This window comes from Microcaecilia unicolor, chromosome 9 (genome assembly GCF_901765095.1).
Source record: "Microcaecilia unicolor chromosome 9, aMicUni1.1, whole genome shotgun sequence".
In the NCBI taxonomy this organism is placed as follows: Eukaryota; Metazoa; Chordata; class Amphibia; order Gymnophiona; family Siphonopidae; genus Microcaecilia; species Microcaecilia unicolor.
In genome coordinates, this window is record NC_044039.1 from 32,783,222 (window position 1) to 32,904,800 (window position 121,579).

General features: G+C 43.6%; 1 protein-coding gene across 3 annotated transcripts; it reads left to right on the forward strand.

Moving 5' to 3' along the window:
- Positions 1–19,792: 19,792 nt before the first annotated feature.
- LOC115477726 (cystine/glutamate transporter-like) lies at positions 19,793–120,449 on the forward strand. Of its 3 annotated transcripts, none has more exons than XM_030214781.1 (13): positions 19,793–19,869; positions 51,067–51,291; positions 53,919–54,045; positions 56,871–56,986; positions 71,252–71,377; positions 80,960–81,056; positions 81,160–81,204; positions 86,824–86,947; positions 98,393–98,496; positions 102,769–102,865; positions 112,055–112,204; positions 113,822–113,996; positions 120,103–120,449. In XM_030214781.1, exons 2-13 carry the CDS (start codon positions 51,093–51,095, stop codon positions 120,165–120,167), a joined length of 1,425 nt encoding a protein of 474 aa, XP_030070641.1. In that variant the 5' UTR covers positions 19,793–19,869; positions 51,067–51,092; the 3' UTR covers positions 120,168–120,449. The 3 variants fall into 3 exon arrangements, with proteins under 3 accessions (XP_030070641.1, XP_030070640.1, XP_030070642.1); XM_030214780.1 differs by lacking the exon at positions 19,793–19,869 and adding an exon at positions 32,013–32,050; XM_030214782.1 differs by lacking the exons at positions 19,793–19,869; positions 53,919–54,045; positions 56,871–56,986 and adding an exon at positions 32,013–32,050.
- Positions 120,450–121,579: the final 1,130 nt, after the last annotated feature.

The window sequence follows — 121,579 nt, forward strand, 5'->3', positions numbered from 1 at the left end:
AGGCTGATCTCAAGTGGACTTGTGAGGCCCCTATTGCACTGACAGTGTGAGCTGTGACAAACATGCCTGGGGAATAAGCAAAGAACATGCAGTCAATTAGTGTGTGTTTTTTGACAGAAGCCTCTAACCTATCTGGATCAAAAGAAGCAAAAAGTTGGGTGGATTGCCTAAGGGCTTTAGTCCTCTTCAAATAGAAGGATAAGGCAAAAGTATGTGCCTTTCATCAGCAGTGCATACTTTATTATGCATTTATCCTTGTGTAATTTTCTAAGCATCTAGTTGATTGAATAAACAGTGGTATAAACTCAAGTTCTTTATGGGCAGACTGGATATGCCATATGGTCTTTGCCTACATTTTGCCTTGTTAAAAAACCCCCATGTTGGTAATCCCTTCCAAAAGGTTGTATTGTATTATCATGTGAACAGATTTATTATCAACAATGTTGACTAAAAAATTGCATGACCACCTTATATAAATGACTTAATGGATATTCAAATGATTGATCAAAATAAACTGTCCTAAATTTCCTAACTTCTTTTAGTGCTGCCTTCTATTCGATATTCCATCATTTCATTGTTAGTTGTTTTGGTTACTGCCAAGTATCATTTCAAAGTAAAGTTCTTTATAAACTGTTTTTAGTTATCCAGAGTAAAAGTAGTATTTACTGTGAGATTTACTTCTCATACTATTGCTGTTTGGAGTACATATCTGAATATCATCATGTTCTTGAATATCTTATGGATTGACCTGGTCTCTCTATGGCAAATACTCTGCACTGGATCAATGTTTGTCATCCCATGTTGGCAATGCTGCAGAAGCAGCAGTCATAGACTTTGAGTTAGGTGGGATCGATCTTTGTTAAGGGTGATACCTTATGATTGAAATTAGAGCTCATGAAACAGAGTTCCAGAAATAGCCCTGACACCTGTCTCATGATGGGTTTTGTTTTGACCCACATGTTATGTGGGCCTTATCAGCCAATCCTTTTATTAACTCTTGATATTAAAATGTTGGGCTAAAGTATTGGCTAATAAACTGGTTAGTCATCTGCCCAAACTGCCGGAGGCAACATTAGGAAAGTGTTAAAGTTAACATAACGGGCAGGAGCAGTCCCTATCTGATCTCGCCAATCCTGCTTGGCCTCTCTAAATGTGGTAGTACTGCTTAGGGATCAGCCTTCCTTATAACACCACTAGCCAAGTCCTTATCCAATCAAGGCCTCAATCCATTCATCTATGCAGATGACGTCACTATATACATACCTTATAAACACGACCTGAGAAAATCACAAATGTAATCAAGCTCAGCCTAAACATCATGAACTCATGGGCAAATGCATTCCAACTAAAACTCAATACTGACAAAACACACTGTCTCATCCTCTCATCCCAATATAATACGTACAAACCCACAAAGATAAGCACACCAAACCACACCCTCCCTATCTCGGACAGCCTTAAAATCCTCGGCGTCACTTTCGACCGTAACCTCACACTGGAGAGCCAAGTTAACTCTATAAGAAAATGTTACACTCAATGTGGAAACTCAAACGCGTGAAACCATACTTCCCGAGGGAAACATTTTGCAGCTTGATACAATCAATGGTACTAAGCCATGCAGACTACTGCAATGGACTCTATGTGGGATGCAAAGAACAGGAGCAGGTGGGGGAAGAGAGGTTGGTGGTTGGGAGGCGAGGATAGTGGAGGGCAGACTTATACGGTCTGTGCCAGAGCCGGTGATGGGAGGCGGGACTGGTGGTTGGGAGGCGGGAAATACTGCTGAGCAGACTTGTATGGTCTGTGCCCTGAAAAAGGAAGGTACAAATCAAGGTAAGGTATACACATATGAGTTTATCTTGTTGGGCAGACTGGATGGACCATGCAGGTCTTCTGCCGTCATCTACTATGTTACTATGTTTAAGAAACTACAGACCGCCCAAAACACAGCAGCCGGACTTATATTTGGAAAAATGCAATTCGAAAGCGCCAAACCCCTCCGAGAAAAACTACATTGGCTACCAATTAAAGAACATATTGCTTTCAAAATCTGCACTCTGGTCCATAAAATTATCTACGACGAAACCCTGGGATATATGACCAACATAGACCTACCAGCAAGAAATGCAACCAGATCAACACGAACTTACCTAAATCTTCACTACCCAATCTGCAAAGGTCTCAAATACAAATCAACTTATGGATCCAATTTCTCCTACATAAGCACACAACTGTGCAGCACACTACCAAAAGCCGTGAAAACAACGTACGACCACCTGAGCTTCTGGAAATCACTAAAAACCTACCTGTTCAAAAAGGCATACCCCACCGACCCAACTTAAGTGCCTAAACTCCGCAACACAATGAAACCAAAGCTTGTAACAGACTCTATATAACTCTTTTAATTCCCCAATGTGTCTATAACACATGAATCTATCCGACCACATTAACTCCTTGTATCAGTTTCCATGCTGGAGATGGCGAACGCCTCTACAGTACAATGTAAGCCACATTGAGCCTGCAAATAGGTGGGAAAATGTGGGATGCAAATGTAACAAATAACAAATAAGGAGATTGCCTCTTTATATTGAATTCTGACCCTTAACAGTAGCACTGAGACACTGCCATTAGGGGTCATGGTGTCCATTTAGAGAGGTCCTGCAGGACAGATGGGAGCAGAGGGCAACCACTCTTGCTTGGCCCATAGTACCACCAATGATCTGCTCTGGGTAAGGCTTGGAGGTGATGGGGGGCTGGAGAGCATGGGTGGAGGGTTCAGACAACCTCATTTGGGCAATCATTTGGCTCAGGGAAGGTCGTTTCAAATTGTGCTTTTCGGGGAGTAGGGGTTCAGGGGGGTTGAGTGGAGGAGTGGCCTAGTGGTTAGGGTGGTGGACTTTGGTCCTGAGGAACTGAGTTCAATTCCCACTTCAGGCACAGGCAGCTCCTTGTGACTCTGGGCAAGTCACTTAACCCTCCATTGCCCCATGTAAGCCGCATTGAGCCTGCCATGAGTGGGAAAGCGCGGGGTACAAATGTAACAAAAAGAATGTAGTTTGTGGGGGTGGAAAACCTGAATCAGGCAAGTGTTGGGGGGGGGGGGGGGGTGGAGAATAGATGTGGACCAGTCTAGGAACAGTAGGAGGGAGTAATAATTGAAAATGAAGGTTGATGATACTAAGTTTACAGCATTAGCTGCAATTCAACTAGAAAATTAAAGAGAAACTAGGGGACTAGTAAGAGTCTGTCTCCAAATGATGGGAAATCTAGCTGATTAAGGCTGAATTGTAGTACTAACCCCACCTCCCCACTAAAGATACCCATGAGACTCCCTGTTCCTAATATTCCTCTACCTGGGGCTTTGTGGCACTTTCATAGGTGGGGAATATTGATATTCTTATATGAGTCGGTGAGGAGTATATAGTTGGAGAGTGGGTTATTATTATTATTTATTACATTTGTACCCCGCGCTTTCCCACATAATGCAGGCTCAATGCGGCTTACGTAGTAATTTGAAATACAAAGTCATATAATAGAAATTTCAAAACATTATAAGTTGAGCTTGATAGTGTATGATTAGGATAAGAGAGGGTAGATAGGATAGTATAATTTGGGAGAAAAGGGGTAAGAAGGGATAAAATAAAGGGGAGACGGAGAAGAGAAGGATGGGATGAGTAGAGGGGGAATGGGGAGGTGGGGTAAGTAAAACCAATGATGAGGTCAGTATCTAAGTCAGAAACAGAATTGGGAGTGGAGGTTGGCGAGATTAGGTTGGGACATTATGGGAATGTGGGTTAGGATGTATATGAGTGTGTGAATGGGTGGGTGAGTGAGTGAGGGGAGTCTGTAGGAAGATCTGCTTTGTAATTTATATTCTTCACTCCTTTTTCAGCACTTACTCATTAGTCCTGGCTGCATTCAGGTCCATATCAAAACTCCAGCGCTGCTCAGAACAGTGCTTGAAAGTAGTGCCTCAGCAGCACCCAAAACTAACTCCTGCATGATCGAAGCTAATAGTATGCAAATGATATGCACACTATTAGCTTCGATCATGAAAAAGTAAAGTGGGAGGACTGTGCTCGACAAAAAAAAAACCCAGTCCGGCCCCTACCACAGCTGCCAAGTCCTTCCAGCACACATTTCAACTGGAAGTTTAAAACGCTGCTACTTTCAAATCATTTTGAGCTATTGGCAAAAAGGCTACATGTAAAACCTTAAGCTTAGATGTAATTTTTTTAGAGTGCATTTTTCACATAGCCACAAAAATGAGCTGACCAGCACCAAAGGTCCGGGTGGGGGGGGGGGGGGGAAGAGAAGGAAGAGGGAGGACAGCTGACTGGCAGTGTTATGCAGGTAGAAAGTATGGTCCAAGGGCATGGATCACTGCAGCACAACCTTTTCCAGCCTTTAGGATTTCAGACAGTACGGGTGTGCCTGTGGAGTCGGTGGCCATTCGAGCATCAGGATGAATATATAGTGTCCCTTGTTTGCATTCAACTCTTGCAGTTAATGATCACTCTCGTTACTTGGAGCGGTAGGAGTCTTCCAACAAAAGTTGCCCTAAATAACCAGATGCCCACTGGAAGGAATCAGGGATGACCCCCACCCCAAAAGATGTGAATAAAAATAGTTCTTACCAGCCTCTACGATAGCTTCAGATGTTATAGTCAGTTCTGTTAGAGTAGCAAGCAGGTCCCTGAAGTAGTGCAGTGGACTGCAGAGAAGGGGACCCAGGCCCATATCTTACTCTACCTGTCACTTGTGGTGGAAAGTGTGAGCCCTCCAAACAACCAAAAACCTATTGTATCCACGTGGGGTAATGGTGAGATACGTACCTCAGAACTTTTATATGAAGTCCACAGCTGTGCTCCATTACTCTCCTGGAATGTCTATGTGGCCAGTCTACTAAGATTACTAGCTCCTCCATCCCAATGGCTTGAGTTTGTGCTTTTATGCACGTGAATGTTTGGGGGGGGGGGGGGGGTTCAAAAATGGACCAAAAAGATAAATGCACAGAGCTCAAAACCATTTAGCATGTGGCCATTTAAAAAAAAAAAAAAAAAAAAAGATTTTGTTTAGAAAATGTGTCTCTTTCTTATTCGGGTGTGGGATGTTGAGTGCAAAACATCCAAAGTCAGATGTCATATCGAAAATGTTCCTCAAATGTCACAAGTGCTGCTCAGTGTTTCTAAGCTCCATTTCCCCAAATTTTTCCCATATAGTATGCTACGTATGGCATATCGAATAAGGACACTCATGAAGACCTTCACTTCCCTGGGGCTTCCTGTTTGGCAAAGAAGCATTTGTAACAGAAGGAGAGGAGGAAAATGTAATTCTTTGAGGACAAGCAAAAGAGCAAGTCCTTAAAAGCATGGGTGACATCACTGATCCGGGCCTATGTAGGAAGCTGATCCCAGCTTGGTAACCACTAAAAGCTTTTGTTCTGCCTCATTGTGCTTCTGCACCATTTCCTGTCTGCTGATGTTATATATTACTTCTTCAGTCTTCCTTTTTCCACAAAGCCAATCAGTCTCATGTCAAGCATGTGTCAAGTTACGTTTTTCTTTAAAGTTTTGTGCAAATTTTCTGCTTTGTCCTGTTGCTGTCATGTGGTGCCAAAGTGCCTACATTGGATTTATAAGTTTCTTTATTTTTCACACTCAGCCCACAGTAGGGCTTAATGCAAGATCTCAGGCTTCTGGCTGGATTCTTTTTGAAACTGAGTTTGATTTCATGTCAGCTATTTTCTAGACAGTATGCTGTAAACGAGAGTACCTCTATCCTGGCCTGTCGAATTATGAAGTTCCATTCCTCCTCAGGTGTATTATGATTGTAAACAGAAGGTGATATATTAAATCAGAATAAACATAAACAGAACCAGATCCATCATGGATACACATAACTGGTACCTGTAATGCATGGGGGCCTGGCCATGATCGCTTCTGCTGAAAATTAAGTGCTCAGTTGTCAGAGAGGTCTTGATGGTCATGAAATCAGTGATAATGAATTTTTAGCATCAGTAAGTCCTGTCTATCAACACTAGCATTGGAAACTTTGGTCTCCATGTGTCTCAGAGCTGGGGATACATTGACATCAAGAGTGCATTGATCACCCTTGATATGAAGCATCAGTGCAGACTTTGAGGATCAGTCACTCTCAGAGTCCTACCCAAAGAAGAGAAAGAATTCATCCTTAACTTCAATGCTGAGGGCTTGTCATGACCATCAGGAGCAGACGGGGGGGGGGGGGGGTATATTAGCGTTGCAGCTCACTGGAGTACCTTGGAATTGGAAGGGGGTACAACAGCCTCCACATACCCAAGACCTGGTGTTTAATACTCAAGTGATTCAGGAGAATGGGCTGCGCCTATTGTACTCTCTATTGCTTTCATGGAAGCCCATGAAGATATTTGATGAGCAGATGGCGCACTTCTTTGCTTGACACAATGCTATGGCTCCATCGTCATTGATTCAAAGATGAAAAAAGATCCTGGAGACGCACACTGCTTGCAAGAGAAACACTGATAGTAAAAGTGCAAAAGGCCTCAAAGTTAATGTTGGCCACATTGTTATTGATCTTTAATGTGTTCAGGGGATGAAGCATCAGTGAGGCATCAGATCCTCAATGTACATAAGTACATAAGTACATAAGTAGTGCCATACTGGGAAAGACCAAAGGTCCATCTAGCCCAGCATCCTGTCACCGACAGTGGCCAATCCAGGTCAAGGGCACCTGGCACGCTCCCCAAACGTAAAAACATTCCAGACAAGTTGTACCTAAAAATGAGGAATTTTTCCAGTCCATTTAATAGCGGTCTATGGACTTGTCCTTTAGGAATCTATCTAACCCCTTTTTAAACTCCGTCAAGCTAACCGCCCGTACCACGTTCTCCGGCAATGAATTCCAGAGTCTAATTACACGTTGGGTGAAGAAAAATTTTCTCCGATTCGTTTTAAATTTACCACACTGTAGCTTCAACTCATGCCCTCTAGTCCTAGTATTTTTGGATAGCGTGAACAGTCGCTTCACATCCACCCGATCCATTCCACTCATTATTTTATACACTTCTATCATATCTCCCCTCAGCCGTCTCTTCTCCAAGCTGAAAAGCCCTAGCCTTCTCAGCCTCTCTTCATAGGAAAGTCGTCCCATCCCCACTATCATTTTCGTCGCCCTTCGCTGTACCTTTTCCAATTCTACTATATCTTTTTTGAGATACGGAGACCAGTACTGAACACAATACTCCAGGTGCGGTCGCACCATGGAGCGATACAACGGCATTATAACATCCGCACACCTGGACTCCATACCCTTCTTAATAACACCCAACATTCTATTCGCTTTCCTAGCCGCAGCAGCACACTGAGCAGAAGGTTTCAGCGTATCATCGACGACGACACCCAGATCCCTTTCTTGATCCGTAACTCCTAACGCGGAACCTTGTACTTATCCAGGACTGAACATTGGTATCAATAGTTTATGACAGGGAGAGACTCAGACTTCTCCAGGATCAGTTTCTTTCAGGGTCAGGTTCTGAGTATAGCTGTAGTTCGATCAAAAATTATCATCACAATTAATCACCCAATTAAAATTTTTTATTGCAGTTAATTGCTGCCCAGATCATGCTACTTTATATCCCCTCTAACTGCTGCAGCAGTATTAAGTCAATTAATTGGATAGTGGCAATATTCACCTTCCTACCTAGGGGGGTTAATTTTGCTGATCCACCCCAGGGCTGCTGAAAGACCAAGCTGAACCTGGGGAAAAAAAATCTTCAGGGCCCTCCCACTGCCCCCCCCCCCCACTTCTGCTCTCACCCCGGCCACTGCCACTTTTCTACCCTTCCTTCCTCCTCCCCAGCTTACCTACAGCTTCCTGCAGCCGGCAGCGATTTACAGTCCAAGGCTGTCTCTGTGGCCTTCCTTCTGCTGCGTCCCGCCCTCTCTACTGGAACTTCCTGTTTTGATGCTAAACCTTTTACCGTTTCCACGGGGTGGTAAGTTTTGTTCCTGTATCTGCGATGAATGTTGGTGCCCTCAGGGCCTGGTGCCAGACCCTCCTTGAAGGCTGGGCCTAGGGAATTTTGCCCCCCCCCCCATGCCCTCCCCTCTCAGCAGCCCTGATCCACCCCTATAGGCCCCTCTCCCTGGGTCTATCTTAATGATGCCCTGGTGGCTTAGGATAGGAGGAGCAGAAGTGATTTCTCACTTATGCCTGTGCGTGCTGTGGCTTCAAAATGGCAGTCATGACCTGTAGCATAGGACCCTAGTAGTAGTACTATGGGACTAACTCTACAGGTCATAGCTGCAATTTTGCACCTGGACCTGGCACAGGTAGGAGCAAGTGGGGATCACTCCTACTCCCTCCTATCCTAGACCTCCAGAACATTGTAAATTGTGTGTATGTGGGGGGGAGGGTTGGGCAGGGGTGGATGTGAAGGCCGTGGTAGTCAGTGTAAACGGCATTAATATTAATAACAAATGTTAACGATTAATCACAACACTAATTCTGAGTTCTACTAGGATTCTGATTATGAGCCTGAAGAAGAGGGTTCAATGAGCTTACCATCAGACCTATCTCCATCATATGAGAGGAGAGAATCCCCACCAGAGGAATTATTGTTCATTGATTTTTATATGGGCAAAAACACTGCATATCCTCCAATTCCTAGACAATCCAAAGAAACTGACAGTGTCCATTTGGGAAGCTAGTCCCGCTAATCCATAAGGATGTACAGATGAGAATATGGGAGACCTCTTTCTACCTCCTAGCAACAGGAACGTTGACTCGATGTATGGTTCAAAAGGCTCTGGATTCAAGAAGTTACTACTTCCTCATCATTCCAAGGAGGTCAAATCTGCTCTCAAAAGTTCCAACATCCACACTTCAGTGCTCCTGGGGTGAGAGGTTCAAATATTAGAGTCTTTTAGGAGAAAGGTGTTTCAGAATGTTATGCTCACTTCCCGCTTAGATTCTTACCAGCTCCTTCTGGTCATGTACTTGCTAAACATTGTGCACAGTGTTGGGGAGTTTCCAAACACTCTCCCTCAGGAAGAGGCTGAGCAACTCCATTCACTAGTGGGAAGAGGGAAGGAGTGTAGAAAATATTTGGTCCAAGTAACCTTATGATAATTTTGATATGACATCAAGAGCGTCTGCTATGGGTGTTAGCTCCCAGGGACATAAAGAAACAAGTTATAGGAGGTTCTTTTTATAAGAGGACTGATCAGCCCTATAATCATTTTTCTCATCATTCTGCTGTTTTGAGGTGCAGCTACCCAGAACTGCTTGCAGTACTTAAGTTGTGGCTTCATCATACATTTTCTCTAGAAGTCTTTCAGGTTGCCAAGTGCCTTCTGAAAATCCATATACAATATATTGACCATCTTGCTTTAAGTTTTTTATTTACACATCTTACTGGAATATTACTGCCCCATCCTTGACCATCTTTAAATCTAGATTGAAAGCCCATCTCTTTAATATTGCTTTTGACTTGTAACCACTCCCCCACATTAATTGTTTGCTTTATTTTTTGTCTACTAGATTGTAAGCTCTTTGAGCAGGGACTGTCTTTTTTCTATGTTTGTGCAGCGCTGCGTAAGCTTTGTAGCGCTATAGAAATGCTAAATAGTAGTAGTAGTAGGTTTCCACTTAACTGTCAAGCATACTAGGTGACAGTATAGTAGCAATTTCCTGCTGTAGCATCTTAAAAACTGAGAGAGAGAGCAGAGATCTAAAGCAGATTATGAAGAAGCCAGGGACATCAGTATTACTTGAAATCATCTCAAACTGATTCCAGACACTAACTTAGGAAAATGTGGTGGAAGAGGCACATTCTTCTCTTCAATTATATAAACTCCTCTGCAGTAAAACAGGCATATGGGAAACTTTTATATGAGAAATCTATACTCTTTAGAAAAATTAAAGGCTACTCTAATTTATTCTTGTAATAAAAAGTTCTACAGCCATCTACTGTGTCGGCATGCCTATATTTGTTCCATCAAAGCCGAAACCTGTTCAAATTGCCCAACAATTTAAGGGCCTTCATGCTCATTCTGTTTTCTGAAGCATGACACTTCATATCCTGTAAAAAGGAATTGTACCAAGGGTCCTTAAGTCTAGCACAAGGGGATACTATTCCAGAGCAGTAGACATCCATTAACATTGTCTTCAAACTCATGTAAACAACGGAGTCAAAATGCAGATAGTCTGGACATGATGAGTCAGAGAGAATGAGGAGCAGCTACTCGTGAATAAGCTGAAAGGGCTGTACTTAGGACCGAAAGTGGTGAACTGGATAGAAAACTGGTTGACCGACAGGTGGCAGAGGGTGGTGGTAAATGGAATCCGCTCGGAGGAAAGGATGGTGAGCAGTGGGGTTCCTCAGGGATCGGTGCTGGGGCCCATGTTGTTTAATACATTTGTGAGAGATATTGCTGAAGGGTTGGAAGGAAAGGTTTGCCTTTTTGCAGATGACACAAAGATAGCCAATAGAGTGGATACCCTGGAGGGAGTAGAAACAATGAGAAGGGATCTCCAAAAGTTAGAAGAATGGTCAAAGGTCTGGCAGTTAAAATTTAATTGTACAACCTTCTGGGGTAAATAGGTCCGTTCGGTTTCAACCTTCTATTTCTAAATATCATACAAAGAAACCATTCAGCATTAAAAGGTAAAACAAAAGTGCATAGTGTATAACATGAATATTTTTCTTTTTTTAATATGCTAATGGTGCTCAGTGGAGGGGATTATGTCCACAGGGCTCTCTTGCAGTATCAAACATATAAACGGCGAGTGACCGTACTCACTCGCAAATGCGCAGTAGAGACCTCTGCCCCACCCCCACGTCAATACGTGATGACGGGGGGCGGAACACAGAGGGTCTGTACTGCGCAGTGCTGAGGGAGGGACACCGCCGTCTAACGCTCCCCCCACCCGAGTCGCCGCCGCCACCCACCTTCTACCCGGTCAGGCCCTCGCTCCACTATTGAAACAGCGAGGGTCCGGGAACGCAGCACTGAGCTCTGCTGAGCTGCCGACATCGCCCTTCCTTCTTCTTCTCTGCCTCTGTCCCGCCCTTGACGACGTTACGTCACACGAGGGCGGGACAGGCAGAGAAGAAGAACGAAGGCCGACATCGGCAGCTCAGCAGAGCTCAGTGCTGCGTTCCCGGACCCTCGCTGTTTCAATAGCGGCGCGAGGGCCCGGCCGGGTGGAAGGTGGGTGGTGACGGCTCGGTGGGGGGGGGCGCGAACTCGGAGGGGGAGGGGCAGCGGCGAACTCGGCGGTGGGGGCGGGCCTTTCAACCCCCCCTTCCTATAATAGCCCGTTTTTACAGGCTCAAAGTCTAGTATATATATATTTTATTACGTTTGTACCCCACACTTTCCCACTCATAGCAGGCTCAATGTGGCTTACATATTATATACAGGTACTTATTTGTACCTAGGGCAGTGGAGGGTTAAGTGACTTGCCCAGAGTCACAAGGAGCTGCCTGTGCCTGCAGTGGGAATCAAACCCAATTCCCCAGGACCAAAGTCCACCACTCTAACCACTAGGCCACTCCTCTTACTGCTAACACCCCTTATAATATCATAGCACTCCAACCTCCCTATCCTATTCACGGTGTACTCTGAGCATCACGTTGTTCCAATGAAATAATAAATCAACCAAAGTTTCCAAATCCTGAACTCTTGGGCGGATGCATTTCAGCTAAAACTCAATGCAGAAAAAACACAATGCCTTATAGTCACCTCACAACACAACACAAATAAATTCACTACCATAACCACCCCAAACCTCTCCCTCCCCGTTTCAAACAATCTAAAAATTCTGGGAGTGACCATTGATCGAAACCTCACACTTGAAAATCACGTAAAGAATACAACTAAGAAAATGTTCCACTCCATGTGGAAACTCAAAAGAATAAAATCTTTCTTCCCAAGAGCCATTTTTTGAAACCTGGTACAATCACTGGTATTAAGTCACTTGGACTATTGCAATGCACTCTACGCTGGCTGTAAAGAACAGACAATCAAGAAACTTCAAACAGCACAGAATACCGCAGCCAGATTCATATTTGGAAAAACAAAATACGAATGTGCAAAACCCTTAAGAAAGAAACTACATTGGCTCCCACTTAAAGAGCGAATCACGTTCAAGATCTGCACGACGGTTCATAAAATCATTTACAGAGAAGCCCCCCCCCCCCCCCCCCCCGACTTACATGCTAGACCTCATGGACCTACCACAAAGAAATGCTAAAAGATCCTCCCGCACCTTTCTTAACCTACACTTCCCCAGCTGTAAAGGAGTAAAATACAAACTAACACACGCAACCAGCTTTTCCTACAAAAGTATGCAGTTGTGGAATTCATTCCCAAAGAAAACGATTAACAAATTGGCCAACTTCTGCAAATCCCTGAAAACCTACCTATTTAACAAGGCCTACCAGGAGAACCCATAACCATCTACGAAACAACACCTATCGACCTTTACTCAGAATGTAACTTTCTTTAACTGCTTGACCAAATCTTCTTGTTTTCCTTGACTTCTGTATAACACCAACTGTATTCTTTGCCCTGGTATGGTAATGCCATAACAGGTCTCTGTAAGCCACATTGAGCCTGCAAATAGTTACACCTAATCACACTGACCACCCTTCAACATCTTCAGTCCTTCTGTGACTGTTTTCTTGTGCTTGACTGCTTAAATATTTTTAATTTAAATGCTTTACTTTTTGTCTATTAGATTGTAAGCTCTTTGAGCAGGGACTGTCTTTCTTCTGTGTTTGTACAGTGCTGCGTACACTTTGTAGTGCTCTAGAAATGTTAAATAGTAGTAGTAGTAGTAGGATTCAAGTGCAATAAATAAATAAATAAATGATGAAAAAATAGTTCTACTTAGCTCATTCAGGAATGTTAGGGTTCACTGATGAATCAAACGTCCTGTGGGCATCCCCATCCATAGTGTGACTTAAAACGTAACCGTAGTTTGCACTACTCTAAATTCGGGACTAAAGTCCAGCATTCAAGATATTTGTTGTTGCAGGTTCATCATTATTTTATTATTTCATTGGAACAACGTGATGCTCAGAGTACACCGTGAATAGGATAGGGGAGGTTGGAGTGCTATGATGTTATAAGGGGTATTAGCAGTAATATACTGCAAGAGAGTCCTGTGGACATAATCCCCTCCACTGAGCACTATTAGCATATTAAAAAAAAGAAAAATATTCATGTTATACACTACGCACTTTTGTTTTACCTTTTAATGCTGAATGGTTTCTTTGTATGATATTTAGTTAAAATTTAATGCCAAGAAGTGCAGAGTGATGCATTTGGGGTATAGAACCCCAAAAGAGAGAGACCGAATAGGAGGGGAGAGACTAGTAAGCTCGACTCAGGAGAGAGACCTTGGGGTGTTGGTGTTGGAGGATATGAAGGTGAAGAAACAAGGTGACAGCCATGGCCAGAAGGATGCTAGGCTGCATAGAGAGGGGTATAACCAGCAGAAAAAAAGGAGTTCTTGATGCCCCTCTACAAGTCGTTGGTGAGGCCCCACTTGGAGTATTGTGTTCAGTTTTGGAGGCCGTATCTTGCTAAAGATGTAAAAAGACTGGAAGCAGTGCAAAGAAAAGCTACAAAAATGGTATGGGATTTGCATTGCAAACCGTACGATGAGAGACTTGCTGACCTGAACTTGTATATCTTGGAGGAAAGGAGAAACAGGGGTGACATGATACAGACGTTCAAATATTTGAAAGGTATTAATCCGGAAATGAACCTTTTCCTGAGACAGGAAGGTGGTAGAACTAGGGGACATGAATTGAGGTTGAAGGGGGGCAGACTCAGGAGTAATGTCAGGAAGTATTTTTTCATGGAGAGGGTGGTAGATATGCGGCATGCCCTCCCACGGGAGGTGGTGGAGATGAAAACGGTAATGGAATTCAAACATGCGTGGGATAAACACAAAGGAATCCTGTTTAGAAGAAACGGATCTACGGAATCTTAGCGGAGATTGGGTGGCGACGCTGCTATTTGGAGAGTAAAACCAGTGCAGGGCGGACTTCTATGGTCTGTGCACTGATCGTGACAATAGATATGGATGGGCTGGAGTGTAAATTTTAAGGGGCTTCGACGTTAACTTCAGAACTTTTAGTACAGGAACAGTGCTGTGCAGATTTTTATGGTCTGTGCCCTGAGAAAGGCAAGGACAAATCAAACTCGGGTACACATATAAAGTATTACATACCATGTAAAATGAGTTTATCTTGTTGGGCAGACTGGATGGACCATTCAGGTCCTTATCTGCCGTCATTTACTATGTTACTATCCTGCTTATTTTCGAACAAGAAGGCCGGCCATCTTCCGACACAAATCGGGAGATGGCCGGCCATCTCCTAAACCCGGCCAAATTGGTATAATTGAAAGCCGATTTTGGCCGGCTTCAACTGCTTTTCAGCGCGCAGCCAGCCAAACTTCAAGGGGGTGTGTTGGCAGGGTACCGAAGGCGGGACGGGGGCGTGGTTAAGGGATGGCTGGCTTCACCCAATAATGGAAAAAAGAAAGCCGGCCCTGACGAGCATTTGGCCGGCTTCACTTGGTCCCTTTTTATTTATAACCAAGCCTCAAAAAAGTGCCCCAACTGACCAGATGACCACCGGAGGGAATGGGGGATGATCTCCCCTTACTCCCCCAGTGGTCACTAACCCCCTCCCACCCAAAAAAAACATTACAAAACATTTTTTTGCCAGCCTCTATGCTAGCCTCAAATGTCATACCCAGCTCCATCACAGCAGTATGCAGGTCCCTGGAGCAGTTTTTAGTGGGTGCAGTGCACTTCAGGCAGGTGGACCCAGGCCCATCCCCCACCTACCTATTTGCACAGCTGTGTTGGAAATAGTCAATTAAAATGTATTAAAACAACAACAAAAAAGGGATTTCAATTAGGGAGAGGAATGACACCTATTAAACTAACCTTCCAACCAAAGAACCAGGAAGAAAGTTAACAACCTAAGTGGCCCTATCAGGCATTGCCGCGCGTTGCCCGATTACCACCAGGTTAGCATGGCAGCCCTTATCGCCATTTCAATGGGTGGCGGTAAGGGCTCCCCACCACTTGGCAACACAGTAAGAGTTATCTCACCGCATGGCCATTTTTGGGAGGCTTTTATCGGCTGCAGAAAAAATGGCCCCTGCCGCTACTACTACTACTACTTATCATTTCTATAGTGCTACAAGGCATACGCAGCGCTGTACACCATACACAAAAGACAGTCCCTGCTCAAAGAGCTTACAATCTAGATAAGATAGGCAGACAGACAGAACAATTAAGGGTAAGAGAATAAAGAGGTGAGGATAAAAAGGACAGGGCAAGTGAGCAGTGGTTAGGAGTCAAAAGCAGTGGTAAAAAGGTGGGCTTTAACTTTGGACTTGAAAACAGCCAAAGACGGGGCTAGACGTACAGGCTCAGTTAGTTTATTCCAGGCGTGAGGTGTAGCAAGATAAAAGGAACGGAGTCTGGAATTAGCAGTAGAGGAGAAGGGGACAGATAAGAGAGATTTATCAACAGAACGGAATACGTGAGGGGGGGGGCGTAGGGAGAGACAAGAGTGGAGAGGTACTGGGGAGCAGGGGCATAGCCAGACACCCAATTTTGGGTGTGCCTGAGCCCAAGATGGGTGGGCAGAAGAACCTCTCCTCGTCTCACACGTGATTTGGTCTCTCCTCTCGCCTGCATGTCATATGGTCTCTCAAACATCCCCCCTCTCCCATATACCTTTTAAATAGCAGATTTTCACCAGCAGCGAGCAGCAACTAATACACACTGCTCATGTTGGCCCCACACCCTTCCCTCTGATGCAACTTCCTGTTTCCGCCTAGGCAGAAATACATCAGAGGGAAGGCTGTGGGGCCAGTGCGAGCAGTATATATGTCATTGCTCACTGCAGGCGAAGAACTGCTCCTTACAAGGTATGCAGGAGGGACACTTGTTGGGAGTTTTCGGCTGGTGGGGCTTGGGGATCCCTGCCAGCCACATCATAGGCATGCTGCTACTGGGTGGGCCTGATCCCAAAGTGGGTGGGCATGGGACCACCCAAGCCCACCCTTAGCTACGCCACTGCTGGGGAGCAGCAGAGTGAATGCACTTATAGGTCATTAAGAGAAGTTTGTATTGAATGCGGAAACGGATAGGGAGTGTATAATTATGGTACAGCCAGAGACCCCCCCCCACTGGAATGGTGGAGGGCCCAGTCATAGAGCTCAGGCTGTTACAGACCTTGGCTGAGTCAGAAATCTGATGGCTGACATAACTGGGAGCTTACTGGAAAAGTATGGCCTAGTTTGTAGCCCAGATTGAGGCCTAAACAAGCTAAATTAGGAAAAGTCAATAGATATGGAAACAAAATAGAGGATTTCAACACAAAATGGAAACCCGTATCTGTTACAAAGTGGAATTTTCTCTAATGTAAGTTAGAAAAACAAGTTGAGCAATGAGTGAGTCATGCCAGGTGCAAAGAAAATAGGGAACTAGCTGTTCAAGAGAGGAGGGAGACTTTCCTGTGAGCAGCTGGTGTGAGAAAGGAAAGGCGTAGCAAGATAGAAGCTACTCATTAGCATGAGCCAATCAGTGACAACCATGACATTAGCATAGATCCAATCAGGTATATCTACTGTCATATTATCCATATCCTGAGGGCACCTATAAAAATCAGGGTATTTCCTGGTTTAAGTTAGAGAGACAAGGGTTGCCACTCTCTCTCCAAGGGAAACCAATGTGTCCAGCAGAATTGACAAATTACCTAATTGCTTTCCCTTGTAAAACCTCTAATTGGTGAAAGAAATTATAAAACATTAGCAAATAATTGACACCTGTTTGCAGCTTATTATATTCCTATAATTAATTGATTGTACCTGCCTGTTGTCAATCACTGATTTGACTTGTACCTTGGCGAATAAACTCCTCATTCCAAATGATGATTCGTGGGCTTCACTTAATGATCAAAGGCTGTAAGTATAAATGCATTGTATAACTTGTAATCTAACGTCTCCCTTAGAGGCAATAACTCCTTGATTACCCCGTTACTAGTGTTATTTAGAGATGGAGTCAGATTAAGGTCACTCAAGCCTTCTTGGGGGGGCTCGGGACCCCTAAATTCTCAACAGGAGCCAGTGAAGTGACTTAAGGAGAGGGCTAATGTGAGTATAGTGACTTTGGCCCGCTAGCGCAGGGCCCTTTTTCCTGCAGCTTGGTAAAAATACCCCTAACAGAGCAATACAAAGCTGCTTAAGTAAGACGCTAAAGGCTTCATTTACAAAGCTGCACTAGCGATTCCCAAGTGGAAAATGAGAGGAAGCCCATAGGAACTGAATGGGTTTCCTCTCATCTGCTGCACTGAGAATTGCTAGCTAAGGTCCCTGTTTACTAAGGTGCACTAGCATTTTTAGCGCACACTAAAAATTAGTACATGCTAACACTAGAGTGTTAGTGCATGCTACGCTTTAGTGCACGTGAAAACCTTTAGCATGCCTACATCACGGCTTAGCAAACAGGGCCCTAAGCAAAATAAAAATCACATCTTACGTTAGCAATCTATGAAAGTTCAACTTCAATTTTGTTAGAATAGAAACCTAACTATACCTCTGGTGTGATTTCTGGTATGGGCCCCTTCTTCTTCACCCGCATACCCCAAGTGATGTTTCTGGGGGCAGCAAAATAGCAGGTAGGAAGAGCACCATTCGCTGTTGTCTGGGGCTGATATTCTTAATAAATCAGGTTCATAGTCTTTATCTTATCTAGAGAAAGGGTATAGCTATGTCTTCCTAGAAAGAATTTGGTGTCTGAATGTTCTGATTCATGGGGTCAAATGAAAACATCAACAATAAGGAGACAATGGAAATATTACAAAATCAAATAATCAAAAAGATCTTCCCATCAATGTTGAAACACCAGACTTATAGAATTTCACATATATCCAATCGGTGATCACTGAAAAATTATAAAGGGAGAAAAAGGCCTCAGATCCCACCAAGAGCTTAAAAAACCCCCCAAAACTCTCAACTTTATTCAGGTAAGTTAACCTCATTAGCCCAAAAATCTCCCTTGTAATTATTTAATTGTGAATAAATCAGCGCCTTTGTATTAACACACTTCTTAATGCCTACAAAAGCTTTTAGTCTTTAAAACACTTGTCTCGTGAAATCTTTAAAGTACAAGTGATATGGTCTTGGTGAGTTCTGAGGCTTTTTCCTCCCTTTATAATTTTTGAGTGACCAGTGTTGTTCGGATGTAGATGAAACGGTTTATACGGGGTCCTTTTACCAAGCTGTGGTAAAAAGGGCCCTGCGGTAGTGGCGGGGGCTGTTTTTGCCGCACGCCAGGCCCATGTTTACTGCAGTGGGTAGAAAGCCCCTAAATAAGACATGGGCATGCGGTAAGATTATTCTTACCGCTTGGCCGTGCAGGGGGGGAGCACTTACCACCACCCATTGAGGTGACGGTAAGGGCTCCTACACTAACCCAGCGTTAACCGGGCAGTGTGCGGCACTGCCCAATCACCATTGGGTTCGTGCCATGCTAGAAATTACAGAATTATTTTATGTAGCACCAGAAATGGCAAGCTCTTTAGCTGGAAAAAAAGCCCCTAAGTTTGGTATTTCAACATTGATGGGAAGATCTTTATAATTATTTGATTTTATCACATAAAAATATAGCATACTGCCCAAGTTATTTCAATGTGTCCTGTGATCATGAAAGACTTATTTGACCCAATGTGCTGGATTGAACATGCTGAGAGGGAATGTTTTGAGTGTTCTCCTGAAACAGGAGCAGGCTGTGTGTTAATGATGGCGTCTACGGTTCTGTTTCACAGTTCTGCTGGGGACTCAGAGAAAAGGGGGGGGGGGGGTCCAAATCTTCCACAAACAAGCAAAAAACAGCAAAGTACACAAGAGTGGAAGAAAACCAAGTCCAAAAAAGACCAGTACTGAAAACACAGTAGTAAGAGCACCAAAGACAGTTTATTGAGACCCTACACGGTCCGTGTTTCGGCTACAAAGCCTTCCTCAGGGGTCTGTGGTCGTTCAGAAAGGCTGAGGAAAGCTTTGTATCCGAAACACGGACCGTGTAGGGGCCCAATAAACTGTCTTTGGTGCTCTTACTACTGTGTTTTCAGTACTGGTCTTTTATGGACTTGGTTTTCTTCCACTCTTGTGTACTTTGCTGTTTTTTGCTTGTTTGTGTTCGTTCACTCCCTCCTTGTGGATCGTGGACCGCACTCCGTAGCTTTATTGCACCTCATATTGAGGATTTCAGGAGCTTGATCTATACAAGTCAATTTGTTGACCCCCGAGGAAGGCTTTGTAGCCAAAACATGGACCGTGTAGGGGCCCAATAAACTGTCTTTGGTGCTCTTACTACTGTGTTTTCAGTACTGGTCTTTTATGGACTTGGTTTTCTTCCACTCTTGTGTACTTTGCTGTTTTTTGCTTGTTTGTGTTCGTTCACTCCCTCCTTGTGGATCGTGGACCGCACTCCGTAGCTTTATTGCACCTCATATTGAGGATTTCAGGAGCTTGATCTATACAAGTCAATTTGTTGACCCCCGAGGAAGGCTTTGTAGCCGAAACACGGACCGTGTAAGGTCCCAATAAACTGTCTTTGGTGCTCTTACTACTGTGTTTTCAGTACTGGTCTTTTTTGGACTTAGTTTTCTTCCACTCTTTTTCTCATTTCTGCTGGAACAGTTTTAAGCCTTTCAACTTAACCACCAGAATTTCTTTTTCTCTTTCAGCTGTGATGTGAAGAAAGACTTCGGAAATTAAGCTCCGAATTCTTTTTAAGAAGACAAGACTTGGTACCCTTTTCCAGGTAAGTTTAAGACAGTTATGCACACATATAGCTTTTGTTTGTCTAGATATTTCACTTTTGAGTTTGTGCCATTGTAAACACTGGTTTTGATTAATTTAATTCTGTTTCTTTTTGATGATTGGCACACTCCATATATTTATAAACGGGATGAGGATTACACCTGAAAATACCAGAGTAAACCTGATCTTATGTTGTACTGCATAAGAGTCCTGAACGTTCTACTGCAATTCTTAGACTGAATGATTGATTTAGAATGATCAGAGTGTCCTTTTGAGGGGTATATTATAAACCATATTTGCACATAGGGCTAAATTCACTGATGAAAATGGGTGCGCAGTTTATAGAATAGTGCTTAGCACCAGGATCCACACCCAGTTTTCGGCGTGAGCACTTTATACCAACTGGAACCTGGTATAAATCCTCACACCAAAATGAGGGGTCCTTTAACTAAGCCGCAGTAAAAAGTGGCCTGTGGTAGTGTAGGCGCATGTATTGGGTGCGCGCCGGGCCAGTTTCTACTTCATCTATAAAAAATGTTGTGTTTTTTTTTAATGGGACGGGGAAAGGGCCTTTGGTAAAAATGAAACCAGCACACGCCCAAAACCGGCCTGAGCCCTTAATGCCACCCATTGATCTAGTGGTAAAGGCTCACGTGCTACATGCATGGTGACCGGTCGGCGCACGCTAAGTGCTGATTACCGCATGTAAGAAGAAATAAATAAATAATTCATCCAGGCGTTATGGGCATGCCAAATCCGAAATTACTGCCAGGAGGGTGTACAGGAGGGTGCACTGACCTGGCAGTAGTCTCGTTTTGGCAGTGGCGTTCCTATGTCAGCTGCCACCCGAGGCGGATCGCCGCTGTGCACCCCCCCAGGTGCAGCGGTGTCCGTCCCCCCAGGGTGCAGCACAACACGCCCCCTCCCAGTGCAATGACACCCCCCTCCTTGGCGCATCAAGCTCCCCCCCCCAGGTGCATTCTTGTCTGCTGGAGGGATGCAGAGAGCAGCCGCGTGCCTGTCGGCTCCGCTGGCTCCCTGCTCCCTCTGCCCCGGAACAGGAAGTAACCTGTTCCGGGGCAGAGGGAGCAGGGAACCAGTGGAGCCGACAGGCATGCGGCTGCTCTCTGCACCCCTCCAGCAGCATGCACCCGGGGCGGACCACCCCGCCTTTGCTACACCACTGCATTTTGGCACACGCTGCATGCGTGTAGAGCCTACTGCGGCTTAGTAAAAGGGCCCCTTAGACACAGATCCCTTGGGTTCTGTAAAACTGCAAACATTTTAGTGAACATCCCTGCCCCCCCCCCCATGACCATGTCCCTTTTTTTTTTTTTTTTTATTTGTACCCCGCACTTTTTTCCCCACTCATGGCAGGTTGCACGCTAAAGAATGTACATGCAATTTTATAGAATACTATCTAGCAAGATGTGTGCATAAATTCAAATTGGTGCTAATTAGCACCCAATTATTGGCTCATTCAATTAAATTTTGTGCGCAAATTGGGGGTTGGCCCAAATTTGCGTGTGCAATTTTGAGCCTCCTTGATAGAATTTGGGAGATAATATGCTGATTTACTTGCATAAATGGGATCTAAAAAAAATTGATGGCACGTACTTTGCTGGTAGATGGGTACAGGGGTAGAATTTGCACAGACATGCATGTGTCTAGATTATAAATATGCTAATCTACATGTGTACTTGCACAGTTTTTGCATGGGCAGGTATAAATGTCCGTAACTGCAAGGTAAGAACAATTTTTGCTTCTTTTGCTACTATTTTATAGACACAAAGGGCCCCTTTTATTAAGCCACATAAGCGTCTGCACGCACCCAACATGCGTCAAAATGGAGTTACTGCGTGGCTGTTCTGGTAAGTTCATTTTTGGCACGCGCCCGATATGCGCGTCTGAAAAATATTTTTTATTTTTGGACGTGCATAACAGATGCACACCAAGTGGCATTTGATGAACGTAGGTCATTACCGCCCAAATTCTTTACCACTAGGTCAATGACTGGCGGTAAGGTCTCAGACCCAAATTGGGCGCATGGCAATTTTGATTTTGCTGTACGTCCATTTTCAGCAAAAAAGGCCTTTTTTTACAGGCGTGCTGAAAAATGGATTGGCACTTGCCCAAAACCCGCGCCTACACTACCGCAAGCCATTTTTCAGCACGCCTTTGTAAAAGGATCCCATAGGTGGTTATGATGGTTATTAGATGCTTTATTCCTGTTTTGAATGTCTGGAAACTGACATTTTAGATGTCTGTATTGCATGAACCAAATCTTGATTTTATATAGCCAGGATATGGTTGTCTAGAACTGCAGTATGTCCATATGAATAGGAAGCGTGGTCTAGGCATGTTTTGGGTGTGAATAGGGAGGGGCCAAAAGATGGACATCCAACTCCAGTTGCAAAAGGGGAAGAGACATTCGTATTTAGACCTGGTACTTGACCATGTCCAGGTTACAGACAGGTGCTCCAACTGAGCCGTTCTCCACTGGAGGGAGTAAGGAAAGTTTCAACAGATATGTTTCTGTCCTTGGGGGGACTCACAATAAAAAGAAAAAAAAAATTACAAGCACTACAGTGGAATTTGAACCTGCAACCTCTGGATCTTGGATCCGGTTCTCAGCTGGCTGCTCTAACCATTAGGTTATTCCTCTTCATGGATGTCTATGTGCCACTGCTACAGAGATGGGTTTGTAACTTTGTAAAAGTACTTGAGTAAAAAGTAAAAGTATTGGCTTCGAAAGTAGTGAAGTAAAAGTATAAAGTCTTATCCAAAAAAATACTTAAGTAAAAGTAATAAAGTAGAGCTCTTAAAACTACTTTTTTTTTTTTTACTACAAAGTAAAAAGTATTCTTAACAAGTTGGACCAAAGAATCTAGTATGTTTACAAACTAACTTATAAGGGTTATCTAAGGTCCTTCATAGAAAAGACCATCCTGAACATTGCAGTGGGCAGTAGAACATTTATACACCTACTGGAAAACAAGCGGAGTGCTCCTTTTCCAAAGCCGCAGTACATACAGTGAAGCCTGTAGGAACTGAATGGGCTTTGCTGCATTTGCGGCGTGGGAATCAGTACTGCTGCTATGTAAAAGGAGCCCTGAATTAGTACAGATCAGACCTACACAGACACTTGATGCTAACAGAATACCTGGTCTTTTTCACACATTAACAGAGGTAGCCCCTCATAAAGTACAGAATAAGTAACTACAAACTAAAAATAGAACTATGTAGACAAAAATTAAACTGAACCCCAAGAAGCCATACTCTGCATACAGTGCAAAACCAAACAGAAACGGTGCACATTGGCGGAACTGTGGGCTGCTCAAAATGGGCCCCCTCTCTCCTTCCTTTCTTCCCTCCCCATAGCATCCAACACTCCTGCCATTCCCTCTTTCCCAAGGTGTCCTGCAATTGCCGGCTCTCATAATGTTTCAGCCCCCCCTCTCTCTGCACCCACACTCCAGCCACCTTTTTTACAGCCCCCCCCCCCCCCCTTCTACACACACCACAGCTTGACTGGCTGGCCTTGAACCTCCCATTTGTTTTATAGCCCACGTTCACTGGCTGGACTTGATTGACTGGCTGGCTCTTGGCTCCCCTTTTTTAAAGTACCCCCACCCCTCACCAGCTGAGTATACGGGCCTTTTCGGGGCAGGAAGGAAGACCACTCCTTCCTACCAGCTACTGCTGCTCTCCTTGATACTGCCATGTATTCAAAATGGCCACCGCAACTTCAAGCAGCAGTCTCGGCCCGAGACTTTTAGTGGCGGCCTTGCGAGACTGCCATTTGAAGTCTTGGTAGCCATTTTGAATATGTAACGGTGGTAGCGGGTAGGAAGGGAGTGGGCTTCCTTCTTGCCCTGAAGAGGCCACTAGACCACCAGGGCTTGTAAAAGTAGGCTCTGGGAGGGCACACTGAGGCCTGCGGGTGGGGGTGGGGCGGGACAGACAGCCTTCCTTTTATGTTCCCTTCCTCTGCTTAAACCTGATTGGATACTGCGGTCTCCGTTCCTGCAGTATCCAATTGGGTTCAAGCAAAGGCAGGGAAAATACTTTAAAAAAAAGTTTCTTAACTTGTATTTCATTACTAAGTACAAAAGTACTGCTTATTTGTAACGAGTTACAAGTAAAAAGTATTGCAAGAAAATATAACTCATTATAAGTACAAGTACTGAAAATTGTACTTAAGTACTGTAACAAAGTACAAGTACTTCATTACTACCCATCTCTGCAGTTTTATATATGGACATTCCAATGCTGCCACAAAGACGTTTTGCCCTATTCATAATTTGGATGTTTCAGGGGTCCTTTTACTAAGGTGCGCTAAAAATGGCTTGCGGTAGTGTAGGTGCGGTTTTGGGGCGCACGCCAATCCGTTTTTCAGCGCGCCTGTAAAAAAGCCCTTTTTAAAATTTTTGCCAAAAATGGACATGCGGCAAAATCACAATTGCCGCGCGTCCATTTCGGGTCTGAGACCTTATCGCCAGCCATTGACCTAGCGGTAAAGTCTCAAGTGGTAACCAGGTGGTAATGACCTACACATGCTCAGTGTCACTTGGCGCACATTACAAAATAAAAAATGAAATAACCATAAGGATAACCCGGTAGCCATGCGGTAACTCCATTTTGGCATGCATTGGGTGCGCATAGACACGCGGCTTAGTAAAAGGGCCCCTCAATTTGTAAAATGGATGTTCATGCTGGACATAGCCAGTACTTGGGCGTCCATTTCTCATGAATTTTAAAGCAGGCTGTTTGTCAGCGAGTCCTGTTTTAAACTACATCATGGATGTCGATGTGTGACGTACAGACTTGGACGTCCGTATTCTGAATCGGCCATCTTTCCTTAAAATTCTTTATAGAATGGTGCCTAAGTAGGTGCTTATGTGCCCTCTTAAACCGCATGCTCTGTTATAAAATTATCCTCTTTATGATGTCATGCTTGGAAACAACGTTTTCCAGTACATTTAGAGGCCCTTTTACTAAGGCGTGTAGGTGCCTATGAGCGTCCAACGCACGTCAAATTAAAACTACTATCTGGCTACCATGTGCCCCGGGCAGTAATTCTATTTTTAACGCGTGTCCAAAACGCCCAGCAGAAAATATTTTCTATTTTCTACCGCGTGGCGCTAATGAGCGGTAATCGACAGTGTGCGCGCGCTAATGATTACCACCTGGTTAACGCATGAGACCTTACCGCTAAGTCAGTGGGTGGCGATAAGCTCTCAGGCACAAAATGCACACTCGTTTTAATTTTGCTGCACGTCCATTTTCGAACACAAAAAAAGGGCCTTTTTTGCAGATGCACTGAAAAATGGACCTGCGCGCGTCCAATACATGCACCTACACCAGTGCAGGCTATTTTCCAGCACACCTTAGTAAAAGGTCCCCTTACTGACTTGTAGATTTAGATGTGGCATATCAGCTGTTTGCTTATTTTTTGTTTTGCAATTTGGAGGGCAGATTCCTCTTGGGTATAAGTAAGCTATTTTCTGTCGCTGCATGTTGTAAGCTCTGTTCAGGTTTGCTACACTGTACAGATATATTTTCTTTTATTTCAACATTTTCCTACCTTCTTGCCACCTATATTTCATTACTATTATGTTGCGCAAGGTCTCACGAACAGGAACAGCAAAACAGGAAAAACCTCTACGATGAGTCCATACAGTACACAAGGAGTAGAAGCTGACCGCAGACTAAACCAACTTGGGAGATGAAAATGATGAAAACTCTTTATTAATTGCTCAAGGGACCTGACACGGCCTTTGTTTCGGCGCACCAAGGCGTCTGCTTTAGGGGTCACAAATAGTATTCACAGAACGTGCACGTTAAACAGAAATGCAACCAAACGTGAACTCTATAAAATTCAAAACCAGGTTTCTTCCGCATACTAGCTCAGTTTTTTCCTGCCGTCACGCTGAAGGTTTTTTCTCCACCGAGTTAGTATGCGAAAGAAACCTGGTTTGAATTTTATAGAGTTCACGTTTGGTTGCATTTCTGTTTAACGTGCACATTCTGTGAATACTATTTGTGACCCCTAAAGCAGACGCCTTGGTGCGTCGAAACACAGGCCGTGTCAGGTCCCTTGAGCAATTAATAAAGAGTTTTCATCATTATTATCTCCCAAGTTGGTTTAGTCTGTAGCCAGCCTCTACTCCTTGTGTACTGTGCTGAAGGTCTCACTACATTAGCATACATTCTTAAATTGTCCATGGCACTTTGATACTGTGGGGTCCTTTTACTAAGGTGTGCCGAAAAGTGGCCTGCACTGGTGTAGACATGTGTATTGGACGCGCGCAGGTTCATTTTTCAGTGCACCTGCAAAAAAGGTCTTTGGGGGGGGGGGGGGCAAGAATGGACATGTGGCAAAATGAAAATTGGCGCGTGTCCATTTTTGACCTGAGACCTTACCGCCACCCATTGACTTAGCGGTAAGGTCTCACGCATTAACCGGGCAGTAATCGTCAGCATGCGTACAATGTCGATTACTGACTGGTTAGCACTGCGCGCCAGAAATCTTCCGATGCGTGTAGTGGGCACGCATAAAAAAATGAAATTACCGCTTGGGCCGTGTGGTAGCCAGGTGGTAGTTCCAAATTGGCATGCGTTGGGTGTGCGTAGGCCCCTACGAGGCTTAGTAAAAGGGCCCCTGTGTAACCATTAGCCTGCTTTTCTGTAGAGACGTTCATTAGCTTATATTCAGTTCATTAGCATGTAGAAATCAATCTAATGTGCATTAACTTATAAATGAATGCATGTACAATCAGTTTATGCACATTTAAAACTTTCTAATGTTTTTATTAAACTGATTGTGCAAAACAAACAAACAAGAAAAATGCTTTGAACGCCATGGGCTATTTTCTATATATGGCGCTTAAAAGAAATCAGCGACGATAAAAATAACGTGAAATGCGTTATTCTATAAACCGTGCTTAAAGTTAGGTGCAGTTTATAGAATAGCGCTTACACCCGGGAATCGCGCCTAACTTTAGGTGCGGCCATTTGTACCAACTGAAACATGGTGCAAAGCCTCGCGCTTAAATTTTTTTCTATAACTATGCACACAAATTCTAGGAATGCCCCTGATCTGCCCATGGCCCTCCCATTTCTGTGCCCCTGTGTTAAATTTAGGCATGACACTGCTAATTAAATCCAATTAGTGCTAATAATTGCTTGTTAGGATGCCAGTTATCAGCACTAATTGGCTTGTTATTCAATTGAGCTGCATGCGCAAATTGGGTATGTGCTCAAATTTGCACGCACATCTCAAAGCACCATATATAGAATCCGGACGCAAATGTAGAATCTGGGGGACCATGTATAATAATAATATATATGAAAGATACAAATAAACACCTTCAAACAATTGAAACCCCGTGACTTCCATTCTTGTTTGCAATTGATTACTAGCTCTTATTTATGCATGACTTCCTAAATTATTATTTTTTTAAATGTAAATGAATATGCTAAATCTTTTCTAGATAGGGACTAAGAAATATCCTCATATTCAGATTTACTATGGCATGCAATGAAATCATTTGTGAAAATATTAACATAGTTATCCGACTATTCATCCCCAAAAGCCTCATTAATGTCATAAGAATATCCTATATAATAAAACACACATCCAACATTCTGAAGCTGAGAAAGTGAATCCTTCAAGCCTTGAAGCATTCCTGCAACGTTCCGGAACTATGTGTCGTCAATTGAGGAGATGGAGCCTTACAGAGTGCACGGATGCTTCAAGGCTTGAAAGCTTCACTTTCTCAGACACACACACACACACACTCACTCTCTGTCTCTCACATACACTCTCTCTCACACACTCTGTCTCACACACACACACACACACACACTCACTCTCTGTCTCTCACATACACTCTCTCTCACACACTCACACACACGCACACTCTGTCTCTCTCTCTCTCTCTCTTTCTCTCTCACATACACACTCCATCTCTCACCCACACACTCTCTCTCAAAAATGCACACTCCGAGGAAAGGGGGGCATGGAACACGCTGGGGAGGAGAGGGAGGGAGGCATGGAACTCGGAGGGAAGGGGGGGCCAAGAACTTGGAGGGGAGGAGAGAGAGGAAGGAGAGGAGAGAGAGGGAGGGAGGGAGGGAGGGGGGGCCTGCACCTTGGACGGAAGGGGGGCCTGGAACTCAGAGGAGAGGGAGGGAGGGAGGGAGGGAAGGAGGGGGGTCATGGAACTCAGAGCCCCCCCCCGCACACACACTCTCTGTCTCTTACATATACTCTCTCTCACACACGCTATCTCTCTCTCTCACACACACTCTCTCTCTCTCTCTCACACACTCACTCTCTCACATACTCACTCTCACTCTCACACACACATACACTCTGTCTCTCACACACACTCTCTCTCTCTCTCTCTGACACAAACACACACACACTCTGTCTCTCTCTCACTCATTCTCTCTCTCTCTCTCTCTCACTCACACACACACTCCATCTCTCACACACATTTTCTCTCTCACACACACTTGCTGTCTCACACACACACTCTCTCTCTCTCAAACATACACACTCCGATGAAAACCTTGCTAGTGCATGTTTCATTTGTGTCAGAAATGGGCCTGTTTTACTAGTAAGAACATAAGAATTGCCATACTGGGTTAGGACCAAAGGTCCATCAAGCACAGTATCCTGTTTATAAGAATGACCAATCTAGATCACAAGTACCTGCAGGATCTCAAAAAATAGATAGTTTTCTGGCAAGTCTACCTTAATAAGAGTTTATAGACTTTTCTTCTAGGAATTTGGCTATACCTTTTTTTAAACCCAGCCATGCTAACTACTTTTACCATATCAAGCAGCAATGAGAATGAAAACATATGTTTTAAATTTACTACTTGTAACTTTTACGGCATGTGCTTTTGAAAGAGTAAACAAGCACTCTGTGTTCTCCTATTCGACTCCACTCAGTTTTTTATAGACCGCTATCATATTTCCCCTCATCTGTCTCTTCTCAAGCTGAAGAGCACTGACCTCTTTAGCCTTCCTTCATGTGAAAGTGATTCCATCCTTTTTATCATTTTGCTCACTCTTCTCTGTATCTTTTCTAATTCTGCTATATCCTTTTTATGATGTGGTGACCCAAACTACACGAAATACTCAGGGGTCCTTTTACTAAGGTGCGCTGAAAAGTGGCCTGCGCTGGTGTAGACACATGTATTAGACGCTCGCAGATTCATTTTTCAGCATACATTTAAAAAAGGCCTTCTTGTTTTTGGCCAAAAATGGACATGTGGCAAATTGAAAATTGGCATGTGTCCATTTTGGGCCTGAGACCTTACCGCCAAGCATTGACTTAGTGGTAAGGTCTCACACATTAACGGGCCATAATCGTCAGTGCATATAACGCCATTACCGCCCTGTTTGCACCGCATGCCGGAAAAATTCTGGCACGCGTAAAAAATGAAATTACTGCCCGGGCCATGCAGTAGCCAGGCGGTAGTTCCACGTTGGGTGCATGTAGCCGCCTTTGTGGCTTAGTAAATGGGCCCCTCAAGGTGCAATCACAGCATGGAGCAATATAGAGTTATTATGATACTAGTAAAACAGGCCCGTTTCTGACACAAATGAAATGGGCGATAGAAAGGTTTTTCTCGAAGTGTGTATGTTTGAGAGAGTGTGTGTGAGAGTGACTGTGTGTGAGAGAGAGTGAATGTGCGAGTGTGTGTGTGTGACAGAGAGTGAGACAGAGAGTGAGTGGGTGCGAATGTATCTCCTCTGTCCCCTGCCCCCCTCCAGCCACCCAGCAATTCTCCTCTCTCCCCTGCTCCCCCTTCAGCCATCCAGCGATTCTCCTCTGTCTCCTGCCCTCCCTGTAGCCACCCAGCGAGTCTCCTCTCTCCCCTGCCCCCCCTCCAGCCACCCAGTGATTCTCCTCTCTCCCCTGCCCCCCTCCAGCCACCCAGCGATTCTCCTTTTTCCCTCGCCCCCCTACAGCGACCCAGCGATGCTCTTCTCTCCCCTGCCCCCCCTCCAGCCACCCAGCGATTCTCCTCTCTCCCCTGCCCCTCTCCAGCCACCCAGCGATTCTCCTATCTCCTCTGCCCCCCTCCAGCCACCCAGCGATTCTCCTGTCTCCCCTGCCCCTCCTCCAGCTCCCCTGTTTACCTCCGTCGAAGCGGCTGCGTCTTTGAAAGCCCTGCCCATCTGTAGCCTTCCCTTCAACTTCATTCCCTCTGAGTCCCGCCTGCTGACGTCATTTCCTCTTTTCGCGAGGGCAGGACTCTGAGGGAACGAACTCGAAGGGAAGGCTGTAGACGTTGAGGTTGTGCCTCGTGCTGCTATCCTGTGGTTGGTCAGTGCTGTTTGTGACGAACCCAGAAGTGCGTGACGTCAATTCAGGTGATGGATACAGCGTTAGAGGCAGCATGAACCCTTCAAACTTTCACTGCCACGGAGTCAGCTTTTTATTATATAGGATTCTTTGTGTTATTCTGTATTCATTTCCTAATAATTCCTAATATTCTCTTTGCATTTTTTGGCCACTGCTACACACTGAGCAAAGGATCTCAGTGTATTGTCCATGATGATGCTTAGATCTTTTTCCTAATGTGGAACCAAGTATCATGTAGCTATAATTAGGGCCTTTATCTATGTGCATCACTTCACTTTTGTCCACATTTAAATTCTGATCTGAGAATTTGCAGGCGGATCTTGCAAGTCTTCCAGTCTCACAAGGTCCTCCTGCAAATTCTCACAGTCTGCATATGATGTAACAACTTGGAATAAGTTTGTGTCACTTGCAAATTTGATTACTTCACTCATTGTTCCCATTTTCAGATCATTTATAAATATTTTAAAAAGTGCACGTTTCAGTACAGATTCCTGTGGTGCTTTACTGTTCACCATTCTGCATTGAGAAAATTGGCCATTTAACCTTTTCTGTATTATAAGTAGTTCCCAGTGCCCCACAGACATTCCGTCCTATCCCATGGCTTTTTTAATGTTTTAGTTTTGGTATATGTATTATTTTTATGAGTGTATGTTGTAACCTGCTTAGATACATTGGATAGGCAGGATATAAATTTGATAAATAAATAAAAATAACTTCCTTAAGAGTCACTCATGAGGGCCTTAATGCTTTCTGAATATCCAGATACACTGTCTTCCCTTTATCCATGTTTATTCACACCTTCAAAAAAATGTAGCAAATTGAGGCAAGACTTTCCTTGGCTAAATCCACGTTGACTCTGTCCCATTAAATTATGTTTGTCTATGTGTTCTGTAATTTTGTTCTTTATATTAGTTTCGACTATTCTACCTGGAGCTGACTTCTGCCTCATTAGTCTAGTTTCTCAGATCACCCCTGAAATGTTTTATAAAGATTGACATTATATTGGTCTCCCTCCAGTCTTCAGGATGTAACAGAATCTCCCTTGAATACTTTAGATGCACATCCTAACTGGAAAGCTTATGGTTCAAACTATGTAATCTACTAGCAAGCACTCTTAAAAAGTTTCAAGTGACCCCACCCTTCAAACCCTACCCCCCACCCAACCCAACCCAGGTACTCTGTCCTATCCTTTCCACCCTTCAAGCTTTCCCTTGCTCTTTCTCTCTCTCCTTCCCTCCTTCCAAAGTCTCTCTCTCTCTTTCATCACAGTATCTCTTCCTGTTCCTCCCCCCCCCTCGCTGTTTAACTCTACTGTTATAACAGCTCTTCATCCCCTGTGGCTGTAACTTGCTATATAAATTTTCTACCGCAGCATTAACAGATAGTCTCTAGAAGGCATAGTAGGACCTAGTTCAGTCTTAGAATAAAAATATAAAAGAGAAGCAAGCATTATTAACTAGTTTCCATGGTGTACAACACTTTCCCCCATAGTTTTAGGTAGAAATTTAACAGCCAATAGTATAAAAAAAGATACTAGCAAGGCTTAAAGCATCCTAAAAGAAAGATATTTTCTGTTCTTGTCTGCTGGAGAGGCACTGCTACTGACCTGATTAGGTGCTAATTAAGGTGTGAGGAAGTAGAAAATTTGCAAAGGTTACTAAGGGCAACCTGATTACTGGGCTAGCTTCAAAGGGTTTGTTTGAAACAATCTCCTTAGAATCCAAACTACATAGAGGAAAGGTCCCACTTAACTTTCTTTCTGAGAAGTTCTGAGAGAAGAGGACATTTCTGGGGGTAAGTGACATTATTTTATTCTATGTTTTGATAACTTAATGATTGGGTTTAAAAGAAGAAATGTAGGATATTGATAAACACAGTTAGAATTTTTTTTTTTAAAAAGAAGCAAACTTATTAGCTAGTCTCCATACCCTTTTCCCCATATTTTTAAACTTTAAATTTTCTGCCACAGCATTAACAGATAGTCTCTAGAAGGCACAGTAGGACCTAGTTCAGTCTTCATTCCCACCTACCCCTAGCTCAACTCTTCATTTATAGTCAATTATTCTAATTAGGACAACAAGAGGGGAGTTTTTATTAGAGTTTTAATTATTTAATTTGTATCTGAGAAGCAAACACTAAATACATTACACCAATCTTAAGGCTCTTTATATTCATCTGATATCCCTAGTACCTTAAGAAGTTTTAATTAAACAACTCTATAATACTAAGATGCAGACAGTGGTCCAACAGCAAGAGGGGTGTTATCCAGTCTTTTGCATTGAGTGTCACATTTATGATTATCTCCCAGTTATTGAGAGGTCATATATGTGTGCTCGATGTAAAGTTCTAGCTCTGAGAGAACTAGTTCGTTCTCTTGAGGCTAGAGTAGCAGACTTGGAGGAGCTGAGGGAGACAGAGAGGTACATAGAGGAGGCCTACAGAGACATTGTAGAGAAGTCCCACCTCTATTCTGGCAGCCCCTGTGCTGCCTTGGAGGAGGGAGGTCTAAAAGGAAAGTATCACCCTGGACCAACTGGAAGTAATCCTGTAGCCAGGACCAGCACACCAGGGAATGCAATATCCTCTTGCACCGAGGGTGTGTCTCCAGGAAGGAAGGGTTAGGACGGTTGTTGTAGTTGGTGATTCACTTATTAGGCATGTAGATAGCTGGGTGGCTGGTGGATGTGAGAATCGCCTGGCCACTTGCCTGCCTGGTACAAAGGTGGCAGACCTAACGCATCACCTAGATAGGATTTTAGATATTGCTGGGGAGGAGCCGGCTGTCTTGGTACATGTGGGTACCATGACATAGGAAAATGTGGGATAGAGGTTCTGGAAGCCAAATTTAAGCTCTTAGGTAGAAAGCTCAAATCCAGAACCTATAGGGTAGCATTTTCCGAAGTGCTACCCATTCCACATGCAGGGCCCAAGATACAGGCAGAGCTCCGGAGTCTCAATGCATGAATGGTGCAGGGAGGAGGGTTTTAGATTTGTAAGGAACTGGGCAATATTCTGGGGAAGGGGGAGCCTATTCCAGAATGATGGACTCCTCCTTAACCAGGGTAGGACCAGGCTGCTGGCATTGGCAATTAAAAAGGAGATAGAACAGCTTTTAAACTAGAACCTGGGGGAAGGCAGACAGTAGTTTAAAAACGCATGGTTCAGAACAAGGTGTCTTTCAAAGATATCATCAAAACAGGGAAGATAGGGTATCCTGATAGTGAGGTTGCAAAAGAGACCGTACTACTACTACTACTTGACATTTCTAAAGCGCTACTAGGGTTACGCAGCGCTGTACAATTTAACATAGAAGGACAGTCCCTGCTCAAAGGAGCTTACAATCTAAAGGACAAATGTACAGTCAGTCAAATAGGGGCAGTCTAGATTTCCTGAAAGGTATAAAGGTTAGGTGCTGAAAGCAACATTGAAGAGGTGGGCTTTGAGCAAGGATTTGAAGATGGGTAGGGAGGGGACTTGGCGTAAGGGCTCAGGAAGTTTATTCCAAGCATAGGGTGAGGCGAGGCAGAATGAGCGGAGCCTGGAGTTGGCGGTGGTGGAGAAGGGTACTGAGAGGAGGGATTTGTAGTAGATCAGGTGTCCTTAAATAAAGATAAAAATCAGACAAAAGATTGCAAATTAACACTGTCAACTAATGAGCAAGATGTAAATAGGAACAACAAACATAGTTTGAAATGTTGTGGAGCGCATGATCTGGTGCAGGAGGTAATAGTGCTGGGGCCACTTGATAATAGTGATCATAATATGATCAGATTTGATATTGGCTTTTGAGTAAGTACACACAGGAAATACAATACCTTAGCATTTAACTTTCAAAAAGGAGACAATGATAAAATGAGAAGAATGGTGAAAAAAAAACTTAGAGGAGCAGCTGCGAAGGTCAAAAATTTACATCAGGCATGGATACTGTTCAAAAATACTATCCTAGAATCCCAGGTCAGATATATTCCGTGTATTAAAAAAGGAAGAAGGAAGACCAAACGACAGCTGGCATGGTTAAAGAGGTGAAGGAAGCTATTAGAGCTAAAAGAAAATCCTTTAGAAAATGGAAGGAGGACCTGAATGAAAATAATAAGAAATGGCAAGTCAAATGCAAAGCGCTGATAAGGAAAGCAAAGAAAGACATTGAAAAAATAGATTGTGTTGGAGGCAAAAACACATAGTAAATTTTTTTAAAGGTATATTAAAAGCAAGAAGCTGGCAAAAGAATCGGTTGAACCACTAGATGACTGAGGGGTAAAAGGGGCAATCAGGGAAGACAAAGCCATAGCGGAGAGATTAAATAAATTCTTTGCTTTGGTCTTTACCAAAGAAGATTTAGGAGAGGTACCGGTGCCAGAAATGGTATTCAAAGCTGACGAGTCAGAGAAACTGAATGAAATCTCTATAAACCTGGAAGATGTAATGGCTCAATTTGACAAATTGAAAAGTAGCAAATCTCCCGGAATGAATGGTATTCATCCCTGAGTACTGATAGAATTGAAAAATGAACTTGCAGAACTATTGTTAGTAATATGTAATTTGTCTTTAAAGTCCAGCATGGTTCCGGAAGATTGGAGGTTGGCCGATGTAATGCCAATTTTTAAAAAAGGTTGCAGAGGTGATCTGGGAAATTATAGACTGGTGAATCTATCATCATTACTGAGCATATTCAAAAACATGTATTAAGACAAAGCCAACATGGATTTAGTGAAGGGAAATCTTGCCTCACCAATCTATTACATTTCTTTGAAGGGGTGAACAAACATGTGGATAAAGATGAGCCGGTCGATATTGTGTATCTGGATTTTCAAAAGGCGTTTGACAAAATACCTCATGAAAGACTCCAGAGGAAATTGGAAAGTCATGCGATAGGAGGTAGTGTCCTGTTGTGGATTAAAAACTGGTTTAAAAATAGAAAGCATACAGTAGGGTTAAATGGTCAGTATTTTCAATGGAGAAGGGTAGCTAGTGGGGTTCCCCAGGGGTCTGTGCTGGGACCACTGTTTTTTTTTAACATATTAACATATTTATAAATGATCTAGAGACAGGAGTAACTAGTGAGGTAATTAAATTTGCTGATGATACAAAGTTATTCAAAGTTGTTAAATTGCGAGAGGATTGTGAAAAGTTACAAGAGGACCTTACAAGACTGGGAGTCTAAATTGCAGATGATGTTTAATGTGAGGAAGTGGAAAGTGATGCACGTGGGAAAGAGGAACCCAAATTATAGTTATGTAATGCAATGCAAGGTTCCACATTAGGAGTCACTGACCGGGAAAGGGATCTGCTCAGTGTGTGGCGGTAGCTAAGAAAGCCAATAGAATGTTAGGTTTTATTAGGAAAGGAATGGAAAACAAAAATGAGGATGTTATAATGCCTTTGTATTGCTCCATGATGTGACCACACCTCGAATATTGTGTTCAATTCTGGTCACCACATCTCAAAAAAGATATAGTGGAATTAGAAAAGGTACAGAGAAGAGCAATGAAAATGATAAAGTGAATGGAACAACTTCCCTATGAGAAAAGGCTAAAGTAACTAGGGTTTGTCAGCTTGGAGAAAAGACGGCTGAGGGGAGATATGATAGAGTTCTATAAAATAATGAGTGGAGTGGAACGGGTAGACGAAAAATCGCTTGTTTACTCTTTCCAAAAATGCTAGGACTAGGGGGGCACTCAATGGAGCAACAGAGTAGTAAATTTAAAACTAAACAGATATTTCTTCACTCAACATGTAATTAAACTCTGGAATTCATTGCTAGAAATCTAGTAAAAGTGGTTAGCTTAGCGGGGTTTAAAACGGTTTGGATGGCTTCCTAAAGGAAAAGTCCATAGACCATTAGTAAAATGGACTTATGGAAAAATCCACTGCATATATCTAGAATAAGCAGCATAAAATGTATTGTACTGTTTTGGGATCTTGCCAGGTATTTGTGACCTGGATTGGCCTCTGTAGGAAACAGGATGCTGGGCTTTATGGACATTTGGTCTGTCCCAGTATGGCAATACTTATGTATTTATCTCTTCTCATGGTATCCACTGTATTTGCCATCTACATAAAGGCAAACCTTTTTCCCTCTAACCCTTCAGCAATGTCTGTCACAAATATATTAAACAGAATCGACCCCCTTACCGACCACTGAGGCACTCCACTACTTTCCTCTGAGAGGATTTCATTTACCACCACTGTCTGCTTCCTGTTGGTCAACCAGTTTCCAATCCAGTTCACCATTTTGGGTCCAAAGTTCAGCCCTCTCAGTTTATCCACAAGTCTTCTCTGAGGAACTGTATCAAAGGCTTTGCCGAAATCCAAATAGATGACATCTACTTTGTATCATTGATCCAGTTCTTTGGTCAGCCAGTTAATCAGTGAGATTTGTTTGGCAGGATTTTCTTTTGGCAAAGCCATGTTGCCTCGGATCCTGCAACCTGTTAGATTCTAGAAAGTTAAATATTCCATCAGGAGCGACTCCATTATTTGTCCTACCACTGACATAAGGCTTACTGGCCTGTAGTTTCCCACTTCTTCCCTGTCCCTGCTTTTGTGATAAGGGACCAGATCCAATCGCCTCCAAGCTTAGTGGTAATTAGATGGCAACACTGGTAATTGGGAAGGAATGCCAGCGCTGGGCAGACTTCTGCAGTCTGTGTCCTGATCATCACTGGCCAGATTCAGCTTCAGTAACTGGAGAACAAGGCCAGTGTCAGGCAGACTTCTACGGTCTGTGCCCTGAAAATGGCAAGAACAAATCAAGATCAAGTGTACATATGTAGTATCCCATCATACCTTATACTATAATTTGACCTTGTTGGGCAGACTGGATGGACCCTACAGGTTTTCATCTGCTATCTTCTGTGTTACTATATCTGACATATTTGCTCCTTGCTGATGGAATGTGCATGCACACCATGCCAAAATACAGAGACCCTATTTTTAGCCCCTAAAGTATAATACACACACCCCCTACCTCGTGGTCAATAGAAGGGTGATACTAGATCCTAATACGTTACATGTTAAAAAAAAAAAAGAATTCTCAGAAACATATTAGAGAAACAGCAGACGCAGAACCACCTGCTTTCCTCTTAAGAACGCCATTGAAATCATGCTCATGGTCCTGTTTTGTGGAAAAGGCTGCCAGCCTCTTTTCAGCTGTTAGGTTTTAAAACATTTACGTTATTAGATCTGCTTGCAGGAACAGTTTGCTCCGTGTCTAGATCTCACTGCCCAAGTATTGCTGCAGAACAACACGCACAGATTCTAAGACCTATATAAAACTTAGAACAGGTTACCTAGTCAACTTCCCTGGGGGGTCACTGTACTTGCTAGGGTAAGAAATATTATCTGCTGTTGGCCTCAAATGATCCAACTGGATTGTAAAATCCCAGGGGCAAAGACTTATTTATACATGTATGTATTTTGCTATGAAATGTTCTAGTTTAGGGCCCACTGATATCATCTTTACAAATAATGATTACGTGGACAGCAGGGTTCTATTGTAGAATAGTTAATAACTAAAAATAAGCATAGAACAACACCTGGAATTAAAATAATAAACATCCAGTTAAGAGCATTCTGTCAGGAAATGTCTTTTGTTATCTAAATTCCAGTGTGAAAATAACTATGACAATATTTAGTTGGTCTGTCACAGAACCAGCCCATTCTTTCATATTCTATACCAATGGTATTCACTTCCAGTCTTCCAGGCCTACACACCGGTTAGGTTTTCAAGCTTATCTGTAAAGTAAACAGAAGCAGGAGAGTGAAGTGATATACATGGAAAAAAAAACAGCAATACCCTATTTCCTTTGAAGGAAGAAAGGGTCTGCAAACAGTGATAGAACAATTAATAAAAGATAAGTTAATTAATTAATTAATTTATGTATTTATTTGTTACTTGTATCCCACATTTTCCCCACTCATGCAGGCGCAATGTGGCTTACAGAGAATTAAATAAGAGTACATAAGTACATAAGTAGTGCCATACTGGGAAAGACCAAAGGTCCATCTAGCCCAGCATCCTGTCACCGACAGTGGCCAATCCAGGTCAAGGGCACCTGGCACGCTCCCCAAACATTCCAGACAAGTACAAAGTTAAAAGCTTAGGCAAGCATAAAAGAAGCAAATAGGAGGGGAGAAACTAACAGCGTGAACTAGGCAGGGTAAGGGACAAGGGATGCATCAATCAACATGGTAAGTTGAGGGGTAAGTCTTAGCTTAAGACTTAAGCTATGCATATCCCCCTTTAACACTCCAGTTCTCCTGGTTCATAAACCGGATGAAACATATAGGTTAGGGCAGGTTTTAGAGCAGGTTCTGGAAAGGTTCCAGTTGCAACCTGAATCCACCCTTCTCCAGTAAGTAGGTGACCTATTGATTACGGGAAAAAAAGAAAAATACGGTGAAAGAAGTCACTGATAATTTGCTAAATTTTCCGGGAGAGCAAGGTCTGAGAGTGACCAAAACAAAATTACAGTATGTGGAGAAAGAGGTGAAATATCTGGGACATTTAATCAGTGAAGGACAGAGGTGAATAAATCCAGAAAAGAATACAAGGAATTGTAGAAACACAGCTCCCAAAAACAGAGAAAGAGTTAAGAAAATTCTTAGTTCTGAGAGGATCTTGTAGGCTGTGGATAATCCCACTGATAGATTAAGATGGGGAGGGGAGAAATACAGAACCATACTTGCTCAGAGAGCCCACAGGTGGCTAACTGATTCTAGGTTGTTAAAGTATGAAGCTGTATTAATGGAAAAGGATGATTTAGTCCTGACTACAGAGAATTGTGTTAATTCGGCTTCCGTCCTATCAAAAGGGTAGAGTGGGGATCAAGACATATCACATGACTGTTTGGAAATCATTGAATATCAGTCAAAAATCAGGCCAGATTTAAGGGATAGGCCTTTACACACAGGGAGACAATTATTTGTGGATATATCTTCCTGGATCTTGGAGGGAAAAAGACAGTGGATATGCAGTAATAGATGGAAATACTCAGAAAGTATTGGAAGCAGAAAGACTGCCCAATACATGTTTAGCTCAGATCTGTGAGCTGTATGCCTTGAGTCAGGCATTATTTATTCTGAAAAAAAAAAAGGATGGAACCATCTATACTGATTCACAATATGCCTTTGGGGTGGTACACACTTTTGGGAAAATATGGAAAGAAAGGGGATTAATCACAAGTAGAGGAAAAGAATTGGGACATGAGAAATTAGTAATACAGGTGCTCAAGAATCTGTTGCTGCCAAGGGAGATTGCAGTGGTGCGTGTCCCGGGGCATCAGAAATTATTTACCCTAGAAGCTAGGGGAAACAGGTTAGCCGATGAAGCGGCTAAGGAGGCTGCTCTCCAGGAACAGCCAACAAAAATATGTGTCCTAATCTCTACGATCCCAGAAGCAGAACAGTTACCCTGCTATTTGTCCTGTTTGTCTGTCTTAATTAGATTGTAAGCTCTGTCGAGCAGGGACTGTCTCTTCCAGGGGCGTATCTGAGGTTCAGCGGTAGGGGGGGCAGGGGACAGAGTGAGGGGGCACATTATAGCCCCCCCGGCCGCCGCCGCTGACCCCCCCCCCCCCCGCTGTTGCCATCACCTACCCCCGCCGAGGTCCGCTTCCTCCTGCCTGCCGTTGCCTTTTACTTCAGCTGGCGGGGGACCCAACCCCCGCCAGCCCAGCCGAGGTCTTGTTTAAGTTTTCTTCCTCGTGCTGTGTTGTTAAAAGCTGCGTCCCTTCCCTTCCAGTTTCAAACGGAGTCTGACATTGCAGCACGTTGTACGTGCATGACGTCAATGTGCTGCGACATCAGACTCTGTGCAAAACTGGAATGAAAGGGATGCAGCTTTTAACAGCGGGGGAGGGTTGACGGCGGCGGTAGGGGGGTCCAGGGCGAAACCTGCGGGGGCCCAGGCCCCTGTGGCCCCACGCAGATACGCCCCTGGTCTCTTTACGTTAAAATGTACAGTGCTGTGTACGTCTAGTAGTGCTATAGAAATGATAAGTAGTAGTAGTAGTAATGATTGTGCATATGAGAGACTTGTATGCAAATCAATCTTATGTATACTCATTAGAGGTATCCTAAAATCTTGGCCTCTCTATGGTCCTTGAGGACTATGAATGAACACCGCTGCTCTATAGTAAAAAGCTAAATAAATAAATATCAAAGCTATATAGCAAATGAGAGAGATTTACATGCACTGCCTCCGCTGCATGCAAATCTCTTTCTTGAATATTCATTGTGGAAATCCTGAAAACATGATTGGCTTGGGTGCCTCCAGGACCAGAACAAAGGTCTTTAGCCCCACCCTCATATCTGGCTGACCTACTAACTCCCTATGTTCTCTCTTGGGAGCTTTGTTCCGCTAACTCTTCCCACTTGGCCCTTCCACCACACTTTTACCTACGGTTTACATATAACCAGATACTCTTCTTTTTACTTTTTCGTCTGCACTTATGGAACTCTCTTCCCCTTGAACTTTGAACTGAACTTTCATTTCAGAAATTAAAAAACTAGTCAAAACTTGTTTGTTCAAACTTGCAAATGAATGAACCCTTAATTCCCTTTACTTAGCCCTTCCAGATTATATTTTTCACTTACCCTTCCCCATTTTCCTGTGTCTGTCTACTTTCCTCCTTCTTTTTGTTCTAAACATTTACTAAGCCATGCGGCAATGCCGGCAGCCCATTAAATTGAATGGACTGTGTTGGCATTAGCAGACAGCAGCTGGTAGCATGGCTTAGTAAACAGGGGGGGGGGGGGTTAAATGTAATTTCTTTCCCTTTGATTTTATTTATTTAGATTTTGCTCACACCTTTTTCAGTAGTAGCTCAAGATGAGATACATTCAGGTATTCTGGATATTTCTCTGTCCCAGGAGGGCTCACAATCTAAGTTTGTACCTAAGGCAATGGAGGGTTAAGTGACTTGCCCAAGATCACAAGGAGCAGCAGTGGGATTTGAACCGGCCACCTCTGGATTGCAAGACCAGTGCTCTAACCACTAGGCCACTCTTCAGCATCTTTGCTTGAGTAGAGGTGTATCAATTGATTGCATTAAATATAAATTGGTGAGAGCGATATTACTTGGGTCAAGCAGAGGGGTGGAAAAGCCTAGTTTTGCTGTCAATCAAAAGAGGGTAAAAGACTACACCAAAAGGTCAATATAAAAAGAAGCACACGTTGACCTCCAGAAAAAGGACAATGAAGAGTTCTTTATTGAGAAGATGCGACACGTAGTGGCGTGTAGCTAAGGGGGGGGGCACCAGGGGAGCAGCCGCTCCCCCAAGCGAACTTCCGCTGGTGCCTATTTTTTACTCAACGTGTTGCATTTAAAACATGCGCTGGCGGAAGTCCGCTCTCACGCTGCTTTTGCTCCCCCTGCGCCTTCAACCTGGCTCCAGTTCTGGCGACACAGGCCATGTTTTGGCGACCAAGCGCCTGCATTAGGGGTCACTGGAGTTGCAGAATCTGCTCAGAACAAAATTCTACAGTGAGTAATATCTCACTATTAATCATGAAGATGAAAAGACTGCCTAGTATCCTTTGCTCCACCGATGCACTCTTTTCATTTCAATTTCTGGCTAATAAAATTTTTGATGCTTTTATTGCTTCTTTGCCTTGGTCATTTGGAACTTTCTTCGCTCTCACCCCTGCTGGTGCTGCTTGATTTTCTTGTGAGACTTGTGAGGGACCCCCTTTGTGCTTCTTCATAGGGTCTACAGAAGTGATTCCCACATGCTACCTGCAACTGACGCCGATGCCTTCCCTCTGCTACATTATACCAAGCTGAAATAGGATAGGCAGGAGAGAGAAAGCAATGCTGGATAATAAATGGGAGTCGATCAAGATTAAAAAATTTAATCCTAGTTAAAAATTTTAAAACTTTAATTAGTAGAGCACTAAATGCCCACCCCTACTCTTCAAATTTTGTATAGACATGAAGTTATTTTTACAGATTTTACAGATAATGTAATTCATTTGTATGAGTTATTAAAAAAAACCAACAACTTTCTGGCAGTAAATTTTACCCTGAATACGACACAGTGCCTGCCTTCCTTCCCTAAAGGAAGTCAAAAGAAGTAGAAGGATGGGCCCCTTTTACCAAGTTGCTGCAAAAGGGGGCCTGTGCTGGCATCGTGTGCGGTAGCCTAGCGGTACTTCCTGTTTAGCTTACCGCCGCTTTGTAAAAGGGGCCCTTAGTCTTTTACCTCAGCGACCAATGAAGAGGAGAAGGGAAAGGCCAGGAGTGGGGCCTGTTTCCATACAAGAGAAAAGTAAGAGTCAAGGGTTTAAACCTTCAGCTTAATCCCAGGGGTGCAGGAGTAAGGAGGGAATCATAAGGGAGGATCCCACAGAAGATAAGGAGAATGACGCTGTTAGTGTTCTGCATCCTAGGAAGTGGGAAAGGAGTGGGCCAAGGAGGATTGAGTCTATATAGGTGACCTGGTGTGGGAGGAGGTAGGAACTAAGTCCTGGGTGCATCCTGTTTGCTTTAATTCAGAATGGTTGTAAGGGAGTCTATAGAAAATTACTGCTGCCCTTAACAGTACTGCCTCACAGTCACAGAGGCCACCTTAAAAGCCAGGCTAGAGAGCAAAGAGGAAATGACTGAACAGGAGCAGCACAGGGAGGGTGTGGTCAAAGCAAGGTAAAAACCCTCAGCTCAGCTTAGTCAGGAAGACCCAGGGGAGAGAAGAGAAGCTCTTCAGCATATGCCTCCACAGAGGCATAACCTGATCCTTTTTTTTTTTTTTGGTGGGAGGTACATTTTGCCCTGCCTCCCTGCCACTCTCTGCTCTTGCTGCAACCCTACATACCTGGCTAGCTTGGGTCCCCAAGCCCCGCCAGTAGAAGCTTTCCTGTGGTGATACTTGGCACCACACTGCCTGCCCTGCTTTCCCGGCACTAATGCGCAAACCCAAATTTGGGGGGAGGCCAGGCCCCCAAGGTCCCCCATGGCTATCCCACTGTGTATATGTAAGCTACAGAAGCTCCATTCAGGTAGGCCAAGTTTATCTTGGAACCTGCTGAAACTGTAATGTTGCAACTCAGACCACAGGAAAGAATTCTTTAGAGCAAAAATGGACATTTTTTTTTGTGTTGTTTTCTCATCACCTATAAAAGGAGCGGATCACCCCTTTCCCCTGCACATTCATAAATTGTTTTGCTTCACATTTAAACCCACTGTGTGGCTGTATATTTCAGGGCTCCATGCCTGCCTTAACTCATGCTGCTTCAGGGGTAATGAATAATGCAAACTGAGAGAAGAATCAAGATCCCATTAGGGAAGAGAGAGACATTCCAATGTGTGGAGTGACTACATAGAAAGGAATCGGAAAGAGAAGGAGTGGTCAAGGTCTATCCCATGTTCTGAATGTTGAGTATATTGAGAGACTGACGAGGAGTGAGGAATAGGGCTGCTGGAGGTCCCTATCAACTAAAAGGCACATGTTGAATGCAGGGAGACCAAGCAGGGTGTAGAGCCTGACCAAAAGAAGACAGGAGAGGAGAGATGAAAAGACCAGGAGTGATAGCATACAGTGAAGGAGACTGAGGAGAAATTTCAAATCTATTGTCATTATTTTATTCTATTCTTTTGGATTGTGTGTCTTTTTATTTTTATTGCTCTGATTTTATTCATTTTGCTTGCCTGGGAATCCCCAATAAACAGCTATTTTTATATAAATCCTTGCCAGCCTCCATTGTTATGTTTCCAGATGTGGATAGCTGGTGCATCACCAGAGACTGTCAAGAAGGTTTTAACCCAGTCATCAGAGACCTTTATCTGTGTTCTATGTGCATGGTGGAGGAGACTGCAGGCATTCAGCCACAGATAACCAACAAACTATTTTGTATCTGCCTCAGTGTCACTCTCAACCCCACTAATTCCCCCCAAAAAGGGGAGTGACAGAAGAAAGCTGAATTGTGAGTAGATTCAAGTCGAGAGCAATAGATAGGAGATGACTGACAGAAGCAGAATGAAGAGCATGGGGAGGGGGGAATGTAAGGAAAGATGAGAGCAGAAAGATAAGAGGGAGTTCCCGAATGTAGCACTTTGTGTGCTGAGGTCAAAGTCTTATGTTGAATGTGGAAGGAGACAGGGAGCCAGTGGTGTTAAGCCAAGAAAGGAGTGACCAGCCATAGTGATGGGCACATGAGAGGATTCTTATGGAGCTGTTCTATACCATCTGTAATCTTTAAGGGAATGAGGCAGGGAGATCTGATTAGATATTCTACTATAATAAAACTCACCCTCAACGTTCTGAGGACACTGACGTCAGTGAAGCCAAGCCCTGACTTCCTTCAAAAAGGTTCGAAGGTTCGTGGTGGTGAAGCCACCAAAATCGCTCCGGGCCCCGCCCTCGAGGGCGGAGCAATTGCAGAACAACGAAAGGGGTTGGCAGGGAGGGAGGCAGGGAGGCGGGGTGGAAATCGCTCCGGGCCCCGCCCTCGCGTCAAACGTCTTGATGGGGGCGGAGCAATGGCAGAACAACGAAGGGGTTGGCCAGGGAGGGAGGGGGGTGGCGACGAAAACCTTGCTAGCCCCAGTTTCATTTGCTCTGAAACGGGCCTCTTTTACTAGTGTTACAATAATTGAGGCACGATGCCACAAGAGAATAAAGGAGAATGGCACATGTAGTATTATCTATGTCAGGGGATTTCAACCCAGTTCTCGGGGCACACCCAGCCAGTCAGGGTTTTGGGATAGCCTGAAAACCCTAACTGGTTGGGTGTGCCCCGATGACTGGGTTGAACATCCCTGATCTATGTAGTGACATAGGGAACGGATGAGATGCATTGAAAGAAAACAGTACCTCACAACTGAGGAAGTGTGGCTGGTGAAGGAAAGTTGTGGGTCAAGGATCACTCCAAGGAACTACATGGAGTCTCAGAAGAAAACAGAAGAAAAAACCCGGCAGCCACGAGACCCACAACATCAATGGAGGTAGTCTAAGGAAGAAGAAGCCACCAAAGTGAGCGCACACCCAATTTTATTGAAGAAGAAAGACCCAACTGTCAAGTTTCAGCTACAGCCTGCATCAGGGGTCATCAAATTCCAGAACCATGAAAAACAGCAATGATGATATAATTATAATGGAGGTTGTCTTGCTTCGGTGTGAATAAAACCAACGCATACTGTTTGAATAGAAGGTTGCACGGCACACATTGGTTTTATCCACACCTAAGCAAGACGACCCCTATTATAATTATACCATTTATTTATAACAGCATTTATATTCCACAATTATCCAAAACAAGTTGGCTCAATGTGGCTAACAAAAGCTTAATGACATAACATATTCAATGGAGTTGTGTGTCTTATATAGAGGATGTGGTGTGCTTCGAGTGTGTAGTGAGGAAGATTCTTAGTTTAGGTTATGCAGACTTGGCTTCGGGGAGGAAGTTTCTGAAGAGAAATGCCTTGAGATGTTTACGAAATTCTTGATAGTTTGACGCTTGTCTTAGGTTGTTTGGAAGTGAGTTCCACCATCTAGAGCCCATGCATGAGAACCCTGTAGCGTGTACTGATTTGTATACAAGTTTCTGACAGTTTGGGAGGAGAAGGGTTAGGTAGTTTTGTGCATTTATGTTTGCATTTTTAGGAGGGAGCAAAATTAAGTTGCTCATATATTCTGGGGCAGTGCTAAAGAGGATTCAATATATCATGGTACATATTTTAAACATCTGGGCCCGTATGAGGAGTCAGTGTAAAGCTTGTATCAGTGGACTGGCACTTGGGAATCAAGGACATCATTGCTGTTTTTCAAGATTCAGGAATTTGATGACCCCTGATGCAGGCTATATCCAAAACTTGACTGTTGGGTCTTTCTTCAATAAAACTGGATGTGCCCTCACTTTGGCGGCTCCTCCTTCCTTAGACTACCTCCGCTGGTGATGTGTGTGCTTCTTGGAGTCTACCATTGGTCTGACCCTGTATGTCTATTCTTATTTTCTTAAGTTTATCGGTGAGCCCCTTAATGAAAGGACAGAGGAAGGACAGGAACAATGGTCTTTCCAATTGTCCTCAGTACACATGTACATACAGGATATGATTTTAGATAGTGCTGGGGAGGAGTCGGCTGTCTTGGTACATGTGGGTACCAATGACATAGGAAAATGTGGGAGAGAGGTTCTGGAAGCCAAATTTAGGCTCTTAGGTAGAAAGCTCAAATCCAGATCCTCTAGGGTAGCATTTTCTGAAATTCTACCCATTCCACACGCAGGGCCTAAGAGACGGGCAGAACTTAAGAGTCTCAATGAGTGGATGAGACGATGGTGCAGGGAGGAGGGTTTTAGATTTGTTAGGAACTGGGCAACATTCTGGGGAAGGGGGATCCTATTCTGAAAGGATGGGCTCCACCTTAACCAGAGTGGGACCAGGCTGTTGGCATCGGCATTTAAAAAGGAGATAGAGCAGCTTTTAAACTAGAAACAGGGGGAAGGCCGACAGCAGCTGAAAAGTGCATGGATCGGGATAAGGTAGCTTTGAAAGATATCACCAAAACAGGGAAGCTAGGGTATCCTGATCATAGGCACCGACTCCGTGGGTGCTGTGGGTGCTCGAGCACCCTCAATATTTCACCTACCGGAACCGGAAGTTCCCTTCACCAGCTCGACCTGCCCGGTGCCCGCCCTCGCCTTCCTGCGTGCTGCCCAGAATTTTAACAGTCATCTTACCTCGGGGTCTCAGCAGCAGCAGTGAAAGGCGCACAGGCTCGGCACTTCAGCCTTCCCTTCTCTCTCTCAGCTCTGGTCCCACCCTTGCAGAAACAGGAAATGAAGGCGGGACCAGAGCTGAGAGAGAAGGGAAGGCTGAAGCGCCGAGCCTGCACACCTTTCACTGCTGCTGCCATGACCCCGAGGTAAGATGACTTTTAAAATTCGGAACTCGGAGGGAGGGGGGCCTGGAACTCAGAGGGAGGGAGAGGAGCCTGGGAGGGAGGGAGGGAGGGAGAGGGGCCTGGAACTCGGAGGGAGGGGGCCTGGAACTCAGAGGCAGGAGGCCTGGAATTCAGAGGGAGAGAGGGGGGCCCTGGAACTCGGAGGGAGGGAGGGAGGGCCTGGAACACGGAGGGAGAGGAGGACAGGGAGGGTGAGGGGGGATGGGGAGGAGGAGAGGGAGAGGGGGAGGGGGGAATGCACCACCTGTAAAAAAAAAAAATGTTTCAGCACCCCCAATCATTTTGAAAAGTTGGCTCCTATGATCCTGATAGTGAGGTTGCAAAAGAGACCATAGTAGATCAGGTGTCCTTAAATAAAAATAAAAATCAGAGAAAAGATTGCAAATTAATACTGTCAAGTACTAAGCATGATGTAAATAGGAACAACAAACATAGTTTGAAATGTCCATATGCGAATGCCAGGAGTCTAAGAAATAAGATGGGAGAGTTAGAATATATTGCAATAAATGAAAAATTTGATATAATAGGCATCTCTGAGACCTGGTGGAAGGAGGATAACCAGTGGGACACTGTCATACTTGAGTAGTGATAGGGTGGATCGAATTGGTGGAGGGGTAGCATTGTATATTAAGGAGAGTCTTGAATCAAATATATTGAAAATTCTGCAGGAAACAAAACACTTCTTAGAATCACTGTGGATTGAAATTCCATGTGTAAAGGGGAAAAGGATAGTGATAGGAGTGTACTACCGTCCGCCTGGTCAGGATGAACAGACAGATGCAGAAATGTTAAAGGAAATTAGGGATGCAAACAAACTGGGCAACATGATAATAATGGGTGATTTCATTTACCCCGATATTGACCGGGTAAATGTAACATCGGGGCACGCTAGGGAGGTAAAATTCCTTCATGAAATCAAGGACAGCTTTATGGAGCAGCTGGTACAGGAGCCGACAAGAGAAGGAAAAATTCTAGACCTAGTCCTTAGTGGAGCGCATGATCTGGTGTGGGAGGTAATGGTGCTGGGGCCGCTTGAAACAGTGATTATAATATGATTGGATTTGATATTAGCTTTGAAGTAAGTATACATAGGAAATCAAATATGTTAGCGTTTAACTTTAAAAAAGGAGACTATGATAAAATGAGAAGAACGGTGAAAAAAAAACTTAGAGGAGCAGCTGCGAGGGTCAAAAATTTACATCAGGCGTGGATGCTGTTCAAAAACACCATCCTGGAAGCCCAAGTGAAATATATTCCACGTATTAAAAAAGGAGGACAGAAGACCAAACAGCCAGCGTGGTTAAAAAGTGAGGTGAAGGAAGCTATTAGAGCTAAAAGAAAATCCTTCAGAAAATGGAAGAAGGAACCGACTGAAAATAATAAGAAACAGCATCAGGAATGTCAAGTCAAATGCAAAGCGCTGATAAGGAAGGCTAAGAGGGACTTCGAAAAAAGATTGCGTTGGAGACAAAAACATATAGTCAAATTTTTTTTAGGTATATTAAAAGCAGGAAGCCGGCAAAAGAATCGGTTGGACTGCTAGATGACCGAGGAGTAAAAGGGGCGATCGGTGAAGACAAAGCTGTAGCGGAGAGATTAAAAGAATTCTTTGCTTCCGTCTTCACCGAGGAAGATTTGGGTGGGATACCGGTGCTGGAAATGATATTCAAAGCTGACGAGTCAGAGAAACTTAATAAATTCTCTGTGAACCTGGAGGATGTAATGGGGCAGTTCTACAAACTGAAGAGTAGCAAATCTCCTGGACCGGATGGTATTCATCCCAGAGTACTGATAGAACTGAAAAATGAGCTTGCGGAGCTATTGTTAGTAATATGTAATTTATCCTTAAAATCAAGCATGGTACCGGAAGATTGGAGGGTGGCCAATATAACACCAATTTTTAAAAAAGGTTCCAGAGGAGATCCTGGAAATTATAGACTGGTGAGTCTGATGTTGGTGCTGGGACAAATGGTAGAGACTATTATTAAGAACAAAATTACAGAGCATATTCAAAAGCATGGATTAATGAGAGAAAGTCAACATGGATTTAATGAAGGGAAATCTTGCCTCACCAATCTACTACATTTCTTTGAAGGGGTGAACAAACATGTGGATAAAGGTGAGCTGGTTGATATTGCGTATCTGGATTTTCAGAAGGCGTTTGACAAAGTACCTCATGAAAGACTCCTGAGGAAATTGGAGAGTCATGGGATAGGAGGTAGTGTTCTATTGTGGATTAAAAACTGGCTAAAAGATAGAAAACAGAGAATAGGGTTAAATGGTCAGTATTCTCAATGGAGAAGAGTAGTTAGTGGGGTTCCCCAGGGGACTGTGCTGGGATCACTGCTTTTTAACATATTTATAAATGACCTAGAGATGGGAGTAACTAGTGAGGTAATTAAATTTGCTGATGACACAAAGTTATTCAAAGTCGTTATATCACGGGAGGATTATGAAAAATTACAAGAGGACCTTATGAGACTGGGCGTCTAAATGGCAGATGACGTTTAATGTGAGGAAGGGCAAAGTGATGCATGTGGGAAAGAGGAACCCGAATTATAGCTACGTCATGCAAGGTTCCACGTTAGGAGTCACAGACCAAGAAAGAGATCTAGGTGTCATTGTTGATGATACGTTGAAACCTTCTGCTCAGTGAGCTGCTGCTGCTAAGAAAGCAAATAGAATGTTAGGTATTATTAGGAAAAAAATGGAAAACAAAAATGAAGATGTTATAATGCCTTTGTATCGCTCCATGGTGCGACCGCACCTCGAATATTGTGTTCAATTCTGGTCGCCGCATCTAAAAAAAGATATAGTGGAATTAGAAAAGGTGCAGAGAAGGGCGACCAAAATGATAAAGGGGATGGGACGACTTCCCTATGAGGAAAGGCTAAAGCGGCTAGAGCTCTTCAGTGAGGGGAGATATGATAGAGGTCTATAAAATAATGAGTGGAGTTGAACGGGTAGATGTGAAGCGTCTGTTTACGCGTTCCAAAAATACTAGAACTAGGGGGCATGCGATGAAGCTACAATGTAGTAAATTTAAAACGAATTGTAGAAAAGTTTTCTTCACTCAACGTGTAATTAAACTCTGGAATTCGTTGCCAGAGAATGTGGTAAATGTGGGTAGCTTAGCGGAGTTTAAAAAAGGTTTGGATGGCTTCCTAAAGGAAAAGTCCATAAACCATATTAAATGGACTTGGGGAAAATCCACTATTTATGGGATAAGCAGTATAAAATGTTTTGTACTTTTTTGGGATCTTGCCAGGTATTTGTGACCTGGATTGGCCACTGTTGAAAACAGGATGCTGGGCTTGATGGACCTTTGGTCTTTCCCAGTATGGCAATACTTATGTACTTATATATTTAAAAGTGTAATGTCTATACTTGTTTTTTTACAGGCTTGTTTTGGGATGGGTCGTGATAACATGATTTTTTAGTTTAATGGTGAAAATGTCAGGGGGCCCTAGGGACATGAAAGATCATTGAGAGGGGAATTCTCCTAGGACACCTAATGTTTTTAGATTTGTGAGCCACATTGAAATTTGCAGCTAATGTGGGATATAAATGTTATGTAATGTAATATAATACCTTGTAGAATCTCCAGAGGACATTGTAGTCAGGAACTGGGGGAAAAGTTTCAATGCAAATGTAAAATCTTTGAGTCTGACACAAGCAAGCAGAGACACGTCCTGTTTGGAACAGAGATATACCCCCCCTCCCGGATTTCTCCTTTCCCTTTTGATTAATTACTGTGTACCTGTTTGTTAAAGAAAGAATAAATACTGTTTCATTTGTTATTTTAGGCACAGTTGTTCCTCTCTCACCCAAGTACGAGCTAGTTCATCGTTTCACGGAGAAAGGAGATAGCTGAAATCTTAATACATTGCAGAAATCTTAATATATTGCAGACTAGGACCTGAACCAGCAGAAGACAATGGCACCCAATCTAGAGAATAAAGGGGATTCCGTTTTCCTCAGGAGGAAAATTACATTGCTGAGATGCATCTCCATGATCATCGGTACCATCGTGGGTAGTGGTATTTTCATCTCTCCGAAAGGAGTGCTGGAGAACACTGGCAGTATAGGTCTGTCTCTTATCATCTGGCTTGCTTGTGGAATTCTCTCCATGTTAGGTGAGTTTCTCTTTTTCTGGTGTAAAATTAAATGACCTCGAAAAGATCACTGTTAAGTAGCTAGATCAGTTTATAACCGGAGCTGGTTCTGTGCTGAAAACCTTTGAATTTCCCTTCCACCTCCTCTTTGTCCTGAAGGATTCTTACCTGGACAGTACGAGTATTGGTTTTAAGAGGACAACAAGCAGCTGCCAGGTCACATTTTTGAACTGCAGCAAATTTGTTTTTACAGTTCAAGGTGCCAGAGACACAAGAGGGAAATCTCAGCGTGTAGCACACTTAGGGGTATGTTTACTAAGGTGCGCTAGCGTTTTTAATGTGCCTGTAAATTTAAGGCACGTTAAACGCTAACTCACCTATACATTTCTATGGTCACATTAGCGTTTAACACGCATAAACCATTTATGTGCATTAAAAACACTAACACGCCCTTAGTGCCACTTATAGGCTCATTTTTGAAAGAGAAAGACGCCCATATTTCAACATAAATCGGAAGATGGGTGTCCTTCTCACAGGGTCATCCAAATCAGTATAATCGAAAGCTGATTTTGGATGTCCCCAACTGCTTTCCGTTGCAGGGACGGCAAAAGTTCAAGGGGGCATATCGGAGGCGTATAGAAGGCGAGACTTGGGCATGCCTAACACTAGGGTGTCCTCGACCCATAATCAAAAGAAACAAGGATGTCCCTGATGAACACTTGGATGACTTTACCTGGTCGTGTTTTTCTTACGACCAAATCACAAAAAGGTGCCCAAAATGACCAGATGACCACCAGAGAGAATCAGGGATGACCTCCCCTTACTCCCCCAGTGGTCACTAACCCCCTCCCACCCTGAAAAAACATCTTTAAAAATATTTTGTGCCAGCCTCTATGCCAGCCTCAAATGTCATACTCAGGTCCATCACAGCAGTATGCAGGTCCCTGGAGCAGTTTTAGTGGCTGCAGTGCACTTCAGGCAGGCGGACCCAGGCCCATCCCCCCTACCTGTTAACGTTTGTGGAGGAAACAGCGAGCCCTCCAAAACCCACCACAAACCCACTGTACCCACACCTAGGTGCCCCCCTTCACCTGTAAGGGCTATGGTAGTGGTGTACAGTTGTGGGTAGTGGGTTTTAGGGGGGGGTTGGAGGGCTCAGCACAGAAGGTAAGGGAGCTATGTTCCTGGGAGCAATTTATGAAGTCCACTGCAGTGCCCCCTAGGGTGCCCGGTTGGTTTCCTGACATGTCAGGGGGACCAGTGCACTACAAATGTTGGCTCCTCCTACGACCAAATGGCTTGCATTTGGTCGTTTCTGAGATGGATGTCCTTGGTTTCAATTATCGCAGAAAATCAGAAACGACCAAGTCTAGGGACGACCATCTCTAAGGACTACCAAATTTCAGGATTTGGGCGTCCCCGACCGTATTATCGAAATGAAAGATGGACATCCATCTTGTTTCGAAAATACGGGTTTCCCCGCCCCTGGATGGGGACGTTTTGCAAGGACGTCCTTATCAAAACTTGGCCGTCCCTTTCGAAAATGCCCCTCGTGAGTAAACCTAGCCCTTAAAGCAGTGCAAAATATTTTTAAATTGTGGGCCGGCATTTCCTGGCTGCTGATCTTACTTAGGGTTACTATACATCCTCTTTTAAGAGGACATATCCTCCTTTTGGACTTCTTCAGATATGTCCTCCTGTTTTTTTAATTTACAGGAAAATATCATCTTTTTCTTTCACATGCCTATGACCAACATACCTACCCACAAAATGAGAGAAACCATCTCTGGCCTAGTCAGTCTGGATATATGGGGGTGCTAAAGAGAGAGAAAAGCATTGCTGATCTCCTCTGTTTCCCTGCTGGTTGAATCTGTCAAACAAATTTTGTTTGTTCAGCTCAACTTTAAGCATATGTCATGCAAAGACGTTCACATGTATCTCAGAAGCCAGCCAAAGTTGTTGAGGGATATCCACTCTTTTGATAAGTACACTTGGACTCAAACTCAGCCAAACCTAGAAGCTTTTGAAAAGTAGATTGTCTACTGCTGTACTATAACTCAGTCACTGTTTGATATAACTCATTGTAATTTGTGTTATATTCTGTACGTTATTATGTTTTATTCACTTTATTGTTTATTTGTATGCCACATTGAACTTGGGTCTATTTCGGGCTAATGTGCTGTATAAATGGCATGAATAAATAAATAAATAAATCCCTTGCACAGAAGCTAGCAGTGCTGTAAGCTGAGTTCTGAGGCCAGTCCTCAGTGGTTTAATATGAAGAGAGATATTTGCATACATTTAATTCACTCCTCAGAACTCTGAGGACTAAAAACATTAGGAGAATGATTTTGGTGAATTTGTGAAACAGCCTCCCAGTGAAGGTGGTGGAGATGAAGCATGTATATGAATTTGAGAAAACTTGAGATAAGTACATTGGATCTCTAAGGGAGAAGAAGGGAAGGTAGATGAGCAGACTAAATAGACTTTATAGTCTTATCTACCTCCATTTTTTTCTCTGTTAACCACTAAGATCTCAATAGCAATCGAATGGCATAGACCTAATGATAACCCACTTAGGATAATTTATGTCCAGGTCATACTTAAGTATTGCAACCTCATGTCTACTTTTTATTCTTAAACATCAGGTGCCCTGTGCTATGCAGAGCTTGGAACAAGCATTACAAAATCTGGGGGACATTACATTTACCTACTAGAAACTCTTGGACCTCTGCCAGCCTTTCTGTACCTCTGGGCAGAGTTCATTGCTGTTGGGTAAGACTCATTCACTTGTAAGGAGCAAAACAGTTATACCCTGCCTCCTGCTGGATAGTATCTAAAAAAGGGACGTGCACTCTGGTGTCAGGGTTTCTAAGTCCCCAGGCCCTAATGGCGCACCTACTACATACCCACTAACACAACCTGGCAGTGAAGCAAATTTCTTTTCCTTCAGGATGCAGGTGCAGGTCAATGGGTGATCCAGCTGCAGAATAACTCTGGAGCATGCCAGCAGTGCAGAGTTGAGTTAAGGAGTTCAGTGGAGGTTTTTTTTTTTTTAACCTTTATTCAAAATTTATACATAATCTCAAACACACTGAGACAGTGAAATCCACATTAATTTTACATAGAATCAATAATAAATCAAAAGAATAAAAAATCACAGTCTTCGTCCACCAAGTGAAGAAATATGATTCCAAGAATTAGAAAACAAAAAGGAAATATAGAGGGAAAAAAACCTTTTAGTCAACCTCCAGCCTGCTATTCAGGGAAGGCATACAACATTCACTTCCATTCTTGTATCTAAAAAATCAATAAGCTGTTTAGAGTCCATGAATTGATATTGTTTACCCTCAAATACTGTACTACAAATACAAGGAAAACACAATACAAAATTTGCTCCCATGGCCTCAACTCTGGGGCGCAGGGCTAAAAAAGCCCTGCGTCTCGTCTGCGTCGGCTTAGAGAGATCAGGAAACACTCTAACTTTTGAGCCCATAAACAGTTTATCTAGATGTCTTAGGGAAAGTCTTAAAACAGCATTCCGGTCTGGTTCCAAGACAAAGGTGACCAACATCGTCATCCTATGGGTAATAAGTTCCAGTGAGTTTTCCAGGGTTCAGTGGAGGTTTTGTTTTCATTTTAAAATTTACTAATTTATATACAATTCACAAGTAGAACTCTTCTTACAGAAAAAAGCAGAGAAGGTATAATCTTCAAGCAAAAACAATAAAGATTACATCAAACTTTTCATTAGACCACAAAAACGGTCAATGAAAATGGAAAAAGTGGAAGTGGACTGCGCTATAGAAATGATAAATAGTAGTAGAATATAATGGAGATTTTACAGAAAACTAGGAATAAGGAATAAACGTAACACGATATAATACTGCATTTTAAACCAAAATGCCAACACCCTAAGGTAAAAAAAAAAAAAAAAAGAATTCTAAACTGTTTAGGACTATAAAAGATATATTTAATCTCCAAATATTTGATTAAGCATTTACATGGATACATCAATAAAAAAGAATGCTCGCTGTCTCTTTACTTTCTCTCGCATGGCTAGAAACTCTTTTCTTCTATCTTGTGAAGTTTTAGTGACATCCTGATAAATCCAGATTTTTTTGTCCACAGACTAACATCTGGGAATTTTGAAAAACCGTCTTCATTACAGCATTTAAATCTTGTTCAAAGACAAATGACACAAGCTCTTTCACTTGTGATAATGAAGCCTCTAAAACAGCAGACAAACAGAAAAACAACAAACAGCATAACGACTTTGTTATGCTGTGTGAGAGACACAGACACTAGGGGGGCCCCTTTTACCAAGCTGCGGCCAAAGGGGGCCTGTGCTGGTGTTGGCATGTGTTTTTCACCTGTGCCGAGGCCCCCTTTTACCACAGGGAGTAAACAAAAAGTCTCTCTCTCTCCTGCAAGAAATGGCCATGCGGAAAGTAAAGCATTTCCCGTGCGGCCATTTCGAGGGGGGAGCTCTTACCGCCACCCATTGAGGTGGTGATAAGGGCTCCCGCGCTAACCCAGTGGTAACTGGGCAGTGTGCGGCACTGCCCGATTACCGCTGGGTACACTCCAGGGCTACAAATATAAATTTATTTTTGGAGTGCCGGATGTGACAGCGTGCTAGGGGTGGGAAGTACTGCTGGGCTGCTGCGCTAGCCTGGCGGTACTTCCTGTTTAGCAAGCGGTAAGTCCGCGTTGGGCTTACCGCCGCTTAGTAAAAGGGGGCCCTAGATGGGCACACAGACACGCCTCTCATTTTGAAGAAACGTTTGATCTTTATTCCTGATTATTGTATATCAGACTGAGAACATCAATAGTTCTGATGGACCCCTGATACAGGCCTTTGTGCTGAAACACAGCTCTGTCGAGTCCCGTGTTATGGTAGTATAATTATTAATAGATGTGACTTTTACGTCTTGGACTATTCCTTTTATTGGACCTCACTCCTTTTGTTGCTGCACTTACCCGTGAAGCTTTTGCTTCTCCTTGCTTTTGTTCTGGTCTTTCCATAAATAGTGCACACTGTCTGCACAAGATGCACACTCTTTCCCGATGGTGTGTGCATGCCTGAACCATTACTCATGCAGAAACCATCGGTAGAGAGAGCGTGCACTCTTTAAGGAAAGTGTGCACACTCATTGGGATTGACATTCGTTTGAAATGACTGCCCATTCCTAGAAAATATTGCACTACAGTTCAAACAGGATTGTAGATAATTATACTTAAGTGTCCTCAGCTTGGCACCAATTTACACACACTTGTGCACACATGTACCGAGGGATTGGGAAGAATTCCATGAGCAATGCACAGCGTGCTTTCCCCTCTTGTTTATTTCTATATTAGCATGGTTTTTTTAAAGCTTCCTACATTTATGGCAGTCAAACAATTTCAGATGATTGTCTTCAGAGAGCTGCAATTATCTAAGACTGTTCTATTCCTTTAGAGTCTGCATGTCTGACATATAAGGCATATCTTTAGAGTTACATCTATACAATGCAGTTCTCCAAGTAGTTATGCTACAGATTTTGTTAGCTAGCCTGCATGTATTTAAATCCATGTTGCTTCTTTGTCTCTACTCCTAGACCAGCTAATTATGCCGTCCTTTCTTTGGCATTTGGACGCTACATTTTGGAACCTTTCTTCATCCCTTGCACAGCCCCCAATTTAGCTGTGAAATTTGCTTCCCTGTTTGGACTTTGTAAGTATATTGACTGTATAAAAATCAGTAGTGTTGAATTTATTCATTTGATGTGCCATTTTTTTCTGGAGGCAACAAAGCAGTTTACAAGGATTGGTAAAACAAAAATTCAAAAAGAGGAAGAGGACAAAAAGACATGTGACAAAAGAGGTAGACTAGAGACCATGAAACATAGCATTGTCATATATAAAAGCAACTTAGGATGCAGACCTGAAGAAGTTGAAGATCATTTTTCTTGAGATAGGGGCAAAGAAGTCACAATATTCTGTGTAGGAAGAAAAAGGTCTTTCTTACCAGAAAAGAAATGTGAGGGTTGTAGGATGGACAAAAGTCTAGAACAGGGTTGTCCAACCTCGGGCCTCGAGGGCTACAATCTGGTTGGGTTTTCAGAATTTCCCCAATGAATATTCTATTGGTATGCACTGCCTCCATAGTAAGCAAATAGATCTCATGCATATTCATTGGGGAAATCCTGAAACCCGACCGGGCGAAGGCCAAGGTTGGACACCCCTGGTCTAGAGTAATCTCTAGTGATGAACTCCTTCCTCTTTCTTTTTTTTTTAAGAAAGAATTTTAGCTCTCGGCATGACGGGAGTGACTGATCATAAAGTTTTCCATCTGCTGAACCAGAGCACTTCCAATTTTTGAGGAGGGTTGGGGGAGGGGGGGGGGGAAGAAAGCATCTGTAAAGAATGCTACTATACTGCTAACTGTACATATGTGTAAAACAAAGCACACTGAAGCTCTATATAAAAGGTAGCCAAAGGAGCTAGAAATATATTTATGGCAGGATCCTCAGAAGTGTGCCCTCTGTTTGTAGAGAGGAATATTTTGGAGTCCCTGCTTCTTTATCACCAGTCTCTTTCTTTTTTCTGGAAATTATAAAAAGGTCTTGAATGCTAGAGCTTGTTTCTTCCTTCCACAAAGGAGATTGGGGAGTAGAAGAGACTGTGGTGGTCTGTCTCATACTGCAGAACCTGAGGAGCTTCATCTGATGTGACGTGTTCTTCAGGCACTTTCAAGGATAGCAGTTCACCTAAAAGCTGACTAAGCTTGATCCAGCTTCTAGCTTAAACAAAGGGAAAAGGAGACAACAGATCAAGTGAGGTCTCTGAGGAAACAAACCCAATAATAGAAAAGCTGGTGGTACCGAGGGAAGGATAACTGTCTGTCCATTTGTTGGAAAAAAAAGAGATGTGAGGAGAACAGACTTAGGGTTGCAAACCTGCCACCCAGGTGAATCCCTGCTATACACCTGAGAGGAAGGTAGTGGCCGACTGAATTTTAGTTTTGGTTTCGGCACTGGAATATGTATTCAGCCTTGTTTCGATTTCAGCCGAAAAAGCTAATGCATTTTCAGCTGGAACCAAAACTCTATGCTCCTCTAGCGGCAGTCTCTTGATGTTAGGTCAAAAGAGGAAAACCACATGTAGTTTTGAATAATCAGAACCAGAAGCACAGTGGCTTGAAATATCCCTGCAGGTGCTTTTTAACCAGCAATACTTCAAATTAAAGTATGCATGGATGTTTGGATTATATGGTAAAAAGTACCCACAAGGTTTGCTGAAATGCAAATGGTTTATTTGCACCTTAGATTCTAATAGCATTAACCACCTAAGGTTTACATAAGTACATAAGTAATGCCACACTGGGAAAAGACCAAGGGTTCATCGAGCCCAGCATCCTGTCCACGACAGCGGCCAATCCAGGCCAAGGGCACCTGGTGAGCGTCCCAAATGTACAAACATTCTATACATGTTATTCCTAGAATTATGAATTTTTCCCAAGTCCATTTAGTAGCGGTTTATGGACTTGTCCTTTAGGAAACCGTCTAACCCCTTTTAAAACTCTGCCAAGCTAACCGCCTCCACCACGTTCTCCGGCAACGAATTCCAGAGTTTAATTACGCGTTGGGTGAAGAAAACATTTCTCCGATCTGTTTTAAATTTACTACACTGTAGTTTCATCGCATGCCCCCTAGTCCTAGTATTTTTGGAAAGCGTGAACAGACGCTTCACATCCACCTGTTCCACTCCACTCATTATTTTATATACCTCTATCATGTCTCCCCTCAGCCGTCTCTTCTCCAAGCTGAAAAGCCCTAGCCTCCTTAGTCTTTCTTCATAGGGAAGTCGTCCCATCCCCGCTATTATTTTAGTTGCCCTTCGCTGCACCTTTTCCAATTCCACTATATCTTTCTTGAGATGCGGCAACCAGAATTGAACACAATACTCAAGGTGTGGTCGCACCATGGAGCGACATAACGGCATTATAACATCCTCACACCTGTTTTGCATACCTTTCCTAATAATACCCAACATTCTATTTGCTTTCCGAGCCGCAGCAGCACACTGAGCAGAAGGTTTCAGTGTATTATCGACGACAACACCCAGATCCCTTTCATGGTCTGTAACTCCTAACGTGGAACCTTGCATGACGTAGCTATAATTCGGGTACTTTTTTCCCACATGCATCACCTTGCACTTGCTCACATTAAACGTCTTGGTCCGTATCAAGCACTTCTAATTTTATAAAGGCTTTTTTCGCTTGTACAGTGCACTGCATTTAAGTGCGTGTTGGATAAGCGCATGCTCTGTTTAACTGCATGCCGTACTTAGGTCCCGTTTTTGGCGCCATCAATTTCTATGGGGACAAACTTTGGTTTAGCGCACCACTGATAAGTGCAAGATTCACTTATATGCATGGTTTAAGACCGCTCCTCTGCAGGAAAGACTCCATATAAGCGCATGCATGGAATATGGAAGCCAATTGGCATGTGACAAAGGGGCGGTAAATTTGAAATCTCGTTGGTTAACTGCCACAGGCAGAATAAACGAAAGAATGTTGTTAGAGTGTACACTGGAGTCGTCATCATCGTTGCACAACTGTAAGACTTTAACATTGGCTGAATGAATAGAAGTTCTTAAAAAATTAGAAAACAAACAAAGTCAAGCATCTATTGCTAAAGAATACGGTGTCAATCCCAGTCAAATTTCACGTATCTTGAAGCAGAAAGATCAGCTTCTGGAAGACTGGCAAAACAATACAAATCCACACAGGAAATGAAAACGGGCGGGAAAAGCTGAGGATGTAGAAGATGCTCTTCTTCGGTGGTTTTCTCAAGTCAGGAGCAGACAGTTTCCTGTCAGTGGTCCACTGCTTATGGAGAAAGCTAATCAGCAAGCTGAAAGTCTTGGACTAACTGAATTCAAAGCCACTGTTGGATGGTTGGAAAGATAGAAGGAGAGGACCAACATAAAATTAAAGAAACAGCATGGTGGAAAACAAGACGCTGATGACTTTGACTGAAAATTGGGTTGTTTCAGTTCTTCCTACCATCTTGAATGAGTTTGCACCTCGTGACATTTTCAATGCTGACAAAAACGGTCTCTACTGGTGAGCAATTCCTGATTGAACACTTGCATTCAAACAAGCCGAAACTACAGGAAGTAAAACGTCGAAGGACCAACTGACGATCCTCCTTTGCTGCAATATGGATGGGAGTGAGAAGTTGGAACCACTCGTCATTGGAAAGAGCAAACAGCCCCATTGTTTCAAGAATGTTAAGCGACTTCCTGTGTCATATGAGGCTAACACAAATTCATGGATGACTGGGGAAGTAGTGGCTGAAGAAGTTAGACATTAGAATGCGGGCACAAAAGTGTCAGATTTTGTTGCTTTGTGATAATTGTGCTGCACACAGGGATGATGTCAGGCTAACGTCAAGGTGGTCTTCCTGCCACAAACACTACCTCTCTGATTCAACCTACGGATCAGGGCATAATAGCCAATTTCAAACAACATTATCGGGCTCTTGTGCTACGTCATCTGATGAGCGATATGGATGACCAGACTGGCAAGGATAAACATGCTGTTGAACTGGCTCGTAATCTATCACTGTTGGATTCCCTACATATGCAGAAAGAAGGCTGGAATCATGTTACACAGGTAACCATTGTGAACTGCTACGAGTGGGCAAGCTTTGTTAAGGATGTGGAGAGGGACAAAACAGATGCAGCTGTTGCAAATGCGTCAGATGAACAGGCTATTGACATCCCAGCCGGTGTTACTGAAGTGGAGTTTCATCACTACATAGCTGTTGATTACGATATACAAACAGCTGACGACAGCACTGATATCGAGATATGTGCCTACACGCAGGCAATGGCTGATGATGAAACAGATGATGAAATGAGCAGCGAAGCACATGCTGACGAAATTCAACAACCTCCTGTCAGGGGCGTATCTGCGTGGGGCCACAGGGGCCTGGGCCCCCACAGATTTCGCACTGGCCCCCCTCCCCGCCGTCAACCCTACCCCGCTGCTTACTTTTGCTGGCGGGGTCCGACCCGCAATCTCCATATTTCGGCTTCCTCCGTGGCCATGTGCTTCCAGGAAGTAACGCTGCAGCGCTGATTCGTTGAATCCAGTTCGGCGTCTGACGTCCCAGCACGTCAGACGCCGAACTAGATTCAACGAATCAGCGCTGCAGCGTTACTTCCTGGAAGCACATGGCCATGGAGGAAGCCGAAATATGGAGATTGCGGGTCGGACCCCGCCAGCAAAAGTAAGCAGCGGGGGAGGGTTGACGGTGGGGAGGGGGTGGAGAGCGGCGGCGGCGGCGGCGGGGCGGGGGGTGGGGGGGGGGAGGCAAAAATGTGCCCCCCCTCTCTGGCTCTGGCCCCCCCTACCGCCGGATTCCAGATACACCCCTGCCTCCTGTCACTTTTGCAAGAGCGCTGGAGAGTCTCAACACCGTGCGGGCCTGTCTGGAGGCCACTGGATGTCAGTGCTATGACAGTTTTTACCGTCTGGCAGACGTAGTCTGTGGAACTCACAGACACAAGAGTGTACAGAGGACTATGACTGATTACGTCAAGTAAGTCTAACGTCAGTTAACAGAGTCTGTATACTGTACGTAAAATAAACAGTACTGTACATATGTTTATCAGATGTCAAGCTTCTTTGGGTCACAACAGTTAAGTGCACGCTCCGGTTAACTGCATGTATTTCTTTGGTCCCAGACCCTTGCACTTAAGCGGATTGCACTGTATATGTAAATATTTATATATAAAATGATCCCTCCCCCATGTGTAAAACAGGGGCGTAGCCACGGGTGGGCCTGGACGGGCCCAGGCCCACCCATTTTCCCTCCAGGCCCGCCCATCCACAACCTTTGCGTGCTGTCGCTGCCCTTTTGTCCCGTGGAGGCAGCATTCAGTGTTTCCTACCTGCCCTGTCTTCTCCCCAGGCTCCGCTGCATCGGTCCCTGCAAGTGGAAATTTGGAATCCTTCTCCTTTTCGGCCGTCGCACTGCGCTGCCATTCACACAGGCAGCTTCGCTCCTCCCTGCTGTGTCCATTCTGGCCCTCTATGATGCACTTCCTGTTTAGGGCCGGATGAACGTGGTGGGGCAGAGCGAAGCTGCCTGTGTGTATGGCAGCACAGCACGACGGACGAAAAGGAGAAGGATTCCAAATTTCCACTTGCAGGGACCGATGCAGTTGAGCCTGGGGAGAAGACAGGGCAGGAAGGAAACGCTGAACGCTGCTTCCACAGGACAAAAGGGCAGCGACAGCGCACGAAGGTTGTGGATAGGCGGGCCTGGAAGGAAAATGGCTGAGCTGCTGGGACATAGGAGGGAGAGAGGAGGAAGGGACTTGAGGGAAGGGAGAGAGCTACTGGGACATGGGAGGGAGAGGAAGAAGGGACTGGAGGGAAGGGAGAGAGCTGCTGGGACATGGGAGGGAGAGGAAGAAGGGACTGGAGGGAAGGGAGAGAGCTGCTGGGACATGGGATGGAGAGGAAAAAGGGACTGGAGGGAAGGGAGAGAGCTGCTGGGACATGGGATGGAGAGGAAAAATGGACTGGAGGGAAGGGAGAGAGCTGCTGGGACATGGGAGGAAGAGGAAGAAGGGACTGGAGGGAAGGGAAAGAGCTGCTGGGACATAGGAGGGAGAGGAAGAAGGGACTGGAGGGAAGGGAGAGAGCTGCTGGGACATGGGAGGGAGAGGAAGAAGGGACTGGAGGGAAGGGAGAGAGCTGCTGGGACATGGGAGGGAGAGGAAGAAGGGACTGGAGGGAAGGGAGAGAGCTGCTGGGACATGGGATGGAGAGGAAAAAGGGACTGGAGGGAAGGGAGAGAGCTGCTGGGACATGGGAGGAAGAGGAAGAAGGGACTGGAGGGAAGGGAGAGAGCTGCTGGGACATTGGAGGGAGAGGAAGAAGGGACTGGAGGGAAGGGAGAGAGCTACTGGACATGGGAGGGAGAGGAAGAAGGGACTGGAGGGAAGGGAGAGAGCTGCTGGACATGGGATGGAGAGGAAGAAGGGACTGGAGGGGAGAGAGCTGCTGGACATGGGATGGAGAGGAAGAAGGGACTGGAGGGGAGAGAGCTGCTGGACATGGGAGGATAGGGAGAGAAAGAGGGGAGATGGATGAAAGGATGCAGAGAGAAAGGGGAGAGACTAGAAGGATGTGGAGAGAGAGGGGAGACTGAACAGAAAAGGGTAGAGAGATAGAGAGACACTGGATATAAGGAGAGGGGAGATAGAGACATTAGATGGAAGGATCAGGGGAGAGGGTAGGTGGGTGGAAGGATGAGGAGAGAAAGAGGGAAGACACTGGATGGAAAGGTAGGGAGAAAAAGGAGACGCTGGATGCAAAAGAAAGAGGGGAGACACTGGAAGGATGGGGATAGAAAGAGGGGAGCTGCTGGATGGAAAGAGGGAGAGGACAGAGTAGGGAAAGACTGGAGAATAAGAGGAAGGGGCATGTGGCGAACAAGGGTGAGGAAAAGATGAAAAGCCATAGGTGATGAATGGACAGGAAACCCTGGCAAGAGAAAGACGAAGGAAAACAGAATCTAGAGACTGGGAGCAACACAATGAGAAAAAGTAAATGGCCATACAACAAAGGTAAAGAAAATAATTTTATTTTTAATTTAGGATAAAGTAATATGGTACCTGTGTTAATAAAGTTTCGGAGACCAATACTTCCTTCCTTAGGTCAGGAGAGGATACCATAAAAGCATTATACTGACCTGAGGCAGGAGGTTTTGGCCTCTGAAAGCTCATTGAAAAGGGTGTTAGGCTATTAAATTATTTTCTGAAACCTGATGCACTGAAAAGCAGCACTTTACCCGTATGTAACAAATGCATCTGATTAGTGTGACTAAATTTTGCTGGGGAAGGGGGGTAGAGAGAAAATTTTGTGCCCACCCACTTTAGGTTCAGGCCCATCCAAAATTGGCAGTCTGGCTACGCCACTGGTGTAAAAGTATGCATGATGACAAGAATGCATATGCTTTTATATGACTCAGGTGTGGGTGTGTTTGCTGCAGTTTGTCGGCAGAGTTGCAGTTTACTCTCACACCAAACACAGTGAGGAGATGGAGTCAGCTTGTGGAACCAAACAGTCTTTATTCCAACCAGCATAAACAGTAAAAAAAAACCTTGATAACCTGACACAGCCGTGTTTCGGCAGAAGGAACGCCTGCGTCAGGGGTTTCGTCACATAAACCGCTAGGGGAAAAAAGACAGCATTCACACTTAAACTGTACTCCAATAGCTGCCTATCAATGTTGGAATCATAATTAAATAGACGTGAAATTGCGTGGAGCCTCAGAGAACCATAGAGTTTCTGGTGCTGGGTGTTCTGGCTCTCCTTTGCGAGATTTTTGTCCTTCTTTGTTGCTTGTTTATCCACACACTTCATAAAATACGCACAGTCACATAAAGTTAAACCTGCCCCAAGGTAGGCATATCCAGCGTTCTCTCTAAGGTGTGCATGTGCAAGAGGGTGCACCTTCATGCATAGAGGGAACGCTGGTGCATTTTTCTTCTGTGTCACAGAGGCCACTGCCACTCTTTTCCAGTTGGCCCCCAATTTCACTTGTCCTTTCACCCTGTACCAACAGCAGGAGGCCTATCAAGTACCCACCCACTCTGACACCGACATTGCTTAGAGGGGCAGGATCAGTGGCAATCTCCGTTACTGCTTTTTTTTTTGTAGCCACCCCTGCTGCAGTTGAGCAGTTGAGCTGTCTCATTCAGCAGTACAAGAGAACTGGGGAGGAAAAAGGTGAAATGCAGGGCAGGGGGGATGCTGGACCATAGTATGGGGAAGAGAGGGTGCTCAGGAAGATGTTGGACTGCGGGGGGGGGGGGGGGAGAAGAGAGAGGGGGAGATTCTGGACTATGAGGTGGAAGACGGAGGAAGAGACGGCCAGGGGGATATTGGATTGGGGGTACACTACATGTATCCTTGATTGTTTATTGAAGTGACACATGACATCTGTAAATGGAAGTATTTTTATCTAACACTCTTCTTGGGCCTGAATAGTTAAAATAAACCACCATTTCAATAAATACATCTCCAAATGCATTCTGTAATAAATTTCCAAACTGCATAATAGTGAGTAATGCTCATAGGGAAATGTTACTGAAAATGTTTGAACATAACAACAAATGTTTGCTCATGGCAATCCGGTTCTTGCAGGAACTATAAGCATAACTTTTCTGCCTATTTTTGCATTATGGAATCTTATGGTCCTGCACTGCCTAAAGTACTTGTCTAACCAAACATGACAAATGAGATCTTGTGATTGGCTGATGGGTGATTATTGATGACAGAACCAAACATTCAGGTATTCTACATGTGCTTTTTAAAATGTGTAGAAAGGCTCCAAAATGTCTGGAATAGTGTAAATAATGTCCCTTTGAGGATTTCTTAAATCTTCCAGGCTGGATCCAACTGGTCATCGTGTCCTTGGGCTGATGCAATTTTAAGGCGCCAACCTTTGACTCAGCAAAGATTCCGTATTGTGGCTCAAGCCTGCCATCCAGGCTTGGTCAGGTTAAGTTCTATGAGACACACAAAATGGTGGCAGGGCTATGTCCCATATAAGGGGTGAAATGAGAGCTAATTTTCCAGTTAAGTCTGTGGTCTCTCTAATGAACCTTCCCCTGTTATTTCAGCATTTGTTGTCATTCAGGATGGTTGCCTTAGTTGCCACTTAAAATTGTTTTTCATGGTGGATTTTTATAACTCTCCAGGATACAGAATCACACACTGGACCAGAAAAGAGAGGCGGAGGCATAGCACTAATCTATTGATCCCACTTTACCACCAAAACCACTGCTGAGTGCATAACACCTCAACTTGAAATTGCCTCAATCAGAATCCACAACAAAACCCTACGCGATCATTTGAATTGTGTCTTGTTTTACAGACCTCCAGGTAATTGGAACAAAGGCCAGACTAACTTCATGGACTTCATTTCAAACACATATGTAACCAACTCCAATATACTAGTTTTAGGAGACATCAACCTTCACTTAGAAGACCCGAACTCTATCAACGCACGAGAATGTAAGGAATTCCTCCGTTTATGGGATCTCAAATGGCCACAAATGCAAGCAACCCACGTCAAAGGGCACACACTCAATCTCATCTCACACAAACCCTCAACAGACCAGAACCTAACAATAACAGATACTAAATGGACAGAAACACCCTGGACCGACCACTACAAACTAAACTTATACTTACATTGGTGGAAGAAGGGTTTACAACGAATACAAGAACACACATCCTATAGCATAAGAGGTCAAGTAGACACGAAAACATTCTGGCAATTGATATACAATAACGAATGGACAGCACAAACAGAATCCATATACTACCCCATAGAATGGGATAAAAGATGCAAAAGCATACTAGATGAAATTGCATCTTTACGAACAAGAACCTCACGCTAGCATAACTCGACACCGTGGTTCAACGATGAACTGAAAAAGCTAAAAACACAATCCAGGAAACTCGAATGAGCAAGGAGTAAAACAAAAGATGAACATACACTCAACACATGGAAACAAATACAAAGAAAATACAAATATGCAGTAAGACAGACCAAAAGATCATACTATAAAACCAAAATAGGGACAGATTACAAAGACACGAAGAAATTATACCAACTCATGAACAAACTCCTAGACACCAACTTGGTCACTACCACGAATACAAACATCCCATCTGCAAATAAACTTGCGAAGTACTTCAATGAAAAAATTGTAAACCTACGCAACATGCTACCTCAGAACAACAATGACATTGAAAACTTCCTTAATGAGTTGGACCCAACCATTGGAGAATACCCGGCAGACCGGACCTGGTTAAACTTCGCCCTCCTTACTGTTGAAACAGTTACCCAGGTGGTTAGTAGGTTCTCTAACACTCACTGTAAACTAGATACCTGTCCCAGCTACTTAATGAAATCTGCCCCTGACCGCTTCATAGCAGACCTCACATCCCACCTAAATTACATGCTTCAGCAAGGCCTCTTCCCTACGAAAAATGGCAATATCCTACTCACCCCGATACCAAAAGATACCAAGAAAAAAACAAATGAAATCACTAACTACCGTCCAATAGTATCTATCCCGTTGGTGGTCAAACTGATGGAAAGCATGGTAACCAAACAACTTACAGATTATATAAACAAATTCTCAATATTACACAAATCACAATCAGGTTTTTGCCCCCTCCACAGCACGGAAACAGTATTACTCACTCTTCTAGCCAAATTCAAGCAGGAAATAGCAACAGGCAAAAACATCCTTCTCCTCCAATTCGACACATCTAGTGCATTCGACATGGTAACCATAATATATTAATAAGATTACTAGATAAGTTTGGGATTGGTGGAAACATACTTAGCTGGATCAAGGGCTTCCTAACCATAAGAACGTATCGAGTAAAATCAAATTCAAACATATCATCACCGTGGAAAGCAGACTGTGGAGTACCACAAGGATCACCGCTATCACCGATCCTATTCAACTTAATGATGACCCCACTTGCCAAATCCTTATCCAACCAAGGCCTTAACCCTTTCATATATGTAGAAAATGTCACAATATACATTCCTTACAAAACCAAACTGACAGAAATCACCAACGAAATCAAGCTCAGCTTGAACATCATGGACTCATGGGCAAATGTATTTCAACTAAAACTCAATAAAGAAAAAACACATTGTCTCATCCTCTCACCCCAACACAGTGCGGACAACCCCACAAGTATCAACACCCCAGATCACACCCTTCCTATCTCAGACATTCTGAAAATCCTCGGTGTTACAATGGACCATAACTTAACACTAGAGAGCCAAGTGACATCCACAACAAAGAAAATGTTCTACTCAATGTGGAAACTCAAACGCGTGAAACAATTCTTCCTGAGGGAAACATTTCACAACCTGATACAATCAATAGTACTAAGCCACGTAGACTACTGCAATGGAATTTATGCGGGATGTAAAGAACAAACCTTAAAGAAACTTCAGACCGCTCAAAACACGGCAGCTAGACTTATATTTGGAAAAACGCGATTTGAAAGCACAAAACCCCTCCGTGAAAAATTATACTGGCTCCCAATGAAAGAACGCATCGCTTTCAAAATCTGCACCCTGGTTCATAAAATCATCTACGGTGAAGCCCAGAAATACATGACAGACTTGATCGACCTACCAACTAGAAACACATCCGAATCAACATGAACTTATCTAAATCTGCACTACCCAAACTGCAAAGGACTTAAATACAAATCAACTTACACATCCAGTTTTTCCTACATAAGCACACAACTGTGGAACGCATTACCAAAAGCCTTGAAAACGACGTACGACCACCTAAACTTCAGAAAATCACTAAAAACTAACCTGTTTAAAAAGGCATACCCTACCGATCCAATTTAAATGCCTGAGCTCTGCAATACAAACCCACCTCCCTGCTCCCCCCGTTTTCTATTTCTGTTGATGGCTCTCTCATTCTCCCTGTCTCCTCAGCTCGAAACCTTAGGGTCATCTTTGACTCTTCTCTTTCCTTCTCTGCTCATATCCAGCAGATTGCCAAGACCTGTCGTTTCTTTCTTTACAACATCCGTAAAATCCGCCCCTTTCTTTCCGAGCACTCTACCAAAACCCTCATCCACACCCTTGTCACCTCTCGTTTAGACTACTGCAATCTGCTTCTTGCTGGCCTCCCACTTAGTCACCTCTCCCCTCTCCAGTCGGTTCAAAACTCTGCTGCCCGTCTCGTCTTCCGCCAGGGTCGCTTTACTCATACTACCCCTCTCCTCAAGACCCTTCACTGGCTCCCTATCCGTTTTCGCATCCTGTTCAAACTTCTTCTACTAACCTATAAATGTACTTACTCTGCTGCTCCCCAGTATCTCTCCACACTCGTCCTTCCCTACACCCCTTCCCGTGCACTCCGCTCCATGGATAAATCCTTCTTATCTGTTCCCTTTTCCACTACTGCCAACTCCAGACTTCGCGCCTTCTGTCTCGCTGCACCCTATGCCTGGAATAAACTTCCTGAGCCCCTACGTCTTGCCCCATCCTTGGCCACCTTTAAATCTAGACTGAAAGCCCACCTCTTTAACATTGCTTTTGACTCGTAACCACTTGTAACCACTCGCCTCCACCTACCCTCCTCTCTTCCTTCCCGTTCACATTAATTGATTTGATTACTTTATTTATTTTTTTGTCTATTAGATTGTAAGCTCTTTGAGCAGGGACTGTCTTTCTTCTATGTTTGTGCAGCGCTGTGTACGCCTTGTAGCGCTATAGAAATGCTAAATAGTAGTAGTAGTAGTACAACAACCAAACTAAAGCACGTAATGGACATAACACAACTCTTCCAGTCTACGATTCCCTAATGTGGCTGTACCACATGAACTTTATCTTACCACAACATCACTTTGTATGTGTTCATACCGGAGTCTGCAAACGCCTCTCTGGTACTATGTAAGCTACATTGAGCCTACAAATAGGTGGGAAAATGTGGGATACAAATGTAACAGACAAACAAATAAATAAATAAATAGTTTCTGTGCGAAAAGAGCCCACTCACTTTTTTTAGGTCTCCTAACGCCAGATGATAGTGGCTTTCTGTGGTTTTATAACATTATTGACAGGAAGGATCTATATTTGAAATAAAGGCATGTGTTTAAAAATTCACTGTGCAATTTTTTTCTTTCAGAGTAATTTACAGCATGATTTCGGATGAATATAAATTCATTTAAAAAATAGATCTTTCTGAATTGGTTCAGTTCTGATTAATCTTGGTTTAAAACCAGAAGCTGTGGGCTCCCATCATTCCCAGAATGGCTGTTAATTTGGGACAACAATCCATCACTTTAGTTGAAAAATAGTTCCTTAAGCAATTAATTTTCTTAATAATCTTGAGACTTTTTAAAGGATGAATAACAAGGATTTGGAACAGTTTACCATCAAATTTATTTAAGGCTTGTTTTGATTTAGGTTGTCAGGAACAATAATTTAATTAGTTTTATGTTAACGATTTGTTTTTATTGTTTTGACTCATAAATCACCTTGGATGACTTTGTGCTAGGAACATAGTATATAAATAATAAAATATATTGATGGAAAGATGTAAGAAGAGCACAGTCCATGATCACATCTGTAGCTCTCAGGTAAGGTTGGACCTGATGCCCATGAGGAGTTTAGTTTGAAATCTGTGGAGCAGGTGAGTGTGGGGTATTGTCTTGGTTGTCAGGAAGATTACATCTGTGCCTGCGTATGGGTCCTGGGTTGGACTCTGTACAAGTGGGTGGAGGAGGTTATAATTTTTATTATCATTTTTATATTTTATTTTATGATACGTTTGCAATTTTATTGTATTGTAATGATTTTTAACTTTGATGTATATGCAGTGCACTTTTTTCTAGCAAAAAAGGTGCCGGCCCGGTACTTAAATGCTAGGCCACCCTTCAAGGGGTGGGGTGATCACTGAGGAACCCACTCCACAATAGCCAGGCCCCCTGCAACCAGTCACAGAATCTATGACAAGGCAGAACTGGTGTGTAGAGCCTAAGCTCTTTCATTAAAACTTGGGGTCCATAGGTCAATTTTAGCAGACAATGGAAAAGGTGCCGGTACTCAGTACCCCCAAGTACCCCCTCAAAAAAATCCCTGTGTATATGTGAAAACCGCATTGGGAAGTTTTGCTACTGGGACTCTGGTATATAAGTAATGAAATGAAATGTGAATGTCACTGAGTTAAGAAAAGGTGAAAATGGCGTCTGTATTATTTGGAGCATTTAGACTTTTATCTGATCTTGAATCTTCAAATTACAATAAGAGGAAAACAATCAAACAAGACCAGAAATTTAGTTGCTGAAAATGAAGTAGGTCTTTAAGGAAGATGATCCTCTTGATTCTTGCTTTTCATTCTGCAGGTATAGTCACAGCTCTAAACTCTTGGAGCGTTAGCTGGAGTGCAAAATTGCAGACCTTCCTCTCGGCCATCAAACTTACTGCTCTGGCACTGGTTATTGTTCCGGGGATAATGCTTTTGAATCAAGGTAGGTGTGCAAGTCTGTGATCTGAAATGCACTGTGCCAGTTCCTTGAGCAGAAATTTCTGTGCATTCTTGTAAGGAAGACCGCAGAGTGGTCATTCTTATTACTGCTGATTTCTGTCCTGAAAATATTATTGAAGGCATAAGCCCAAATTATAGAATATTTATACTTATGCAGGCAAATGTATTCTATAATCAGCACACACAAATCATTTAGGGGCATAGTTATCAAGGTGAGCTACCATTAAGATGTTATTTTACCACTAACTCATGCTGTTTTATCATAGGTCCCATTTTATGCAATGAGACCTACTTACTAATAACTGAGGATAACAGTAACATAGTAACATAGTCTTATAGTAACATAGTAGATGACGGCAGAAAAAGACCTGCACGGTCCATCCAGTCTGCCCAACAAAATAAACTCACATGTGAGTCCTTCCGTGTCAAGTGGACCAGGGGTCCCCACCTCACCATCCCAGACCCCGACGAAACCTGGCACATAGTCTCTCCATGACAAAAAACCAAGCTGTGCAAAACCCTAGCCCAAAAGACCAAAAACATATCTTAACAGTAGTTCATGTTGATAACTTCCCCCCTTAATTAAAAAAAAAAGTCTCTAGAAATCAAAATCACTCCTGTATGCAATTAAGAGTGAGCCAAGTTTAGGGCAATCAAGCCATTGTTACATCACTGATGAGGTTGGCACTTAGGCATTGGTGGAATAAGGCATTATGACATCACAATATCAACTCTGATACCAGAGAGACTAAAACTCTTTACACTAAGAGGGGAAGTTATCAATGTGGGCTACTGTTGAGATGTGTTATGTCACCACTAACTCATGCTATTTTAACACAGGTCCCATTTTATGCAATGAGATCTAGTTACTAATAACTGGGGATAATAACAGTAAAATAACATGCCTTAACAGTAGCCCATGTATTATTTTACTTATTTATTTAGATTTTGCTCACATCTTTTACAGTAGTAGGTCAAGGTGAGTTACATTCAGGTACACTTAATATTGATAACTTACCTCTTAATTCTGTAAACTTGCGTGCACAAGTTGTCTGTTATGCGAGTAACAATGTAATAATTAGCTGCTAATTGACATTAATGACTGACTGTTGGGTGCAATTGGTGTTTATTGGTGCTAATTGATACTAAATAGCATTTACATGCATAAATGCACTCAGTTGGGATTCTGCAAATTGGAAGCATAAAATCCAAAAAGTGCGCCTGCAAGGGGGCGTGGCTAGCACTTGCGCACGGAGGTTACAGAATACTAATAGTTGTGCACCTAACTGCATACAGTTAGGCACAAACATTTGCACCAACAATAGAGCTGGCGTAGGTGCTTGTATCTAAAGTTAGGCATGTAAATGTGGGCTTATGCAAGTATTCTATAATGGCAATTGCATGCATGCTCAGAGAAAAGGGGGGGGGGGGGGGGGGGGAATCTTCCACAAACAAGCAAAAAACAGCAAAGTACACAAGAGTAGAAGAAAACCAAGTCCAAAAAAGACCAGTACTGAAAACACAGTAGTAAGAGCACCAAAGACAGTTTATTGGGATCCTACACGGTCCGTGTTTCGGCTACAAAGCCTTCCTCAGGGGTCAACAAATTGACTTGTATAGATCAAGCTTCTGAAATCCTCAACATGAGGTGCAATAAAGCTACGTAGTGCGGTCCACGATCCACAAGGAGGGAGTGAACGAACACAAACAAGCAAAAAACAACAAAGTACACAAGAGTGGAAGAAAACCAAGTCAAAAAAAGACCAGTACTGAAAACACAGTAGTAAGAGCATCAAAGACAGTTTATTGGGACCCTACATGGTCCGTGTTTCTGCTACAAAGCCTTCCTCAGGGGTCTGTGGTGGTCGCTCAGGAAGGCTGAAGAAGGCTTTGTAGCCGAAACACGGACCGTGTAGGGTCCCAATAAATTGTCTTTGGTGCTCTTACTACTGTGTTTTCAGTACTGGTCTTTTTGGACTTGGTTTTCGTCCACTCTTGTGTACTTTGCTGTTAATTGCATGCATGCATCATTCCAGTGCCTGATGATTATAGAGAATTATCTCCTTTCCCTGGGATTCTATATATCTTGCTGAGATTTCTGTGCTGAAATCAAAATGAATTCCTTAACAATGTACATAACTTAATTGGTTAACAAGCTAATCAGCACTGATAATTGGATGCTGACAAACAATTTAAAATAAATGGGAGGAAATATTTTTTCACTCAACAAATAGTTAAGCTCTGGGACTCTTTGCCAGAGGATGTGGTAACAGCAGTTAGTGTATCTGGGTTTAAAAAAGGTTTGGATACATTCCTGGAGGAAAAGTCCATAGTCTGCTATTGAGACAGACATGGGAAGCAACTGCTTGCCCTGGGATTTGTAATATGGAATGTTGCTGCTCTGAAACTCTGCATGGAATCTTGTCACTCTTTAGAATTCCAGAATCTTGCTATTCTTTGGGGCTCTACATGGAATGTTGCCACAATTTGGGTTTCTGCCAGGTACTTGTGACTTGCCTGACCCAATATGCCTACTCTTATATTCGTATGTTCTTAATTACCAGCACTAATTGCAGGGGCGTAGCCAGACACCCAATTTCGGGTGGGCCTGGGCCCAAGATGGGTGGCAGAACTCCGCCTTGTCCCACAAGTGATTTGGTCTCTCCCTCTCTCACCTGCATGCCATATGGTCTCTCAAATATCCCCCCTCCCCCACATACCTTTTAAATAGCAGATTTTCCCCGGCAGCAAGCAGCAACTAATACACACTGCTCATGTTGGCCTCACAGCCTTCTCTCTGATGCAAATTCTTGTTTCCGCATAGGTGGGAATACATCAGAGGGAAAGCTGTGGCAGGTGAAGATCTGCTATTTAAAAGTTATGCAGGAGGGACAGTTGTTGGGAGTTTTCGGCTGGTGGGGCTTGGGGATCCCTGTCAGCCACATCATAGGTGTGCTGCTACTGGGTGGACCTGAGCTCAAAGTGCATGGGCCTAGGCCCACCCAGGCCCACCCTTGGCTACGCCACTGACTAACTGGCATTAATTAGAATTTATACACATTATTTACTAAGCGTTATTCTGTGCATAAATTCTAAGTCGCATAGTTAAAAAGTGTGTGGAATGGGCAGATCATGGGGTTTCTAAAATCTACGCATGTTGTTATAGAATACACCCACTCCATGCCTAATTTAGGCATCAGGATTTATATCAGGTTTCAGTTGGCATAATTCACCGTGACTAAATTAAATCACATAGACTGGCACTCACAGTATTCTATATGCTGCATGGAAATTTAAGCCTATTCTGTAAAACGTAGGCGTAATTTAGAAACTACACCTAGGCACTTTTTCTTCCACGTGGAATTTTCAGACACCATATATAGAATCTAGCCCTTTGTGTGTAAATGCAAGGGGGCATTCAGAAGGGAGAAGCATGGGCGGGGCAGAAACGTGACCAACATTTACCTGCGTAACTTACAGAATACTGTAGGTTATATGCTTAAGTGCTACATTCAGGTGTGGTGATTTATATCTGCCATAGATCTAGCGTAGGGGGCATGCTTAAATGTAGGCACATTGATGCTGACATGCTAGTCCTATATAATAATTCTCACCTCCAATGTTCTGACTTTCCTGGGACCGTAGCTCATTCCGAGTTGGTCTGCTAGGCTCCGTAGATCAGGCTGACATCACCGTAGCCATTATGATGTCAACTTCAGAACCTGGGGGAAAAAAACATGCCTCACAGCTGAACCATGTCCAGAGGAGGGTCGCTGGACATGGGGAGCTGGAGGGGGGCAGGGGAGAGAGGAGGGTCACTGGACATGGGTGGTTGCAGGGGGGGCAGGGGGTTGCTGGACATGGGTGGCTGGAGGGGGGGCAGGGGAGAGAGGAGGGTCGCTGGACATGGGTGGCTGCAGTGGGTGCAGGGGAGAGGAGGGTCGCTGGACATGGGTGGCTGCAGGGGAGCCGAGGAAAACCTTGCTAGCGCCCGTTTCATTTGTGTCAGAAACGGGCCTTTTTAACTAGTATTCTATAATGGCATCTGGGCACTCAGATGTCATTATAGAATCAGAGTGTGGCATTAGGTGGTAGCCAATTATAGAACAGCTCCCACAGTGGGGAGAAAACCAAAGTTTTTTCTTTACTTCTAGACTGATTACAGTTAAGCAGCTGGATCCCATCCCTGGCACACTGGTAATCTGAAGAGCTTTTAGCAGGGATGAAAGATAAGCCTACTTCCACATGAGATTTTGTTTCTTGATTACACCTACTGGCTGTGAAATGGGATTATATTGAATTTCCTTTTATGTATTTAGTCATATTTTTCTAAATAGCACCCTTATAGTGCCGTACACAAATTCACGCAAGTACAATGAGCCACTTCCCCAGGAAGCCTATAATCCTTTCTTAGTTTTCATTTATGTATCTTAATAACAGTGCATTTCTTCTAGCAAATGCCTGGCTGCCTTTCAGGGGTGAGGTGATCACTGAGGGACCCACCCCACAATAGCCAAGCCCCCTGCAACTAGTCAAAGAATCTATGACAAGGCAGAATTAGTGTGTAGAGCCTGAGCGCTTCCATTAAAGCTTGGTGATCGTGGGTCAATTTTAGCAGATAATGGAAAAGGTGGTGGTACTCAGTACCCCCTAGTACCCCCTCAACAACAACAACTTAAGCAAAACTACAAACCAAGAAACCTTCCTAAGAACTGGAGTACAACAGGAGTTACCTTTTCACCCAAAGTTAATGTTAAAGAATATTATAATACCCAGATCAAGTAGCTACATCTGCATGGCAAAACACGAATTCATGTGTGATCATAGTCCTCGAATCACTTCCAAATCATGTCCTCAAATCAGGGGCGTAGCCAGACAGCAGATTTTGGGTGGGCCTAGGCAAGAAGTGGGTGGGCACCAAGTGTTCTCCCCCCAACACCAAAAAAATATCTCAGCTGGTGGAAAAATGTTTCTCTGCACCTTGGCAGCCTGCAGCAAGCATGCGCTGAAAACTATCGTGGAGAGCAGTGTTTTTGTTACCATCAGGGTAACAAAAAGTCTGGCCAAGCTAAATGTGTGCTACTGTTGGGTGGGCCTGAGCCCTAACTGGGTGGGCCGAGGCCCACCTGTGGCTACGCCACTGCTTCAAATCACTTCACAGGCACTCCAGATTGTAAGGCAACAGTGGCTTTAAGTCTACAAATGAAATATAGTATTTCACCAGCACTGAGAGGTCACTAGCAAAAAAGTTCTTCAACTTTTCTAAAATGGCCCTGAGAGCAAGAGCAAGCAATTATCAAGATATACAACAAGTGTCGATCTTGATCTGAGAGTTCATGATAGAACGTAGTTCTCTATATGTTGGCATTTGTCAAACTCTTCAAGTAAGGTTACAATTTTTGTAAAATTGTGCAGCTAGATTGATTTTTGGCATGTTACTCTCCTTTGCTGAGAAATCCGCACTGGCTGCCAGTTAGGGCTAGAATAGATGTTAAAGTTGATTGATTTATAAGATTTTGTATGGCTGCTGTCCACTGGATCATATATTTTTAGTGTCTTACCTAACATTTCATCAATCCTCTCGATCTAACTATTCATTGAATTTAAGTCTTCCAGTGGTTAATAAGATTCATTATAACTAGTTGATAGTTCTTTTAGTTTTTGTTCAGTTAAGTTGTGGAACACGATTCCAATTCAGCTTCGACATATGGAAGATTACTATCAGTTTAGATGAGCTTTGCAAACTTTCTTATTTGATAAATATTTAGATCTATGAAAATTCTAAACTGTGATTGAATTCTTATTCTAACTCGCTATGATTCCAGTTGGAAATTGGGAAGATATAAAAACTGGATATGGAATGGAATACTAACTTTACAACTAAGTTAAGCATTGATCTTAAGAATGGTCTCGATTATACCCCAGATCTGTAACCAAAAAGTATGCACCTAAGGACATTCATATAATAAATGGTTAAGAGTTCCAGTTCAGGCTTTACTTGACCAACACCTGTTAGAAATTTCATTACTGATTCTATGAAGTTTCCATGGTATCCAATACACATAAAACTTGATTCAGTAAATGGTACACAGATTTGGGCACTGAAAAAACAATGACTGCTGATGGCTGTTTTATAAACAGTACTCAAGTTTCAAGTTTATTTAGATTTACTCAGTGTGTTTTTTCTAGCAAAAAAGGTGCCAGTACTCAAATGCTAGGCCACCCTTCAGGAGTGGGGTGATCACTGAGGAACCCACCCCACAATAGCCAGGCCCCCTGCAACCAGTCACAGATTCTATGACAAGACAGAATTGGTGTGTAGAACCTGAGCTCTATCATTAAAACTTGGGTTCCACGGGTCAATTTTAGCAGACAATGGAAAAGGTGCCGGTACTCAGTACCCCCAAGTACCCCCTCAAAAAAACCCCTGGATTTACTAATCCGCTAGCTGGAAGTATGATGTAAGTGGCTTACATTATTTTCAAATATAAAAATAGGTCATAGTGTGTGTATTCTAACAAACAGACAGACTGAATTGTGCTTAATGCTGGGATCCATGCCCAGTTTTGGCAGTTATGGCAACTGAACCCTGGTGTAAATATCCGTGCCTAAACTCCCTTGAATTCTATAACAGTGCACATATTTTTAGTGAATGCCCCTGACTTGCCCAAGCCCTACCGATCCAACTTAAATGCCTGATCTCGGCAACACAACGAACTGAAGTTCGCTATGGACCCAACACAACTCTACCGCCGTATGATTCCCTAATGTGATTGTGCTACATGAACTTTATCTTATCCCTACTCACTATGTATTTGTTCACATCGGAGTCAGCAAACGCTTCTCCGGTACTATGTAAGCCACATTGAGCCTGCAAATAGGTGGGAAAATGTGGGATACAAATGTAACAAAATAAATAAATAAATGCCCCTCTCATGGCCATGCCCCTTTTCGGTTGCATGCAAAAAACTTTATGTGCATCTGTATAGAATACTGACTAGCAAGATGCGCATAAATTCAAATTGTGGGCAATTAGCACCAATAATTGATTATTAGCACCCAATTATTGTCACTAATTGGCTCGTTATTCAATTCAATTTTGCATGCAAAATGGGCACATGATAAAATTATATAAAAGATTAAAAAGAGTTCATATGATGCTTTGAAATAAATTGAAGTAATATGCTGATTAAATGATAACTCGGACCTATGAGGAGGCAGGCAAGTCAAGAGCGGAACTGCTCTTGTGAAACAAATCACTGCTGAGGTTTTGAATTGACCATATCATTAAGCCTGCTTGATCTTCAGATAAATGTTATACGTTTGTTTGGCACTGGGTTTCATTTTCGTTAATTTTTTGATTATCCCCGCCTTTTATTTCACACTGGTCAGTTAACAAAGATTCAGTAAGGTCTATGCATGTATCCAATTCCTGTTCCAAGATTCTGCTTAGATATATAGGATTAAATTCTACATAGGCCGCCTGAACAATTGGCACTGAAAAAAAATCTATAAACAGCACTTAAAGGTAGGCATGGTTTATAGAATATTGCTTAAACCTGGGAACTGCAACTAACTTTAGGTGCAGCCATTTACACCAACTGAAACATGGTGCAAATGCTCATGCCTAAATTAGGCATCAATCCAACCTTGTTCTAAAACTACACATGCAACTTAATGGAACGCCTCTGATCCGCCTATGACCCTTCCATTTCTGTGCCTCCTTTTTCCTTTTTGACTTGCATGTAAAATTTAATTAATTCCAATTAGTGCTAAGAATTGCTTGTTAAGAAGCCATTTATCAGCATTAATTGGCTCATTCAATTGCGTATGCAATTTGGGTGTGTGCCCAAATTTGAATGCACAAGTTTTAACATTTTTTTTTTAGAATTCGGGGGATAGTTCTTATTGTCAACATTTTTTAGAGGCTTGTAAAATCCAGAAGCCTGATGACCCAATTCTTGAAAATGACGACTGTCAGCTCAGGAGTAAATTCCAAATTTTGAAGATTCTGATGCACAATACATAAGGCACATATTAATTGAACCCATTGATACAACTGGGAATAGGGACAACCATAATTTGGGGATCGCTCAATGAATGATAACAATGTTCGCTCAGTTAAAAGTTCTTCCAAATCCCAAATGCCTTTGGACTGCCATGGTTTATTGGTACTTACAATACTGCTTGGACTGACCAGGCAGGACTAAGTGGTTTACATACTGAAATACAAATAAGAAAACAAGAAAAGGAACTCCATTGTTTGATAGGAAAGGATAGTCATAAAGGCCTATGAATCAATAATAGGCTATGTTTTACTCCAAAGGGAGAATCTGATTGTTTGGTTCCACAGCACAGGAAGAATCTTATTGTTTGATTAAGGGTGTGCAGACATGAATAATATTAATCCTATACTTAGAATTCAGGGCATTACCAGACAATCTATTTAGAAAAACTGGAGACAAGAGTATCTTCAAGTTGAAGCCAGTTAGGTGACTGCACATTAAGCTCTGTAGGCAGCCAAATCCCTTGGTGGAGTATAAATGCCTGGTGATAATGTAAAAGACTGGGAAATTCATACTTTAGGCACCTTAAGCTATTCTAGGACTTACATTATTCCATAAAATATTGATATTTGATATTCAGCAAAACACACTTCGAAAGTGCCAAACCCCTCCAAGAAAAGTTGCATTGGCTCCCAATCAAAGCACGGATCATCTTCAAAATCTGCACCTTAGTCCACAAAATCATGTACTGCGTAGTCCCAGGATACATGACAGACCTTATAGACTTACCGATAAGAAACAAAGTCAGATCATCAAGATCCTACCTAAACCTACACTACTCAAATTGCAAAGGACTGAAATACAAAACAACTTATGCAGCCGGCTTCTCTTACATAAGCGCACAACTATGGAATGGGCTCCCAAAAGTTGTGAAAACAATCCACGACCACTTGAACTTCAGGAAATCACTAAAAACCTACCTCTTCAAAAAGGCCTACCCCAACGACCCCACGTTACCCTCTTCACCTACCAACACAGCATGACTATGATCGCACAGGACAACACGCAATTTTCATCCATTCCGACCCTCCACTTATACCTCATACGATCACTATACAACTTTGTATTTGTTATCCACCGACTGGGCAAACGCCTTTGACGGTACTTTGTAAGCCACATTGAGCCTGCAAATAGGTGGGAAAATGTGGGGTACAAATGTAACAAATAAATAAAATAACTTTATCCAATAATTATCCGGATAATGGTTTGAATGCCACTATTAACCGGATGACTTCTCGACCTGCCCATGCACCGTCTAACATTATCCAAATACTGCCACTGAACATCCATCAATTGCAACGGCTAAGCCATTTATCCTGATAACAGCTGCTATTTTCCAGATAAATGGCTCTAAATATCAGGATCAATATTTCAAAACCATAATGAAAAGCATTAAGCCCAGAAGAAATTTAAAAACGGTCATCCATTAACATCTGAGTTGCCCTGTTCAGCGATGAGAAATACTTAGCAGATTCACTCCTGTTTTGTGTATGTTGTAGGTCACATTGAGAATTTCCAGGGTGCTTTTGATGGTACGATGGCTTTGGACAAACTGTCCCTAGCTTTTTACCCAGGAATGTTTGCATATTCAGGCTGGTAAGTAGCCTCTTAATATAAAGAAGCAAGTTCTTTCCCCCCATTGTACAGTATTCTTGGCTCTTGGAGATGAGTTTTGCCTTGTCTTATTTCTTTTCTGTAGGTTTCAGATTAATTACCTTCGAGAAGAGGTGGTCAACCCTGAGAGGTGAGTCCAAATTTTATCTTACAGGCCTGCTATTTGAAACTCATACATTAGTTAGAGATATGCTTTCGTCCGGCAACAATGATGAAATTTGTGGTTTTGCATCAGCCTGGTTTTTTGTTGTAATGCTCATCAAATGAAACAAAAACAAATTAACCTATCCCCCACAACAAAATTAAAAAATTGAAACTGTTTTGCCTATACTTCTTCTAAGGGGACCTTTTACTAAGCCATATTAAGTGCTAATATGGTGGGGGGGAGGGGGGAAGCCACCTGCAAGATTTATTTATTTATTTATCTATCTATCAAATTTATATCCTACTTATCCAATACATCTAAGCAGGTTACAGCTTACACTCATAAAAAGTAAAACATAACTCAAAAATAAAACAAACATATAATAAAAATAATATGTACAACACACAGCAACTCCTAAATTGGAGAAAGAAAGCAGAATTCTTTATATAACTAATTTCAATTTATTTATTTGTTACATTTGTATCCCACATTTTCCCACCTATTTGCAGGCTCAATGTGGCTTACATAGTACTGTAGAGGCGTTCGCCAATTCCGGTATGAACAGATACATAGTGATGTTGTGGTTGAATAAGGTTCATGTGTAACAGACACATTGGGGAACCGCAGAGAGGAAGAGTTATTTTATGTCCTTTACAGGCTGTGGTTTCGTAGTGTTGCAGGGTTCAGGCATTTAAGTTGGGTCGGTAGGGTATATCTTTTTGAACAGGTTAGCTTTTAGTGATTTCCAGAAGTTTAGGTGGTCATTCGTTGTTTTCACGGCTTTTGGTAGTGCGTTCCAGATGAAATGCCTCACAAAACGTAAGTTTTTAACTGTTTTTTAAAACATTAATAATAAGGTAATTTGGTGCATTTCCAGAGGAAGAGTGTTCCACATAGTTGGCCCAACTTTAAAAAGAATGCAGAAATGATCTTCCTCCAGACGGACCTGCGAAATAGAGGGAACATCCAAAAGACACTGACCACTGACCTTGCAAATTTAAATCTCTTGAAGGGAACAATGGCCAATGGGGCATTATTATGTAAAGTCTTAAAAACTATATATATATATATATATATATATATATATATATATAGTTGAAGAGTCCAGTATTACAGTAATATATATATATACTGCTAATCTTACTTCTAAGCAAAGCGGAGACCTCAATACACCCGGACGCTAATACGTTTTTTCACGTCTTTAACTGGGGTTGTGTGTAATCATTATTGGTCTCACTTCCTTGGAAAATGTTTTTGAAAAATGTTTTAATTCCTCTTTAATCTTATTCCTTACATGTTCAACCCTACCCATACATCCAGTAATCCGAGCTGCAGAAATTTTGGGCTACCTGTAAAGCATTACAGCATTTTGCAGTAGATTGGCTCTTAGTGCACACTGATTGCACCCTATTTATTCTGTGAAATATTTTTGGGAGAGGGTGTGGCATGCTTGGGGAATGAATGTGGAAGCACTAACCAGTTAGCATGTTCACATTAATGTGCGCTAACTTGTTAACGTGGGAGCACTTAATGCCTCCTTTAAGTTTTTTGCAAATCCCATGTGCTAATGGAAAAATTAGTGTGGGACCTGCAAAAAGGAAAAAGCCTTTTCCATAGTGTCCCTCTAGGCCATCACAGATGGGCAGTGGTGATCCTAGGTCGGCTGCCACCCGGGGCGGGTCGCCGCTGTGCACCCCCCCCCCCCCCCGGGTGCAGCGGCATCTGTCCCCCCAGGGTGCAGCAAGACACATACCCCTGGCGCAATGACACCCCCCTCCACGGCGCATCAAGTCCCCCACGGCGCAATGACACCCCCCTCCCTGGTGCATCAAGCCCCCCCCCCCCCCCGGTGCATTCTTGGCTGCTGGAGGGTGCAGAGAACAGGCGCGTGCCTGTCGGCTCCACTGGCTCCCTCTGCCCTGGAACAGGAAGTAACCTGTTCCAGGGCAGAGGGAGCAGGGAACCAGCGGAGCCGACAGGCGCTCGGCTGCTCTCTGCACCCTCCAGCAGTGTGCACCCGGGGCGGACCGCCCCCACCGCCCTGCCCTTGGTACGCCACTGCAGATGGGTTATGTGCGCTCCTACCAGCAAATGGAGACTGAGAATAGGCATATAAGTGAACTGCAGAAACCAGAGCAGACCTGAAGTTCAGGAAAATCTTTATTAACATAAACCCGACGTAGTCATGTTTCGCCAAATAGGCTGCATCTGAGGTTTACAAAACACTACTGGATTAAACATACATACAAAAATACAAATCATAAATGTATTTAAAATACAATAAAAATACATGCACACAAACTTGCAGAAAAATTTAAAAAACATGCAATAATAAATTATAGGCATATTCAAATTCTAAACAACATAATGTCATGAAAAACTAAGAAGTTTTTTTCAAAAAGACAAGCATAAAATATAAGTGCCAGACCAGTGAACAAAGAGGATAAAACATGCCGAGTATACAGACTGCAGCTCAGTTATAAAATATCTAACCAATAACAACAATGTGAGTGCTTGTAACAAAACATAATGTGGATAGTGTGAATTGGGAACTGCGTTAAAAGTCACAGTGGATATGTGTAACTGATTACAGACCAAAAGGGGTTAAAACTGTGGGTTCCTTTTACTAAGTAGTGGTAAGCCCAATACGGGCTTTTTTTCAGCCCCTCAAAGCAAAGTGCACCCTAGAAACATCATTTATTCCTCACTACAAATGCTTCCAACCTCACATGCAAGACCCCTGATGCAGACAAGGTGCTGAAGCTTGGTCTGTGTCAGGTCTTTATCTAGAACTGGTGATTACTCTTTCTTCAGCCAACTCCACTTTGCTTTTTGTGTGACTGATCTGTTGCATGAAGATCCCTATGTTTTCTGCTTAATCAAAATTATGTTAACAAAATCGTTGGCTACCAGAGCCTAGAGGAGCTCCTTTATACACAGAACCTGTTAGAACTGAACTGGACTCTGAGACTGTACATCACCTAGGAGTAGGGTTACCATATGGCTCCAGAAAAAGGAGGACGGATTGAGCCAGCCGGGTTTTACTTCCATTGCTTTCAATGGAAAGCAATTGCTTTCAATGGAAGTAATTGCTTTCAATGGAAGTAATTGCCCATTGCTTTCAATGGAAAGCAATGGAAGTAAAACCCGGCTGGCTCAATCCGTTCTCCTTTTTCTGGAGCCATATGGTAACCCTACCTAGGAGTGGGTAAGGGAGTAAATTGGGCTACTCTCTTACATATAGAATAGACAGTCAAGAGAGAACCCATCCATGCTCTACGCATTTTCTCTTTGACAATATACAAATAATAAATAAAAATGTATGTACAGAACCATGGTAGTAAGATTTATAAGCAAAAGGACTGCAATATATATTGTTATGAGTATACTTGGAAATTGACATATTGTTCTCTGAGAGGAAATTACTGAATTGTGTCATATCTGCCTAATACTCACCTCTCAACATAACACGAACAAATTCACCACCATTAACACACCAAAACTGAATCTCCCAATCTCGGACACCCTAAAAATTCTTGGAGTTACCATTGATCGACACCTAACACTTGAGAACCATGCGAAAAACACAACCAAGAAGATGTTCCACTCAATGTGGAAATTAAAAGACCCAAGGACCGTCTTCCGCAACCTGGTACAATCAATGGTCCTCAATCATCTAGACTACTGCAACGCACTGTACGCTGGCTGCAAAGAGCAAATAATCAAGAAACTTCAAACAGCCCAGAACACTGCAGCTAGACTCATGTTCGGAAAAACAAAATATGAAAGTGCTAAACCCCTACGAGAAAAGCTACACTGGCTCCCACTTAAAGAACGCATCATGTTCAAAATCTGCTCCCTAGTTCACAAAATCATTCACGGAGATGCCCCAGCCTACATGTCAGACCTGATAGACTTACCACCCAGGAATGCTAAAAAATCATCCCGCACATTCCTCAATCTTCACTTCCCCAACTGTAAAGGTCTAAAATACAAACTAACGCATGCATCAACCTTTTCATACCTGAGCACACAATTCTGGAACGCGCTGCTGTGCAACTTAAAAACAATTTATGAACCAGCTAACTTCTGCAAACTACTGAAGACACATCTCTTTAACAAGGTATACCATAATGATCAACAAATGTGAACTCCTCCACATACATCCAGAAATGTCTTATAATATCTGCTTGTTATACTACTATCATGTTTTACCATTATAATGTTACCCAAGATTCTTCTGTAATACTAAATGTCTATTTTCTTATATATTTCCACCATTCATGATGTATTGTAAGCCACATTGAGCCTGCAAAGAGGTGGGAAAATGTGGGATACAAATGCAATAAATAAATAAATTCCATTGTGGTGTGTGTATGGGGGAGGGGTCAATGGACGCTCTCTCCATAGGGAATACAGATTTTTTTTCCCTATGGAAATTAGGGCTTTGATTATTGTGCAGTCTGTCCATGGAGAAAAGTATCTGTGTTATTCTACGATGTGCATACTTTTATCCGACAACAGAGACATTCCCAGGGGTGGGACGACACACTTGATCATAACAGGAGCAGTCTTTGCCGGTACGTTTTCTGGAGACCATAATAAAAGCAAAAGCCTGGGTGAATTTTTTTGCTTTGATTTATGTAATTCCTGAGAGTGAGAGTACCATGTATGAAAAAGCAGAGGAGTAGCCTAATGATTACTGCAGTGGCCTGAGAACTAGGGGAACTTGGTTTGATGCCCACTGCAGCTTCATGTGAACCTGCACAAGTCACTTAACCCTCCATTGCCCCAAGTATTAAAAATAAAGTCTTAGATTGTGAGCCCACTAGGAATAGAAAGTACCAGTATATAATATGTATACCACTCAGTGGCGTAGCGAGGGCAGCTGCCACCCGGGGTGGTTCGCAGCTGCTCACCCCCACCCCCGGGTGCAGCATCAATCCCCCCCTCCTCGGCGCATCACCCAAGCCCCCCGAGTGCATTCTTGCCTATGCCGTGTGCACGCCGCTGGGGGGTATATCGGTTCCACTGGTTCCCTGCTCCCTCTGCCCCAGAACAGGAAGTAACCTGTTCTGGGGCAGAGGGAGCAGGGAACCAGCGGAGACAACACCCCCCCAGCGGCGTGCACCCGGGGAGGACCGCCCCCACCGCCCTGCCCTTGCTACGCCACTGAAACCACTTTGATTGTACCCCAGAAAGGCGGTATATCAAATTTTATTTCAAGAACTTGATGTACTGCAAGTGATCCCTGAGGCAGCTATGTGGTTTACAGTTTCTATTACAAGTACTAAGCACTGTCCCTAATAGGCTGTAAGTTATATATTGTACCTGGGGCAATACAGGGCTAAGTGACTTGCCCAGGGTGACACGGAGCTGCAGTGGGAGCTGAACCTGGTTCCCCAGGTCCGCAACCCACTGCACTAACCATTATGCCGCTCCTTCACCTTTCCCTTTTCTAAAAGCCCATATGGACTTTTTGGTTTGGTTTATGTAAATCCTGAGCAAGAGAGTGTCTGTGGAGTCTGCACCACCCTGGGCACTTACGAAAAAAGAGACATTTGTACAGAAAGATCGATCAGTGTTGTTGCTTGCTTTATTTAGGAATATCCCAGTGGCTGTAATTGTATCTATGCTGACCGTCATCTTTGGGTACCTTCTTACCAACATTTCATACTACACTGTTCTGACACCTGAGAGTGTTTTGGCCTCCGAAGCTGTGGCTGTGGTGAGTGGTAAATAATATTTATTTTCATGAATTAGACACAACACAGCTGTTGACATTAGGTTGATTAAAATGGAAAATGAAACTGAGATTTAGAGCGCAATTGGCATTAGAGATTCATGGTACCCATGGTATCATTGTGTTTAGAAGCTCCAAAATAGGTGTGGAATCAAAAATGAAACGAGTAAGCTTGATAAGATTTACATTTGTCTCATGATTTCTTGACCTGTACATTATTGCTGTTAATTCATGTTTAATGCATGTTCTGATTTACACAAGTGATATTGCTATTTGGCATGAGATATGCACAGTAGTTTCTGTCCATTGCATGGTATAGATTATTTGGTTTTTTTTTTTTTACCTGTGAGGTCATAGGAACCAACTCTGTGGGTGCTATGGGTGATGGAACATCCCCAATATTGAGAAAATTCCTTGTATGTGTCCAGGGAGGGGTTATTTCCACTGGGCTTAGCACCCCCAATAATTTTGAAAAGTTGGCTCCTATGAGTGAGGTTATGGGGATTTTGAAATATTTGCCACTGATTTAAATCTATTCATGATCTCTGTACAGCAGGGATTTTGAGACAGTTAGGTGATGCTATAATATTTCCTCTTACCTCTTTAGTGAATCTTTTCCTTGCTTCTGGGCAATTGCCTCCAATTTTGCAAACAGCTACCATGAGGCCTTTATTGAAAAAAGTTTCTTTAGATCTAGCAATAGACCTATTTCAAAAATTATCGTAAAAGTTGTTTTAAATCGGCTGGTTGATTTTGCAGATAAGAGAAAGTGTTTAGATGATTTTCAGTTCAGTTTTCGGAAGTCTCATAATACTAAGACCCTTTTGTCTACCATGGATGAGCTAAGGTGAGGGATAGACAAGAGTTTGAGGTATCATTCTGTTGCTTTGGATGTTACTGCTGCCATTGATAAAGTCAATCACTTTTGGTAAAGTGTCTTTTTAATTTGGGGGTTAAGGGTTCTGTTTTGGATTAGTTTACTTTTTATTTTGAATCGCGTTTTATGACCATGACAGATAATCGACATTGTTCCACTGCCTACAGATACCCCTCAAGGATGTGCTCGTTGTGCCATCCCCTAGAAGAACTTCGGGTTTTCCGAGAATGCTGAAATTAGGTTTTTCATCACTGAAGTGCATTCACTTCAAAACCATTATCGAGAATTCCTTTTCCTTTGCAAGGACGAGACTATGGAATATGTTACCAGCAGTTCTAATGCACATACCCTCCTACTTCTCCTTCAGGAAGGCTTTGAAGACTTATCTGTTTGACAAATAGTTTGTCAACAGTTTCAGACCACCCGTGTAACTGATTTCTTCTTCCTATTATCATTCCTTGAGATGTCACTTCGCTCTGTACAAAGAGCTTCACGTTTCTTATCACGAATCCTTTATGGAAAATGCGCGGTATATAACACTCCAATAGGATAGAATTATTTAATCATCATATGTCTCCTCTGTGCTGTGTGTGGAGGACCTTGAATGTGTCTTATAGGCCATATGCTGATGACATCAATTTTATTTTTCTTTTGATAGTACTTTTGACCATGCTTTGGAAAGGTTGATTGTTTAGGAAAAATCTGAGTTTGTTCCCCTACCCAGTGTGTGTTCCTTTTCCCCCCCTTTCCTATCAAGACTATTGTAGGTCTCCCCCTCTTACCGATCTGTGCTGTCTGTCTTTACTTATTCTTCTTTGCCTTTCGCTACTACTGTTTAGTCTGTTAACTGCCTAGCTGGCATTGCTGATAGACGGGATAGCATGTTCTGAAGAAACTTTAATAAACTTGAAGATCAAAGCAGTCTGGAAGGAGCATAGGGAACCAAATATAGAAAAAGAAATAAAGGTAGTCCCACATGGAGGATTTTATGCACAAAGATGAGAATCTTGAAGATGATACTAACCGGTAACCAGTGCTCCTCTGTAAGAAGAGGAGTGGCGTGATCAGAATTTTTTAGCTTCAGTAATAAGTTTTAAGTCTAGTATTAGGTAAAGTGCAGCATTCTGAATTGTGGTTTCCAAAAAAATATTCTTAGGTTTACTGCGCCTCTAAACTAGTCTTGGTAACATGTACAGTCTAATGTTTATACTCCTCTCTTCCCTTTTTTGTCCCTTTTATTAGGGTATAGACTGCCTTTTACAAGTTGCTCAGCTCACAGAGGTAGTACTCTGGGGTTAGAACAAACTCTATGTAAGGACTCAGCCAACCAGAAAGTAGTATAGTGCTGTCTGGCATTTATCCATTTCCCTAGGGTTAACACTTTTCCTGTATAAAACATTATTGGGCTGATATACATAGTAACATAGTAGATGACGGCAGAAAAAGACCTGCATGGTCCATCCAGTCTGCCCAACAAGATAAACTCATATGTGTATACCTTACCTTGATTTGTACCTGCCTTTTTCAGGGCACAGACCATACAAGTCTGCCCAGCAGTATTTCCCGCCTCCCAACCACCAGTCCCGCCTCCCATCACCGGCTCTGGCACAGACCGTATAAGTCTGCCCTCCACTATCCTTGCCTCCCAACCACCAACCTCTCTTCCTCCCACGCATGTTTGAATTCCGTTACCGTTTTCATCTCCACCACCTCCCGCGGGAGGGCATTCCAAGCATCCACCACCCTCTCCGTGAAAAAATACTTCCTGACATCTTTTTGAGTCTGCCCCCCTTCAATCTTATTTCATGTCTTCTCGTTCTACTGCCTTCCCATCTCCGGAAAAGATTTTTTTGCGGATTAATACCTTTCAAGTATTTGAACGTCTGTATCATATCACCCCTGTTCCTCCTTTCCTCCAGGGTATACATGTTCAGGTCAGCAAGGCTTTGCTCATACGTCTTGGAACGCAAATCCCATACCATTCTCGTAGCTTTTCTTTGCACCGCTTCCATTTTTTTAACATCCTTCGCAAGGTATGGCCTCCAAAACTGAACACAATACTCCAGGTGGGGCCTCACCAACGACTTGTACAGGGGCATCAACACTTCCTTTCTTCTGCTGATCACACACACCTCTCTCTATACAGCCTAGCAACCTTCTCGCTATGGCCACCGCCTTGTCACACTGTTTCGTCACCTTCAGATCCTCGGATACTATCACCCAAGATCCCTCTCCCCCTCAGTACCTATCAGACTCTCCCCACCTAACACATGTCTCTCGTGGGTTTCTACTCCCTAAATGCATCACTTTGCATTTCTTCGCATTGAATTTTAATTGCCAAACCTTTGGACCATTCTTCTAGCTTCCTCAGATCCCTTTTCATGCTTTCCACTCCCTCCCGGGTGTCCACTCTGTTGCAAATCTTAGTATCATCCGCAAATAGGCAAACTTTACCTTCTAACCCTTCGGCAATGTCACTCACAAATATATTGAACAGAATCGGCCCCAGCACCGATCCCTGAGGCACTCCACTACTCACCTTTCCCTCCTCCGAGCGAACTCCATTTACCACCACCCTCTGTCGTCTGTCCGTCAACCAGTTTCTAATCCAGTTCACCACTTCGGGACCTATCTTCAGCCCATCTAGTTTATTTAAGAGCCTCCTGTGGGGAACCGTGTCAAAAGCTTTGCTAAAATCTAAGTAGATTACATCTATAGCACGTCGATGATTCAATTCTCCAGTTACCCAATCAAAGAATTCAATGAGATTAGTTTGGCACAATTTCCCTCTGGTAAAACCATGTTGTCTCGGATCTTGCAACTTATTGGCTTCTAGGAAATTCACTATCCTTTCCTTCAGCATGGCTTCCATTACTTTTCCAATAACCGAAGTGAGGCTTACCGGCCTGTAGTTTCCAGCTTCTTCCCTATCACCACTTTTGTGAAGAGGGACCACCTCCGCCGTTCTCCAGTCCCTCGGATTCGAAGCAAGTTTATTTGTTGGCTGCATGGTGGCCAAGTTGCTTTTCCATAGACTTTCAAAAGTTACCTGGATGATATTGGACAATAAAGGCCTGATATTAGAATTGTGGGCCTGGGTAGGGGGAGGGCAGAGGAGACTTAAGAATGATCTGGATAGCAGCGATAAGTTTGGGCCTGCTGAATCGATGTAAATGTATGCAGGTGAAGTAAGCACATAGCTGTATATTGTATAAACTACACAAGTACGTTATGATTCTGCCCATACTAGATTCCTTGACCACGCCAATGTGTCTACCCATGGGCATAGGCGTAGACTGGGGGGGGCGAGGGGGGGCAATGCCCCCCCAAACGACGCGAGGCGCCGCCGCGCCATTAGTTTAAAAAAAAAAAAAAAAACCACATGCAGGCACGCGCTCCTCTCGGTCCGCTTGGCTTCCCTGCCCTCTCTGTCTGCTCCCGCCTTCCTCTGACGTCATTTCCTTTCGGGCGGGACGCAGACAGTGTTGCCAGGTGGGCGGTTTTACCGCCCAATTGGGCGGTTTTCCGCGACCCGCCGCGGGAAATTTTTGCCCGCGGCGGGTTGCGGTTTTTTGGGCTGGTTTTTGTGCTTCGGGCGGTTTTTTCGGCCGTGGGGGGGGCGGGGTTAGTGACGTTTTTGGGTGGGATTAATGACGTTTTGGGCGGGGTTAGTGACGTGGGAGGCGGGGCCGATGACGTGGGAGGCGGGGCCGATGACGGGGAGGCGGGGCCGATGACGGGGAGGCGGGGCCGATGACGTGAGAGGCGGGGCCGATGACGGGGAGGCGGGGCCGGTGACATGGGAGGCGGGGCCGGTGACGGCGGGGGCGGGGTTTATGACGGCGGGGGCGGGGGTGATGACGCGGGGGTGGGGGTGTCAGGGGCGGGGTTTGTGTTTGGGCGGTTTTTGGGCTGTTTTTTGGGCTCCTGTGGGCTGGAAAAAAATTTTCCACCTGGCAACCCTGGACGCAGACAGAGAGGGCAGGGAAGCCAAGCGGACCGAGAGGAGCGTGTCCGTCTACCTCTCTCTCTTCCTCCCTCCCTCCGGCGCAGGCAGCAGTCTTCCAGCGTTCCTGGCAGCGGTAGCGTTGTACACGCTGCCTTTGGCTCTGCCCCGAAGCCTTCTCTTCAAGTTCCTGTTCCCGCATAGGTGGGAACAGGAACTTGAAGAGAAGGCTTCCGGGGCAGACCGAAGGCAGCGTGTACAACGCTACCGCTGCCAGGAACGCTGAAAAAGCTGAAGACTGTTGCCTGCACCGGAGGGAGGGAGGAAGAGAGGGGGTAAACGGAGTCACCATCTTGGACCTCGGGGGGTGGGGGGGCAGCAGAGGGAAGATGGATGGGACTGGGAGGGGTGGGAAGCAGAGGGAAGGAGCAAGAAATGAATGGGACTGGGAGGGGTGGGAAGCAGAGGGAAGGAGCAGGAGATGGATGGGACTGGAGGGGTGGGAAGGAGCAGGAGATGTATGGGACTGGGAGGGGTGGGAAGCAGAGGAAAGGAGCAGGAGATGAATGGGACTGGGAGGGGTGGGAAGCAGAGGGAAGGAGCAGGAAATGAATGGGACTGGGAGGGGTGGGAAGCAGAGGAAAGGAGCAGGAGATGAATGGGACTGGGAGGGGTGGGAAGCAGAGGGAAGGAGCAGGAAATGAATGGGACTGGGAGGGGTGGGAAGCAGAGGGAAGGAGCAAGAGATGGATGGGACTGCGAGGGGTGGTGAGCAGAGGGATGGACCAGGAGATGGATGGGATTGGGAGAGGTCAGGCACAGCAGAGGGAAGGAGCAGAAGATGGATGGGACGGAGGGATGGTGAGCAGAGGGAAGGAACAGAAGATGGATGGAACTGGGAGGGTTGGGGAGCAGAGGGAAGGAGCAAGAGATGGATGGGACTGGGAGGGTGGGGAGCAGAGGGAAGGAGCAGGAAATGAATGGGACTGGGAGGGGTGGGAAGCAGAGGGAAGGAGCAAGAGATGGATGGGACTGGGAGGGGTGGGAAGCAGAGGGAAGGAGCAGGAGATGAATGGGACGGAGGGGTGGGAAGCAGAGGGAAGGAGCAGGAGATGAATGGGACTGGGAGGGGTGGGAAGCAGAGGGAAGGAGCAAGAAATGAATGGGACTGGGAGGGATGGGACTGGGAGGGGTGGGAAGCAGAGGGAAGGAGCAAGAGATGGATGGGACTGGGAGGGGTGGGAAGCAGAGGGAAGGAGCAGGAGATGGATGGGACTGGGAGGGGTGGGAAGGAGCAGGAGATGAATGGGACTGGGAGGGGTGGGAAGCAGAGGGAAGGAGCAGGAAATGAATGGGACTGGGAGGGGTGGGAAGCAGAGGAAAGGAGCAGGAGATGAATGGGACTGGGAGGGGTGGGAAGCAGAGGGAAGGAGCAGGAAATGAATGGGACTGGGAGGGGTGGGAAGCAGAGGGAAGGAGCAAGAGATGGATGGGACTGCGAGGGGTGGTGAGCAGAGGGATGGACCAGGAGATGGATGGGATTGGGAGAGGTCAGGCACAGCAGAGGGAAGGAGCAGAAGATGGATGGGACGGAGGGATGGTGAGCAGAGGGAAGGAACAGAAGATGGATGGAACTGGGAGGGTTGGGGAGCAGAGGGAAGGAGCAAGAGATGGATGGGACTGGGAGGGTGGGGAGCAGAGGGAAGGAGCAGGAAATGAATGGGACTGGGAGGGGTGGGAAGCAGAGGGAAGGAGCAGGAAATGAATGGGACTGGGAGGGGTGGGAAGCAGAGGGAAGGAGCAAGAGATGGATGGGACTGGGAGGGGTGGGAAGCAGAGGGAAGGAGCAGGAGATGAATGGGACGGAGGGGTGGGAAGCAGAGGGAAGGAGCAGGAGATGAATGGGACTGGGAGGGGTGGGAAGCAGAGGGAAGGAGCAAGAAATGAATGGGACTGGGAGGGATGGGACTGGGAGGGGTGGGAAGCAGAGGGAAGGAGCAAGAGATGGATGGGACTGGGAGGGGTGGGAAGCAGAGGGAAGGAGCAGGAGATGGATGGGACTGGGAGGGGTGGGAAGGAGCAGGAGATGAATGGGACTGGGAGGGGGGGGAAGCAGAGGGAAGGAGCAGGAAATGAATGGGACTGGGAGGGGTGGGAAGCAGAGGAAAGGAGCAGGAGATGAATGGGACTGGGAGGGGTGGGAAGCAGAGGGAAGGAGCAGGAAATGAATGGGACTGGGAGGGGTGGGAAGCAGAGGGAAGGAGCAAGAGATGGATGGGACTGCGAGGGGTGGTGAGCAGAGGGATGGACCAGGAGATGGATGGGATTGGGAGAGGTCAGGCACAGCAGAGGGAAGGAGCAGAAGATGGATGGGACGGAGGGATGGTGAGCAGAGGGAAGGAACAGAAGATGGATGGAACTGGGAGGGTTGGGGAGCAGAGGGAAGGAGCAAGAGATGGATGGGACTGGGAGGGTGGGGAGCAGAGGGAAGCCTACTGGAAAGAAGACACTGCATAAAACAGAAGACACTGGGATCAAAGCGAATAGAAAAACTAAATGATCAGACAACAAAGGTAAATAAAAGTATTTTATTCATAATTTATTAATTGAAATGTGTCAGCTTTTTGAAATGTGCATCTGTGATATTTTGCCTGTAAATTTCATTTCCTTCCTCCATATTAGCATATTCATTTGCATATTTATATATGCAAATGATATGCTAATATGCTCCGCCCATTCTTTGCCCCCCCAAATGAAACAGTCAAACTACGCCTATGCCCATGGGTCATCTGTACACCACCTTGCCACACACATACTTTTACACATATATCCCACGGGCCTTTTATGCATATAAAACAGTGTTTATAAGTAAAACATCCTTTATAATTACCCTTTAATTTTAAGGTCTGTCCAAATCACACCTCCATCAAATTTGTGCATGCCATGATCATACTCATATAAGTAATGCCTATTTAAACATGTATGACCATTTACATGTGAAATGGCTTTTTTTTTTTGCATGTGTAAATCTTCTAAAATTGCCACCCATATATTTTAAATACAGGGTATATCACCTTGGGAGAGAACTGCAACACAACGAAACCAAAGCTCGTAATGGACATATAATAACTCTTCCTCTCTACAATTCCCTAATGTGTCTGTACACACGAACCTTATTCTAGCACAACATTACTTTATATGTTCATACCGGAATTGGCGAACGCCTTTACGGTACTGTGTAAGCCACATTGAGCCTGCAAATAGGTGGGAAAATGTGGGATACAAATGTAACAAATAAATAAATAAATAAAATAAATGTTTCAGATAGTGGAATTGTAGAGAGCTCAGGAACATTTATAATACATAAATTAGTATCCTCCTTAGTGTATTTCCAAACGTTCCAGCTTCTGTTGTAAAGCAATTGGAGCAAAGCTGATATTTAAAGAATCTGGATGGAATAGGGCAATTCCTTATCTATTTTTTCTTCATTGGTTGCCTATTAAAACTAGGGCTCAATTTAAACTTTTGGGGGTCGATTATTCAAAAGGATTTAACTGGACAGGAGAGGATCCTACTTGGTTAAACCCCACTGAGCTAGCCATCTGGCAATACTCAGCGGCACTTAAAGTGGGTAGTGCTGGCACCTGGTTAAAGTGGAGGAGTAGCCTAGTGGTTAGTGCAGTGGACTTTGATCCTGGGGAACTGAGTTCAATTCCCACTGCAGCTCCTTGTGACTCTGGGCAAGTCACTTAACCCTCCATTGCCCCTGGTACAAAATAAGTACCTGAATTATGTAAACCACTTTGAATGTAGTTGCAAAAACCTCAGAAAGGCGGTATGTCAAGTCCCATTTCCCTTTCAGGTGACTGGACGTATTCAATGCCAGAGGCTAGACATTGAATATCCAGTCTCAGTTCAGCCCATGGCTGTTAGCAGCTTAAAAACCACTGACTGTTGCAGGTTGAGTATCAGGCTCTTGCTTTCTATGTTTACATGAATTCCTGGGTAACTTGATATATTACAGTTCAACAGCTGCACTCAGTTGATCCATGTAAAATAACTATTCTGTTTGTTTGTAGTCTTCAATTTCAGTTTTCAAAAAACAAATTAATGTATAGCTGATATTGGTCCAGAGATATGGATTTCTTTACTGATCAATAGATAACGGCAATAAAATTATGCACAATTCTATCAGATGTTAAAAACTTGGATACTTAAAATACATTTTAAAGTTGACCAGTATAGTTGACATTTCTTTCCAGTAATAGAAGTTTGATTTATTTGTTGTATATTATTTAGTCATTCTATGTAATTCAGCTAGAAGTTGTATTTAATGTTTTGTTTTTACTCTGCCTTGAGCCATTGTTTGGCTAAGCAGAATAGAGAAGTATAAATTAAATTAAATTTGATATCAATATGTTGTCCAGTTCTTGGCCTTCTCTAAACTGGACTTGCAAATGCTTTCTGATACATCCCATCTCAAACTTGTGTTTCTCATTCTTCAACTAGAAACCTTGCATATTAATAGCAGTATTTTGAATTTGACCAGTGACTTGACAAATTCCAACACTGCCATCTAAATTGTCTATAATTAAAAAAACATTATGACTCAAGGTTATAATGTGCAGGCCATGCTAAAGCAAATTTATTTATTTATTACATTTGGACCCCGCGCTTTCCCACACATGGCAGGCTCAATGCGGCTTACATAGCAACAATATAAATAATTACAAAGTCGAATATGAATATACAGTTTTTGGTAAACGCAGAAACTGATGGGGTTAATGGAAAGTAAGTTAAACATCGGAGGAATTGGGTTCATAAGGAAATAAGCATTAGGAGGTGGCATAGAAGATAGAAAGGGATGGATATGGGGTTGCACGAAGGATAATGGGGAACAAGGTCAGAATATGACTATTGTCAATCATAATCAGATTGGCAGGTTTTGGTTAGGTTGGATCATTTGGACAGGCTATCTTGAAGAGATGGGTCTTCAGTGCTTTTCTGAATTAAGGAACAGAGATACATGAATACTGAGGAATTCAGGAGTTCTGCTTTCTCTTTTACCTTGATGGAAACACCCATATCACTGTGCATGGTTTCTCCCCTAGTGGGGTCCAATGTCTTCCTCACCTTGTAATACCACACTGCTTCCGTCCACTCCATATTCTCTGCTGGCATTTCCTGTGGTCCACTCAGTATTATTACACCTACTGTCCTCTCTGTCCCTCATTTCTGTCCATCTGTACCTTTGTCATTAATAAGCATTACAAAGGATGGAGTGCCAAGCAGGAAATCCTTACTCAGACAGAGTAGGCGTACCAACTGTTTTAGGCTGAATGATGTCTCTAGAGCAGGAGACAGTGCTAGAACACTTGTTCCAGGCACTGGCTCCAGTGGCACCTTGCCATCAGGGGTAGTTAGATGCTGAATGAACTAATCAGTTGACCTTACAGAGGTATAAGGAGCCTGAGTCTGACCCCTGTGCTTCACCATAAAATAAAGTTTATGCAGTAATTTGACTTCTGCCAGGGGCGACCAGTTCAAGCAACCTCTCCATCAGCCATCTTGGATCACCATGAGTCATTTTTAAAAATGCAAGATATATCAAATATAGGGATGGGTTTAAACCATATTTTTACATGTAAATGGCTGTTAATAAAATTGTGCATGGGGACACGTGTAAAAAGTAAGAACACCATAAGATTGCACTACTTTTATATGATCTGCATGTACGCGTGGAACTGAGGTGGAATTGCAATACATGCGTACATTTTATAGAGTACGTGTGTATACACACTAGGTCAAATTCTATAAATGGCGCCTTAAAATCAGTATGAAAAAACCACACAGTTAGTGTGAGTCTATAAATTATGCCTAACGTTACATGTAGTTTATAGAACATGCTCATGTGCTGTTCTTGTGACTATAATTTAGGTGCACCCATTCAAACCACCTAAAACCAGGCTTAAATAAGTTAGGCGCAGATCAGGTGTATTCCATAATAGGGTGCATAGTTTATTGAAATGCACACAAGCCGCCTATGGCCATCCCCCCTTTTGACTGCACACATTAGAATTTACATGCACCCCGTTATAGGATAAGCTTAGAAAACTGTGTGCATAAATTTTTAATTAATGCCAATTAGTTCTGCTAGTTGGTTAAGTACCAATGACTGGCACTGATTGGCTTGTTAATCAAGTTGTGTGCGCAATTTGGCCATGCGGCTGAATTAGCATGCACAACTTAAGATGCCGTTTATAGAATTTGGGGGATAGAGTAGGTGTGAATTTGTTTGCTACTGGGGGGCATTGTGAGAGCCTATTTAATAAAGGCAAATAGGGGCCTCTGTTGCCTGTAGAAAATAGATTCCTGTTTGGGGCCTGCCACGTAGGATCCCTGATATGAAATGACCCTTCATGGGTGAATGTGGTTAAAACTATTAAATCTTCTGTGGGGTTTCTTTATAAGATGATGTAAAGTTTCAGTGCCAATTTATTAATAGAAGGGTGAAGAGGTCAAGGAACAGGAAAACCTGGATATAAGTTATACATAAGACATTTACAAAATCAGGCTGACACAAATTTTGGCATTTCCCCCCCTCTAGAGTTTTGCTGATCAAGCCTTCAAAGGGCTTGTTACGGTTATTCCTGTACTCGTGTCTCTGTCTTGCCTTGGGACTTTAAATGCTGGAAGTTATGGTTTATCCAGGTAAGGGTAATGGATTCTATTCATGTTTTATCAGTGTGTTTCATTCACCTTGATATTTGATTCTTTTTTCTTTAACCGTAAAGGCAATTCTGTAAGCTAGTTCCTAAAGTTAGGCGCTCATAGTTCACTGTCACAACTGTGAGTCGATAACTGAAAGTTACATGCACACATGCTAGGCACTATTCTGTAACTGCTCATGTATGTCATTTAGCATGCAACTTCAAGGATGGCATACCTGCGAGCTCATCACTTTAGTGTACGAGCAGTAAGAAGTCCTATTTTGCTGCTTCTTCATTACGTAGGAAGCACTGTGCTACTGTGACACGCAGGCTTGATCCCTGACACAGGCTTTTGCTGAAGCACGGACTGTGTCGGGCCCTGTAATAAAACCCGTTTCCTTCAACGATTTGGCTCAGTCTGGTTGTCCCATCTGTGGCCCACTTCGCCGTTTTGTTCTTTGACTCATTTGTGTTGCTGTTTCCCTCTGATTTGCTCTGTATCTGTGGACAGAGCATATGCATGTCATGGGCATCTCACCAAGCCGAAGCATGCAACTTAGAGAACGCTATCAATTGCATGTATTCCATGGCGCATTTAGCATTGCCAACTTACACTAGCCATTGACATGACAGTATTCTATAATGGCTAGTGCAGTGGCCTGAGAACCAGGGGAACCAGGTTTGATTCCTGCTGCAGTTCCTTGTTGTTTCATTTGTACCCCGTGCTTTCCCACTCATGGCAGGCTCAATGCGGCTTACATGGGGCAATGGAGGGTTAAGTGACTTGCCCAGAGTCACAAGGAACTGCCTGTGCCTGAAGTGGGAATCGAACTCAGTTCCTCAGTTCCCCAGGACCAAAGTCCACCACCGTAACCACTAGTCCACTCCTCCACCCTCTTTAACCCTCCATTGCCCCAGGTATAAAAATAAGTACTTGTATATAATATGTAAACCGCTTTCATTGTAACCACAGAAAGGTGGTCTATCAAATCCCATTCCTATAATGGCCTAAGTACGCTCAAATGTCAACAAGGAATTGGTGCTAAGTGGACCCTATTACCGTGACACATTTTGGCACTAGTTTTTGGAATTGCCTACCCCAGGAAACTAGAGTCAGCTAGTATTTTATTTATTTATTTATTTGTTGCATTTGTATCCCACATTTTCCCACCTATTTGCAGGCTCAATGTGGCTTACATAGTACTGTTAAGGCGTTTGCCAGGTCGGTTGATAGCAAATACAAGGTTGTATAGTGATCGAATGAGGTATACGTGGAGGGTCGGAAGGGATGAAGATTGTGTGTTGTCCAGTACGATCATTAGGCATGCTGTGTTTTGGGTGAAGAGGTTTACGTAGGATCGTTGGGGTAGGCCTTTTTGTGGGTAAACCGACAGTCCCAGAATAAAAGCAGAGAATGAGATGGGTCAAGTGACAATAGGGGTTACCTGACTGGTAGGACAGGAATGACTGAGGATCAGGTCTGTCTCTTTTTTTAAAAAAACAGGGCAGAGGTCAAATATGGGGAGAGGGAATAGGTGGATGGGAGGAGGATTGTGTAGTGGGAGGGAGTTGAGGGGTTTCAGTTTAAAGTGCTGGTTTTGGTTGTAGTGTGCGTTGCTAATAGCAAATGAAAAAATAGAATGAACCCTCATCCAGGAAACAAAAAAAAAGAAATAAAAGTTTCTAAACCTGCACAGACCTAGATATGAGATTTTCTTTTGTCTCTTCAATGCACTCTTGTACATATTATAGGTTCTGTAGACCTGGAGTGGGCAACTTGCAGCCCATGGGCCGAATGCGGCCTGCTATCGAGTTTTATGCAGCCCAGAACACCATGGGAAGAGCACACAGAAAAAGTCATTAACAAGCATTTTGGCAAATTTAAATGCTCCATTGTACAAATATTTTCAGAAAAGCCACTCTAGCACTTTGTTTCTATCATTATTAGTTAAAAATTTGTACTTATCACAGAATCAGCTGACAATCTAGCCAGTTAGGGTCTGTTGAATATTTAATCTTTTTTTTGTTACATTTGTACCCCGTGCTTTCCCCACTCACTGCAGCTATGGAGGGTTAAGTGACTTGCCCAGAGTCAGAAGGAGCTACCTGTGCCTGAAGTGGGAATTGAACTCACTTCCTCAGGACCAAAGTCCACCACCTTAACCACTACTACTACTACTACTACTACTACTATTTAGCATTTCTATAGCGCTACAAGGCATACGCAGCGCTGTACAAACATAGAAGAAAGACAGTCCCTGCTCAAAGAGCTTACAATCTAATAGACAAAAAATAAATAAAGTAAGCAAATCAAATCAATTAATGTGAACGGGAAGGAAGAGAGGAGGGTAGGTGGAGGCGAGTGGTTACAAGTGGTTACGAGTCAAAAGCAATGTTAAAGAGGTGGGTTTTCAGTCTAGATTTAAAGGTGGCCAAGGATGGGGCAAGACGTAGGGGCTCAGGAAGTTTATTCCAGGCGTAGGGTGCAGCGAGACAGAAGGCGCGAAGTCTGGAGTTGGCAGTACTGGAGAAGGGAACAGATAAGAAGGATTTATCCATGGAGCGGAGTGCACGGGAAGGGGTGTAGGGAAGGACGAGTGTGGAGAGATACTGGGGAGCAGCAGAGTGAGTACATTTATAGGTTAGTAGAAGAAGTTTGAACAGGATGCGAAAACGGATAGGGAGCCAGTGAAGGGTCTTGAGGAGAGGGGTAGTATGAGTAAAGCGACCCTGGCGGAAGATGAGACGGGCAGCAGAGTTTTGAACCGACTGGAGAGGGGAGAGGTGACTAAGTGGGAGGCCAGCAAGAAGCAGATTGCAGTAGTCTAAACGAGAGGTGACAAGGGTGTGGATGAGGGTTTTGGTAGAGTGCTCGGAAAGAAAGGGGCGGATTTTACGAATGTTGTAAAGAAAGAAACGACAGGTCTTGGCGGTCTGCTGGATATGAGCAGAGAAGGAGAGAGAAGAGTCAAAGATGACCCCAAGGTTTCGAGCTGAGGAGACAGGGAGAATGAGAGAGCCATCAACAGAAATAGAAAACGGGGGGAGCGGGGAGGTGGGTTTGGGGGGCCACTCCTCCACTTCTGCTAAAGATCACTGACTAAAATAATCTGGTTATCAGGACTGGTACAAGGATATTAGCCACCCTAGATAAACCTTCAGCTTTGTTTCTCTCCCCCCCCCCCCTTTTGCCTTTCAGGATTCTGGGCCTCCCCCTGGGATTTAATAATTAAATGCAACAGTCATGACCATCCCTCTAGAATGATTTCATAAAAATGTATAAGTTAATAGGACACTTTTAAATATTAAACTTTGCCCTCATTATGTTTCTATATATGAAACAATTTCCAAAAAAGCCATTTACTTGGGAAATGGGGTATCTTACAACTAATAACCCTCCCTGTGGATGTGCTAATGGCTAACTCCACTCACTGGACAAATCTCTCTTGTCGTCCCCCTTCTCCTCCACTGCTAACTCCAGGCTCCGTTCCTTTTCTCTCGCGGCACCTTATGCCTGGAATAGACTTCCTGGACCTATACGTCTAGCTCCATCTCTACCTGTTTTCAAATCTATGCTGAAAATCTATGCTGAAAACTATTGCTTTTGGCTCCTAGCCACTACTCAATTGCCCTCCCCCTTGTCCCTTCCTTCCTTCTCACCCATTACTTCCCTCACCCGTAACTGTCTTGTCTGTCTGTATTATTTAGATTGTAAGCTCTTTTGAGCAGGGACTGTCTCTTTGTGTCATGTGTTCAGTGCTGCGTGCGTCTGGTAGCGCTATACAAATGCTAATAATAATAATAATGGTTCTTGAGTTTGTGCTGTAGTCACTGTTACCTCTAAGATGAGCAGGAGTCCTTCAACTGCCTTGCTGCCAGTGGAGGATGATGCTTCAATATTGTGTTTTCAATCGCTAGAGACAGGCAAATTCCATAGAGTCCTGCAGAGCTTGCCTGTCCCTCACTATTGAAAATGTGATAGTGAAACAGCACCACCTACTGGCAGGACTGTAGGTGGCGGATTCCCACTCAGAGGGGCTGTAGTTAGGATCTATTGTTTTGCTATGATTGCAGCTGCTCTTTGCTGCCCTCTAGAAGCTGGCACTAGGGGATTGCATAGTCCGCCTAATGATTAAACCAGTCCTGCTTGTTATCTTCCCTACTCCGTGTGTTTTTTGCATATCAAGCAGACCTTAACTCTCAGTGCTTGTATTTGGTGTTTGTTGGACTTGATTTTTCAGAAAGTTGTAATTAATCCTCTGTCTTTTGGCAGGACTCTCTTTGTTGCCTCAAGGGAGAGACAGTGGCCTCTGATCTTCTCCATGATCAATATCCATAGGAATACTCCCCTCCCAGCTGTTATACTTTTGGTGAGAATCCTTTAGTTTCTATTCCATAGTTCTGGGTTTATTTTAAAATTGGATCTGCGTGTATGGTATGTATTTAATTTGGTCTCATTCTATATTCAGATTTGTAGAATATGAAGTCTGTATTGCAAGAACTTCATTATCCCTAGTCAGATGTTCAGCTGCACCTTCTGCAGGTAAAATTTAGCCAATCAAAAATTGACTGGCTAGATTTAATATGCTAGGGTTCTTTCTCACTGCGATTTAAAACCAAAGCTAAATCTAACCCTCCTTCCAGTACATAGTTGGGCTCATTGTCAAAACAGAAAAACATCTCAAAAGTGGGATAAAAACAGCATTTGGATGTTTTTCACACAAAAATGTCCAAATCAGTATTTTCGAAACCTATTTTTAGATGTTTTTTTTTTCCATGAAGTCCATCAGAAGTGCATCCAAATCTCAAGGAGACATGTCAGGGGCATGTTCAGGCCGGGACTTGGGCGTTCCTAAGACTTAGACGTTTTTCAGCCATAATGGAACAAAACCAAACCGTCCAGGACTGAAACTAAGATGTTTTGAACTAGACCTGTTTCTATAACAAATAAGGCACAAAAAGGTGCCCTAAATAACCAGATGACCACTAGACGGAATCAGGGATGACCTCCACTTATTTCCCCAGATGAGAAGGTGACTTACAAGATTTTTTGAGAGTGGGCAGCTCCATTGACAGATCTTTTTTGCCATGCTTTACAACAGAAACTTCCCTCAATTCTGCTCTAGATGCTTTCCTCCGAGATGGGGGTGGGACTTCTGTAGACATATCTTCCAATGCCTCTCATAGCAAAAACTCTCCTGAAGCTTAGAGGACCATGGAATTATGATTCTCATAGCCCTTCACAGGCCAAAGCAGATCTGATTCTCTCTTCTAGAACTTTCCATAAGTTCCATGAGATTGGAGCTTTCTCCAACACTGGCCATGCAAGTTTGGGGAACAATGGTGCATCCCAATACTGAGGACTATGCAAGTTTGGGGAACAATGGTGCCTTCACATGTGATTCAAAAATTAAACCTGAATCAACTATGACTCCCAACACTTTTGAGTGGTCCTCAATCATTAGTTTCTGACCTGTACCCAATTCCAAATAATTAGCTGTCAGCTTCTCATAATCTCCAAACCAAACAACCTTAGTCTTTTTTCTATTCAATTTCAGAAAATTAGCTTTAGCCCAATTATCAGTTTTTATGATTATCAATAGAAATCAAACAAAATAAAACATGGAAAAGAAAATAAGATGATACCTTTTTTATTGGACATAACTTAATATATTTCTTGATTAGCTTTCGAAGGTTGCCCTTCTTCGTCAGATCGGAAATCAGCAAATGTGCTAGCTGACAGTGTATATAAGTGAAAACATTCAAGCATTACTATGACAGTCTGACAGGGTGGGAGGATGGGGGTGGGTAGGAGGTATGCATGGGGACATCAAAGCATATCATTGATATTCTAACAGGATGGGTGTGGATAGGTGAGGGGTGGAGAGAAATACAGCTTTATGGTTTATAATGGGCTAGGAACCCCAGATCCTTGTTAAGTCCTTTCTGTTGGGTGTTAAAATATTCAATCATTCTGACTTCAAAGGTCTTACGTTCTTGTATGGTTTTAAAGTTACATTTCAGGATTCTCACTGTGAAGTCACTGGTACAGTGTCCTGGTCCTGTAAAATGCTGACCAACAGGGGTGGGAACCCTACTGGCACCAGTATTGTTCATGTGATGTCTATGTAAATTGAATCTTGTCTTAAGCATCTGGCCTGTTTCTCCAATATAGCATCCTTCGTTACATTTTTTACACTGAATGATATATACCACATTGGAAGATGAGCAAGTAAAAGATTCCTTTATGTTGAATATCTTTCCTTTGTGGATGACTGTGGGGTCCTGTGAAATATTTTGGCATAGTTTGCAACTGGATAAATTACAGGGAAGTGTGCCCTTCTGTTCCTTTTCAGTCTGTGATGGAAGTTTACTTCTGATTAGCTCGTGTTTTAAGTTGGGTGGCTGTCGGAAGGCCAGTACTGGTGGGGATGGGAATATCTCTTTCAGTAATTCATCCTCCTGGAGTATAGGTTGTAGATCTCTTATGATTTTCCTCAGTTTTTCCAGCTCTGGATTGTATGTCACTACAAGGGGGATTCTGTCTGTGGATTTTTTCTCCTTGTACTGTAGCAGATTCTCCCTGGGTGTTTTGAGGGAGGAGACAATATTCTTGGAGATTATTTTGGGGTTGTAGCCTTTCTGTTTGAAGGATGCAGTCAGGCTTTTAAGGTGTCTGTCTCTGTCCCCTGGGTCAGAGCAGCTATGGTGGTATCTTGTGGCTTGGCTGTAAATGATGGATCTTTTTGTATGTGAAGGATGGAAGCTGGAGTTGTGGAGGTAGCTGCATCTGTCTGTGGGTTTCTTGTATATAGATGTTTGTATACAGCCATCACTGATTGAGACCGTGGTGTCCAAAAAATTGACTTTTTCTGGGGAGTAGTCAATTTTGAATCTGATTGTAGGATGGTATGTATTGAAGGCAGAATAAAATTGTTTCAGAGTTTCTTCACCCTCCGTCCAAATCATAAAAATGTCATCGATGTACTGGTAGTATTTTAGAGGTTTGGTCTGGTGTGTATTCAGAAATGTCTCTTCCAGCTCAGCCATAAAAAGGTTGGCATATTGGGGTGCTGTCCTGGTGCCCATCGCAGTGCCCATTATTTGTAGATAGATATCATTGTTAAAGCGGAAGTAGTTGTGAGTTAAAATGAATTTGATTAATTTTGTAATAGTTTCTGGTGAGTATTGATGGTCCAGTGTGGATTTTTTTAGGAGTCTTCCACATGCAGCTATGCCATCCGCATGTGGAATGTTGCTGTATAGTGATTCTACATCCATCGTGACCAGAAGGGTGTTAGGTGGTAGTTGCTTGATATTTTTCAATTTATTCAGAAAATCTGTGGTGTCTTGTATAAAGCTGTTAGTTTTGTGTACGAGAGGTTTCAGAATTCCCTGTATGAATCCAGATATTTCTTCCGTGAGTGTGCCAATACCTGATATGATTGGTCTGCCAGGGTTTCCCGGTTTGTGGATCTTGGGTAGCTTGTAGAATGTGCCCATAGAAGGCTGGTTTGGTATGAGTTTCTTCAGGTGAGGTTGCGCTTGTGTAGGAAATGTTTTGATAAGGTCTTTCAGCTGTTTTGTGTAATCCTGTGTGGAGTCCTCAGTTAGTTTCCTGTAGTATTTATTGTCTGAGAGCTGTCTGTGCCCCTCTTCAATGTATTTTTGTATGTCCATAATTACCACTGCGCCTCCTTTGTCTGCGGGTTTGATGATAATGCGTTCGTTAGTTTGTAGGGTTCTTATGGCCGCTCTTTCTGGTGGGGTAAGATTGTACAGGATTCTCTTTTGTTTGTTGGAAAGTTGGGATTTCACCCTATGTCTGAAACTTTCTATGTAATTATCCAGCTTGTAGTTTTGTCCCTCCTGTGGGGTGAAATAAGTGTTCTTTTGTGTAAGACTGTATTCCAGTCTGTTTGGTGTCCCTTTATTATAGAAATGTGTTTTAAGGCGCATTTTTCTAAAGAATTCTTCTAGGTCTGAATATAGTTGGATTTCATCTAGTTTACTGGATGGGCAGAATAAGAGCCCTTTGGATAGCATAGAGACCTCATGCTGTGATAATTGATGGTTCGAGAGATTTATTATCCCCATTTGGTTTGCATCTGTAAAGGTGTGATCAGTATTCCCTGGTTTGTTTGGGCTCTGATTTTCACATGCCTCAGATGTGTATCCAAGTGTCTCCAAGGTGTCTGGGGATGTTGGTTCTGCAGAGCTGTAGCTATTCAAGGATAAGCAGTTTCTCTCTTTTTGATTTTGCAAGGGAGAATATAGCTTTATTTCTTTTTTGCGGATAGCAATGTATTGTTTTTCTCCTTGGATGTTATGTAGGTCCTCTTTAAGTTGGTTCACAAGGTGTGGATGTAATTCCTCCATGTTCCTCATGATTACATCCCTTTGGGTTTGTATTATTCTTTTTTTCTTGTAGAGTTGATGTATAAGTTCATTTCTTAGTTTCTGACTAGTGCGTTTGCAGAGTTTTTATGACAATCTCCCTCAAGAAGAGGGAGGGGGGGGGGGTGCCACGCGCCTTTCGGCTCTTCGTTTCAATGCTCCCTCTGCCCCGGAACAGGAAGTAACCTGTTCCGGGACAGAGGAAGCATGAAAACGAAGAGCTGACAGGTGCGCGGCACCCCCCAAGCGGCGTGCACCCGGGGAGGACCGCCCCCACTGCCCCCCCCCCTTGGTACGCCACTGTGTGAGGCCATCGTTGGAAGTCTCGACAGATTTAAAAGAAGATGCAGCAACAAGAGGATCAGCGCCGGCAGCGGACAGGAAAGACGGGATCTTTCCTGCCCCGAAGACTCCACTAGACCACTAGGGTGGTTTCAGATATGTGCCGGGAGGTCACACTGCGGCTCGGGGGAGCGGGAAGGAGGTGTGGAATAGGTGGGTGGGTGAGGAGGATACTGTAAAAAAAAAAAAATTAAGGTAATATCTATGTCATTTGGAGGGGCTGATTAAAGGGACATCCATGTATTATTATTTTTGTGCACAGATTTTTTTTTCTCCTGGTAAAGGGCCACTAAACAGACATCATGTTATGAGAATTAAATGCTCAGCATTCAGAGTCTCTATTTATTTACTTATTTATGGCATTTTATCCCACATTAAACATGAATTACTTAGATTGAAACCTGGGAGCATTTAAAATCTTTTTTTTTCCTGTGCCTACATCAAAAGAAAAAAAAAAAGATGGCATGTGGGAACTTGTTCCTTTTGCTTTGTGGAATGCACATGCTTTTTTAAATTATTATTATTATTACTGTTTCACAGAGAAGGTATTGATTAATGAGGGAAGGGTTTCCTTCGTGCAGAACTGTCCAGAGTCAGTGTAAATGTGCCAGCATTGTCCAGTTCAGCACACTATTAGCAGTCAAGTTCATACAAAGTTAATTAATTTCAGTGGAAAATAAATCTGTTGGCTCAGGCTGCTTTCTATGTGAATATTCAATCACTGTTTCATTATTGCTACCAAGTATTACATATTAAGCAGATTAGTTTTAATTCATTTATCCAGTCCTTACATGCACATGGTTTTGCTTTTTAAACCCGAAGGTTTCCTGTGATAGCATTTTGCATATTAGAATTAGTTTTTCTGTACAAGTTTTGCTTGATTTGTCTTTATTTGAAATAAAAATAAATGTTTAAAATGCATCTTGTCAACAAGGGACGGGGCTAGGTGGGGTGAGGGGGCCCCACCAAACTGGTCTGCACAGGGCCCCGCAATTGCTAAGACCGGCCCTGCCGATCGCTGCCACTGCCGCAACAGAATTAAAGTACCTTGGCTGGTGGGGATCCCGAGGCCCCGCCAGCAGAAGACATCTTTCTCCAGCACTGACTGTGCACCTGAGAGAAAAAGCAGCCGGCGTGGGCAGAACAGCAGCGCTGGGGGAAGCTCCGGATCCTCCTCAGCCTCCAAGGGGGACCCAGTGCTGTAGTTTTTTTCTCTCCTGCTCCTGACGGGTCTGCCTCTCTCCTCCTGTTGCTCCCACCATTGGCAATCCTGTCTGGTTTCAACAAGACTGTGCCTAATAATATCTGTTTTAGTGCAAAAGTAGTTTGCCAACTCATCCGCCTTAGGTTGTGTTTCATGTGAAATCATCTGCACCTTATCAGTTGTTATCAAATTGCCTTGCCAGAATGTGTGAAGTTCCTGTCTATGGCAATGCTGTAAAACTAAGATATTGTGTGGTAAAACAGCACAGTAGCATGTTGGTACATAAGTACATAAGTATTGCCACACTGGGACAGACCAAAGGTCCATCAAGCCCAGCATCCTGTTTCCAACAGTGGCCAATCCAGGTCACAAATATCTGGCAAGATCCCAAAAAAGTACAATATATTTTATGCTGCTTATCCCAGAAATAAGCAGTGGATTTTCCTCAAGTCAATTTAATAATGGTCTATGGACTTTTCTTTTAGGAAGATGTCCAGATCTTTTTAAAACACCACTAAGCTAACTGCCTTTTTCCACATTCTGTGACAACAAATTCCAGAGTTTAATTACACTTTGAATGAAGAAACATTTTCTCTGATTTGTATTAAATTTACTACTTTGTAGCTTCATAGCATGCTCTCTAGTCCTAGTATTTTTGGAAAGAGTAAACAAACGATTCACGTCTACCCGTTCCACTCCACTCATTATTTTTATAGACCTCTATCATATCTCCTCTCAGCCATTTTTTCTTCAAGCTGAAGAGCCTTAGACACTTCAGCCTTTCCTCATAGGGAAGTTGTCTCATCCCCTTTATCATTTTCATCGCCCTTCTCTGTACCTTTTCTAATTCCACTATATCTTTTTTGAGATGCGGTGACCAGAATTGCACACAGTATTTAAGGTGCGGTCGCACCATAGACTGATACAAATGCATTATAACGTCCTCAGTTTTGTTTTCCATTCCTTTCCTAATAATACCTAACATTCTATTTACTTTCTTAGCCGTCGCTGCTGCACACTGAGCAGAGGGTTTCAACATATCATCAAGAACAACGCCAAGATCCCTTTCTTGGTCGGCGACTCCTGCTGTTTGTAGGGCAACACCAGCCCTACTGCAGCCACAATTTTAATAGAAAATTCAGCACAGGTTGTGCTAGCTCTCATATACTGGCAGACCATGACACACTGGAAGTGATACCACTTTGGTTATTTTATATGGAGAACAACCTTGGTGCATCCCATTTTTTACTGTCTCTTTGAACCAGGGGTGTAGCCAGACTTCGGCGGGAGAGGGGTCCAGAGCCCGAGGTGAGGGGGCACATTTTAACCCCCCTCCTGGCACCGCCGACCCCCCCCCCCCCCCGCCACCATTGCCGCCACCCCCCACCGCTGCCAGCACCACCACCACCAACTTTGACCCCCCCCCCCCCCACCGCCGACCCTCTCGACCCCCCCGCCCGCTCCCGCCCGCCGTCGCCTACCTTTGCTGGTAGGGGACCCCAACCCCCGCCAGCCGAAGTCTTCTTCCTTCGTTTGGTTTCCGAGTCTGACGTCCTGCACGTACAACGTGCAGGACGTCAGGACTCACAGAAACAGAAAGAAGCCTTGCGATCTGCAGGGCTTCATTCTGTTTCTGTGAGTCTGACGTCCTGCACGTTGTACGAGAAACCAAACGAAGGAAGAAGACTTTGGCTGGCGGGGGTTGGGGTTTCCCGCCAGCAAAAGTAGCAGACGGTGACGGCGGGTTGGCGGTGGGAGGTGGTGTTGAGAGGGTCGTCGGCGGGGGGGTCCAGGGCCAAATCTACCAGGGCCCAGGCCCCCGTGGCCCCATAGTAGCTACGCCCCTGCTTTGAACAGGAATAAAATGTGAAGAGCATATTCCAATGGTGTTTTGATGCCCCTTTGCTGAACTAGCTTAATTAGACCTGCCTGGTATTTAACATATTGGGGGTATTTCTATAAGGAGGGCACCAATATTTAGGTGCCAGGAAGGCATTTAAATGCCCAGAATACCAGCATCGATACTGTAAAGGGGTCCGCTTCCTCAGCTCTGGGTTGGTGCCGGCAGCCCTGTTAGGCTCACAGGCTCCCGGTGAAGAACAAGACTGCCATTTGGACTTAGGGCCAAAGTGTTTTATTCTCAATTCAATTCCACTCCCAACATCAAAATGCAGTTTACAAAAGGGTTCAGGCCAGGTTCAAAACTCCAGCCAGCATTCAGTTCCTTAACAGTTCAGGCCCACTTCCTTTGCACTACCTTCTCCTCTCCCTCAGAAGGGCTTAATCAAAGTTCAGCCTGCTGTTCTATACATCCCAATAATTCCCAACTTTCACAAACAGTCTCTTCAAAGGAAACCAGTACTTAATGCACCCGTCCTCTTCACAACACCCAGGAGGACCATGTACCAGTGGCGTAGGAAGGGGGGCGGTGGGGCGGTCCGCCAAGGGGGCACGCTGCTGGAGGGGTGTCGGCTCCGCTGGTTCACTGCTGTCTCTGCCCCGGAACAGGTTACTTCCTGTTCCGGGGCAGAGAGAGCAGGGAACCAGCGGAGCCGACGCAGCTCCCAGCGACGACGTGCACTCGGGGCGGAGCGCCAGCGGTAAGAATGCATTCCGAGGGGGGGGTGCATGCGCCGAGGGGGGTTGCGCCGTGCTACACCCGGGGGGGGGGGTGCACAGCGGCGACCCGCCCCAGGTGTCAGCCGCCCTCGCTATGCCACTGCCCTGTACTAAGCAGGGATGGCAGCTTTCCTCCTACCTCACAGCACCATACCCCTGTGGCCTCTCACACTGCCTTCATGTGCTGGACCATGCTGCATTTACATTCTCACACTCCATGGCAGCTTACTTTTCTCCCCTAGGGAAGCTCCAGTGGCAGGCCCTTTCCATCCTCCACATGCTCCATGGCAGCTTCTCTCTCAGTTTCCTCTCCCTCCGGGTGGCTGGGAACCAACAGGAAATTTCTCCCTTCTCTCACAGCTGGGGGTAATTATATACTGGCGATGCTGCCAAGGGATTGAGCTTCACCTCCCCTTCTCCCTCTAGTGGTCAAGGGAGTAACTGGCTGACCTAGCACTGAGCCACTGCTCCCCCTGCTGGGGTTGGAAATCTGTTCCACCCTTTTGGGGCTACCCTCCTCTCTCCTTCTTGCAAGGGCTTCTGGGAATCGTAGTTCGGGGGATTAACTGCCTCTCTGCGGGGCCCCAGGAGCTAGCCTTGTCACAATACATGTATGATTGTGTACAAGTGTGTAAATGCCAATATTCCAGCTATGTGCTATTCTATAAGATGATGCCTAAATACGATGGGTTCTAGTTTCACATGGGATCATTCTGAGTAGAACATGGGCAGGGCACACATGCACAGATTATAGAATACTATGATTTACATGTGTTCTGTTGACATCTATGCACGAGCATTTTCAGAAGTTCTATCCCTCTATTCTACGCACATTTGTGAGATGTTCTACTGGTATTCTCTAAATAAATGTACATGCATGCTTTTCTTTATAGGATAGGCTACAAGCAGGCATGTTGTAGGCGCCTCTTTATGGAATTACAGCATTGTGACTAGAAAAAGTAAAAAATTGAATGTGCACTGTCTTTGGTCTCCTTAGTTCCCTATGATTGCAATCTTGGTGTCTATTGGAGAGATTTACTTCCTCTTGAAGTTTTTCGGCTTTTCTCGCTGGCTCTTCATAGGACTTGCAAGCCTTGGGCTCATCATCCATCGTTACCGACATCCCAAGCTTCCAAGACCTTTCAAGGTATAGTAAACATATAGATAATGTCAAACAGAAATGGAAACCCTTTAATATAACATTTGGTAACATAGAAAAATTCCACTATCTGGCACATAATTACTTAGAGGGAAATGACATGAAGAGAGAGGTTGGATTAGAAAACAGAATAGTGGTTTACCAATCTATTTATGTCAGCATCATTCCCTCTCCTCCTGTTCCCTAGAAGGTATATAAAGGGAGGAGGAGGAGGAGGAGGAGGCGGAAGTGCTGGATTAGAAAACAGAATCGCTCTGTGCTCTGTTCTCTCCATCATTACCCTACCCCTCCCCCTACCTCAACTCTGCATCTGCTGCCTGGGAAGAAGGGGAGGGGATGGAGACAAAAGCAGAAATCCCTTGAGGGTTCATAATCTGTTGTAGGTCCTATCTGAGGCAATTGGAGGATTGAGTGATTTGCCCAAGGTCACAAGGAGCTGTAGTGAGATTTGAAACAAGCTTCCTTGGTTTTCAGGCCACTGCTCTATCAATTAGGCTACTCCTCCACTCATCAATGTCTAATTTTAGTTAGTAACTGACATGAAGTTTTTAAAGATAATGATTGAAACTTCAAGTCATAAGATGATATGTGGGTCATGGGGATAAGTGTTTTTCATCAGGGCACAGCGGGAAAATTGTTTTGAAAAATACTGCTAGTCATGACCCAGATTTCAAGGCCCTTCTATCCATCCTGAATCTCTGATACTTATAGGTGTCTTGCCCCCCCCCCCCCCCCCCAATGGGAGGGCTAGATATGTCCCTGGTTCAGCAGCTTCTCTTCCCTTTGTTACCATCTCCAGGGTGGCATCAGTTTGCTGACACAGCACTTATTGGATCCAGAACAGGGCCTCAAGACCCACTGGGTTCCTCCCCCTCCAAACTTCCTATTTTAGAATGGGTGGGACTTGGTAGACCTTGAGCATATGCAGAAGCCCAAGACTCTGCACCGGACACAATAAATGTTTTGTTGGCAAGCTGACTGGCTACTAGTGCCGCTGCTGAACACCTTGGAGGGAGGATGGGGAAGATGCTGGAGATCACCGGGGGGGGGGGGGGAGGGGGCAAATAGGGAAGGAGAGAAATGTTGCTCATCAATGGAGGAATAGGGAAGGAAAGAAGGAGAGAGATGCTGGACACTACAGTTGGGTGGGGGAGGAGGAAATAGGGAAGGAGAGAGATGCTGAACACCATGAGGGGGGGGGGGGGGGAGGTAGGAAAGGGAAGGTGCTGGACATCACGGAAGGAAGAGATGTTGAACACTATTGGGGGTGGAGATAGGGAAGGAGAGTTGCTGGACATTGTGGGGGGGGAGGTAGGGAATGGGAGATACTGGACATCACAGGGGAGAGAAAAGGAGATGCTGGACATCACGGAGGGAGGGAGGTAATAGGAGATGTTAGATGCGAGATGGGAGGTCCTGAGCCACCCGGGGGTGGGGGCTCACATTTGAAGGTTCACCTAGGGACTCAGATACCTTTGGATCAGTCTGCTTATCATAAGGTAAAAGGTTTTGGAAGGTACCTTTAGACAGACTGTAAATTTATCTATAGTATACAGGTAAGGTGTGACTGTAGAGAGATTTTTAATTCATGTTTTCTTTTCCCAGGTTCCACTTTTTGTCCCGATATTGTTTACTACCATCTGCTTCTTCACAGTGATGATATCTATCTATTCTGCCCCAGACAGTGTTGGCTTTGGTTGCCTCATTATTTTGACCGGTTTACCAGTTTATTTTTTAATGGTTAAGAGGGCAAAATCAACTTCCTGCAGCTCTTTATCTAGTGAGTATACCTGTGAACAAAGTCACAACTGTAGCCTTTGAAACAGATAGAGTAAATGAGAAATTAGTTTACCTTCCAGGCAGATCTGAACTGTTGGCTGTTGTGTGCTTTGCCTTAAGTTTGCAGCAGTGTGAAGCAATGAGTTAATTTCTCAGCTCAGCTTGGTGGCAAATAAACAGTGTCCAATATATACTTGCAATCAGTCAAAGCTGAGAAGAATCCCTTCGACAAGTATGCACCTGAGGCTCTGTTTTTCTTTCTGTAATCATGATTCATTTTACCATGAAGTTTGAATGAAATGGGTGATTCATTAATCTGCCTGAAAATGGCAGATACAAATCAAAGTCAGGTACACACATAAAATAGCACATATGAGTTTACCTTGTTGGGCAGACTGACTGGACCGTACAGGTCTCTCTCTGCTGTCATCTACTATGTTACTGTCCCAGCTTATAATCAAAAGTGATCGCCGGCCATTTCCCGACACAAATCGGGAGATGGACGGCGATCTCAGAAAAGCGGTGAAATCGGTATAATCGAAAGCTGCGTTTTTGACAGCATCGCCGCTTTCCCGTCGCCTCGCCGGCGAAAGTTCAAAGGGGCGTGTCACTGGCTAAGCGAAGGCGGGACATGGGCGGGCATGGGCGTGGCTACCAGATGGCCGGCTTTCGCCGATAATGGAAAAAAAAACCCGGTGATAAGCAGTATTTCGCCGGGTTTACTTGGTCCTTTTATTTTCACGACCAAGCCTCAAAAAGGTGCCCCAACTGACCAGATGACCACCGGAGGGAATGGGGGATGACCTCCCCATACTCCCCCAGTGGTCACCAATCCCCTCCCACACTAAAAAAAATAAAATTAAAAACCTTTTTTTGCCAGCCTGTATGCCAGCCTCAAATGCTGTACCCACCTCCATGATGGCAGAATGTGTTCTATCCTCCGACAGCCTTTCCCTGGTTGTGATGTGGCTCTCGGGTGAGCGTGACACCTTTTCTGTTAGGTGCACTGCAGAGTCACATCAGCAATGCATTGTGGTGGGTGTAGGGTACTGGGCTGTACTCCCATGGTGCTTTTCCCCCTGCTAACTGGGTCAGAGTGTACCCTGTTTTACTTCCGTTAGTCCATGAGGTAGTAGCCATGTTTGTAAGCCAGTTTTAGATCCCTTTCATGTGTTAGCCACGTTAGAGAACTTAGTTCTTACCTTGAATGTGGCTGAAAGAGGGCATTGTACACCATTCTGCCAGCTCTGACCTACTGCTAATCTCAGGAAGACTCTTTGCCAGTGGGGCACAACCTCTGATCTGCAGTTAACTGTGAGTAAACGTGCTTATTCAAATAAAGGACTTTTTCAAAGAGATTAGTGTTCAGGTGTCAACTGGTGTGGCAAGCTTATACAGCAGCAACAAGTCCTGTCCCTGGAGCACTTTTAGCGGGTACCGCAGTGCACTTAAGGCAGGCGGACCCAGACCCATCCCCCCCACCTGTAACACTTGTGCTGGTAATGGGAGCCCTCCAAAACCCACTGTACCCACATGTCTAGGGTGCCCAGTTGGTGTCCTGGCATGTCAGGGGGACCAGTGCGCTACAAATGCTGGCTCCTCCCACGACCAAATGGCTTGGATTTCGCCGGGTTGGAGATCGCCGGTATTTTTTTCCATTATCGCTGAAAAACAAACCCGGCCATCTCAAACCCGGCGAAATCTGCGCCATTTGGCCGGGCTAAACCGTATTATCGAAAAAAATGGCCGGCCATCTTTTTCGATAATACGGTTCCGGCCAACTGTAGCACCGCTGCCACAATAGATCGCCGGCGACGTTCGATTATGCCCCTCCACGTTACTCCAAACTAAGTCAACACAGGTTTTTCTTACTTTCTTGAGCTGAGTATCATGTTTTGTTTATGAGTTGAAAAAATAGAGGATGGCTTCTTGTTTTAAGCCCGTGGCCTTGTCCTAGTAGCCAGAAGCCTAGTGTAGACTTGGCTTTACAAGTCTGACAAATTTGAAATGGTGCTTGTCTGTTGCAATGAGATATGAAAGTTTCTGTTTTACACAACATATCAAAGCAAACGTTGCTGCTACTTTCATTAAAAAATAATTACTCCAGTAACAAATTTTGTTGCATGCATCCAGCGACAGACCCAAAGATGAATAAATATAATACTCTGTATATATTCAGAAGTATCTAAGATTTGAAGAGCCATATTTGGGCTCCTGCAGTTTCCTAGATGTATTCTCTTAGCTTTCTAAATCAGCTTTTCGACCTGTGGTTGTGTTTCTAGATTTAGCATAGTATACAATTTATTAAAGTTTAATAAAACTTACCTTACTGATTTATCTGAAATTAAATATGACCAAAACCGAGTTTCTCATTCTCCCCCCCAAACCCACCTCCCCGCTCCCCCTGTTTTCTATTTCTGTTGATGGCTCTCTCTCATTCTCCCTGTCTCCTCAGCTCGAAACCTTGGGGTCATCTTTGACTCTTCTCTCTCCTTCTCTGCTCATATCCAGCAGATTGCCAAGACCTGTCGTTTCTTTCTTTACAACATCCGTAAAATCCGCCCCTTTCTTTCCGAGCACTCTACCAAAACCCTCATCCACACCCTTGTCACCTCTCGTTTAGACTACTGCAATCTGCTTCTTGCTGGCCTCCCACTTAGTCACCTCTCCCCTCTCCAGTCGGTTCAAAACTCTGCTGCCCGTCTCGTCTTCCGCCAGGGTCGCTTTACTCATACTACCCCTCTCCTCAAGACCCTTCACTGGCTCCCTATCCGTTTTCGCATCCTGTTCAAACTTCTACTAACCTATAAATGTACTCACTCTGCTGCTCCCCAGTATCTCTCCACACTCGTCCTTCCCTACACCCCTTCCCGTGCACTCCGTTCCATGGATAAATCCTTCTTATCTGTTCCCTTCTCCACTACTGCCAACTCCAGACTTCGCGCCTTCTGTCTCGCTGCACCCTACGCCTGGAATAAACTTCCTGAGCCCCTACGTCTTGCCCCATCCTTGGCCACCTTTAAATCTAGACTGAAAGCCCACCTCTTTAACATTGCTTTTGACTTGTAACCACTCGCCTCCACCTACCCTCCTCTCTTCCTTTCCATTCACATTAATTGATTTGATTTGCTTACTTTATTTATTTTTTGTCTATTAGATTGTAAGCTCTATGAGCAGGGACTGTCTTTCTTCTATGTTTGTGCAGCGCTGCGTATGCCTTGTAGCGCTATAGAAATGCTAAATAGTAGTAGTAGTACTAGTAGTAGTAGTAGTAGTAGCAGGCTAAAGCAAGGTACAGACCAAAATCAAGAGAGGAAAGAACTCCATTAATTTGACAGAAAAGTCCAAATGGACAAGAAACAATCTTCCTTAATCAATACAAACACTAAACTCAAACAGATGATAAAAAAACCCCATCATTCTCTATTAATATATTGAAATCTTCATGATTCATCTTACAGCAATAACAATCACACTCATAACTATCCATCATATACCAGTATCTTTGTGAGATCCCATATCTGGCAGTGAATGATATGGTCTCGGGCCAAATTATATTACCAATTCAAATTTCTACACACTTAAGGTTTCAAGTCATCTTACAAAGCCAGTTTCACATATATGCAGCCACATATGCATGTTAATGGCCTACTGTAAAATTCTGACTGGCATAAAAATATGCACATTGACATGATGGTGTATATTTTTGCTGGTAGATATATACAGGGTAGATATTTCAAGTGTACATGTAGATTATACAAATACCCTAATTTATGCAGATACTTAACTAATTATCATCAACTTTATTTGCTATACCACAAATTTAAAATTATCTATACAACGAAATAAACCAAAGGGGAAGACAAACAAACAGCATAATATAGGGGGGAAAAAAGAGGGTAAAAGTTAAAATACGTATCCAACATGCTACCAAGCTACTGTCCAAGGAGAATAGGAAGCAATAGGAGAAGCCACCTATAGTCAGTCCACGAACTAAACCCCAGTCCAAATTGCATCATGCCAGGGGAAAGGCGTGGACAAAATAATGAGTCTTCAATGCTTGAAATTAAGTCTCTACAAGAATATGTAGTGCAAATCAGTTCCACAATGTGGGAGCCACAACTTGAAAACCAGGATGGTGAGTAGCATCCAGACAAACTCGCCTGTGAGAGGGAACGTCCAGCAGTTGCTGCTGGGAGGATAAGCAAGATATTACGATGGAATATAAGGAACCAGGAAGTGGGAAAGAAATGGTGGCTGCAAGGTAGATGCAATTTCTGCCACTTGTATTTTATGACATATAGGTGCCTCTGGGGCTCATTTTCGAAATGGAAAAACAAACAAAAAGTGTCACAAAGCCATATTTGGATGCTTTTCTTGCCAAAACGTTCAAATCGATATTTTTGAAATTCATTATTTAAATGTTTTGATATGCCGTTCGTCGGCAATACGTCCAGATCACAAGGGGGCATGTTGGGGGCATGTCGAGGGCAGGATTTGGGCATTACTAACTCTAGGACTTTTTTCTGCCATAAGGCAACCAAACGAAAACGTCTGGGGCTAAAATCTAAACATTTTGGTCTAGACCTGCTTTTAGAATGAAAAAGGCACAAATAGGTGCCCTAAATGACCACTGGGGGAATTAAGTTTTGACCCCCCCTCCCACCCCCTAAAGATGTGAAAGAAACAGTACATACCAGCCTCTATGAGATCCTCAGATGTTATAGCCAGTTCTATTAGAGCAGTAAGCAGGTCCTTGGAATAGCCTAGTGGTCGGTGTAATCCACTGTAGAGAAGGAGGATCCAGGCCCATATCCCATTCTGCCTGTTATACTTGTGGTTGAAAGCATGAGCCTTCCAAATCTCACCAAAAACCTACTGTACTCACATATAAGTGATCCCTGCAGCCATGGTGGCTATTGTAAGTGGTGTACAGTGAGGATGTTGGGTTATTGGTGGGTTTTGGAGGGCTCAGTACACAATATATAAGAAGGTAATGGTGAGATGAGTACCTGGGAGCTTTTATGTAAAATCCATTGCAGTGCCCCCTAGGATGCCCCACTGCCCTGCTTGGGATGTCTGTGTGGTCAGTGTATTAAGAATGGTGGTTCCTCCTATATTCCAGTGGCTTAATTTTTTGAGTTTTTCACTTGGACTTTTTTTTTTTTTTTGAAAAATGGACCAAAAAGATAAACACCCTGAGCACAAAACATCTAGCAAATGTCCATTTTCGAAAACAAAAAGATAGACATTGTTCTGTTTTGAAAATAGCTATGTTTCCTATTCTGAAACTGGGACATTTAGAGCAAAATGTCCAAAGTCGGATTTAAACGTCATATCAAAAATGCCCCTCTATGTGTTTTTACAAAATAATGCCTAAGTAGGCGCTTTCTTACCCTCTTAAAAAAAATTACCTTCTACATGCCATAAACAGTAAATATAGTAGTAGAATGGCATTTTGTCACCCATGTACTACCCCAGTGGTTACTAGTTACTATAGGTGAGTGTAGCCTTGTGCTGCACCACCTTTGATTTCATGGACAAGCTACCTTATGTCAGCGAGCGCTCCATCAACGTGGTATCGTTCACCTTAACTGAAAACAGAGCAGGTGAGTAAAGACAGGCTTGAGGTAAACTGACCATCTTAGAAGAACAGGCAACAGTAGATCTATGGCACAAAGAAGGGTTCAAATTTATTCACCACAAATTTCTGCTGTTTGGAGTTGAGCTTTTTACCATTGGGTGGTATTTTTGGAATATATCTGTTGGTTTTTATAGACTCTGATGCAGCCCTTGGAAAGGGAGAAACAAGGCCATGTCTGGCTTTTAATTATTTATGTATTTATGATTTTACGTGGTGAATAAATTTGGACCTTTCTTTGTACCATCGATCTGCTGTTTTGTTGTACATCTTGGATTTTGTAGATTGCCTGCTTAGAAGAATGACTGAAGGCATTGTTTTCTAAAATCAACTTTTTGGTACAATAGTTTTGATATTCAGTATAGTCCCTTCATTTTAATTCGTTAATGCAGCACATTTGAAATTAGATTAAGCTATGCTCCTTACCAGCTCTTTTCGTCTGTGTTTGTGGTTTTTCAATTTCTAGATTATATCACCTTAAAACTGCAGATCCTCCTGCAAGTCATCCCACAGGAGATATGCACCTACTGAAGATCACAGCTATGATTTTCTTCATGCCAAAATTGATGTCTTCCGATATTACAAAAAACAATCCGGCAAGCATTTAATTCCTTTCATGATGAATGCCTCTCAATAAATTTCAACATTGTGACTTTCACATCTGCATTTGTTCACCTACAATAATTAAGCTTACAATTTTACCTCATTACTTGCAGTTTCATTTTTATTGTATTTCTTTTTAGCCATGTACTAACATGAAAAAAGGCATGCCTTGTGTGTGTTTTACAACCAATGACATTATAATAAATTAAAATGTACATCCTTAATATAAAATTCATGTGTTTCTTCTCATTTTGTGACATCAGTGAAATAAATAACAAACATATCTATACTTCTTAGCTGTCTACCAGACCAGTCTAGAACAAATGGGTTATGCCCTACTATCGACTGATGGAAACAAAGAACAATGATCTGTGAACCCCTGCCCATATAGGGCACCATGCGGCTCCAGCCAGCTTGGTATTCTCTGTTTGAAGCAGATAGTAGACTGACAGCATGTAGCTGTTCTGTGGCTGATTGGATGTAACTCCTGGGCTGGTTGGAGATCTGGTTCTCCAGTTGAGACTGGGCATGCAGGGGTGGGGTTCTCTGGATCCCCTGTCTAGTCCGTTACATAAGTATTGCCATACTATTTACACGAATAAAAGTTTAAATATCTATCACTGATCTGCTTTTATCATCTCCCATCTTGGAGTTTGCGGATCAACTGCCTTTCTGTTTTTTAAGACCCCAAAACAGTACAATACATTTCATGCTGCTTATTCTAGAAATAAGCAGTGGATTTTTCCCAAATCCATTTTAATAATGGTCTATGGACTTTTCCTTTAGGAAGCCATCAAAATTATTTTTTAAACCCCACTAAGCTAACTGCTTTTACTACATTCTCTGGCAACAAATTCCAGAGTTTAATTGCACGTTGAGTGAAGAAATATTTTCACTGATTCATTTTAAATTTACTACTTTGTAGCTTCATTGCATGCCCCCTAGTCCTAGTATTTTTGGAAAAAGTAAACAAGAGATTCACGTCTACCCGTTCCACTCCACTTATTATTTTATAGACCTCTATCGTATCTCCCCTCAGCCGTCTTTTCTCCAAGCTGAAGAGCCCTAGCCGCTTTAGCCTTTCCTCATAGGGAAGTCATCCCATCCCCTTTATCATTTTCGTCTCCCTTCTCTGTACCTTTTTGTAATTCCACTATATCTTGAGATGCAGTGACCAGAATTGAACACAATATTCAAGGTGTGGTCACACCATGGAACGATAGAAAGGCATTATAATGCCCTCGTTTTTGTTTTCTATTCCTTTCCTAATAATGCCTAACATTCTATTTGCTTTATTAGCTGCTGCCACACACTGAGCAGAGGGTTTCAACGTATCATCA

Excerpts from the sequence above, each read along its gene's own strand:
- LOC115477726 (XM_030214781.1), top strand. The coding sequence starts at position 51,093 with ATGGCACCCAATCTAGAGAATAAAGGGGATTCCGTTTTCCTCAGGAGG. Across the intron at positions 56,987-71,251 it reads TGCTTCCCTGTTTGGACTTT|GTATAGTCACAGCTCTAAAC; the intron begins GTAAGTATATTG and ends TTCATTCTGCAG. Across the intron at positions 86,948-98,392 it reads CCTCCGAAGCTGTGGCTGTG|AGTTTTGCTGATCAAGCCTT; the intron begins GTGAGTGGTAAA and ends CCCCCCCTCTAG.